The sequence below is a fragment of the Xenopus tropicalis genome, chromosome 3 (assembly GCF_000004195.4).
Source record: "Xenopus tropicalis strain Nigerian chromosome 3, UCB_Xtro_10.0, whole genome shotgun sequence".
NCBI lineage: Eukaryota > Metazoa > Chordata > Amphibia > Anura > Pipidae > Xenopus > Xenopus tropicalis.
Window position 1 is genome coordinate 58,574,052 of NC_030679.2, and position 144,179 is coordinate 58,718,230.

General features: G+C 37.6%; 4 protein-coding genes across 5 annotated transcripts; all 4 read right to left on the reverse strand.

Annotated features, from left to right (window-relative positions):
• Positions 1-6,265: 6,265 nt before the first annotated feature.
• ifng (interferon, gamma) lies at positions 6,266-12,349 on the reverse strand. The gene is made up of 4 exons (XM_002938509.2): positions 12,230-12,349; positions 10,980-11,051; positions 7,970-8,161; positions 6,266-6,450 (listed from the first exon to the last, which is right to left on the reverse strand). The coding sequence occupies exons 1-4, from the start codon at positions 12,347-12,349 to the stop codon at positions 6,295-6,297; spliced, it is 540 nt and encodes a 179-aa protein (XP_002938555.1). The 3' UTR covers positions 6,266-6,294.
• A 44,492-nt stretch (positions 12,350-56,841) lies between these two features.
• On the reverse strand, positions 56,842-59,435 carry il22 (interleukin 22). Its single transcript, NM_001137611.1, has 5 exons — positions 59,271-59,435; positions 59,103-59,159; positions 58,870-59,013; positions 57,359-57,430; positions 56,842-56,931 (listed from the first exon to the last, which is right to left on the reverse strand). The coding sequence occupies exons 1-5, from the start codon at positions 59,433-59,435 to the stop codon at positions 56,842-56,844; spliced, it is 528 nt and encodes a 175-aa protein (NP_001131083.1).
• Positions 59,436-71,016: 11,581 nt separating this feature from the next.
• Positions 71,017-75,323, reverse strand: LOC100216308 (interleukin 22). The gene is made up of 5 exons (NM_001142253.1): positions 75,120-75,323; positions 74,202-74,267; positions 72,572-72,712; positions 71,704-71,766; positions 71,017-71,121 (listed from the first exon to the last, which is right to left on the reverse strand). The coding sequence occupies exons 1-5, from the start codon at positions 75,321-75,323 to the stop codon at positions 71,017-71,019; spliced, it is 579 nt and encodes a 192-aa protein (NP_001135725.1).
• Positions 75,324-79,993: 4,670 nt separating this feature from the next.
• mdm1 (Mdm1 nuclear protein) lies at positions 79,994-109,211 on the reverse strand. 2 transcript variants are annotated; one of them, XM_012958653.3, is made up of 15 exons: positions 108,991-109,211; positions 108,090-108,192; positions 105,034-105,392; positions 104,203-104,337; positions 101,946-102,125; positions 100,066-100,208; positions 97,434-97,533; positions 94,649-94,687; positions 94,143-94,318; positions 93,053-93,316; positions 89,934-90,082; positions 86,373-86,506; positions 84,957-85,203; positions 84,185-84,244; positions 79,994-83,215 (listed from the first exon to the last, which is right to left on the reverse strand). In XM_012958653.3, exons 1-15 carry the CDS (start codon positions 109,006-109,008, stop codon positions 83,106-83,108), a joined length of 2,217 nt encoding a protein of 738 aa, XP_012814107.2. In that variant the 5' UTR covers positions 109,009-109,211; the 3' UTR covers positions 79,994-83,105.
• Between the last annotated feature and the right edge of the window lie 34,968 nt (positions 109,212-144,179).

The window sequence follows — 144,179 nt, forward strand, 5'->3', positions numbered from 1 at the left end:
AAATGCAAGACCTATGGGTCAGGCTGACATACATCTTCTATAAAAAACACACCAGTGTTGGGTATTTGGCTGGAGAACACCATACAACAGTCTTTATTAATCTCTGTGTATTGACTTTGGATTAATTTATACATAGTGTATAAAAGAGGTGCATTGTCTTAGTGCAGAAGTGTGGTGTGTCGGCTCACTGGAAGGATTGATACTCCCAGTAATTTAGCACTGTTGCCGATTTGTCCATTTTAAGCTTTGTTGTCCTTAATTATTCAACATGAAACATGTTTACAAACATGATGAGATGTTTAAGATGAGAATTTACAGGCAGTAATATACAGCACTGGATTTTTTTTTCTAGGTCTTTAATCCATGGATGCTGTATATATTCTATCACATTGCCCCCACTGTTTTATATATAGCATGTATAATCATTCTAAATGTCTTTATTTGAAGAAATTACTGTATTGATGTTATAACTTTTCGAAATTTCACCTACTTTATTCTATTAATAATGTTGTGGTCTCTCCCACCTGCTGAAACTTCAGGGTTATCTAAAAACATACAAATGTAAACTAGTGGGGGATGTAATAAAAGCCGAATAAAAACTTGCAATATACATATTAATGTACAATGTAATCTTGGCTTAGACAATATGCAGTTGTTCATTGCATGCACACTAGCACTTCTAATAGCTGGTTGAAGGTGCCTTTTTCCTGCCGCAAAATAAAGACATTTCCATTATCCTTTTACGGGGAAAAAAATCTGGTGAGGAATATAAATCAATATTAATAGGTGCAAAGGTAAAATTCCCCGTAGTTTCCATGATAAGCAGCTTTTGCATAGATTGGATTTTTTGTTCATTGGTTACCTTTGATACTTGTTATTTTAGTAAGAAAGTTCCTGGCCTCTTCTAGAGCCACTCTGTTTCACATGTCCATCTTGTATGTTGATTTAAGCACAGACTTCCATCACCAAAATCACCATGATACCATTGTGCTTGCATACAACATGCAGGAAGAAATGGGATATTCAGAGGCCTGGACTGGCAATTTGTACATTCTGGCAAATGCCAGAGGGGCTGCTGTAAGATGCCATAGACCACGGGTGGGCAAAGTTTTTGGCTCGGGGGCCACATTTACTCACAGGCGGGCCAGGCCGGGCCAACGTCCTCCCACCAGCTCCCCCCCCCACCAGCATCCTCCATTAGTCCGACCTGCAGCTCCCTCCATTGTTCCGCTGCGTCTGTTCCCCGGCTCCCCGCTGCATCCTTTTTTATGGTTGCACCCCCTGCGCACGAGCACGCACGAAGCGCAACCAATCAGGGCCCAGAAATTATTTAAAGGGACCCGGAGTCAGCGGGCCGGATTAAAAAGGCCAACGGGCCGTAGTTTGCCCACCCCTGACATAGACAGTCTCTATTTATTGGGCTGGTGGGGGGCTGTTTGGGCCTCTGTGTACTTGAAATGCCGGGGCCTATTTTCAATCCCAGCTCAGACCTGGATATTCACTATATAAATGGAACACAGGGCAGGAGCAGGAGACCTGTAAAATGAAAAAATCAAGCAAATTACTGCAGTGGTGAGATGAGGTAGGAATTTCTTTTAAAAATTTGGTGTTAAAAATGTAGTGCATGTTATTATAAATGAATGAATTATATTACTAATGGAATATTCCCACTCGGGAAGTTTGAGCAAAAAAGACAATGAGTAATTACGTTGGTACAAGATTGCGGTGTATTCAGAGACAAATAAAAGCAATTGGATATTTGTTTTACTATTGTCATGGTTGCTCAGTGTTTCTGTTCACAGCAGATGCTTCTGTCTGCATAGCAGCCTGTCATTCCAAAATCTATTGCATTCCATTAGGACAGTTAGTGCCCTGTCTAGAAATAACACACACATCAAGATACATTCTGTTTGGGACCTCAGTGCTGGGTAATATTACAGATTGCATGATTCTGTGTGTTCTGCTTAAAACCACATTTTAAATCTTTCAGTTCCAATAAGTTTGTTATAATTACCTTTCACGTTCTACAACCTACTGTATTTTTATAGCTTAGTAACCATTGGCTCATGTGTCATGGTACAAAGTTGGTTAACCTGCATTTGCCCCTAAATATCTATGACCCCAGTTACCACTAGTTTCCCAATCCCACCTCTTTATCGGCCCAAGGCCTTCAACTAACTCAAAGGAGCATTCATACCTTCAGACTGCAATTTCCTTTATTTACTGTGGTTAAAGTGCTACATTTCTGTGCCCCTGGAACCCTTTTAGATTTAGTGTCCCCAAACTGTACATGCTTTCGGCAGACTTTAAAATCCAAAATATCTACCCTGATCTACCTTGATATGTTAGAAATGATTGCTTATTCAACAAGTTCTTGACCACTTGAAAGCAGATATGTGAATAAGTTACAAGGAACCATTCTGATTTTTTAGGCATAATTTCTGTAACACATACATGATAGTAATTTTTAAGTAATAGGACTAGCATTGTACAAGAAGAAATATAAATGGCAGCCCAAACTGATTGTGAGCATAGATGCAGATAACGTAATGTTTTAACAGCACCATATGTTTACTGTTCTTATTTTGCAGTTGTAAACAGGTCTGATTCTTTATTAACTTTTTCCCTTTTCTAATCCAAATGGACTAGAACATAGTAGTAGTTATGGTAAGTGATAAGAGAAACTATTTTGTTTTAAATCCTAGAGACCACAAATATCAATAAGAGTTAGTGACAGTCAGAATATTTGCAGAATCTGTACCTAAGGTTTTTTAATAAGACATAATATATACACATATATAAATATGTAACCAAAGGTAGAAAATAGCAGCAGAAGTAAAAGATGGAAAATGTCAGGGGTAAGAAGACATGTGCAAATGAGTTACCTGCCCTGCACAGGTTTCTGGCCTTGGAGGAGCCCTGAGGCTTCTCTTATGCCACCCCCCTTGTGCCCCAGCGCTTACCTTTCTGTGCTGGGGGGGGGGTCCAGGGGGGGCTGCATTGCTAGTACAGAGAGCGCAATTACTTTAAAAAATGGAAATTCAGCTATTACTGTTACCAGGAGTGGCTTTTTGCCACCCCTGCTAACTTTGGGGGCGTTGCAGCTTAAGGCGGGTTTCTCAACTCACATCTTGGCAGCAGGGCCCCAACCCATAGGTCACAATCTAAATTGCTATACAAGGGCAGATTTACAGCCCCTTCAGAATTTAAAAGGGGGCTTAGTATCAGATGGTTTGCAGTTATCTATATTCTTCTGTTCTCCAGAGAAAGATAATTCCTTCGATAATGCAGCTGGAGTGTAGCACAAGTCAGTCTACATATAATATCCGCCCTGTACTTTATCTGTATATTTTACAACAAATTATTTGTCTGTTGCTGCCTGTAGCAGCTTTAGGGCTCTGGCACACGGGGGAGATTAGTCGCCCGCGATTAACTCCCTGTTCGCGGGCGACTAATCTCCCCGAATTGCCTACCCCTGCCATCCCACCGGCGAACATGTAAGTCGCCGGCGGGATGGCAGACGCGGCGGGGCAATTTCAGGGAATCGCCGAAAAAGACTCGCGAGTCTTTTTCGGCGATTTGCGCGAAATCGCGGCGCCGCGTCTGCCATCCCGCCGGCGACTTACATGTTCGCCGGTGGGATGGCAGGGGTAGGCAACTCGGGGAGATTAGTCGCCCGCGAACAGGGAGTTTTATCGCGGGCGACTAATCTCCCCCGTGTGCCAGAGCCCTTATTCTTCCTTGTTACTTTCATTTGAAGATAACGTAACCCATCTGAGATAAGATCATCACCACAAGTGTGACTGCAATGGAAAATGAGGTTTTGGAGGCTTACCTGGAGATAAATCAGATTCCTGAAGATAAACCAGATTCACATTACTTTAAAGTGTCAGGATAGCCAAGATAAGTTATCTTGCACAGAGAAGAGGGGTAAAGGTGGCAATTCACAGGCAGATTTCATCTGCCGATTCAGGTCCTTCAGACTGATTTGGCAGCTTATCTACATGTGCATGGGCACCCCCAATGGGCCTCCCTGACCAATATCTAGCCTAAAATTGGCCATATCTCGATTGGGCAGGGTTTATTTTCTTTCCAATCGGGGACCACATTGACTGTTTGATGTGTTCCTCGTTCCAACGGCACCAAATGCCAAATGATCCAATTAGCCTGATATCAACTACCTTTAGGTGGACACATCAGGAGAAGATCTGATCGTTTGGCGACTTTGCAAAGTGAGCAAATCTCACCATGTATGGCCCCCTTAACTAGCAACCTGTCTGCCCAGTCAATCCTGAAAAAAGTCCTCCTTGCGTTTTACTTTCTGCAAGCTAAAAAAAGTGTGATTTACAGAATCTAATTAATGACTAAGCTTGCCATTGAGAGTGTTTCCAATCATCTCCCTGCTGACACTGACATTTTGGTGGCAGCTACATGCCATGGGAAAATGTCCCATTTGGTCTCAGCCTAACAAAATACTGTATAAGAAAAATAAAATTTACAGTGAGTAAAAAGATGCCACATACAATAAGGTTCATTTATTTTTCCCATATGTAAAAATACTGTGCTATGCAGAAAATGACCTCATAAATTCACAAATAAACAAAGATCCTAATCTCGTGCATCAAACACAAAGCCTGTTTGAGGGAAAACACAATGCAAATTATTTAGTAATGTGAATGTTTTGTTGCTCGGCAGAACATACAGTAATCTCATGTTGATTTTAGGCATATTTACTTTATAGTCAGGCTAATTTGCTAATGCTACAAGTGCGTGTACTCTGGCATTAGGTTTGCAAATTAGCAAATCTGCCAGAATTTGCAGAGTGCAATGCACATGATTACAAAACACAGCTCTCTGGTGCCTTGCATTCTAAATGTGCAAGGTAGGAGATGTTCAGTGGAATATACAAGTGCCACTTACCTCTCTTCCCACCTGCATGCAGTGCTGCAGAACACAGGCACTATTGCACTCTCAGCACTAGCGATGTGCCCCCCCTCCCCGCAACCAACGCAAAAAACTGGCAGAGGGAGGGCATCATGGCTGCCCTTAGTCTAAACCCTTTTCTCCTGCCTGCCCTGTTACCCTGCTCTGCCTTGGCATTGATTGAGATGTAAGTTATATAAGTTTATATGTATTTTAAGCAAGATTCTACTTATGTTATGTCAGTTTTTGTGTAAGTCATGCAAATTATGTAAGTTTTAACTTAAGTTTATGCATAAATTACATAAATTACATACAGTCAGTTTTGGGGTCATAAAATTGATATAGGCAAAACAAATAGGTTAAGAAACATTTCTTTTAACTACCCACATAAAATGTTTGATGTGTCATAACAATCACTGCAATAATAAATATTGATGTAGCAATTAGGGTTAAGGCTATGGAGCAGAAAATATGAGACAAACCCTCAGCATGTGTCACAGGGTAAATGACTGCTCATTCTCTCCAATGCAGGGTACCTTGCCTCCGGACACAATGCTCCCTACCAAAGTGAGTGCTAATGATTACAATTGTGTCCATGGGTAGTCTTTCACCTCTTTACCCTACTAGTTTACAATTCTGACCTTTTTAAGGGGTGTAAGCCATCCAATATTGCCTTTACACATAAAGGTAAAAGGCACATTGGTCTTTTTGATTACATGGCCGATATGGTCTGTAGAACCAGCCCTCCCTTTTAGAATGTAAGCTCTTGCGAGCAGGGCCCTTCCCCTAGTGTCTCCGATCCCCATCCAATGTAACTGCTAACCATTTTTGTGAATTGTTTATATGTTTCTGTCTTCTGTACCCCTCTATTCTGTAAAGCTCTGAGTAAATTGATGGCGCTATATAAATAATAATAATAATAATAATAATAGAACACAGATAAGGAAATAATGTTCCTTTCTTGTAAATTCCAACCTGCAACTAAAGGGATGGGTGCTTTGCTTTACATATTTTTTTCCCGGGACAACTTGTGATAACAAAATACCATAGATGACATTTTCCTAGGATCTGAGAACACAGATTTTTTTTTTACTATCCCTTATGTTTCCAATATATTTATAGAACCAGTCCTTGACTGAAAAAAAATTATAGAAACTGTAACTTAGTAAAAAAATATTTATTGTACTGTATATATTAGCAGCAAATATAAATACGCAATCATTATATATCTCTTTTTATAAAAAAAATCTTTGTGAATACAAATTAAATATTATAAATAAATATGTAATATAAATATGTAATATATCATATATGTAACATAAACAATAACAGTGATAGTAGTATTTTTTTTAGTATATGATTGATTGTATCCTAAAATAGTCTGTTTCTGCGTTTTCTATTTCTTTGCTGAAAATCTAGTTTTCGTTTTTTAACGACATGGTTTTTCGGTTGTTCCATTACCGACAGTTCTCTCAAGATCATAAAAAGTTCTTTAATAGCAGCATGTTGGGTTTTAACATCCCCCACCTAAAGAGCAAGAAAAAAAACAGTGAATGAAATTATATAACAGGCCAGTTCTTATTTAAAACAGGTCAATGTATTTCCTCTCCATAGTATGTATACATAGGCATGTAAGAGTTTTAAAACAGATACTGTATATAAATTGAAAATTGACATTTTTTAAAAAAGACCTATTTAATTAGCAGATTTTCTCCACTTAAAGGAGAAGGAAAGGCTAAGTCACTTGGGTGTGCCAAAATGTTAGGCACCCCCAAGTGACTTAGATCGCTTACCTTGTACCCCGGGCTGGTGCCCCTGTTAGGAGAAAACTGCACCAGCCTGGGCACCTGTAGCGAGCAATTCCTTCTTCCGCGTTGGCGCACTGCGCATGCGCATTACAGTGAAAATCCGGACTTTAACCAGAAATTCAGCTTTTCACTCTAATGCGCATGCGCCGGCCCAGGGAATTCGCTTCAGAAGAAACGCAGAAGAAGGAAGCGCTCACTACAGGTACCCACGGGCTGGTGCAGTTTTCTTCTAACAGGGGCACCAGCCCAGGGTACAAGGTAAGCGATTTAAGTCACTTGGGGGTGCCTAACATTTTGGCACCCCTAAGTGACTTAGCCTTTCCTTCTCCTTTAAATGGTAAAACGAAAGTGCATTTGTGCCAGTATCTGCTCCATGTTTCTGCACACAGGCCCTTGCCATGCCTATTAGTGTAGAGACATGCAGGGTAGATGAAAGTGCATCAGCTTTTATCTGCTTATGGAAAGCATATAAAACCACCTCTTCTCCTTACAGGAGGGGGTGGTTAAACAAAGATGTGAGAAAAGCTTAAAAGAAGAACAAAAAGAATGTGGGTAAAACCAGAAACAAATGGGGGAAAGAGGGAATAAAAAAGAAGCAATAGAAAAACTTAAGTAAATAGAGTAGAGCAGAAGACATGGGGAGTAGGAAACGCAGATATTAAGAAAAGGGGCAGTAAAAGTTGTAACAATTGAGCATAAAGAAAAACAGTGGGAATAAAAAAGGTGACAGTAAAAAATCAAAACACAAAGGAGTAAAGGGGGTGAAGGTGGTACCAAAAAATGAAACCAAGCAGCAGTCTATAGCAAAGAATGAGAAAGGAAAAGAGAAGTAGAAAGAAAAATGCAGGGATAAGAAAGTAAAAGGAGGTGTAGGGGAAACGGAAGGAAATAAGGGCAGAGGATTTGATAAGAACATAAGAAAGGGAGAGTTGGATGGTAAACAGTTGGGTGGAGAGGGGAAAATGTGGAAGTAGGAAAGAATAAGTTTAAAAATAAAGGGAAGAGGGAAATATTTTGAGATGAGAACAATAAGAAGCCGCTAAAAGAACACTGAGAGCAAAAGCAGTAAAACAAAAGAGTATAAATGAAAAAAATAAAGGATGGAAGGACAATGGAACAGAATGACAGTGAGTGACAGTAGATATGCCCCCAATGGGGGGCCACTGGTGTTTTTTTAGCTACCCTGCAATATCCCTATTCAATTATTGAAAATGTACAAAAAGAAATCTTTAATGTACCTGTATTTTCTTCAGCTCATGTAGGCCTCTGAGTTTCTGGTCACTTTGCTTTAGCAAATCTTCAAATGACGTATGAAGCATCATTTTGAGATTTTTAATGCTCGCTTGTAGTTCAGGGATTTTAGGAATGGCGTCAAGCATCTTCAAATACACTGGAACAATCTGGCTAAGCAAAATTTTTTTCTCTCCTTCCTGTGAATTAAATAATTATTTAAATACTTGAGTTTACAGGACTTAACAACCATGGACTTCATTTGAAGACTCCATTGAAGACTTCAGTGCCCACAATGCCTTGCATACTACTATTATTCTCCTTTTTAGTAGGTCAGGTAATCACTGACAAGGTATTGTGGGAATTGGAACCTTGGCTGGAGAAGAGCTGACTACTGATACAATGTTGCACTGGTATGAGTAATTGAAAAATTCTTTCATTATGTTAAAAACAGTGCTTTTGGGTTTTATAGTAGATATCATTTAGAACCTCAGATAAAATTATACTGATAAACCCCAATAATGGGGACATATATATGGTAAATGGCATGCAAAAGAAGTGCAAAAAAATTGTGAACTTTTTAAAATTTGCATAAAGCAAAAGTAAAAGGTAAAAAGCACATTACATATCTCTATTATTTTATTCTTATATGAATAGAAACATTTGTAGCACAGGTATGGGATCCCTTATCTGGAAACCCGTTATCCAGAAAGCTCCGAATTACAGAATGCTCAGCTCACAATTTTAAAACTGATTTTTCTCTGTAGTAATAAAACAGTACCTTGTAACTGATCCCAACTAAGATATAATTAATCCTTATTGGATGCAAAACAATCCCATAGGGTTTAGTTACTGTTTTATTGATTCTTTAGTAGACTTATGATATGGAGATCCAAATAACGGAAAGAGCCCTTATCCAGAATACCCTTGGTCCCGAGCATTCTGGATAATGGGTCCTATATCTGTACAAAAGAATGGCACTTTTCTATGCTTGCAGTGATAACCAACACTGACTTTCTCCACTAACCCCAAATGTACTAAAATTGTGCCCAGTAGCAGTAACTCTTGAAAATCAAGAAGATGTTGATCAGTAAATGATACCTGCTGACTGGTTGCTATGGGTTACTACACCTGGGCAGACTTATTGCCTTTTATTAAATAACCATTAGTCCATTGTCTTTTTACACGTTTGTAATTGTTTAAGTACGCAAAGTATAGGAATTCATTAAGACTTGGCTATACCTTTTCAAAGTAAAAGACAGGGTGGTTTTAAACCCAAATCTGTGTGTTTTATTTACAGCAGAGTTTTTCATATAAAGTAAATTTCAACAGCATATACTATAACTAACAACAGTTTGCTGGTGGCTGGCATTGAGATTCCTGTTGTATAATACTGTCATGAGCCAGCTGCTTAATTCATTTCTCCATTACAGTTTATACGCAGGTCTTAAACAGGTGTCCTTTAATTTAATAACACTCTCTTTAAAATTGAGTGTGCAATGTACACACACTATATATGTAGGCAAATTCTTTGTTTATATCACACTGAAGGTGCACTCCAACACTTGTTTATGTGCCATATTTAGTACCACTCTGCTATATGGTTAGGGTACCACTAGCTGTTCCACTACACTACTACACATATTTTTTCAACTTGGTAAAGCAAATCTTGGTTTATAGACAAGTGTGGATATACCTTGTCAGCCCAAGAAAATTTAGTAATGTAATACTCAGGGCCCCTCCTGCCATGAGTCAAGGTAAGAACCATGGCCTTGGGTAGCGGTAAACAGCCAGTTTTTAAACCAGAAATATGGCTCTACTAGTGCCGAGAGTACAATAGCACTCTCTGCAGTAGCAATGCAGCCCCCTCTTCACCCACTAAAACACAGAAGAGGTTAGTGGAGAGTGGGTGAAGGGGGAAGCATCTGGGCTGCTGATTACATACAAATATTGTCCAGTACAGAACGTAAAATGGGCCCTGCTCAATTCAACTTACAACTATAGTGCTGAACCGCACCATAAATCTCACTGAAAAAATATGCATGGTCTTAATCTTAAAGTAATAAAAGGTTAACTTCTTTTCCATGCTACTTCCATATGAAGTAGAATAGAAAAAATATTAACATAAAGCTACTGGTATTTTACGGTTAACCATAGTCTTTACTGCAAAACATCTTTAACATTGTTTTAAAGTGAGAAGCACAATGTAGACACAATATATATTTGTGGTTTTATCCCAGGCTAAAGTAAAAATGGATTTACTGTGATAACTTTAACATTTCAAAATCTCTGGCATCTCTACAGACATAAGAGATTGACTATACATGCAAAAGGTTTTTCTTTACATGAGCTACTGGACAGCGCTGCGTACATAAGTAGCACTTCATAAAGTCCTAAATTAAAAATAAATTAAGACCCTTTAAATCAGCAAAGAATCGATTGAGCAGGTTTCATTTTCCCATCGTATCGGGGACCGCATCCGCTTGACAACTCCTATTGTGCAGTCAGACCTGGGCCTGCACCCCTTCAGGGCAAGTGGATGCTTGCACTGGTGTGTTAACACTCGCACAGGTGAGAATTCATCACAAAAAATGTGTCCAGAAAGGGGGTGGGGGACCTGGCTGCATGACCTGAAAACAATATGGCCCACATGGGTCTGACACGTGCATAAGCCAATGTATGCAATCAAAGGGCAACAGACTGTGCAGGTCCCTCCTATTAATCCTAATATTAATTTTTAGCCAACTGCAAAATACCAGATTTGTGCCATTACTTGCCAATTTAGTTCCCCATGTATGCAGCCAAACTGACCTCAAACCCAACTGTAGTCTTTTGGATTAAATAGATAGCTCTCCTCATGTGTAGCCACCAACACACAAATGGGGGAATGCTAATGCAAGTTTTTATTCTTATTTGTGAGCAGTTTTTACCATTTACAACTTTTATTACATTAGAAGCCCCCCCCCCCACTGTGTTTCATTTAGATATCAATTTGTTTGCATGAAAATGAACACATACCTCCTTCCAAGAGTCAAATAACTTCAGAAATATAAGTCCGGTACTGTCATCATCATCTTGGTTAATTTTGTTCTATAAAAATATACAATAAGATATTAGATAATAGATATGAAGCAATAAAGCAGTTTTTTAGTGTGTTCTTGGTTGATCTATCAAATATTATATAACATTATAAAATCGACAAAGGCACACACAGCTGCCTATGCAGATCATCGGCAGGGCATCTTAAAGGGCCACATATGGTGTCATCTAGTAAACCTCTAACAAGACAGTCGTGAACTAAATTATTTAAACTCAAAACCAATCCCTTGCATAATTACTTATAGTATACTAGGTCTGAAGTGGGAATTCAAAATAGTCCCTGGTATTTGAGGTACACAGAGAAAGCCCCAGAAAAAAGGCCCCCCACCAGCCAAAAAAAAGTGACTGCCTATGGCATCTTACAGCAGCCCCTCTAGCATTTGCAAGAATGCACACATTGCCATTCAGGGCCTATAGTATACTATGAATACCATAGCTGAAAATGTCCAGCATTCACCTGTACAAAACTTAACTATTCATAGTCCAGCATTTTCAACAGTGGTTTAACATGTCAAAGTTCAGATTCATGTATATGTAACTTGAAATAAATAATTTATTTAGCATTCATAATGTAATTAATTAATGCAAGTGGAAGCTGAATATAATGCCTTGCCTTTGTACAGTCTGATGGGAATCTTCCCCTATAGGCCATGATATGGCTTGTTAGTGAATCCCACAAACATTACACATTACTTTGGCACACATTACTTGCCATAATCAAATCTTTACAAAACAATGTGAAGTTACATAGTAGTTAGCACAATGCTGGTTTTGAATTACTGCAAGGGAAATTGCAATAAATAATTAATACAAATAATTAATACATTATATAAAACCATTTTTCTAGTTCACTCCTCACTGCCCTTCACATTGTCTGTTTAACTTCCTGTTACCTTACATTTACATTATATTTAGTATATGAAAGAAACACAACAGAAGTGTGATTTTGTTTCTTTTAGGACCATTATGTTTGCTACAGCAACTGTACTTAAGTAATACAAAGGTGTACTTAATTTCTGGCCTGTTTAAATTTGTACAATGTATTAGGCAGCATTAGACACAAACAGTGACAGGATAAGTGTGTGCATGAGTGTGTGCATAAGTGTGTGTGTGTGTGTGTGTGTGTGTGTGAAAATAATGTTTTTAAGTATACAGAAAAAAAAACTTACAAAGTGTTTCCTCAGTTCTTCAGTGGCAGTGCTAGCTTCCCGTATATTTACAGAAGATCCATGGATATGTCCAACCCAATAAATGATTACAAAGAGACTAAGCAGCCTATATTGTCTCATTGTCTCTTAATGGGATTCTCTTTCAGCTGTAGTGATAAAATTAGTGTTCAGGCTACTGAACTGATCTTGTTCTCTTTAAGAACTGAATGGCTTTCATGTCCTATGCACGTGATATTTATACTCAGATGCAAATGTCAAAATTACTCATTATTCATATGTCTCAGAGGAGGAGATGGTGTTAGATCGGAGGTGTGATGCTGCTTTGGTTTGTGGGGTTTTCTGCTTTGTAGCTAATGTTTCCTCTAAATGACATAGAACCTACACACCATACGCATGTCCAGTTATGCATCAAGCTTAGTAAAACAATCGATCCCTAGAAAGCCCAAACATCTTTTGCACACTTCTTCACTTTACTCCATAAACTCTAAATGGGTATTCTTCTTACATTTTTAATTTGTGGCAGATGTCAGTTGTCATTTAGAAGTTACATCTGTTTATCTAAGCACTTTATACTATTTATTTACATACATTACTACTTTACTATATATATATATTGGCATAATATATATAGATTAATATCCTGTACAGGTATCGGACCCCTTATCTGGAAACCCATTATCCAGAAAGTTCTGAATTACAGAAAAGCCATCTCCCATAGACTCCATTTTAATCAAATAATTCACATTTTTAAAAACTGATTTCCTTTTTCTCTGTAATAATAAAACAGTACCTTGTACTTGATCCCAACTAAGATATAATTAATCCTTAGTGGAGCCAAAACAATGCCATTGGGTTTAATTACTGTTTAAATAATTTTTTTTAGCAGACTTGAGGTAGGAGATTCAAATTACGGAAAGACCCCTTATGCGAAAAACCCCAGGTCCCAAGCATTCTGAATATAGGGTTCCATACATGTGTGTGTATATAAAGTATATATATAATATGCGTGTGCAGAGTGAAAAGTCTTTGTTTTAATTTGCGGAACTGCTAAATATTTGCAAAACTCATTGAAGTTTTTTTATGCAAAATATATTGATGTCAGTGAGTGTTTAGCTCTGTTTTTTTTAAGAAAAATGTATTGAAGTCAGTGGCCGATTTTTGCTGTGTGTTGTTTTTGTTAAGAGTAACAAAATGATATGAATCCAAGATTTACCCTTTTTGACACCTTTAGTAATATAGTTACATAGGTTTGAACAAAGACCAGAGTCCTTTAAGTTTAATCCTTCGAAGTAAACCCAGCACACACAAACCTATACTGACCTATCAATACACTCACATACATAAACTATACATACCAACATCAATACTAACTGTAGATATTAGTATCACAATAGCCTTGGATACTATGTTTGTTCAAGAACTCATCCAGGCCCCTCTTAAAGGCATTAACAGAATCTGCCATTACCACATCTCTAGGAAGCGCATTCCCCAACCTCACTGCCCTCACCATCAAAAACCACTTATGCTGCTAAGTATCAAATATGTTAGAAGTTTGTCAAGTACCAATATCTGAGAGACTGTTATATGGACCATAGAAGTGTTTTACAAATAATGTTTTTATTGTTTATTTATTTATAGTCATTGTATAAAAAAAATTAGATGCGGCACCTGTGAAAATACCTGGAGCTGTTTAACCTTTTGAGCATTAGAATGCATATTTTATCTGTGCATAGAACAAATAATATGTCTCACGTGGACATGGAAATCCTCTAGTTGCTGCAGGTTGAGATATTAAATTTCTGACATTTTTGTCTTCTCCACCAGGACTCCACCAAACAAACCCTGTATAACCTCAGTATGTAAGAAAGAAGGTCTACTTATATAACGGAACTGAGATTTTTTAATATTTCATTTTGACATTTCACATGGCGCTAGCCATATTCTTCATTTCCCAGGGTGCCAGAGTGACTTGTGTGCTAATAAACATCAGTCACACTTTACTGCTGAGCTGCAAATTGGAGTAATATAACCCCTCTCAGCAGAACAATGGGAAGAGAGCAAGATAGTGGCTCCCAATATACAGTATATATCAGAATAGCACTCAATAGTAAGAAATCCAAGTCCGGCTTGGGACTCCTCCAGTTACATGGGAGTAGGAGAAACAATAGGTTACCTGAAAGCAGTTCTAATGTGTAGCGCTGGTTCCTTCTGAAAGCTCAGACTCACAATGCACTGAGATGGCGCCTACACACCAATATTAGAGCTAAAAAAAATACCTGTTGGTTCATGAATAACATTTTAAACAGTAGAGTGAATTATTTGCTATGTAAGCAGTGTAATTTAGAAATAAAAAATATACCATAAAAACATACTTCAACATTTGAAAAATGTAAAGAGGGACAAAAAGAAATGCAGCACACGCCACAGCAAAATTTGTTTTTGTGACCACACCCCCTAAATACCACTCCCATTTTACAAAAATTGGCAGGTTATTTAAAGTTTGAACAAATTTCTGGGGGTTTTGGGGGCTTGTTTTATGTGTTATTACAGTTTTACTAATGAAGGTGAAATTGCCCTTTAGGCTGCAAGCCTCGGTGACCTGTTTAGCTTATTAGTTACAATTGTATCTAAGTGCAGGTGTTGCCTGTAAATTTTTCTGGGCTCTCTGCCAAAAGCCCACTTATTTAATTAATATTGAGAAATGTTTTAGCGATCAGTGCAGAAGATCAAAGAGAAATGAGGGACTTTTCAATAAGAATACAAGACTGTGGGTGAGCTGTTAAAACCTGCGAAAACCGGGGAAGTTGGGAGGTATGCAAAAAATCATGACAGAATCCCTTTAAACCCTGTGTAAAAAGCAGGGGCAGTTACTTATAGGATACCTGAGATGTATTACAAAACTTTCTTTAGTGGGTCCTTTACCTAAAGGGATCATCCAAGCCATCATAGATGCAACAACCTTTTAAATTTCATACCAGGAAGGACTAACAAATGGCCTGTTGGAAACCAACAACATGCTTACAGATTTTTGTACTATAAATCACCAAATCTGTTGTCATAATTATTTTGCATTTGGAAATGGTAAATTCTTACAGAAACAGCTGTGGGGCAGCAATGGATATTGCTTGTTGTTTGGCCCGAAGGTTGGCCCATCGGTGATATTTACAAGAATAAGTATCTAAATTCCATAAAAAGTATTTTCCTGAATGAGAGATACCATCCAACAGTGATTAAAATCAGATTTTTAGAGCCACCAAGAAACCAAAGCCCCTTCAATACAGAAAAATGCATGGGATCATGAGGGTGCCACAGTAACAGAAACATTAACAATAGAAAAGGACTTGAAATCAATACTACAGTGTGTATATATAGTCACTTTAAAAAAACATTGTTAACAACTGGTATATTTCCCTGTAAATTATGGAGATGTGGGACATCCCTTTTGTTCAGGTTGCCATAATGGGTAAAACCATACCCTGGGTAGAATGATCTACTCTTACAATCCTAGGCAGCAATGGCAGACTGTGATCAGTTAACAGTTTTAAAGTGTCTGGAACAAATGATAATTGTAGGTGGGTCGCTGTGAGCAGAAGCTCAGCAAGAAATATGTAGGTTGGACATATTAGAAACAAGAAAATATTTTTATGTTATTAAGGAAGGGAATAACTTTTAATGTGTAATTTGCAAAAAGTGTTTGGGAGCATGCCAAGGTTAATTAAAGTAACAGTAACATATAAGTGCAACTGAACTGACCAAATTCCCTTCAAACATAGTAACATAGTAAGTTAGGTTGAAAAAAGACGCACGTCCATCACGTTCAACCATAATGCCTATATATAACCTGTCTACTTCTAGTTGATCCAGAGGAAGGCAAAAAACCCCATCTGAAGCCTCTCTAATTTGCTGCAGAGGGGAAAAAATTCCTTCCTGACTCCAAGATGGCAATCGGACCAGTCCCTGGATCAACTTGTACTAAGAGCCATCTCCCATAACCCTGTATTCCCTCACTTGTACTGAGAGCTATCTCCCCTACCCCTGTATTCCCTCACTTGTACTGAGAGCTATCTCCCATAACCCTGTATTCCCTCACTTGTACTAAGAGCTATCTCCCATAACCCTGTATTCCCTCACTTGTACTTAGAGCTATCTCCCATACCCCTGTATTCCCTCACTTGCTAAGAATCCATCCAGCCCCTTCTTAAAGCTTTATAATGTATCAGCCAGCACAACTGATTTGGGGAGGGAATTCCACAACTTCACAGCTCTCACAGTAAAAAAACCTTTCAGAATATTTAAACAGAACCTCCCTTCTTCTAAACCGAGTGGGTGCCCTTGTGTCCGTTGGAAGGACCAACTGGTAAATAAAGCATTAGAGAGATTATTATATGATCCCCTTATATATTTATACATAGTTATCATGTCACCTCTTAAGCGCCTCTTCTCCAGTGTAAACAGACCCAACTTGGCCAGTCTTTCTTCATAACTGAGACTTTCCATACCCTTTACCAGCTTAGTTGCCCTTCTCTGGACTCTCTCTATTTCAAAAATTTTCCAATTGAGCACTGGAGACCAAAACTGAACAGCATATTCTAGATGGGGCCTTACCAGCACTCTGTAAAGGGGAAGAATAACCCCCTCCTCCCGTGAATCTATACCCCTTTTAATACAGCTCAAAACCTTCTTTGCTGCTGCCTGGCATTGCTTGCTACAGCCAAGTTTATTATCTACAAGGACTCCAAGGTCCTTCTCCATTATGGATTTGCCTAGTGCAGTCCCATTAAGGGTATAAGTAGCTTGCATATTTTTACATCCCAGGTGCATGACCTTACATTTTTCCACATTAAATCTCATCTGCCACTTAGCCGCCCAGATTGCCAGTTGGTCAAGATCCTGCTGCAAGGATGCCACATCCTGAATAGAAATGACTGGTCTGCAGAGTTTTGTGTCATCTGCAAACACTGATACATTACTTATAATACCCTCCCCTAAGTCATTTATGAACAAGTTAAACAAAAGTGGACCCAGTACAGAACCCTGAGGGACCTCACTGAGAACCTTATTCCAAGTAGAGAATGTACCAAATAGATTATATCTACTGCATCCCCACTGTCCAGCTTCTTACTCACCTCATCATGAAAAGCAATTCAATTGGTCTGACATGACCTGTCCTTCATAAAGCCATGCTGAATGCCATTCTCCAGTACATAATGTACAAATTGTATGTGATCCCTTAACAAGCTTTCAAATAACTTGCCCACCACGGATGTCAAACTTACAGGCCTATAATTGCCAGGCTGAGATCTTACTCCCTTTTTAAATATAGGAATGACATTCGCCTTCTTCCAATCCGTAGGTACCATACCTGATGAAAGCGAGTCTGAGAATATCAGAAACAAGGGCCACTGTAATTCTGACCCTAGCTCTCTCAGTACCCGAGGGTGTATTCCATCTGGCCCAGGTGCCTTGTTTACATTTATCGTGTGTAACCCTTTAAGCACCATATCCTGTGCCAACCACTGTGTAGTTGGAGCTGAGGCAACAGTGCAGCTATTGGGTGGGACTTGGCCCACTGGCTCCTCTACTGTATACACAGAAGAAAAGAACTGGTTAAGCACATCTGCCTTTTCTGTATCCGCTGTAACCATATTGTTACTATAACTAAATGGGGCCACACCCTCAACCTGCATCTTTTTACTATTAATATACTTAAAAAACTTTTTGGGTTTAGTCTTGGCCTCTGCCGCGATGCACTCCTCATTTTCTATCTTTGCCTTCCGGATTGCTGTTTTACAACACTTGTTATAGTGTTTATATTCATTAAACGCATCTACTGTCCCCTCTGACTTATATTTCTTAAAAGCTTTCCTTTTTTTCCCTATTAACTTCTTTACCTCAGAGTTAAGCCACATAGGGTGATTCTTAACACTTCAACCTGTCACATAAAGTTGTCATGCAGCAAGTTTATAAACTTGTTCCCATTTACTGTCCTGGCAGTACTATTGCCCCAGTCAATATCAGGGTAATTAAAATCTCCCATTATTATCACTTGCCCCAAACTAGCAGCATATAAAGATTCCCAGTGCTACAGTGCTATGTTTTGGGAAAACTGTCTTGGCAGTTTTATAATCATAAACTTTTTATGATCATAAACTTGTAACTTGTATTGTATTGTATTGTATATGTATTGAATTATTAATTGAAATGTATTGAATAACTAATAAAGCAGGGGACAAGGGAACATGTATTAATCAATCTTATATTTGTTGCATGTTTTAATTCAGGGGTCACCAAACTTTCTTACTCTGTAAAAAGACTTGGAGAGCAACTCAAGCATTATAAAAGTTCATGGAGGAGCCAAATAAGGGCTAAGATTGGCTATTATGTAGCCTCTATGCACACTATCAGCTTACAGGGGCTTTATTTGGTAGTAACTCTTTTTTTTATTCAACCAAAACTTGCCACTTAGTCAGGAATTCAAAAATAACTACCTGGTTTGGGGGCACTGAGAGCAACATCCAAGGGGTTGGGGAGCAACATGTTGCCCCGAGTCACTGGTTGGGGATCACTGTTTTAATGCATAAAGGTTTGGGTCCATGTCCTTCTTCTTTTAAACTAGAACCTACTTTGGTTCTGCTGTTAAATGTCTGCAAGTAAAGTTGTATCTTTCCAGAAAGTTGGTCTTCTGCATATAGGACTATTTTAAAGAATGAATGTGTGGCTTGAGATGGGTGGCTAATCTGTTACTTTTCTTACTCAACAGGAGGTAAAACTTGAAATAGATTTCCAGAAAGAGCATGAATTTCCTTTACAAGAAAAAAAAGTTTTACTGTTGATACATTCTTTCTAAAATGTGCATTAGAAGATACATTTAATGGTTACTTTCATTACATGTCAACCAAGCCTAGAACAAGTTGCTTCACTGTGAATTTTTTCAGAAAAAAAGTATATTTGTAAGAAATAAGAATTACCTAAATTGCAGACAAAGGCCAAGATTTATAATAAAAGTATATATTTGTATATATACAAATGACTATTATCTTTACTGAACCCACGACAAAATTCAGGATAGAAGATAGATACCTAATAAAAATAAATCCAATTATCTATTATATAATAATTACACAGATCACTTAAGGGACTTAAATGATGTGCAAAAATGTAATGGTGTATGTCGACATTTCAGTCCTACACAAAGGAGCTTTTAATATATAAATAAATAAAAATACCTGTATACATTTAAGTCACTATTAGTTCACATACACTTGGGGGCAGATTTATCAAAATTTGGGCTTGCAGTAAAACAATGTGAATGCATATACAGTGGAGGAAATAATTATTTGACCCCTCACTGATTTTGTAAGTTTGTCCAATGACAAAGAAATGAAAAGTCTCAGAACAGTATCATTTCAATGGTAGGTTTATTTTAACAGTGGCAGATAGCACATCAAAAGGAAAATCGAAAAAATAACTTTAAATAAAAGATAGCAACTGATTTGCATTTCATTGAGTGAAATAAGTTTTTGAACCCCTACCAACCATTAAGAGTTCTGGCTCCCACAGAGTGGTTAGACACTTCTGCTCAATTAGTCAACCTCATTAAGGACACCTGTCTTAACTAGTCACCTGTATAAAAGACACCTGTCCACAGAATCAATCAATCAATCAAGCAGACTCCAAACTCTCCAACATGGGAAAGACCAAAGAGCTGTCCAAGGATGTCAGAGACAAAATTGTAGACCTGCACAAGGCTGGAATGGGCTACAAAACCATTAGCAAGAAGCTGGGAGAGAAGGTGACAACTGTTGGTGCGATTGTTCGAAAATGGAAGGAGCACAAAATGACCATCAATCGACCTCGCTCTGGGGCTCCACGCAAGATCTCACCTCGTGGGGTGTCAATGATTCTGAGAAAGGTGAAAAAGCATCCTAGAACTACACAGGAGGAGTTAGTTAATGACCTCAAATTAGCAGGGACCACAGTCACCAAGAAAACCATTGGAAACACATTACACCGCAATGGATTAAAATCCTGCAGGGCTCGCAAGGTCCCCCTGCTCAAGAAGGCACATGTGCAGGCCCGTCTGAAGTTTGCCAATGAACACCTGAATGATTCTGTGAGTGACTGGGAGAAGGTGCTGTGGTCTGATGAGACCAAAATAGAGCTCTTTGGCATTAACTCAACTCGCTGTGTTTGGAGGAAGAAAAATGCTGCCTATGACCCCCAAAACACCGTCCCCACCGTCAAGCATGGGGGTGGAAACATTTTGCTTTGGGGGTGTTTTTCTGCTAAGGGCACAGGACAACTTATTCGCATTAACGGGAAAATGGACGGAGCCATGTATCGTGAAATCCTGAACGACAACCTCCTTCCCTCTGCCAGGAAACTGAAAATGGGTCGTGGATGGGTGTTCCAGCACGACAATGACCCAAAACATACAGCAAAGGCAACAAAGGAGTGGCTCAAGAAGAAGCACATTAAGGTCATGGAGTGGCCTAGTCAGTCTCCGGACCTTAATCCAATAGAAAACCTATGGAGGGAGCTCAAGCTCAGAGTTGCACAGAGACAGCCTCGAAACCTTAGGGATTTAGAGATGATCTGCAAAGAGGAGTGGACCAACATTCCTCCTAAAATGTGCGCAAACTTGGTCATCAATTACAAGAAACGTTTGACCTCTGTGCTTGCAAACAAGGGTTTTTCCACTAAGTATTAAGTCTTTTTTTGTTAGAGGGTTCAAAAACTTATTTCACTCAATGAAATGCAAATCAGTTGCTATCTTTTATTTAAAGTTATTTTTTCGATTTTCCTTTTGATGTGCTATCTGCCACTGTTAAAATAAACCTACCATTGAAATGATACTGTTCTGAGACTTTTCATTTCTTTGTCATTGGACAAACTTACAAAATCAGTGAGAGGTCAAATAATTATTTCCTCCACTGTATACACAAGATTATTTTTTGAAACCACAAATAGTAGCAATTTGTCAAAGTAAAGAAAAAGAGAAACCTCAACAAGTAAAAGCTGGTGAGTTTCTATAGAAATCAATGGGATCTGTCTCCCACAAATTTATTTTTTCAGTTTATTAAACTTTAGTATGAAATAAAGCTACTCTGCTGTAAACATAGTACATATAGTGCAAAATATAGTTGTATAGTAAAAGTCTTTCAAGTTCATCCCTTCCAAATGAACCCCTCTGCACATATATACATACATACACAGACCTACCTATACACACATGTACAAACACATATACCAATACATATACTGTACTAAACTGTAGATTTTAAGACCCCAATAGCCTTGGATATTCTCTTGTCCAAGAAGTGATCCAAGTCCCTCTTAAAGGCATTAATAGAATCTGCCATTACAACATTACGCGGCAGGGAATACCAATGCTCTCACAGCTAACTTTGCTGCTTCAAATAAAAATTCAGTTCCTCAATTCTAAACGGGTGACCTCTGGTGTTTTGATCTTTTCTATGGGGAAAAAAGATCCCCCTCTATCTGCCTATAATCCCCTCTAATGTATTTGTACAGAGTAATCATGTCCCCTCGCAATCCTAACCCTGACAGTCTAACCTCATAGTTTAAATCTTCCATCCCCTTTACCAGTTTAGTTGCACGTCTCTGCACTCTCTCCAGCTCATTAATATCCTTCTTAAGGACTGGAGCCCAAAACTGCACTACATACTCAAGGTGAGGCCTTACCAGGGACCTATAAAGAGGCAAAATTATGTTCTCATCCCTTGAGTCAATGCCCTTTTTTATACAAGACAGCACTTTATTTGCTTTAGTAGCCACAGAATGACACTGCTTAGAATTAGACAACTTGTTCCTACAAAAAATCCCCAGACCCTTCTCCATTGAGGATACCCCCAACACACTACCATTTAGTGTATAACTTGTGTTTATATTATTTCTACCAAAGTGCATAACTTTGCACTTGTCAACATTGAACCTCATTTTCCATTTTGATGCCCAGTTTTCCAATTTTGTCAAATCGCTCTGCAAAGCGGCAGCGTTCTGCATTGAACTTATAGGGAAAATAACCTAGGGTTTTTAAACAGCTGCAGCAGGTCATTAAATTCTACCTGCTGATTGGTCTCTATCAGTCAGCAGTGAAAATTCAAAACTTTGCTAGTCCAAAACACTGCTGTAATCATGCCAGCTGTGAAATAAAGGTGATTTTGTGATGTAGTGGGATTGCTATAATATTTTTTATTAGGCTAATAATAAGTATTCCCATATCCCCAGAGAACGTCTAAGTGAGCCTTAAAAGTGTAGTTTGTATTATTATTTTAAGATTTTGGTTGCTACTTTTTCATTTTTTATAGGACTTATGCATTATTCTGCAATAGCATTCTCCAGTCTTTTGTACACAAAAAATGATTATCCTTGGAAAGGCAGTTGGTCCCATGTAGCAGACACACAATGCCTGTCCTTAAACATGGACCATACACTTGTATTTCTTTGAATATCCCTCCCTTGATGCTTTGCTCACTGGAATAGACTAGAACCCTGGAGTTCACAAGCACCTCTGCAGTGCAGACATTCTCCAGTGGCATTGGTCACCTCCTGGATGTCTTGCAGCTTGACAGGTAACACAGGCCTCACTTCCTGACCAAGTTCAACAGGGGGAACTTTCTCCCTGCTCTTATGGACCTCTTGAGGCACTCCCTCTACATTGGGCAGCAGACACAGGCTTTCCCTTGGAACGCCTCCTTTTCAAGATGTCATCTTGGGCTCCCAGAATTCTCCAGGCACTTGTCCTGCCTTCATCCAGACTGGATGATGTCCCAGGCACAGGAGTTGGTTGACTCAAAATGAAAGCAGACAGCTGGGAACTAGGGGAAGGATCTTCTCATTTTCCAATAGTTTCTTGAAAAACTTAGATGAAAATGATGGTAACTGTATGTATATATCTTTATTTTTTTGCAATTGTGTAGTATTTTTTGTATATACATACTGTCTTATGTTTTATATAGGAAATGTCATCATTTAGTGGATACTAATTCTAATTGTTTTTTTTAAATGTTGCACAGGTTTTTCTTAGCGTAAGACAAAGGAAACAGAATTCATTATTGCCTGTAGGATAAAGGATCTTATCAGAACATTGGCCACAACAATAAATGTATAACCATAGCTGTATTTTCTTTTCTTTTTTTGCATCCTAGTTTAGCGTCTCTGAATTTCAAAGCAAAATGTAATCATTAATCAAACCCTGCTATGTGTCGCTATGTATTTTAGTGCAATTTTATTCACCTTCTTTATCCAATGCAGGATCTGACTGGCCTGCCAAAGCAACAGAGAATCTACTAGTGGACCCTGTCATAAGAAAAAAAAACAAAAGTCCAACATAGTTTCATTTAAGTTTAATATAATTCAGTACTTGTTATGGCTAATGTGAGAATTGACCAAAAATGTAAGTTTAGCTGCTTGGCCCTAAGGAGTTCAGTCCAACACTGCCTGATGTCACATGCATGGAAGAATAAAAAGAGAATTTCGCTGTGAATCAGCAAAAGAACAAAAAGAAAATTAGTCAGAGCTTTGTGTGGATTATATGACATTTTGTGATGTAATTCACACCTAAAAGTGCAGTTGTTAAATTCAAGGAAGTAACTATTGTATGTTCATGCACATACTAAAAAAAATAACACCCCAGCTGAGAAACCACATAAGAAAAGTTATATCACTAGGAGTTCCACACGAGCTTCTATATGAAATGGAATTCAGCAGAATTTTTGAAAAAAAAATCTTCAGAAAGTCAAACTTTTCATGCTATATGACTTATCACTAATGCCATTTACTCTCACCTTTCACTCTATGAATAATCTGCAAGAATTGACTGATCTGTTAAACAACTTAACCCTCAGTGAAAACGTCCATCCCATAGAAGCAACTAAAAAGATAGCATACTAAAATAAATGTACGTTGCAAATAATTCCACAGAAAAGGAGCTATTTCAAGTAAATATCATGTAAAGATATATTTTGTTTTTTATTAAATGTCTGTTGAAGATGAAAAATTCCTCTAGAAAGATGAATTTGGAAATTTTAAATGCTAACTCTGTGTCATATTCTGACTGGTTTGATAAATTCTGGGTCTTGGTTACTAAGAGCGTTTCCGCCTCGCCCAGCCCTGCGTTTTTCCATCAGGCTGAGAGAAGCAGATCTGCTTTCCTGCGCTGCCCATTTGCCTACACTGAAAACTACAGAATCTGCTTCAGTGCAGCCACACGCAGTGGAGTGTAGGCCCACCTATAAAATGCCGCTTTCACTTTTACAGGTGGACCTTTGCTCCACTCCACTGTGTGTGGCCGCAAAGGCAGCGTAGAAAAGCAAATCTGCTTCTTTCAGCCTAATGGAAAAATTCAGGGCTGAGAAAAGCGGATATGCGCTTTGTGTGACCTTGCCGTGTGAGAGGTTCTGTTATCTGTATGTAAGAGATCCATATGTTTCTATAATTTATCTTATAACAGAACAGGCAAATAATGCAGTGCATATATATGCGGTTTGTTCTGGAATAAATTTGGGTTTTAAAATAGGGTGGGGAATAACCAGTTGAGTTTTATTTGCAAAATACTATTAATACTTATTTATAATAAGTATATTATCATAATATTATTATAGTTTTAATGTCAATTTTTTTTCTTTGTAATATTTTTTTGTCCCTCACTTATTACAGTTTATACCAATTTTGCATTCTTAATAATGTAAAGCAATAAAGAAGCAAATTAAAGGAACAGTTCAGTGTAAAAATGAAACTGGGTAAAATAGATAGACTGCACAAAATAAAAAATGTTTTTAATATAGTTAGTTAGGCAAAAATGTAATCTATAAAGGCTGGAGTGAGCGGATATCTAACATAATAGCCAGACCTCTACTTCCTCCTTTTATAAATGTTCAGTTTAATTTCCATTTGAATCTGACCTGCGTGCTCACAAACTAACAGAACAGTTATGTCCCCCATAAAGCCACTGACTGACTAAGAGGTTAGAGAGCTGAAAGCAGGAAGTAGAGTTCTGCCCATTATGTTAGACATATGTTAACTCCAGCCAACATAGATTACATTTTTTCCAAACTAAATATATTAGAAATATTTTTTTTTATTTTGTGCAGTCTATCTACAGTTTAATTTTTACACTGAACTGTTCCTTTAAATACTTTGACAACCCTAGAATCCATGCCATAAGGGACCCCCCATCTTGTGCATCATGTTGAGCTGCTTGGTGTCATTTTCTCCAGTGATCTGACTCAAGAGCATGCATGGTTAAAGTAAATCTTGCCCTAAATTCGATTGGGCATGCTCCTTGTAGGCAATCGATGAAGAAATGACAGCCCACCATGCTACCCTGCTTTATTTTTCACAGGTAAGGCAAAAAGGGCATTTCTATCATATGCTAATAAGTTATTAGGTGTGAAGTCTTTCTATTTGTCCATTTTAGAAATATTTTAGGGGACCTTCATGTTTATGAGACCTGATTGGTTTATAAGGGTTACTAGACCTGTAGTAAACTCAATAAAAACAATATTATTATTATTATAATACTAATTACAATACTATTATTATATTACTTTTCCACACTTGTGTTTTATTAGATTTTATTAGATTTTTCTGAGCCCCTATCATGTCTGCAGGATATACAGGTTAGGACCCTGCAGCAGGTCAGGCAAGTGGGTGACCTGCAATGTGTAATAGCTGGTGGGTAGTGACTTGTGTGTGTGGGTAGATATTTCCTTTGTTTAAGAGCATATTCTCCATTCCCTTCCTTCTGATATAGGAAGGTGTGTTTCAGATTGGTCTGAAAGGTAACATGCCTTTTCACTATTTTCACTATTTTGGGATTCGGCCGAACCCCTAATCCAGTGATCCCCAACCAGTGGTTCGTGAGCAATATGTTGCTCTCAGTGGAAGTTGCTCTCAGTGGCCTCAAAGTAGGTACTTATTTTTGAATTTTTGGTTAGGAGGCAAGTTTTGGTTGCATACAAACCCAGTGTAAAGCCAAACCGAGTCTTCTATAGGCTGCCAGTCCACATAGGGGCTACCAAATTGCCAGTTATAGCTCTTATTTGCACCCCAAGGAACTTTTTCAATGCTTGTGTTGCTCCCCAAAACTTTTTCCATTTGAATGCGGTTCACAGGTATAAAAAGTTGGGGATCCCTGCCCTAATCCTTTGCGATTATGCTGAAAACCGAACAGAATCCAAATCCTAATTTTCATACACAAATCTGGATAAGGAAGGGTTAAAGAGAAACTTTTTCAATTTCTGTGTTTATGTGACAAAAAGGTCAAATGATTTTAAGGATTTGGATTCAGTTCAGCCAGAGGCATGAATTCAGATAAATCCAAATCCTGCTGAAAAAAGGCTGAATCTTGGCCAAATCCTGAACCGAATCCAGGATTCGGTGCATACCTAATTGCAATATATTCTGTCTTATTATCAATATAATATCGTCTCATTTACAAACAAAAATAAAATGTGCAAAGTGCAAAAAAACAGATGGGAATTGTAATGCTTTCAAGGGGTTGTTCACCTTTGTACAGAATTCACAAATGCTCAGTTCACATTAATAAAACAATCTTTACCATATACAGAGTTAAGAGTAAATGTGCAGCTGAAGAGATCTTTACCTTGTAATTTATACAACTGGTTAGACTGCACAAGCAACCAATGAATTGGTGAAAGCATATAGGAATAGAGATGTAGCGAACTGTTTGCCGGCGAACTAATTCGCACGAAAATCGGGTGTTCACAAGTTCGCAAGTTCGCGAACTTTTAGCGATGTTCGCAATTTTGGGTTCGCCTTAGCTGGCGCCAAATTTTGACCTCTCACCCCAGAGCCAGCAGATACATGGCTGCCAATCAGGCAGCTCTCCCTCCTGGACCACCCCCGGACCACTCCCTTCCATATATAAACCGAAGCCCAGCAGCCATTTTACATTCTGCCTGTGTGTGTTTGTTGAGTTAGCATAGGGAGAGAGCAGTGCAGGGATTTGAGGGGCAGTTTAGGTAGCTTAGCTGACTACTTTCTACTGCTCTGTATGTAGCTGCTGTGGGCAGCTGTCCTGCTGATGTCATCTGCTATAACCCAATAGTCCTTGTAAAAGCAGTTTATTACGCAAGTTTAGAAATGTAGTGTGATTTCTGCCCTTTACAGCACAAAACACAACGCTGTGTCAACAACGTATTTTCAGAGACATTTTTGCCCTTGATCCCCCTCCTGCATGTCACTGTCCAGGTCGTGGCACCCTTTAAACAACTTTAAAATCCGTTTTCTGGCCAGAAATGGCTTTTCTAGGTTTTAAAGTTCGCCTTCTCATTGAAGTCTATGGGGTTCGCAAAGTTCGCAAAAGTTCGCACTTTTTGGCAGAAGTTCGCGAACGGGTTCGCAAACTTTTTTTGTGAGGTTCGCTACATCTCTATATAGGAAGCATTGACCCCAATTGTGTCAATAAAGGGATTCTGTCATGGAAAAAAATGTTTTTTTACAAAACACATCAGTTAATAGTGCTCCTCTAGCAGAATCCTGGAGCAAACAGATTTTTTTACATTTAGACTTAGGGCACAACATATTCTTAGTTTCCCAGGTGCTATCACCCCTCCTCCCTTCCCCTTGGCAGCCTATCGTTCTTTCAGAAGAACAAAAGGACAGTTTCAAGACAACAGCTCACTGACACCTGCATTGCTAAAAATGCTCCGATGCCGAACCGAGTGGTCGATATGGGAATAGCACTCAATAGTAATACACCCAATTCGTTCTTGACTCCTCCAGTTACTGGACAGTGGAGAAGCTGGACAGTGGAGTTGCAGTAGATGTGATTTTTTGATACAGTGCCCCACTTGTTCATTAATGACTTAAGGGTGGGTATTGTAAGAATGGTATTGGTGTTTGCAGATGACACTCAACTCTACAGCCCAATTGATTCCATCCAGAATGTGGCATCCTTGCAGCAGGATCTTGGCAAACTGGCAATCTGGGTGGCTAAGTGACAGATTAAATTTAATGTCAATAAATGCACCTGGGATTTAAAAGTATGCAAGCCACTTATACCCTTAATGGAACTGCATTAGCCAAATCCATAATGGAGAAGGACTTTGGAGTCATTGTAGATAATAAACTTGGCTGTAGCAAGCAATGCCAGGCAGCAGCTGCAAGGGCAAACAAGGTTTTGAGCTGTATTAAGAGGGACATAGATTATTTTTTCACTTCACAGAGTGCTGGAAAGGCCCCATCTAGAATATGGAAAATCTTAGTTATAAAGAAAGACTGGCCAAGTTGGGGTTGTTTACACTGGAGAAGACACACTTAAGGGGTGATATGATAACTATGCATAAATATATAAAGTGATCATATAATAACCTCTCATAGTACAAGTTGATCCAGTGACTGGTCCGATTGCCATCTTGGAGTCAGGAAGGAATTTATTCCCCCTCTGTGGCAATTAGAGAGGCTTCAGATGGTGTTTTTGCCTTCCTCTGGATGAAATAGCAGTTAGGCAGGTTAATATATAGGCATACAAGGTTAAACATGATGGAAATGTCTTTTTTCAACCTAACTTAATTTGTTACTACAACCCCACTGTCCAGCTTCATTCTAAACTCATAACAAAAAGCAATTATATTTGTCTGACCTGTCCTTCAAAACTCCATACCGATTACTGCTCATAATGCCATTCTCCACAATTTTGTATGTGGCTTATAATTGCCTGGCTGAGATCTTAATCTCTTTTCAAATATAGGAATTTGCTTTCCAATCCAATCCATAGGTACCATACCAGATAAAAGTGTGTCTGATAAAATCAGAAATAGAGGCCTAGCTAAAATGGAACTAAGCTCTGTAGATGCTGTCAAGTAAGACTTTGCCTAAGCTTTTCATGCAGTGCCACCTATATTTTTTTGTTCTTTAGTAAGATTTCTGAATCCGTGTGATTCTATTTTTACATATATAGAAAATTGGCAGAAGGATTATGTGCGGCAATTAATCTTTTTAATTGGACTAGGGTTTTTAAGTGGTATGCTGCAGGTTATTCTTTGTTATCAGGTCTCATTATGTAAGTCACTTTGTTTATACTGTAGATAATGTAAAATAATAAATAACAACTGGGCTATAGTGATCTTAGGAACTACAGTTAGTTTAGTACCTTTCAAATGGAATACGTATCTTATAGGAGTGCTATTTGTTCCATTAAAGTATGTAAATCTTTTTTGAGAACTGTTTTCTAAGGGCTCTGGCACACAAGGATACTAGTCGCCCTCAACAAATCTCCCTTGTCGCGGGCAACTATTCTCCCTGTGTGCCAGAGCCCTAAAGCCTTCTCAGTAGTAATTAGCAGTTACTACTTTGTAAGTATAACCAAAAGAGATAAAAGGATAAAGTCATGTTTCTCAATGTGTGAAACTTACTTTTCCGCCTAATTCTCCAACAATACTCAAAATGCCTCTACAACTGGCCTACAAAAACATTTTGTGGATATATTGTGAAATATATTTCTTTTCTCCAATATTTGTTTAACCATGGTTCATAATAAAAGACAGACATGTTTATATATGTATTGAAACAGAAATAACTCTATATTGATGCTACTTTCTATAGTTCTTTTTTGCAGCTAGAGCTGATTAACAACTATGAGAATGTCCAATTTTGTGTATGCTTAAGGGAAGCATGTTTTAAATAAAAAAGCCTAGAAAGAATAACAGTAAGAATAACAATTTTATTGACTGTCTCACTAAAGATAAAGTTTTTTTATTGTCTATTGTTAGGTTGAAAACATACAAATTTTTGTATCTGTGGAGTAGAGATCTGTGTGGAAGAAAGGAGAAATGTTTGTAGGAGGATGACGTGGGGTATTCTGTAGCCTGGTAAGATGATTCACTGGAACGGAATTGGAAAGGTAAGGGGGGAACGAGAAAAAAAATGTAAAAAATGTTTGCTAATTTCCAGTACAGTTCTTTGTTTCAATATCTATTGCTATGTTAGTGCTGACTGCAATATTTGATTGCACCCAATATGAAACACAGCTGAGTAACAGGAAGGTGTGGTAAAAGTGACAAGGTGTCTGCATTTTGCGGCTGGTGGGTATTTCTGCGCTACACAACAGGTTTTTGGTAATATTCACCAAACATAGCATATTGGCTAGATAGACCAGTTACACATAGATAAATATTATCCCAAGGTTTCACAACTACATGATGACAACTTAACATGCTCCAAATGTAAAGAGTACTATTCTGCCCATGAAATCATGTAACTTTTACTGAAAAAACACATGGATATTGATAAAATGTATCAGTGTGTAAGGAATCCTGTATTAATCTGTACTAATTTAAAGAATAATATAATACTGAAAGAGAAATGGCAAAAATCATCTTACCAACTGAAAAAAGGCAGACGCTTCATGTACTTGTCTTTTAGGCCTACTATTTGTCTTGTCTAAATACTTATATACTTATTGTTATTTGCACATTTAATTGGTTTCAACAAGATTGTAAAATGGCTTAAATTCAAAAAAAGATTTACATACCAGTAATGAACCATCTGTGGCTCCAATAGGCTTCCCAACAAATTTAGCTTCTTGCTTACAGTTTAATTCACGTATCATTTAATTGGTAAGCTTGCATATATTGTATACATCTTTCTTAACTTAAATCCTCTTGTATGTAATTAATTAGGTACCAGATTCTAATTGATTGAACAACTGATTAGCCATAATGTGTTTTAATATTTTAAAGTTTTTTTCATGAATTAAGATCCTGATTCTAATAGATTTAGTAGCCTAATGGTCACACCACTCCATACCCCTCCTTTGTCTATTTATTAAATTAGGAACATGATTCTAATTGATTAAGTGATTTATCAGCCACAACATTTTCTATTTACCCTAATAACCCACTCTCTGTTTGATTATCTATTGATAATAGTATTGACTGACGTTGTAAATATCTTCTCCTATTTAATGTGTAAAATAGAAAACATGCACTTTGGTTTTATTTTTACTTGTATTTATAATGTATGAATTATATGTTAGTTTTTTCCTATTCATTGATTGTGGAAATAAATTGATTTTACCATAAGTAGTTATTTGTGAGCACCAACTCTCAGGGGTTAATACATCTTTCTTAACTTGTCAGGTGAAAATGTTTACAGATCCATCCACAACATAGTTTTTTGAAACTGTTAATTATCACTAATCATTTACAAGGTAGCGTTCGGCAAGTCAAAAAACACTGAGAATACGCGCCATATGCTACGTGTGGCATTAGTCTAATGGCACTAATGACCACATAGGTGTTTAGAGTTAACAGATAAACCCACCAGCTCCAAATTAATCTATTTGATAGTTTTTAGTTTTAACTCCTGCATGCATGGTAGGTGTTGTTTTTTCATATAGACCTTCATTTTAACCCCTTTATTTACCAAGGGGCAGATTCATGAAAAACACAGAATCCAGAATGCAGGAAAAATTTAACTATTGTTTTACTTTTTTACTTTTCTCTGTATATTGCCCTGCACATTGGTTTCAGCAGGAATTCACATGACTAATTTAATAAATCCAGAAGGAAAACCTATAACAGCACAATACATATGGTTATTCTATTTCTTGTAAAAAGTCCATTTCTTTCAAAATGATTTAGTGTACACCAGATGTCATTTCCTTTTAATTCTATTGTTAGCTCTCTTTGGGCTATCTCTTTTGTGTAACCTCAGCACTGGACCACAAAGACAGGAAAGTTTGTAGAAGCTACTGGTTACTGCACTCTACAGTGATTAAAAAGTAGAATTAGACCTAGAACAGGTTACTTGCATAAAATCACACCTTTTCTTTTTGCTTGGTGTTATACAGTTACATAGCTAATTTGGGATAAAAAAAGACAAGAGACCTCCTTGTCTTCCGGTTAAAAAAAGACAAAATCTAAAGGGATGACCTTTAGGTGTAAAAAGATCCCCTGTTATCTGTCTATAATGTCCTGTAATCTACTTTGAAAGTGTAATCATGTCCCCTTATAAGCACCTTTTCTCCAACCTAAATAGTAGGGATGCACTGAATCCACTATTTTGGCAGTCGGCCCAACCCTGAATCCTTCGTAAAAGATTCGGGCAAATACTGAACTGAATCCGAATCGTAATTTGCTTATGCACATTAGGCTACAGAAAGGTTTAAAGGAACAGTAACACCAAAAAATGAAAGTGTATAAAAGTAACTAAAATATAATGTTCTGCTGCCCTGCACTGGTAAAAGTTGTGTGTTTACTTCAGAAAGGCTACTATAATTTATATAAATAAGCTGCTGTGTAGCCATGGAGGCAGCCATTCAAAGTAGAAAAGGCACAGGCACATAGCAGATAACAGATAAAACACTATTGTATTCTACAGAGCTTATCAGTTATCTGCTATGTAACCTGTGCCTTTTCTCCTTTTTTCCAGCTTGAATGGCTGCCCCCGTGGCTACACAGCAGCTTATTATATAAATTATAGTAGTTTTACTGTAGCAAACACACCAGTTTTACCAGTGCAGGGCAACAGTGCATTATATATTTATTACTTTAAAGCTCTTTCATTTTTTAGTGTTACTGTTCCTTTAAGAGAACCGTGCATGCAGTGCATGGTTAAAAATTTTCATCTTTTGTGTTTTTTTGTGTCTAACAAAAAGTCATTTGATTTAAAGGATTTGGTTTGGCCAGGCATTTGGATTTGGCAGAATCCTTCTGAAAAAGGCAGAATCTTGGCCAAATACAGAACCAAATCCTGGATTTGGTGCATCCCTACATAAGTCTTCCTGTTCCATTACTTTTACCAATTTTTGCTGGTGCTCCCGGGGTAGCTGCGAGACAGCGGACCTCTTCCAACTTCTGTCTTCATGCCACTTGTGCATGTGCAGTAGAGGGAAAAGTTGAACTTTAGCAAGAAAGTCATAATTTCCACCTTACTGTGCACTCACTGGCCCCAGGATTCAGGAGAATGAAGACAGATGGAAGAGGATCGCTGTCTCATGCCTACCCCGGGGATAAGGTTAGCGATTGCAATCACTAGGGGGGGGGGGGGTGCCTAACATTTTGGCACTCCCAGTGACTTTACCTATCCTTCTACTTTAAAATCATCCATTAAGGGAAGGGATTTAATAGAATCCCTAAAAACAAGCAACCTTCTGATATACATGCTTTATTTTATTCTTACAGTTGTAAGGATAAACAATACAGTATCTTCTAACAGGCAACCTCAGCCAGCCCAACCTTAGCTAAAAAAAGGCAGGTGCTGGTTGTCCTCATCTCTCAGTGCAGCCAGACCCAGTGGGAACAAGGAAAACACATCAAACACAGCAAACAAGCATACTTGCCTCTGATGGGCTCCTCCTGCACACAGAGGACTGTGCAGTAGGAGAGGGATTGGATTACAGCAAAAGCAAAGCAAGGAGCCTACTTGGGCTGCCTGTGGCAGAGGAAACCTGATTAATTATTTCAGCAACAGTAAGAAAAAAAATAAAGCATGGACATTTGCTTGTTTTTATTGATTCTACAGAATCCCTTAACTTAGTGGGATGGCTTTACATCACCTTTAATATCCCTCTTAAGAACTGGGTCCCAAAATTGCACTGTACATTCAAGGCAAGCCTTTACCATAGCTCTATCTATACAGGGGCGATTCTAGACATATCGCTGCCTGAGGCGGCTCCTGGATGCCGCCCCCCCCCCGCTCCCCAGCGCTTACCTTCTGAGCGCAGGAGCAGGTCCGGGGCCGGTGAGATCGCTAGTGCAGAGAGCGCAATTGCGCTCTCTGCACTAGAAGAGCTGAATTTCCGGTTTAAAAACCGGAAATTCGGCTCTTAAAGTTACCAGGAGCAGCTTTTTGCCGCCCCTGGTAACTGGGGCACTTCTGCCGCCTGAGGCGAGTTTCTCAACTCGCCTAATGGAAGAAGCGCCCCTGTATCTATAGATCTGTTTTCATCCCTTAAGTTAATGCCTTATTTATGCAAAACAGAACTTTATTTGCTTTAGGATCAGCTCACTGAAACTACTTACAGTTTAATTGCACAGTTTGTTAACCACAAAAGTCCCCATACCCTTCTCAAGTAAGGAGACCCCAACATACTACCATTTAATGTATAACTAGTATTAATATTATTGCTACAGAAGTGCATGACCTCACAATTTTCAGCATTTAATATCATTTTCAAATTTGCTGCCAATTTCTCCAATTGAGTCAAATCTCTCTGCAAAGTGGCAACACCCTTGATGGAACATATAGTTTTACAATATTTAATATCATCAGCAAAAAAACAGTACTTAGAGTGCCCACTTTGAGGTCATTAACAAACAAATTTAAAAGCAAAAGTCTAACGACAGACCGCTGTGGTACGCCACTAAAAACACTGGTCCAATAACAAAGTATTATTTACCACTAGTGATGAGCGAATCTGTTTGTTTCGCTTCGCGAAAAATTTGTGAATCTTTCAAAAGATCCGCAGAAAAATTTGCAAAATGGCGAAAATGTCGTGCGGCAAAAAAAAATTCACATGCGACTATTCTTTTGTCGCCCGCGGCTATTATTTTGTCGCGTGGCTATTATTTTGTTGCCCGCAGCTATTATTTTGTCGCCCACGGCTATTATTTTGTCACACGGCTTTTCTTTTGTCGCCCGTGGCTATTATTTAGTTGCGCGGCTATTCTTTTGATGCCCGCGACTATTGTTTTTTGATACCGGTGACAATTTTTGCCTGTACGGCAAATTTTTTCGCTGCTAATTTCTTCATCCGTTTCGCAAAACAATCCGCCAATGGCGAAACACGGAAAATCGCCGCGAATCCATGCCTGGCTAAACATTTCACCCATCACTATTTACCACCACTCTTTGTAAGCTACCCTTTAGTCAGTTCTCTAGCCATGTACAAATATAATATTCTAGGCTAATATTCCTTATTATAATCTATAACTTTCTATGTGGTACTTTTATTTTTAGCACAATCTATATAGATCACATCCACTGCCACTCTAGAGTCTAGGTCTCTGCTTACCTTTAGTGATGAGCGAATCTGTCCTGTTTTGCCAAAAAATTTGCACAACTGAAAAAAATATGTGAAACATGGCTACTGTGTGACATTTGTTGTGCACTTTTTTTGATGTGACCACAGCTTTTTCCTCATTCGCAAATTTTTGTAGCGCACATTTTTTATGGCAGTTTTGCAAAAAAAAATTGCCAGCAGTGAAATGTGGAAATTTGCTGAGAATCCATGCCTGGGGAAAAATTCACTCACAACTACTTACCTTCTTAAAAATGGCAATTCAATTTATCCGGCATGATCTATTACATAAAATATACTGGTGCAAACTCATAGTATTGTAATTAAAAAGAAAACGTGCAAGCACTGCAGAGAGATGAGCGAATCTGTCCCAGTCAGCTTTGCTGAAAAAATTGTGAAACGTCCTTTTTTTCACACGCATCTTTTTTTTACATGCCCGCACCCATTTTGATGTGGCTGCGATTTTTTTAACGCGTAATTTTTTTTGCTGCTCATTTTTGCGGAAGTTTCACAAAACAATTTGGCAATGGCGAAATGCAGAAATTCACTGCATATCCATGCCTGGCAAAAAAATTTGCTCATCACTCGTTAGAAGGGAAAAAAATCTTAATAAAACAGGTATTTTGTAATGTTTTTGATATACTATGTCTAAGAAACTACTATTGGAGCATAACATTAAATCCCCTACAGGGAGCCTTACATATTTAGGAATAACACTTTTATATGATATATCAGTGCTGTATTCTCTAAATATGAGCCCATAATTAAATCTATAAAAGGGTTATGCAAGAAGTTAATAAAAAGTCCACTTAATATGGTAGAGTGGCTTTCTTTCATATGGTAATATTCACCAAATTATCCTATCCCTTTTGGACCCTTTTTTGAAACATACTGATGTCATAAAACTAGACCAAACTATAAAAAAAACTAAATTTCTTTATCCAAGCTGAAAAGCCTTAAACTTACAAGTAGTCTTAATTTATATTAAATTTGGCTTCCATTGCCAGATATATAATTGAATGAATTTCTGATAAAGAAAAAAATCACCAATATTGACATAGAAACTTTGCTGGAGTCAATGAATGCATATTGTTTCTTCTCTCCACAAATAGTGGAAAGCTCAAAATCTAGTCAAGAGAAATCCCCTATATAAAGACAACATGGGGAATGTTACTGAAACACAAAGACCTTAAATATTTCCATTCCTCTCCCAGTTTACATAGAATGCTTCCCAAAATCTTCCTATATTACTGTCCCAAGAGAAGAGGAATTTCCCAGTTTAGTCATGTGGTAGACCTAGAAACAGCTAGTTTACTCTCTTGGGATATTGTTAAACAACCTTTTAATTTAAATGAAAGCGACTGATATTTTTTCTGGTGACATATGGGCTAAAAATGAAATAAACTTGTTTTTCTATGCACAATTTACTATTCTAGAAATAAGAAAAAATCATAATTAATAAGATTCCAAGCATTTACTTACAATTTCCTTATTGTATTGGATAAAAGAGGAAGTCCCATCTTTGGATAATATTATGATATATTTAAAAATAAGATTCAGATCTGGGAAATAAAAAATTATGTATAATTTCTTTAATAATTAGACTTTTATATAGAAATACTTGATGATAAGAAAAGACAGTTGATATATACATTTTGCCACTACTGCTACATCTAATAATTCAAATTTATGAGAATATGGTCATTCACATATATGATAGATTGATTATCTTGTGGAATATCAGTTCCTACTTTGAGCAGAGCAAGATCATTTTTGTTGCATCTAGTTATAATAAGATCTTTTGGATTTGTTTTGTTATTGATTTTACAATTCCATTTTACTCCCATTTTAATTCCATTTTACTTCTATTTATTTTTATGATCTATACTATACTTTACTGAAAATCTGAGGAAAGAAATATTAACGTATTCATTGACCTTTTCGCTGTGAAATAATGACTGATAATTCAGTACATATTTGACTTCAAATGAAGTCACCTCTAGTCTGCACAACATCAGGAATTAAGACTCATAACATACACCTCTGTTTCTTATACATTTCCGTAAAAAACTATAATGTGGCAATGTAATAAACAAGTTTTTCAAAGCTCAACATATGTGGTATTGCATTCTTCTTTGACTATAAGCAGTAACAATCCCCTCAACTAAAAGGGATTCATCCTATGTTTTATCCCCATTCCTTATGGCTTTTTACATGCTATTGTTCCTTCCAAAGGAACCACATCTATGGTTATTATAGCGAATAAAAGTAGACCTTTCCCAAATTTGAGATCCCTGTAAAGTATAATCTTGAAGCACTAGGTTTTTTACTTGTTTGAGTAATGGGTCCCCAATGCGGTCCACTATATATGATTAAGTATCTGCTCAAGGTTATAAATATATGTCACCTTCTGAAACTTCAAGACAAAGAACTTCAAGCAAAGTCCAAAAATACCTAGGTTTGTAAATAAATATCTTTAATCTTACCATAACTGGCCTTTAAGGTGGAATCTCATACACTACTTTTGGCCTTTAAGATTTACCTTTTGAAGTCTTGAATTTTGTGACATTTCCTTTAAGGTCATATAAAACTGTATGTTAAAACACTTAGGGGGATATTTATCAATGTTACAGTTGATTTTCACTATTCAAGGTTTAGTTCAAATTTGAATTATATTTCAAAAACTCAAATGTCTGGTATTTAATAAGTGCAAAAAACTGGAATGTAAAAATTCACCATCTAAAAGCTTGGGAGCAATGAGTTGTCCTAACAAAGTCAAGCTATATTTTCAAACTGTAATTTTTCGAGTTTTTCGATATGCAAATTTATTAGAAAAACAAATTCATAAACTCAAAAATTGATAAAGGGGGGGGGATATAAAATAAATACCCCGTTCCCATTCCATCTAGTATATTATGTATGTATTGAGGCATTTTACACTAGGGTGCTCTAATATTTTGGTTTATAGGAGTAGCCATAACACTCAAAAGGAAACCATGCAACAAGCCAGGGATGTATGGGACCCATAATGTTAATATGCCCCTATGGCTTTAAACCCTACCATTTCCTTATTCCTTGTTACTGGGCAAAGACCCATGTATCTATTTTGTATTTAGCATTTTCTACATTATTGGCTTATAGGTAGACCACTCCCTTTCACACTCTAACATAGTATTAGCAAAGGGGTGGATCTTCCTCTTTGGCTGCATCTGTTGAGTCAGGTGGAAGTTCCACTGAGCCTGGGATCAGTAGGGCCCCAGTAAGCCAAATACCCTGGAGAAACCATCTAACTCTAGTGACGTTTGGGAGCAGGGACCCTGTAAACGAGGATTAGTAAGCACAGGATACTATTTGTTATAGCATTTTATAAGAAAGTGAGATAGTCAGCTGCATATTGAAAGAGCAGCCTTCTGGCTCCAACCAGAAGAGATTAGATGGGAGTATCCTACTTTACAAGCTCTGCTGCCTTAGTGAAGGGAAAGCAGTAATGACAAGGGTATCAGGCATAGTCTTCTCCCTGATCCACTTCTGCTGTAGGGGATCCAGACCATTAAGGTAGATATCCTAAGGATAAAAGAATCACTGTCCAGACTACTCTCCACCCTGCCCACACTCTGTTGGGTTGGGATAAACTGGTGGACACTATATCTACACTTGCTCTGCATTGAACCTGCCAAATCCATAACCCTGTGGATTATTGTCTTGGACAATAAAACAAGTTAAGTTCTGTTTTGCTGCAAGAACCTTCTGGCATCCATTCTTTTATTTACTTTGCACAGCCTAAGTAAGTTGTAGTGTGCATCCCTCTTGATATTTCTACATAGTGAAAGCACATCCTGTCTGTTGGAGTCCAGTGTACCCTTGCTCTATATCCTATGTAGCTGGTCTTGTCTGTATTTACAGCCAAAAAGGGGTTACACATGTATATACAGTATATTTAAGAGATACTGTAATTGCTCTTGAAACAATTGCTAAGGATCCTTCTGTAAATGAAAATTATTAAAATGATCAAGTAAATCCATGATTCTTCCATGATGAGGAGTAGAACTCATATGAAGAATATCCACATTTGAAATAGAGCATGATGGACGATAATGGTGACACTTTCTTCCTACAAATACAAATCTGTTTGAGGGAGAGAATATAGTAGTGCATTTTAACAAAATGGCAACAAAGATTATCAGATGAGAAACTGTAAAAAAAATACCCTCAAATATGTTACAAAATATGTACAAGCTGGTACAACATTGCTACAGGAACATGTATGTAATATGGTAATAAATGTGAGAGAATGCCAGAACCATGATGGCAAAGAAACAGAAATGGAAAATGATGGATGCTGATTAGCAAGTAAACCAAAGGAAATTTTATTAAAATGTCTAACATGCAGTAGAGACTGGAAATATATGTCTGTATCAGTAAAGTTCAAGTTTTAATGATTTTTTATTCAAAAACCTCTTATTTCAATAAAAGGTATGAGGGGGTTGTTTATGACCCCTGACAGACAATCAGGCACTAAGTGAAGAGCGCAGCCTCAGGACATGCAGCTAGCCCTGTACTTACTGCCTGTCTATGTGTCATTTTAAAAATGTGAATGCTAAGGTCACATTTTGCTGGTCTCATAGAGAAGGTTCCTATGTAGCATCATGTTAATTAAATAGTCTTTCCGTAGGCTGGTAACTATGTGGTTTAGATTTCTTGAAAGCAGCTACCCACTACCATAACCAGAATGCAAGATGTAATTGCCATTCATTTGTGGTTAATAGTAATAAAGTATAGAATACATATGCACATTTTCTATCACGATGGATGGAAAAAATATTTAATTATCCAAAAGCTTCAGAAAATGAACCTTAAAGGAGACATATCCTATAAAAATTAAGAATGTACCAGTGAATTATACTCCTCTAGATATAGAAGGATTGTGCTTAAAAAGTTGTGTTTCTGACTGTTTTATTGAGAAATTCCCAAAAAAAAACACTAGTCCCGCCCATCTGTTCCACTTCCTGCTGGCTGAATTCTCTGGATGAGCTGGGGAGCCGGCGGCCCTCCGTACACTGCACTGTAGGATAGGAACCAATCGGCAGCTAGGCTGACCTGATAGGGAACTGAAGCCTGTCTTTGCTTGTGTGACTGCAGGGCTGTGATTGGCTCTCCCCCTCCTACTATGCTTCTGGCAGGGACCATTAGGACACGCCCACCCCTCATTTCAAACTCTGACAGAGAAGCCAGAGGATCTATAGGGAGCTCCAATAAAGGGGCCATTGTTACAGATAGGGTTAATGTTTAGCCCAAAGGGAAACCAGCACCATATATTATTCATAATTGCCTACAAAATTAGGGTTTTCCCCATTTATTTAATATGTCTCCTTTAAGGGAACAGAAAAAAGAACCACCATAGTTAAAAGTTTCATTTTTTTGTAGGTTGAGAAAATGGAGTATAATTTTGAACTGCAAGCTTCTAAATGTAATTTTTATTAGGAAATTAACACTATTATAAGAAGAATTATATGCTATATTTTTCTAATTTTAAGCATTAGGGTTTAGTGCATTGTGTACTCTTGAGAAAATAAGAACGTAGTGTTATGTGACTGGCTAGAGTAATTGAAAATGCCAAATATTGCAACATTTATGCCTCAGTGCACCATGTAAAATCTAGTGAAGATTTATTTACTAGTCACAGGAAACTGCAAAATACCATTTTTTTTGCACTTTGTCTCTCCTTTTGTATCTTTAGGCGTATGTCTAGGTATTCCAGAATAGAATGCAAAAACTTACACCTTTTCATTTAATACAGTGCTTACTGCATTCTGCAGCTCTGTATTCATTAGGTACATGATAGAGGTATGCACCCTAGCATTTAAGGCAGTATTTCCTAAAGGGGCAGTATCCACATTTACTGACCTTTGCTAAAAATGAGCAGAATAAATTGAACTTGAAAATGTATTCTGCCTATTTTTTGAAATTCAAAAATCATACTTTTGGAAAACTGTTTTGTTCAAAGGGAGCTCTTTATAAACAAAGCTTAAGCTGTGGCCTTTGCTAGGATTTGAGATAAGGAGCAGCTTGTTTTACAGAGGGCTTATCTGTGGGCTGATAATTATCAGCTTCTCTGCTAAAGCAGAGCCAGGGCATAGTTTATATATTTTCGACAGGAAGTTGGAAAGTGAAAGTGGTTTCGATTTTGTCTTAAGTGCAAGAAATGATAAAAAAAAACTATTATATATATAATTTATAAATATATTAACTATATTTTTAATTAAAAGAATAGGCAAGAAATGTGTTATGAGATACTTACAGCATTTCACACCCCCTATCCTTATTCATAGGCCTAGAACTGTTGTCATGCTGTGAAAGAAAGAAGAAAGACTTTCAGAGGAATAAAATATGTTAATGGAAAACTATTCTTAATGGGAAAATGTTTGTACACAATTTTATTTGAATTTAATATTGCTTATGCAAACCCAGAAACTGTTTAGCGATGAAGAAAGATTGCACATTTGCACAGTGCATATAGTGAAACTTCTTACTGAAAAAGTTATTTTTGCTTGAAAAGATAGTGCCACCTTAAAGCATGCAGTTAAGGTGTGCAATAACCGTCTAACAAAAAAATATTACATTGCAAAATGTGAATTTTGATTCTTATTTTTGCAAATATAAACATAGGTTAATTTGCTACTTCATCAAAATCATAAGTGCTTCTTGTGCCAACACTAAAGGGTAACAACATCCAAATATATTTTGAAACTTTTCTCTAGTGCAGAGTTTGCTGCAATTTTGAACAGAAAAGATTTTGCTCCAGGTCTAATAACATCAAGCAATGAGATGTTTGCTTTCAAAAGCAGATGAGTAATTGCTCCCTGTTGATTAATTGCTACAGGTAACTAGAAGTGTCTTTGTCCGTAATTTCTTTACCCCCATAGTATAAAATGGGGAAACAGTCAAATCAAATGAATATGGTCAGTGGAATAACTGTAATGTGAATGAGCAGAGGATCGGTAAGCAGTCATGGAATACCCCAGGCTACATTCAGCATTTTTTCCGGCACAAAAATGACATCTAAGGGATTTTTTAGGAGAAAAATCAGTCAGTACAAAAGAACAGACAAATGCTCATAGAGGAAAGTATGTGATAAATGGGTACATTTGATGAGTCATGAGTTTTTATGAAATTTTGTGTGCGAATTATAAGCCACACATCACAATTACCAAAATGAAACTTTCCATAAATAAATGTGCTGGTTCTGCCCTTTACAAACACCCAGACCCAGATGGGCTAAGGACTTCTGCTAAGCATATTTCTAGATTTGTTATAAGTTGCATTGTGTGAGTACTACAGATGGCAGGGATCCCCATGTATATTAATGCAGAATTTACCGTGATCTAAGCTTGAATATAACTGTGTAACTGTAATATAACTTCAGAGCTTATTTTTATATTTGAAAAATAAGTTAAATATCACAAATATATATATGCAAGAGCAGAGTACAGGAAACATAGGGTCCTGTGCTTACTGCCTGCTTTAGAGAGAAACTGCAATTGCTCCATGGTAGGCACAAGGTTACTTTTGGTCTTCTGCTCATTGTGCTTTGTTCTTGCATATAATTAGTAAGGTGCAGATACTTATCATTTTCTTGTGACTAGTTGCTGCAGCGTTTAAATTTAACTACAGTGTGTTGTGTCCCCCTTGCAAACCTTCTATAGGCTGGAGTATATATAATACAGAGCAGCAAGACTGACAGAACTAGCAACCATGCTCAAGTAAATGTAGCCCTTTTCTGCTTCTAAAGGAAATCCTGCATGATTTCCACTTTTGTGCCCTAAAAGTCAACCCAGAATATAATTTTTTGCCTAATAAAAGAAATCAAAATTCTAAGCAGCTTTGCAATATACATTCATTACAAATTTGTAATGGTTTTTGAGTTATTTGTATATAAAATTGCAGGCCTGGATTTGTGGCCGGGCCTAGGGCGGCACATATTTAGGGGCAGCATGCCAGCCAGCCACACCTATACTTTGCTCACATACGGAGCGTGTCCTGTCCCCAGTGCTCCATATGTGAGCTAAATGGATGCGCATGCATGATCCTAGGGGGGCTGGGAATGGGGATGGCCTCTGGACACTAGGGATGTAGCGAACCTCAAAAAAACAGTTCGCGAACGCGTTCACGAACTTACGCCAACAAGTGCGAATATTCGCAAACATTGCGAACCCCATGGACTTCAATGGGAAGGCGCACTTTAAAACCTAGAAAAGCCATTTCTGGCCAGAAAACTGATTTTAAAGTTGTTTAAAGGGTGCCACGACCTGGGCAGTGGCATGCAGGAGGGGGATCAAGGGCAAAAATTTCTCTGAAAAATACTTTGTTGACACAGCGTTGCGTAAAACCGCAAAGGCAGCTGGCAGACCTAGCGGAAATACGTGGCGTTTTTTGCTATTTCGCACTATTAGCACCATGGAAACGGGATTTGCTTACACCAGTACTAGGCTGAAAAACGCTGTGTGGTTGTGCGGCGTTTTTAGGCCGAGAAAAAACGCAGAGAAAAAACGCAGCGGGAAAAAAACGCGGCGAACCCAAATTGCGAACATACGCGGAAAGTTCGCGAACTTCCGAACTTGCGAACACCCGATGTTCGCGCGAATTAGTTCGCCGGCGAACAGTTCGCGACATCTCTACTGGACACCCTCATTACAAATCTGGCTTTGTTTGCCTGTCCTTTCTATTCTCTGCCCTGGTGGCTCTGACTCTTAAAACAATGTAACACAAGTCGACAGATTGACAGACCTGTCTTGCTGGAGGAGACTGGCTTTTGCAACATTGTTTAAACAACCAGGAGTTCAGCAAATGCTGTTTTCTATAGCAAATACATTTACACATAAATTTTAAAGCACTGAATATTTTTATATTTTTTTTATAACACACTTGTTTGGCTATATTCAGAGAAAACCCAGGCTAGTGTTAGGATTAGAGCATGTGTTACATGCGACTCTTAAACAGGATGGGCCTTCCCTAGGTGGATGAGACCATGCGGAGCAAGGGTGTAGTGAAACTACAACTCACTGTAGCTGTGTGTAGTGCAATTTGGCATAGATGGATGCCAGACGGTTCTTGCAGTTGAACTATAGTACAGTGTATTGTCAAAGACTATTGAATCAGCAAGATTATATCCACAATGCAGATATAGACGTTAAATGATAGTAGTACTCTAAAGACAACAAGAGAGGATGCACACCCGTTTATCCCACCTCTTTTGGGAGTCTGGGCAGGGTAAATGCACCTGGTCAGCTTGGCACTACTTTGGAAGCAGTCAGAATAGATACCTCAGTCCTCAGGTTGATAACCCCTAGCTTGAGAGTCCTCTGTGTGACTAGGGATCAGGGTTTATTCTAACCTGTCTCCTATGTCTACTCCGTGGCCTAGGCTGAGGCAACATTGCCAGATGGAAGGGTACTTCCTTTATACTTTCCTGGATGGGGCTTGAAACTGCCCTTGCTTCCTTCTCTCTCTACCTCACTCTCCTAGAGAGTGCTCTTACAAGAGTAACTATCTTACTGGTCCTCGTTCACGGGGTCCCTGTCACCGACTTCACCAGAGTGGATAGTAACACTCTGGGGCAATAAGGCTTTACTGGGGCCCTGTTGATCCCAGGCTCAGTGGGCCTTCACCTGAGACACAGAGGCAGCCAAAGAGGAAGCCACACCTCCTTGCTAGACACTATATTAGACTGCAAGGGGTGTGATCAACCAAAATAACCAGTAGGTAGAAGTACATAATTTTAAACTGATACATGGGTCTTTGCCCAGTAACAGCAGAAAGTGGTGGGCAGATTAACCCTATGGGTCCCTACAAATAATATTGGAAAGTTGCTTAGAATTATGTTTTCTTTTATTAGGCAAAAACATATTTCCTATGTATTCACTATGTGGGAGATCAGGTACACTATAATTAGGCGTAGCCCCACCAAGGGCCAGGACAGTCTGGGCTGTAATACCTTTCCCTGGGAACTTCTCTAATCCACAATGACACACAGAGATATAGATGCTAGGTTTATTTGCAGGACACTGTACCTTTAAATAACTTTCATACGTATAACTTGTTAGCCAGGAGCTACTTCATATAATACTGCAAATTGTTTGATCTCTGAGCTGCTGGGGGGATCCCTATGTGTGTAGCTTTGGCTTTCTGTGTCCTGAAAAGAGAACACATTGTTCTTCAGAGACCTGACAAGGACTCCCTTTTCTTCTGCACCCAAGTGTGCTTTTCTGCCACTAGGGTTCCCCGTGGACTTTCCACACACAGTGATATTGATCTTAGACTCATTTCTCTCACTCTGCTGCTTCTCTCCCAGCACTTCCACTGCAGGCCTTCCTGTCAGCCGCAGGGCAGGACTCCTCCCTCTCCCTGCACAGAATCAACGCAGAGGGATAGAGGTATTTATAGCCTCCATATTTAAGTTAAGCCATCTATGACTGTCAGACTTGTAAGTACCACTGGGCTGTGGTAGTGTAAGGTACATGAAACACATTTTGCCACCTTTACATGAAATTCTTCTTTGGCACTAGCTTACTATCTTTTTAGAGAGCGCTGAAATATATAATGAAAGCACGGAGGGACTGTGGAGCCACCTGGGGCTCAAATTCCCTCCGTGCACATAAGGGGTTAAGTCACTTTCTTCCAGGGAAAGAACCCCTCCCCTCTGCCGCCTGTCAGCTCCCGTGCAGCATCTTTCCCTACCTCCTGCAGTCACATGGAGCGGCATCTCCCTCCCCCCCTCCCTGTTTAAGGGATTTATCTTGTCACATTTATCTTGTGACCCTTAATTTCCGCTGCATGATATATGTTTCTTTTCAGGTACTATTTATTCTTAAAAAAAAAATAAAATACATATATATATATATATATATTTATATTAAGTTTGTCACAGCTAATGGTGGGTGATAGTCCTTGGCCATTTAATCTCTGGTGTTGTTTGATGGTTTCCACATGCCCACTGTGTTCGCAGTGCCCGGCATTTGTTTTAAAACAGCTATAAAGTTCTTTAAGATGTTTGGTAAAGTTTGAAATACATGGCAAGGACTATTGTGATGCTGGATTTGTTAATAAAGCTGTGGCCGAACTCCACCCACATAACGGTTGTCAGTGTGTTTTATTTGTGTCGCTGGATTTGTCAGGGTAAGGCTGGAATGGAGGGAATAAGTCTCCACAGTCAGCCAACTATCTGAGTGTCCCTAAAATGATATTCTAATGTTGGGAAATGTATGGAAATTTGAAATTTAGCTTGGGATGGTTTTAATTATCTATTTTCATATTGTAAAATGTATAACCACTAGATGGTAGCAAAGGATTTTATTTTTCTTGCAAATTGAGTGAATGCTAATTTACCAAGATCACCATAAAGAACAAATTCTTTTGTGAACAATAAGAACATTCTTTGGCAATAAACTTTCATCCCTTTTGTTCCTTTGTAGTATATATTTGCAGACACTCACCAGATCACCCCAGCTTTCCAATGGATAAAAGTCGGGGCTTGGTGTGGAGGATCTCGCTCTCCCAGTATTCCAAACAGACCGGCAGAGCAGAGCAATTTCATGTCATGAAAGCAATGTTTTAGGGGCGCATGCTTTCACATAATAAATTGCACAGCTGTGCAGGTCCATGCTTACGTTGCTTTTTTGGTATACAGCTAACAATATTTTTAAGAAATGCTTTTTGTGTGTGTCAGTGTTTATTAGTAGTATACTATTTTAGAACTTTCGGGAAGTGAAATAGCTAATATAAACAAGGTGCTATGTATGTCTAGGTCCATCTCTGCAACTGTTTAGTACAATGGCTAATTTCGTAGCTGCACTATTGAAGCAGTTCGTTGCAGTCCTAAATTTTAGCCAATGCTCGTAACCCCTGTAGTGCTCTGTTAAATAAAAAAAAAAATATATATAGAAAAAAAGAGAGCCAAAATACAGTTTGCTATCTCGCAGTATGTTTAATTGCATGGGCTAATAAATTTTGTATCACTTCCTGTGATGGCAAAGTAACCCTTTTGGTTCATTAGGCCATGATCCTCCTTTTAATGTGATAAGAACATATCAGAAGGGCTTTAGTATGAAATAAGGAGTTTAGTGGACAGCAAGCCTGTGAAATGCCTCAAAGGCAAGACTATGGGGCACATTTACTTACCCACGAACGTTCTGATGGCGTCCGAATGCGTTTTTTTCGTAATGATCGGTATTTTGCGATTTTTCGGAAAATTGTCGCGACTTTTTCGTAGCCATTACGAATATTTCGCAAATGTTGCGACTTTTTCGTAGCCGTTACGAAATTTCGCAGCTTTCGCGCCGAGTACGAAAGATTCGGATTCATTCAAGCTTCAGTATGGTGACTTTTCTTGGGCCAGGTTGGAGCTGTAGGGTGCCATTGAGTCCTATGGGAGGCTTCCAAAATCATGCTAAGTCTGAAAGTTTCGCCCGCCGCTTACGAGCGCTCAATACGAAAAAGTCGCGACAAGATACGAGTGAATCGTAATGGCTACGAAAAATTTGCGACTTTTCGCGCAAGTTGTATTGGTTACGAAAAAGTCGCGACAATTTCCGAAAAGTCGTAAAGGCGACGAAAGTAAAAAAACAAAAGTACTGGTAACAGGGTGTCCTCTAAGGTCCAAATGGAAATGACAGTGATGTGTAAATCCTATCACCCTCTGGTCTGCCAATACATATTGCATTAGAAATTATTGGCAGATCAATGTTCTGTCTGGACACCTTGACTATGACCAGATGTAAATGCAGCCTAGCCTCCTTAAAGGAGAATGCAAGTCAAAATGTAAAAAGCATACTGCCCAGTAGTCCTCCTATTGTTTAGTAAAAACACCACACTTTTGGCTCACCTAATCAAATATTTACTCAGTCACACTTACTTCACATTTTCTAGAACAGGCAGCCATCTCTAAAAAGGTATTCTGCCTTCCTTTCCCTCCTTGCTTCATACTGCACATGTGTTTCATTCCCTCCCCCCCCCTCCCCTCTGGCAGATCCGCTTCTGATTGGCTGGTGGGCATGTGTAGCTCAGAACAGCAGACAGGATTAAGTTACACACATGCTCAGAGAATAGGAAGCCTGCCGCTGGCACCTACAGGAAGGGGAGAGAGATTTCAGTGATGTCACTGTAGTCTTCACACTGCTGTAGGCTGCCAGCACCATATCTCAGAGAAGCAAGCAGGGATCTGGGAATTTAGATATGCAGTAAGTACTTAAAAAGAATGCCTTTAGACTTACTTTTAATTTATATTAACCTTTCATTGTCCTTTAATGGAACAGTTAAGTGTAAAAATAAAACTGGGAAAAATAGACAAGTCTGCACAAAATAAAAAATATTTTCAATATAGTTAGTTTGGCAAAAAAGTAATCTATAAAGGCTGGAGTGGGCAGATATCTAACATAATGGCCAGAACACTACTTCCTCCTTTACAGCTCTCTAAGCTGTTAGCAGCCAGTAACCAATCAGTGACTTGAGGGGGGACCATATGGGACATAACAATTCACTTAGTTTGCATTTGAATCTGACCTGCGTGTTTCACAAACTAACTGAACACATGTAAATCGCCGGTGGGATGGCATGCAAGTTGCTGCGATGTCCCAGAGTCAACCGAAGTTGTCTTGAGAAGAAACTTCAGGTGACTTCGGGACATCACAGCGACGTGTATGCCATGCCACCTTCGATTTACATTCTAGCTGATAGGATGGCATTGCGGGGAGATTAGTCGCCCGCAAAAAACGAAGATTTGTCGGAGGGGCAACTAATCTCCCCGTCTGCCACTGCCCTAAAAAAAGCAGGAAGTAGAGTTCTGGCCATTATGTTAGACATCTGCCCACTCTAGCCTTTATAGATTACATTTTTGCCTAACTAACTCTATTGAAATTTTTTTTTATTTTGTGCAGTCTGCCTAACTTACTATATTGATATATATATATCCTATATATATACTATACTGCTCCTAGGCAAAATGGGTGCCTTTTATTACATATATTAATTATATAAAAAGCATTTGGAGTCTGATATGCTGGAATCAAGAGATTCCATCACCCCCACTCTCACCATATACATTATCTGATGCTGACACAGGCCTGGGGAAAGAAACATGATGTTATTGCACGAGGGCTGATTCACTAAAGTGTGTTTTAACGTGCGCAATTCATAGCGTGCGTTAAAAATTTTATCGCGTCTAAATTTTCGTGACTTAATGCACGATTCACTATAAGCACACTTGCGCTAATTTACACGCGATACTGCATGCAATATTTTAGTCGCGAAAAAGTCTACGCGCGTTAAATAACACATGCGCAGCATGGTATTTTTCACGTGCACGATAATTATCGCAAGTGCGATAGCTTTCGTGTGCACGATAATTGTCGCGACATGACGCACGCAGCAATTCCCATGCGACATAAAACTGGCGATATCTCCTGGGAGAGCACAGGAGTGCTAGAGAGGTGCTGTATAAATGTTTATTTGCAAAAAAAAAAAAACCCAATAAAAATATAAGTAACAAAAAAAAAAAGAAGTGCTAGAGATAATAAAATGGGGGGGGGGGGGGGGATTAAAGAATATTTAGCCAAATACTTAGGGGTCCGTTTGCTAAAGTGGCTTAAATTAAGTGGGAGATTTTAGACACAGAATAAATGGCAAATATGTTATGGACACTTTATTAAATGGGAACAAATATAATATTGCAATTATTCTGGCAACAAAACATTTGATTGGCAGTTATCACACTTGCCAGAAAATACACAAGTTTTACTATTCAGCAAAATGGGCTAAAGACAAAATTGTTGGCAGAATATTTGCAAAAATTTAAACCATATAGCATATTGATGCTGTTACTGCTAAATGTAAGAGTGTAGGGGAAACTACATGAAAGTATAGAATACCATATCAAGGAAGGCTAAATAATTAGACATTACCCAGTTCAAAAGTACAAAAATAAAACAACTTTTATTACAACAATAAAATGTTAAAAACTCTAAAACTATAAAAATAAAAAAACTTAGGGCTTGCTGCCCATAAACAGATCAACTTTCTGCTCCACTCTGGCCAACTGGGCCTTCATGGAGGCAATGTCCTCTTGTATGGACCGAAGAGTGAGGTCAGTCCTGGATGGTGATGTTTAGGTCCCCGCTTCCCAGTCTTCGGCCATGGGGCAAAATCGGCCTCTGCTGGCTCGGGGGCCTCAGGTGCCTCTGCTGGCTCAGGGACCTCGGGTGCCTGGGGGACCTCGTGAGCCTCGGGGGCCTGTGGGGCCTTGGGGGCCTGGAGAGCCTCTGCAGCCTGGGGGGCCTGGGGTTGGGCCTCGGGATGAGGCGCTACATCCAGCTGAAGTTCTGTGAGATAGTATTGCAAGATGTTATTTTGTGTAATATATTATACATATATTCATACACCATCATAAATAACGGCCCCTCACAAGAACATTTTTTTTCATGGGTCCCTCTAGACTAGCACCCTCTCTCCTTTGTGTGCAAATTAGGCCCCCCGCAACCAGACCCTCCAGGGCCCTGGCCTAGGCACTAGCAATACTTATTTCCCCTTACATCTCCTCCGGGACTGGGTCTGCTGCCAGTTTGCCAATGTGCAATGAGCGTGGGGTAGAACTCATATTGTTTTTGTTGACCCTCTTCTCCACTTACAGAGCTAGTTTACTGTTTTTCTTTGAAATAAATATTGAAAAACATATACCCCACTGATGCCTCAATTAATGTCATTTTATTGGTATTTATTCTGATTATTAAAACTTAGCAGTAGCTGCTGCATTTCCCACCCTATAGGCTTATACTCGAGTCAATAAGTTTTTCCAGTTTTCTTAGGTAAAATTAGGTACTTCGGCTTATATATATACGGTATACAATACGAAGTTCTGGGAAGCTGCACACCATAAGGAACAATAATACCTGGGGGTCTGTGCAAATCAAAATCTAGACAGGCATGGGGTGACGGCACACACAGGATTTTCACAAGGAGTCACAAAGGAGTCTGTGAAATAATATTCAGAGGTTTATTGTGACCAACGTTTCAGTTCCTCACAGGAACTTTCGTCATCCCTGACATTTCTTACATTTGTACTTTTAGTTCAAATTACTTGCTAAATCTTTTACTGAACGTATACTGTAAAAGCATAATAAAGTACAATAATTACCTTCCGCTATTTCAGCGATCAGATCTGAATTCCTGCATTTCAGGTCCGACCATAACCGCTGGAGCATGCGGAGATCCACATCAAGGGCAAACCTGGCGCGCAACCCGTCCTTGAGGTCGCGCAGGATTGCCCTCTTCCTCTCATGGACCCCTAAGGGCCCCAGCGGCAGACTATCATATCCTGAGCGCAGGAAAAAGGTCACAATCTAGCGCCTCTCCCCCGGTAGCAGATCAGAAACCCCAGGCATGATGTCTCAGTCTCATACAGCAGGCTCAATGACACAAAATGGCCGCAAGTCGCACATGTCACGAGATTACAAAGTCACTACAAAATGGCCGCAAGTCGTGAGATTACAAAGTCGCTATAGTAGCGAATATTGTGGCGACTAAATATTCACCGCTATAGTAGCGAATATGAACGCCATGTTAGCCATACATGCCAATACTTTAGTAAAATTTTGTAAAAAAACACATACTTGAATAAATAACACTGCTAAAAACTCATTAACTGTACTTTTCTATAATTATCGCCTGCCTGAAGTAGGTGTTCATTTTCGCATAGACTAATGCGATATTTAGCGCGCCTAAGTGTTTGTGAATCATGCGTTCATATTCATTTCTGCGCGCAAATTAACGCATGTGGTAGCGCGAAATTTAACGCATGCGATATGCGACAACGCACGCGGTAATACTGTTGTGAATTGCGCGCTAATTGTCGCGTCTTATTTAACGCAAAAAAACGTGCAATAAAATTTATCGCACTTTAGTGAATCAACCCTATGTTCTTACTGAGTCACTATGTGGCTCCTTCAAACCAGAGTTGGACTGAACCAGGGATGAAACATGATGTTATGACAAATGTTGTTTCAGGGTCATTACTTGGCCCCCTTTTTCCCAAAGACTGTGTAGTTGCATAGGACATAGTTTATGCAGTACATAAACATACCTCCCAACATTAGCAAATTTTTACCACGCCTATTTTTTGTGACCACACCCCCTAAATACCACTCCCATTTTACTGAATTTGGCAGGTTATTTAAAATTTGAACACATTTCTGGTTTTGGAGTTGTTTTATGTTTACAGTTTTGCTAAAACAGGTGAAATTAAAGCTGCAAGTCTCAGTTCCCCCAAGAGACCTGTTTAGATTATTAGTTACAATTGTATCTAAGTGCAGGTGTAGCTTGTCAACTTTCTGAGCTCTCTGCCAAAAGCTACTTTTTCAATAAAGGAAAAGTAACACTAAAAATGTTTACGTAAAAAATCTATTCTACCCTGCCCCAATAGTTGCCCTATCCTGCACACCATTTATTATTTTGAATGCTTTATTAGAAAATACCTGTTAAAACTTGGCTTCTGGTCATTTGAAATAGGGCAATACGGCGATGCAGGGCAGAATCTACTATGCGACAATCAATTGATCAATCCTAGCCTTCCTTCTGTATAGGAAGGAGTCAGGCTAGGATTGATCAATCGATCGTCGCATAGTGTTTTAGTAGGTATTTTCTAATAAAGCATTCAAAATAATAAATGGTGTGCAGGATAGGGCAATTATTGGGGAAGGGTAGAATAGCTTTTTTACTTAAAAATTTTTAGTGTTACTTTTCCTTTAAGTTTGTATCTTTTTTAGCATTCAGTGCAGGAGATCATTCAGTGCAGGGACTTCCAAGACTGCGGGCTGAGCTATTAAAAGAGGTATTGTGCCGCGAAAATCGGGACAGTTGGGAGGTATGCATAAAGCTGCAGTAAAAAGCATCTGTAGACATCATCAGGTATATGTTTCCAAACCACTTTTTCAACAAGTGTAAATACATAAGGGAGACTCAAAGATAGATAGATTAAAAGTCAGACCCTCCTATTTTCATATAGTTACTATTCATATATTTACTACTATTTGCTATTTTGGAAATGTATTATAAGTCTCTGGTACCCACTGCCAAATGCCTGTACATCAGTACCTGAAATCTTACAGTGACAGTCTGTTTTACCCCAAAATGTTTAATTTGGCAAGCGTGTTTATTTCTCTATTTCAACCAATCAACGAGTGAGTATGTTCTCTTAACTATCCCCATTCTAGTTTATTATTGATTTAGGGTGTGTTTATATAAACAATCTCCATGAACAGACTGGACATAAAAAATAGCCTTTATGATGAATCTATATTGCTGTCCTGCTTGCATGTCATGAATTCTGTGCAAATGGGTAATTTTCAGTAAATTGCACAAAAACACTGGGACGGAAAGAAGACTATAAGTGGGATAAACCCTGTGTTTTTATTAAGTGCAAGCCATGCTTCACTTAATAAACATGCAGGGTTTACCCCACTTATAATCTCCTTGCTGTGCCAGTGTTTTGGTACAATATACTCCAAGCCGGAGGGTGCAGATCCCTCAGTGGACACTGTGCACCAGGCAGAATACACTTTGGAGGGGCCAGGGAGTACTGGTGAGCCTTAAGGTGGCCACATACGTAACCAATGGTTGGAGGAAAGATCGTTCCCACCCTCCACTGACGTTCAGGGCTGAATAGTCAGATATGGAGGTAGAAACAATAGAAATTCTACCTCCTTCCGCCAATTCAGCCTTGTCGAGCCGCAATACAGGCACCAAATATTGTACAAAATCATTGGTGCGTGCATGGCCAACTTTACATTAACCCAATATTCAATTTCAAGCCTGTAATATCTACGTTGTACCACAAAGATATATTTGCATAGTGGTTGAGGGTCATTAATAATAGAAATGCCAAAAGTACTAAAAAGAGTATTGATTTGGACATTTCTTTAAGTTATGTTTTGGATTTTTTAGCCTAAACTCCTAATATAAGGAATACAATGGGTGTATTGCTCTAATAGGGTAGTACTGCCACAACATGGTTGGGGCTGAGGAAGGCTGATGGAGCCAATTAATGGGATCTTTCCTCTGGGTCAACCAGGGCCTTAAAGCAGCCCAACAGTAGCATATTCTGGTCCAGTGCTGCCCTAGACACCGAACCAGTGAGCCCCCATAAGTGCATATGCAATAACGTCACTGTACTTGTGCGCTGCTGAGGAACCCCTACTTCTGCTGCCAGATTTGATAGGAAAGTATTCTGCAAAAGTTTTTTTTTTATATATATAGGCATACTGTTGTAAAGTGTTTTCATGTGGTTCTAAACAGGAATTCAATGAGGAATTTAATTTATTAGTATTACTGTTGATAAAAGCTAATGGTAAGCCCTGGCCTGGATAACCTTGTATAAATGGCACTTTTGCCATTGAAGTGATTCTCACATATTAAAGGCACTGCCAAAACGAAACCGTTTTTAATATTGCTATTGAACTGAAATGTTCTGTCTTGAGAACTGTTGGTATTCAGTGGTTTGTCCTTAAAATATAAGTATGGGATCTGTTATCCAGAAACCCGTTATCCAGAAAGTTCCAAATTACATGAAGGCCATCTCCCATAGGCTCCATAATAAAACAGTACCTTGTATATATATATACAGATATGGGATCCCTTATCCGGAAACCCATTATCCAGAAAGCTCCGAATTACGGAAAGCCTGTCTACCATAGACTCCATTTTAATCAAATAATTCAGAATTGTAAAACAAATTTCCTTTATCTCTGTAATAATAAAGCAGTACCTTGTAATTGATGCCAACTAAGATATAAATAATCCTTATTGGAGGTAAAACAATCCTATTGGGTTTAATTCATGTTTTATTAATTTTTTAGTAGACTTAAGGGATGGAGAGCCAAATTACAGAAAGACCCCTTATCCGGAATACCCTTGGTCCCAAGCATTCTGGATAATGGGTCCTATACCTGTATATATATAGGACATTTATATATATACTATATAGGCTTTTGTTCCATCTAGGCATAATGGGTCTGAATGTAACCCATTTTCTATTATAGGTAGCCAAGAGGGTAAATTGTCAGCAGTGCTGTTATATAGATAACTATTTTGTTATCTATCTACATATTTTCTTCTTATCATTTTCTTATCTGTCAAATATTATCTTTCTTTTATTTCACCATCATCTATCTATATATCATCTATCAATCTATCTTTCTATTACAACCAAAAGTGATGGCACTCTCTGGACTTTGCCCAGACATGATTAATGCATAAAATTTAGGTTCATTTGTTCCATCCATTTTATCTGTCCTATTTGTTTATTTAATCTATATGGGGTAGATGATTGCAATGCATTTTGGTACACACACAGGACTAACAACACATTTATATCAATGTGGAAATAGTATCTTCAAGGGTAACAGATACTTCAGTGTATACATATGTTTTTCTAACCCCCACCATATGTAATAATCCATATTGACATATATGAACATAGCAAATTTATTACTCAAAAATAGTTTTATTACATAATCATTTCTCCATAAAATAAAATAGAAACATGCAGAATAACAATATACCAATATAAATATTGTAGATATTTCCATAGTGCACTAATAAATAAAAACTTTGCAGAATTTTTGAAAAAACATAAGTTAGATAACCCAAAATTGTACATTACAATATTATAAATTAAATTAAACACTTTTTTGAAATATAGATCTTTAATAATAAATATTGTAGGACATCCAGTCCCAATGCTAAATATAAGGTTCTAAATATTATTATAGAGTAACTTGAGAGACATTTACCAGACATTTTACAGGATTTTACATGCTTATTTTTAGAATGATAAAAATAACATGATTTTTAGTTGTTTCATTTAATATAAACTTAGTGCTGTGTCAGGCTATAATATCCTGCTGTATCCTGACATAAATGTTCACTGACATGGCAAACATGAATCATTCTGAATCTTTAGAGCTATGAAGTGAACTAGGAACATGGACAAGAGTAAACAAGCCATCATTAGAAATATATATGTCCTGTTCTCTATGTTCTAACATGTATTTGTGGAACCATTAAAAGATAAAATCCTGCCTGTATAGCTACTGTGGGATAATTTCTTACAATTTCACCCAGATAAGTGTTTTCAATTATCTTACTCATGCTAGTTTTTTCAGCCTACATAAATTGCTTACTTTAAATAGCTTTAATATTAAAGCTTGTATATATTTCTTATAAAGACTTCAGTAAGCAATGATATCATTAGGTAGGCTTTCTAGCAAAACTTAGAGTACAGTGTGTTAGCACAACACCAGCAATGCACGGTCTAACACTAAAAAAATTGATACTCAACTCCCAGCTGGCATGGGTACATTTTTTATATAAATATATAAAATTTAAAAATATATATTCAAAAATATATTCAAAATAAATAAACATACTAAGTGTTAATACTACTCACAGCACTAACAATAAATAACACAGTCAAATCAAGATTGTAATGTTTTGTCTTTTCTTTCTTGCGTTTGGATTATTTCAGAGGGGAAAATAGCAGAAAAATCTGTCAGTCCTTCTTTCATAACATCTCTTCAACATACTCATAAATCCACTCAAGAAGTGTATCCATTTCGCTTATGGCTTTCCATAATACCTTGTTCCCGTTAATCTGTGAGAAAAAACAAAAAGGCCAGTCAACTAATTAATTTTTTACACGATTCAGCAATGGAAAGCCCCCACCTTCACTCTCTGCTAATATTTAATATAGGGCCAATCTCATACTCATGCTCAGATCTTAGAGTTAAAATCATTTTGTTATTGGTGCCATGAAAGTAGTAAGCAGCATTTTTACAGAGCATTGACCTCTATTACTGAGTACTGCAGCAGAACATTGCTAGTTAATGATTAGTGTAAAAATAATGCAGACAAAATATGTTTTGAGATTATAGGCTGTAGCTCATTTCAAAGGGCTGTAATTTAAAGAACAACCCTCCCCTCCCACCTCTTACTTTCTGTACCCCCCCTTTTCCTCAAAAATCACAAAATAAATAAAGAATTGAAAAAAAATATGTTTTTAGATATTACACTTTGCATACCTGGCGAATTTTGATTTTCAGTTCTGTGAGACTTTTAATTCCAGTTTCTTTATGGTCACAGTGACTTTTTTTCTGTGGACGAAAACCAATATGTTAGAAAAATGTTGCTGTGTATACTGCCTAACAGCACTGTAAAAAATATTGTTTAGAATCTACAGGAGCAACACATAGTTCATTTATATTTTGTGTTACATATTCATTACTATACACAAATACATATTTAACAGCTGGGTTCTCCTTTGTGTTCTTTTTTATGCTTTGTACTCAATATGCTAATGCAAGTATAGGATCTATTATCCAGAAACCCAATATCCAGACAGTTCCATATTATGGGAAGCCATCTCCCATAGACTCCATTATATGCAAATAATTCTAATTTTTAAAAATAATTTCCTTTTTCTCATTATAAAACAGTACCTTGTACTTGATCCCAACTAAAATATAATGAATCCTTATTGGAGGCAAAACAATCATTTTGGGTTTAATTAAGGTTTAAATAATTTTTTAGTATGGTATGGAGATCCAAATTATAGAAAGACTCCCTATCTGGAAAACAGGTCCTGTACCTGTACAAGCTATGTGACAGCAGAGAGCAATGCAGTGGATACACACAGCCAGACTGCAGAGAATAGCACAGACAGATGGTATGCAGGCCAAATGTCTATATGCCTGTACTATTTACAGCCCAGATAAAATGGGTGTTTCAAGTGATTCTCCCTGAGACTCTGACCCTGTCAGTCCTATGTAATTAGCAGCCTCCCTAGATTCACTTGCTTATTTGTTGTAATAAATGTAGCTTTAGTCATTTACCTAACTGACCCCCCCCCCCAATACATAGTAATTGACAGTATAATTATGGGATCTTTCATACAGAAATCTGATATACAGAAAGCTCAGAATCACAGGAAGGAAAATAAATCTATTTTTTTAATTATTTCCTTTTTTCTGTATAATACTAAAACTGTACCTAATTCTAACTATACTAAAATACTAAATCTATTTTGGTAGCAAAACTATCCTACTGAGTTAAATAAATGTTTAAATATTTTTGTAGACTTAAGAGATCCAAATGACTAAAAAATCACTGATCCAGTAAACCCCAGGTCCCAAGCATTCTGGACAAAAGATCCAATACCTGCTAGAATAAGCTAGCAACCCACAATGCCATATAAAACAATTTCCATCATCATAAACATGAATTTAAATAAATTAAATAGGAACTAGTATCTACTTATACTTATATAATACACTATAACCAAACTATTTGCAGTAAAACACAGCCTTATTTTATTTGTGTATGCAGATTACACAGGGCTAAGTTGAATTAGTTATAATGTACAGCTCTAGCACAGACTGCAATGCTGGCATCAAGTGAAAGTAACAGTTAGAAAGCTGTCAAACCAGTGAGCTGTCTGCATATTATATAATACATCCGAGAATCTCTGCTCACTCTCTCTTTTTCTCTCTGACTCTCAAGGAATCACAGAGCATTCTAAGTTGATTCTACTCACACAGTGCAGAAGCATGTCCTGGATAACCATCAGATCTTGGATAATTTTAAGTTTCTTAGCCTTTTCCTGGACTGGAGGTTTTTCTAGGAAAGTCTTAATGTAGAAAGACAGAAAGTTGTTCCTCAGATTGCAGTTTTTCTGAGCCTACAAAGGAAGACCAAAGCAATTCAATTTGCTGTTTCAGATCAGACAAGCTCAGTAACTCGAATAACACGCCTATACCTTTTTCTTACCATAAAATCTTGTTTCAATTCTTCTGTCAAAAACTGAATGTCTGTAATGTTGTCTTTCTGTAAAACAAAGCAAAAAATACATTAAAAAAATGTTTTCCTGGTGGTTTCAAAGCTATAAGAAACATTCTCTATGAGGAACAGTTCATATCAAGCAAACAGTTTACTTACAGGAAAGAGTTCTTTGAACCTGGCTGTTTTGTTGTAGAGGTTTTCAGTGTCTTTTTCCAGTTTCAGTCTCTGGCAAGTTTTTTGGGGAATTAGCCTTGTATCACATGTAAAAATATGTAAACTCACTAAATAAAGCACCGACAAGAGGCTAGTACAGAATTTCATCTTTCTCAAATGGATCTGCTTGTCCCTGATACGAGTCAATGCAGCCAATAGAGGTCTCTTCAGAAACTCTTAAGATGAGATTGCAGCTTGGCACTTGTTTGATGGAAGGTCAAGTTTGCTGTTGGTTTATATAGATCTTCTTCTGAGTTTAAACAAAATTCCCCCCATCATCATTGGTGACGTTATGTAAAGACCTACACAGGTTTACTGGCAGAAAAAAAGCTAATCTTCTAAGAACTACGACCCAACTTACCACAGCAAGTATTCATATGTGGCTAACAGGCTACAGGAGTTCTCTTGTGGCTGTGGTTCATTTAGCGTGGTAAGCAAACCCTCAAATAAATTTTCAAGTGTTTTCCTTAAAAATATATGATTTTTTTCCTTTTAATCTTGCTGAAAACCTTATTTATGCTTTATAAAGAATGACAATACACATTGCTATCAAATGCAATTGAGAAAGCATTTTCCTGAGATTAAACTTATATTAATAATGTACTGCTACAGTTACACTCTGTACCAGTTAAAAGACAATTAGGGTATATATACTAACATCAGGAAACATTTTTATTTATTTTGCATAAATGCTATTGTAAGTTTTTATTTTTGCATTTTAACATTATACATACATTACATACATTTATTATATAAGGGATAGTAAAGATAAAGTGAAAAGAGAACAACTATTAAAGCCTGAGGGTCACTGGTGTATCTGCACTATACTGTAAGACCCAGACCTGGACTGGCAATCTGTGAGTTCTAGCAAATGCCAGAGGGGCAGCTGTAAGATGCCATAAATGGTCACTATTTATTGCTAGTGGTGCGTTGTGGAAAGTTTAACCAAAGCTTTAAAGAACTCCAAAATGTTCATACTCTTTGTGCAAAATACAATTTTTTCGGGTTTTTTTTAACGAAAAGTTTTGGAATTTTAACAAACTTTTCACATACAATCCGAAATGTTCTATAAATTAAAAAAAAGTTAATTATCTCAAATTTCTCAAAATTGTTAAGTAAATGGGGCCCTATTTGGAGTCCCAGTGCAGACCTAGTAAGAGCTGCAGGTACAGTTTGAGGTACTGCCTCAAACTTTTTTGTCCTTAGCACATTGGTACAGTGTAAGACAAGTTAGGAGTAGGTTCTGGTATAGTCTGGAATGTCAGTTTGGACAAATCATAAAAACTACTACTTCCTTTCCAGACTCTAGAGATCCTTAATGGTACTGGGGAATAATTTAGAATAGTCCCTAAAATAGAATTAATATAGCAACCACATTGATGTACATGCACAGTACATGCAGTATGTGCTAAAATGATAATGTCGAATTATCAGTCAATTTTAGGCCATATTTAGAACCCTTACTTATGTATTTAGGATACAGTTAAAGATGCATGTTCAATTACATTTTGTTCTACAGCCCAGTATGGAGCAGATAAATCACCTGTCAGAGATACATCCTACTAACATGTCCTTCTTTTTTGCACCTTGCAATGGCTGGTGTTAAGCATTTATGCTCTGCTTTCCTGTGGCAGAGGAGACACCTATAGCAGCAATTATACAGGCACTGGGATTATTTATGAAGTCTGACACACTGTCATGCAAATCAGTGATGTTTGCCAAATATCTGCCTCAACCAGCAAGAAAAACTGAATGATTTGCTAAAAATTAGTAGTAAAGTAGTAAACTTAAATGGGTTTTTCATGTTTGTTTTGGGCCAGGCTCCTAAGATTAAGCCTAACTTAATGTGGTTGACTAGGGGTTAATCAGCTGATGGGAGGGATGATAGCTAAGAGGATAGTGTAGGGAAGCAATCTGTCATTTTAGTGAGTGACAGCAATTTGAGAGATCCCCCGCCCTCTCTAGTTATCAGGGATGTTGGTTTGGATAATTTAAGTGCTAGGTTTCATATTGGCTGTACCTTGGAGGATGGACATAAAAGGCTGGAGTTACATGGGTTTTATGAGATCAGGCAAATGGTAGGCTACAAAAAACTCATTTAATTATGTTATAATAAAGGTTTTTTTTATACTTTTAAACCATGGAGTTTAGAATTAATTCATATATCTTTATAAGGGCTAGATAATTTACCTCACAAGTCACAACTTTCTTGGCAGGTTCCTTGTCAGGCTGCTGGCGGGGTGGTGTGGTACTAGACAGTATTTATGGGTATAGTGACCCCCATGATGGGTTAACTCAGCCCCTGGGGGTGATTGGCTGTTAAAGAGCAGTGGTGTAAAATTCATAAGCTGCTCGCTGAGTTATGTGCAAGTGGCTAGTGGGTATCAAATGGCACTTGGAAGGGCAGACTGACAGAGGACTTCAAAATTGTGTTAAAATGTTATGATGTAAATGTTAAATAATGGTATTTAAATATTATGGATAATTATATCTAACTGTTAACTAGTATTATATGACTGTTGTAAGCAATAAAGCTGTGGCCATATCATCCAAATGATGTATGTCAACATTAAAGGGTTATAAGGGGGCCGCAATGGGCTGTGCCATAGTCAAGTTTTTTATTAGTCCTTGGTAATTTACAAAGATTGTGATCTTTGCGTTTCATTTTATTACACTGCAGCACACCACCACCTACACTGAGACACTTGATTATAAGGCTACTTTGTTCAGTATCAGAGTAATGTCGTGTACATTCCTAGAGGATGTGAGAAGGATATAGCTGTAGCCTCAGTGACATCACTTATAGAATGAATGAAATGAATATGACTCATGGTTTCTGTATTTTCCCTTATGTCATTCTGGGCCATCCAAACCAGCTATCCAAAGAACTAAATTGTTTAAGATTCAAAACAATAAGGAACTCACCAAATGTTGCATTGTTTATGTCACAGATTTCTTTAGATTTTTGATGGAGATAAAATATATAAAATATGTGTTAAAAGCCAGCTTAGAATTCCATGACGTATATTAAAGCACTTAGCCTTCGGCCTCATGCCTCTCCGTGATCATGGAACTCCTCAGTGACTTCTAATATCCAATAGGGGTACATCATTCCCTGTATAAACCTCAATATTTTGCTTTGATATTGACTATTGCAATCTGAGTACAAGTATAAACAAAACACATAATATATGTCTGTATAAGTAAATATTACTTGCATTCACCAAGCTATAGACAGTGACCAACAGGGGTCTCTTAAGATACCTACATACAACACAGGTTACAGGCTGGCCCCTTACACTCTGGAGTTGTCCTCTCTTTCTAGTGAAAGAATCGTTCTGCAGTAACAAGGCTGTTAGGGTTTACAAATATGGAACATACTCATGTGGGAGTACATTGCATTTCTTTTCAGCAGCAGAGTATTGCCCTCGCTTTTCTTTCCATTATCCAAAAATGAAAAAAAGGCCTTAGAAATGGGTGCATCAGAATGTATGTCCATGGCTGGAACAGCCACATTACAAAGGAACCTAAGGTGGTAATTATATCCTTTATTGTTGAATCCAGGCCCCACTTTTAAGTATTTATTTATTACTTAGTATTTACAATTTATGAATCTGCCAGAGTAACTTGTGGAATTTTGGTTGCAAGACCGTTTGGTGTTATGATTTATGAAGTTCAGAAAAATGAAGCTAAACTACTATTATTTTGAAGGTTATTAATATTTTGGTGTACGGTGTTATAAGTAGTGATGAGCGAATCTGTTCTGTTTCGGTTCGCTGAAAAATTCGCAAATCTTTCAAAAGATCCGCGAAACGGCGAAAATGTCATGCGGCAAAAAAAAATTCTCGCCCGTGGCTATTCTTTTGTTGCCCGCAGCTATTCTTTTGTCACGCGGCTATTATTTTGTTGCCCGCGGCTATTACTTTGTCGCACGGCTATTATTTTGTCGCCCGCAGCTATTCTTTTGACGCCCGTGACTATTCTTTTTTGACGCCGGCGACAATTTTTGGACGAGCGGCTAATTTTTTCTCAGCGAATTTTTTCATCCGTTTCTCGAAACAATCCGCCAATGGTGAAATGCGGAAATTCGCCGTGAATCCATGCCTGGCGAAACATTTCACCCATCACTAGTTATATCTGAACCATACTGTAGGTATTTAGTGTGCCTCTGTGCCTCTGAAGATGCCCCAGTAGCTCCCCATCTTCTTTTCTTCTGATTCACTGCACATGCTCTGTGCTGCTGTCAGTTGCTGAGCTTAGGGACCCACTCACAATATACTGAATATAGAGAATATAAATACAAGACTGATTAGTCTTATGGAAGTCAACCCCTAAGCTTAGCATCTCACAAGCTGCCCAGACCACACTGAGCATGTGAGTGTCACTGATACTTCTAGCAAAATCCAAGATGGGGAGCTCCTATGAAGGCCTGGATCACAGAGATGCTGGTACAGAGATGCTGGTTACAGAGATGCTGAATCTTTAGGTTGGTACAGTATGTTCATTATACGCAGTATATATATATATTTTTTTTTAGAATTTAGATCTCTTTGAAAGGAGAAGGAAAGCCATAAAAATAACAGTCCCGATGCTGCTCTCCCTTACTGCCATATATTTTTGCTAAATTTGCTAATATAAACAAATTAATCACGCATCTTACCAGTTATTGACTGCCATTTTAGTGGACAATGTCCCTTCAACTGGATGCTTTAGCAACGTGTTTTTGCACTAATTTTTTTTCAGCCAATTGACCTGCACATCACTACTTTATTAGGAAATAGTTACAAAAAGTCAGGCAGTTGCAGGAATAGCTCTCCTGCACTTGGGGTGTAGGGCAGTATAAGAAAATATTTTACTGTAGTTAAGACGTGTTTTATTGATGATGTTTGATGTTTTCTGGTGTAAACAGTATTTCTACTCCAAGCAATAAGTAGTTAGTGCTGGACTTATATCTAAAACTGCTTTAAGCTGCATGAGGTCCTCAAAGTACTCATACTCGAAATCGCAATATCTGCAAATCAAAAGTGAGCACAGTGGGAGAAAATTCCAATAGTGTGTTATCCAGTTAACTATTCAAATAATTAATGTACCTCCATCATGCTTAGGGGAAGTGAGATGCAGAATATTAATTGGATCAACCTGATGTGTCCCCCATGCCCAAATATTGTCATGGAGTAGTATCACGCAATCCAATCAAGATTCCTTGGAGTAGCAATAATTCATAGAAAAACAAAATTGCACAATGGTGCATTAAATTATTTAATGATAGACATAACTACAGAAGCCAAGTGGCTACTTAAAATCAGCATTAAACATAGATATTTAATATTAATGAAATGATGCTGAAAATAAGTTTTTTTACTGCAAATTGTAACAACTGTATTGTGTAAGTAGCCAGAGTAACTTAGATCAATCCATACTTAAAAACAAATTTTGTTTGTGTAATTTTTGAACAATTGTATTGGATTTATCAGTTTTATTCCACCCCATGTAACATTAGTTGTTACATTTATATGTTACATTTTCTAACTAATATATATATAATATATCTGTAGGGTGATGGCACACAGGTAACTTTGTCGCACAGCAAATCACCTCTCTTACGATCAACACGGTCAGTATTTGAATTTGTTTTGCCATCTGCTCCATATACTCATTTCTGATGAGGTCTGTGTTATTTAGTTTATTAAATCTTTAAAAAGCAGTCAAGCCTCAGAATGTTTGGTAGTAGTTACACAGCACAACAGCTCCTCACAACTAGTTCATCCTGCCATTCTGACAATCTTACTTACGTTTTTGTTCAGCAATAAATTTACCGGCACCCATATTACTGGAAAGAATTTTGAAGTTTGTATTAGCTCTACAGCCCTTTCCTCCAATACTACAACAACACACAAGGATCCAGCTGTACTATAGCCTTAATAATCACAATAACTCCTATATTAGACACCCCCTTATACATTATACGGTTAATAGAACTAAACCACAGTAAGTCAGCTATTCAGAGTTTTTGAAATTCTTTAAAATTGTTTTTAGCAAGCTTCAAAATAATGTACTTTTTTTTACACACAAAAGTATTATACTAACAGAACTTGTGCATCATACAAAGACTTCTATGTGACTTCTTCTTTTATGCAAGTCCCCAGTGGAAAATAAATACATGGGGCCAGAGGTTGCAATATTGAAGGGAGGTCAGCAGGGGCGCGCTGGTGGGGATTGGCTCTGGGTTGCCAGGGCCCACCGGGTTTTTTCTTGATACCCCACCAGCCCAGTACCACTCTGGGTTTACATGAATTATTGTAATGCACTTTTCTCACATCATATATTCATACTACAGACTTATCATTTAACATCACTTCTCCTCAATGGAAACCCTCCATACTGTTGCCCACTTGTGGATCAATACCTCCAAATGGAAATTGTACCATAGCTCTTTCCACATTTTGCAGTGATTAAACATTACAACCTGGGGAAAGTACCTGAATCAACCTCAAACAGCTCACTGCGACCAGTCCTGACTGGTTGTCCTCAAACAGCTCACTGCAACCTGTCCTGACTAGTTGCAGTGAGCTGTTTGAGGTTGATTCAGGTACTTTCCCCAGGTTGTAATGTTTAATCACTGCAAAATGTGGAAAGAGCTATGGTACAATTTCCATTTTTTGTTTGTGTAATTTTTGAACAATTGTATTATATTAATCATCTTTATTCCACCCCCATGTAACATTATTTGTTACATTTATCTGTTACATTTTCTATGTAATTGGCTTGTATATCTGATTATCTATGCAAAGTAGCAACATGCCACAAATCACCACAAAATAAATATATCTGTAGGGTGATGGCACACAGGTAGTTTTATCGCACACAGCAAATCACCTCTCTTACGATCAGCAAGGCTCCTAAAAATACCTCTTCACTGGGACCAGCAAGAATGGTCATAGGTAAAATATATGAATAGAAAATTGTGTGCAGTTAAATGTTTTACCTGCATCAATTCCCATCCAAATGAAGGTATGTCCAGGTGTTTTTTTTTTTCTTCCACTGGTTATATAGCATTGTGTGCCATTATGATTGTCTTTCTCTTGAAAAAAAAATCTGCAAAGGTGTAAGGAGAATATTGCCCCCCCCCCCCACCTTCCCCAATACACATACACAGTTTAGTACTTCCAACTTCCTTTTTGGGAAAATCGAAATTGACAACAGCTTTATTATGATTAATCAATTTTTGGGGAATTAAGGGTTCATACTATGCCAAGTGAGTCACCCCCTAATGTAGATTTGCCCTGAAGGAAGGAGGACATGCCTAGAGACACATGAGAATTTAGGATACACCATATTGTCAAATGTGAGGGGATTCACTCTGTGAAGAAGGCCTCAGTGGTAGAAGAACCCAGTGAATCAGGATTAGTAAAATGTGAGATTAGGTCTTGGTAGTGCACAAGGTCGGACTGGGGGGTGCAGGGCCCACCAAGGCTACTGCTTCAGGGGCTCCAGCACCCCCCAATGGGCCCCCGCAGCAGCCTTTACACCCCTCCCTAAGGGGCTCCCATCACCCGTCCTCTCCCGATCGTGCATAAGTGAAACTTACCTTTACCGCATTGGGGGAGGGAGACCGGCGGTTTGGAAGAGGGCCCTGCAGGGATAGGGTCTGATTCTCACTACTCTGCCGCCTGCCCTGACCCTGTGCCAGTATTTGAATTTGTTTTGCCATCTGTTCCATATACTCATTTCTGATGAGGTCTGTGTTATTAAATTTATTAAATCTTTAAAAAGCAGTCAAGCCTCAGAATGTCTGGTAGTTACACAGCACAACAGCTCCTTACAACCATTTTAACCTGCCATTCTGACATGCTGGCGGGGATTGGGTCTGGGTTGCCAGGGCCCACCCGGGTTTTTTCTTGATACCCCACCAGCCCAGTACAACTCTGGGTTTACATGAATTATTGTAATGCACTTTTCTCACATCATATATTCATACTACAGACTTATCATTTAACATTACTTCTCCTCAATGCAAACCCTCCATACTGTTGCCCACTTGTGGATGAACACCTCCAAATGCAAAATGGAAATTGTACCTTAGCTCTTTCCACATTTTGCAGTGATTAAACATTACAACCTGGGGAAAGTACCTGAATCAACCTCAAACAGCTCACTGCAACTAGTCCTGACTGGTTGTCCTCAAACAGCTCACTGCAACCTGTCCTGACTAGTTGCAGTGAGCTGTTTGAGGCTGATTCAGGTACTTTCCCCAGGTTGTAATGTTTAATCACTGCAAAATGTGGAAAGAGCTAAGGTACAATTTCCATTTTGCATTTGGCGGTGTTCACAAATAAGTGCAATTATATAGCTTACAGCAGCCCCCTTAAAGGACAGACAGAGATTTTTGATATAAGTGTATCTGCATGCATAGGTTAACAAGTGTAAGAAGGAAGTGTTGTAGCAGAAAAAGCAGACAGTGGTGAGAGAATACTCAAACGGAAAGGCCTGGTCTGTTATGTCAGCCCCTGTGTGTGTATAGTAGCTTATTTATGTAAATATTCACAATGTCAATTCACAAGTACAGGGCAGTGGTATATTGTTTATAAAATTAATATAAAGCCCTTCCAGTTTTTGGTGTTACTAATCTTTTAACACTGGTCTTTAAAACCACCTGTTTGATAAAATATTGTTTCTGCTGTGAAATGAAACAAGTGTGTAGTCAAATATAAAATTCTAGTGTAAAAAGGGGTCTTAGTTTGAGTAAAGGTGGGTAAAATGTAGTGACACTGTAATGGATGCACCGCAACTAGATTGGTGTAAAGTAGAAGGGTGAGTGTAAAAGAGTGCTACTTTTACTAGTATATGAACACACATTACTATACCAAAAGGAGGCTCCCAAACTATCTTAGGTTAAAACATACCTATGATACCTATGACTATGTGTGTATACACACGAAACGCGTCAGGATGTATTTATGAATAAAGCTGTTTAACATTCACCGCTGCCCTGGTGTCCAATTGAGTGCGTGCCACACAGTGCTTTGACTTTTACTAGTATACCTAAAAACAGGCCACTATAATACATAATACCAGTTTAATGGTAAAATAGCTGGTTCTTCGTACAATGTCTTTTTGCTGCCACAACGTCATACTGCCCCAAGTCAGCAGCCACACCATCTACTGACCCGTGCATAGGATTGACACCTTTTTATGAAAAGCCCACCATCTTTCCTACATCTTTATTCTTTGGCATCATTTTCACTTGCCAGGCTGGTTATATACAAGCCTGGTGTAAACCCTACCCAAGCAGGCCAAGAAGGAGCCAGTGGGAAATGAAAGGAACTATTATTTCCTAGATCATTGGCTCTTGCTCATTCTGTGGAAACTGTAACTTTTGATTCTCCTGTTAGCAAGACAACAAGTTTGTTCTTACTGCTGCATCAACAGTCAGAGACTGTAGATTAAAAAAAAAGTTGCAGAGGAGAGGCCAGGAGAGGCACATATCTAACAGTTCTTGCTTTTTTTCTGGACATAGCCCTGCCTTCTCTGCTATAACAGGGGAGCTTCCTTGCATAAATCAGGGTTACGCTAGGGGGCTGATTTACTAACCCACGAATCCGACCCGAATTGGAAAAGTTCCGACTTGAAAACGAACATTTTGCGACTTTTTCGTATGTTTTGCGATTTTTTCGGCGTCTTTACAAATTTTTCGTTACCAATACGATTTTTGCGTAAAAACGCGAGTTTTTCGTAGCCTTTACGAAAGTTCCGTAAAATCTTGCGATTTTTCCGTAGCATTAAAACTTACGCGAAAAGTTGTGCCTTTTTCGTAGCGTTAAAACTTAAAAGGTGCGAAGTTTCGCGTAAGTTTTAACGCTACGAAAAAAGCGCAACTTTTTGCGCAAGTTTTAACGCTACGAAAAATCGCAAGATTTTACGCAACTTTCGCAATGGCTACGAAAAACTCAAGTTTTTACGCAAAAATCGTATTGGTAACGAAAAATTCGTAAAGACGCCGAAAAATCCGAAAAAATCGCAAAATACCGATCTTTACGAAAAAAACGCAATCGGACTCATTTCGACCCGTTCGTGGGTTAGTAAATGTGCCCCTAGGTGTATGTTCCTGCACTACAAGGCTACAGAGCATATGTACAATGATCCATGCAGTGGGCAAAGTGAAAAACAAAGGCAGCAATCAGGCTTTTTTATGCACTGTCCACGGAGGCTATGTTCTATGTTCTGTTGTTTTAGGCAGGGGGAAGCAGAAAGGGGCCCTCCCCTCCTGCCTCTACACCCCCCTTACCTTGGGTGTCATTCTGAGGTGCAAGGTAGGAACAGCAGGATACGCAGCCCACATCAGGGCCCTGTCCTTACCTACGTAAGGGGAGGGCTGAGCTGTGTATTCTGTGCTTTACGCTTATGAACAATCCAGTACTCAGTTATTTCTCTTGATCTCCAAAGAAGGACCCCAGTGTCAGAAAGAGCTGATCATTTAGGTCAGTTACAGGAGTGTGGGTGGTGGGTGTTTATAACGTGTCTCATGTGTCATCACCAGAAAAGGAAGAGAATTTGAACTTTTAGTCATACTACAGTCTACAGACATATACAACTTGTGTATATTTGTGTGCTCTACCGTACCCCTTTCCTTTCTATATATATTCAATGCTACTTTATATATAATTTTTTTTCAAGTAAGCCAAATAACACAGTAGGCTATAAATATTCATACAAATGCTTTTAATAGGTACCAAAGAAATCTTTAGGTCCATTAAAACACAAGATAAATAAAATATGTTGAATAAATAAAATGAATCTTTCAGTAAAACAATTCAGTACCTTTTGTAGAAACTAAGTTTAACAGTAACACCAACAAATCAAAGTGTTTTTTGAGGTAATTGAAATATAATGTACTGCTTCCCTGAACTGGTAAACCTGTTCCGTTTGCTTCAGAAAAGGTACTATTGTGTATAGAAACAAACTGCTGTGAAATAGGGCTATGTGGCACAGGTTAAAGGGCACCTATGACAAAAAAATGTTCCCCCACTTAAAGTGTAAGACTAATAGAGCCCACAGTCTGGTAGTGGAAAACAATAGTATTTTTTAACTACATATGTCTCTTGTCATTGCTAAGCCATCTACACTGGGAAGGAGCTGCTGGTACAAGTGTCTATGTTAGGGGCACATGCATGCACATAATGAGTGAGTGCCACAACATGTTTATTATGCACATGTGTGTCACATAAGCTTGGGAGACACATCCACCACTCCATTATGCACATGCATGTGCTTACAAGTTGGGTAATTAATTTTTCAGTAATATGTGCCTTTTAAATAGCAGATAATTTATAAGCTCTGTAGAACATCACTATATTCTACAGAGCTTATCTGCCATGTAACCTGATCCTTTTCTTCTTTGAATGGCTGCCCCCATGGTTATACAGCAGCTTATTTATATAAACTATAGTAGTGTTTCTGTAGCCAACACTTTAAAACACTCCTTTTTTTGTGCTACTGTTCCTTTAACAAAAAAAACCTTCTTTTATATTGTAACTGTTCATAAAAATGTATGCAGTGCTGTATGTCAAAAACAAAATATATGAATAGTGACTTAAACAGAGATTAGATGGTGGGTGTTGCAGGTAACCATTCGATAGCAATTACAAACAGCTTCAGTTACTGTCAAAATTGCACTTTTCCATCATATGGTTTATTTATTCGCATGGGGTTTCATTCTTTGTAAGGTGCATTTTCTTAGATGGGCAAATAACAAGTCCAGCTCACCAATTGCTTTATTTTTTCCATCGGGCCCCATCTGTTGTGCAATGATAAAAACAAATTATGAAGACAAAATAAAACTGAAAAGTGCAGGTCATATATTTGGTTTTGCTGTACTGCATGGAGATATAAGGCCTTATTTACTAACATAGGTACTGAAAGATGAATGAAATATATTATTGGTTGATATGGGCAACTGCACTGGTGCAGTTTAGCACCTATCTTAGTATAGCAACCCCATAGAGTATTTCTGAAGTTGATTTAGCAACATATAAGGGATCATTTAATTTTATATTTATTACCAACATAAATTAATAATGTCTATTTAAGTACTGTGCACTTTCAGGTTGCTTTCATACAATAATGTAACCATAAGAGAATTTATGTATGAGTATGATATATAGAGCAATCAGAGCAGGTTTTTACTGATGCATAAGGCACAGTGGGGGAGAAGACTCTGACACTACAGGGGAGACATTAAAGCCCTAAAAGACATGCAATTTAATGATATATTTCTGGTAATGGACATCTTTCTGTGGAAGAATTTTCTGGGAACCATTAATTTCTAGTTACACTTTTAATGGAATTATATATACTAAATGCTAATAAATATACTTACCATTTTTATTTTGTTTATCATTTGTTCAACATTTCTTTGAATCTGATCTCCTTCTTCAGATTTCTGATTAGTGAAACAAGATAAAGTTAAAGCTCACTTTTTATGGTTTCATTTACATGATAAAAATAATATCTGGAAAGTGCAACATATGGAAGCATAACCCACTGGACAGATATTATGTCACTACCATCCTGGCTGGAAAATTATCACAAAACAAACACTATTGCTAACTGTAAATGTGTTAATGGAATTTAGCCAAAATGTTATTGTTGATTGAGTCCAACAAAATGGGTGGGCATTAGTTCGATACAGTGGTCATAAATATTAATGAGACACTAAAATAGGTGCAAGTTATGAAAATGCAGCTTATTAACATTAGAATAACTAATATATCCCCAAGATTACTTAAAGAAGGCTGGTGTGGTTTTCTCCTAACAGGAGAACCAACCCGGGGTATAAGATTACAATCACTGGGGGGGTACCTAACATTTTGGCCTCCCCCTTAGTAAGTTTACCTTTCCTTCTCTTTTAAAACCACATAACTTTTTTACAACTGAATACTGAAGGGTTTTCATGCAAGTAAGTCTGAATGAATTGTGTTCAGATATGGAAACTGGTACTTTCTAAAGTTAAAAAAGCCAAAAGGGAGAAGAAAAAGTGCTGGACACGACTTTTAGAACTTCTGCTACAAATTTTTTTTTTTTACATAAACAGAATTTTTTGCTGTTACTCTTCCTTTTAATGTCAGACCTTAAAGTAATAGTGATCATACTATTCCAATGACTCTCATGCATTAAATTACTTATGGTGTCAAGTTTTACTTTATATATTGTTTATTTACAGATTTTGCAAAGATAATGGTACTTACACAACCAGCTAAATCCTTCTCTATATTTACGAAAAAGGCGATTGCATTATCAATGTGGGGGTATTTCTTAGAACTCTCATGAAGAACATTCTCTACAAAGGAATTGACCACGTTTTTCATCAAATAGCAGTGATCCTTCTCCTGGAATAAAGATAAATTAAAGGTCTACATTACACTTAATATGATTATTATTTCTTTGCATGAAAACAGGAATACAAAAGGTTCATATAAATTAAACATTCTGTAGCCCTTCAAGAGGAATGGGAGGAAGCCCTTGAGTACCCCAAATATGCTTCCCTATATGCAAGGGAACGAACAATCCAAACATATATTCATCACAGAGCCTTCTTAACCCCCCTAACTCTCCGACACTTCCGACAAAACATAGACACTAGATGCCCTAGATGCCACTCAGTCCCAACTTTTACCACTTAATATGGACATGCCTGGTTCTTATTGATGATGGGATGGGATCCCCAGTTCCACTGAAAGTATGGGGCCTATGGCTCAAAAATCCCTATACAGTACACTGACAATGTAACACACACAAAACCCCACTCCAAACGAACCCAATCTCTCTGAACGACCACAGTGTCTTGCATTATTAACCCATGTTAACCCTTACGTTCATCTATAAACTATGTAAAAACAAAAGATATATCACTGCAGGTCTCGCCAAATTTAAAACTATTACTGCAAATGTACTACAACTCAGTTATTAACCCTGTTACTTAAGCAGGTTTTTATTTCAATATATTTTTATATCCAGAATATTTTTCTGGTTACCTATCTAGCAGCAAATAAACAGAAAGGCAAGCCTCCTAATTGTGACTGTTGATACAAATTAGATTTTGCAATTGATTGCCGGATAGGACAGGTTAGCATGGGATTTGGTCACTGGAAGATTCAATATAAAACAATTACCATAGGTGTAATTTTCTATGTGCAAGTCAGGGTGCAGACAGGTGCTATGCACAATCTTTTTACACTTCGCACCCTAGCCTGCACTGTAGATGAATTGCCATTGTAGATTGTAAGCTCTTTTGGGCACCTCTTCTATCGGTTATTGATTGCTTTATATGTTACTCTGTATGTCCAATGTATGAAATCCACTTATTGTACAGCGCTGCGGAATATGTTGGCGCTTTATAAATAAATGTTAATAATAATAGCAATCTTAGCTCCAAAATGGAGTGTAGAGACCTGTGTTTCCCTGATGAATACAGTGCTTCCTGGTTTGCTGTATTTATGAGGGCTGGGCATGGGGAGGTACATAGGGGTCCCTTTGAATGAGTGCACTTCTGCAATTCTAATTAAATTTCCCCTTACATTAGTGGAGAAACAACATTGCGCCGGGCCCCCCTGCAAAGAAAAAGCTTCAGCCACAGCGCAGACAGCACCCCCTACCCAGGCCTTCCCTCCACCTGCCCACTCATGTCCCCTGCTCCCCGCCTGCTTGAGCTGAGATAAATATGATAGCGGGTTGGGAGGGGGAATTTTTATCAACTATAGAGAAAGCAGACCCCACAGGGCACCCCTCAAAGTGGAGTCTGCTTCCTCTATAGTTATGCCATTGCTCTCATGTGTTTGCAATGAACATAACAAATACATATTTTAATATTTTAATTACCTTAACGCCAAAGAAGAGATAGCTTCCAAATATTTTATTGGCTGTATCCTTGTCCATTATACGTGCCTTTATTGATAAAGAGATAATTTTAAAGATTTTTAATTTAAAAAAAAAAAATCATGACTAAACTCAAGCGACTTGCTTTATACTACTGTCTATTTATATCTGTGATCACTCGAATAATAACAAAAACCTCAAATGGTCTGATTGTGATTCAGTTTAAAGGAAAACTTTTCCCCCAAACAATGTAGGCAAATTGCATAATTTATTGCGTAAAACAGCTTATATGTAAAACCCTGCTTCATCTAAATAAACCATTTTCATATAAATATACTTTTTAGTGGTATGTGCCTTTGGGTAATTCTAAAATAAAATTGCAAGCCAAGGCCTCATACGTTAGCTCACATCAGCCAATTTATGGACAAACTTCTGTCTTTTACTCCCATGCTACTTCCTGTTCCAGTAAAAGTTGCATTATTTCCTGTCAGGTGATCTCTGGAGTACACAGCCAATAACTAAATGTTGGCTCAAGATGTAAAGGGGCAAAATTTATATATCTACATACCAGATTGGTAAGATTCTGTACTTGGCCATTTAATATGATATAAACTATTTGATGGCTATAAAATATGACGGATTTTAGTTGGCAGAGTTATTGATTTATGAATCTCAGAAATTCCATTTTAAAAAACAAAAACTGATTTGAAAAAAAAAAAATGCTCTCAAATGTAAATATATTTGTTCCAAAGGCTCTGTTATGCAAACTAAGAATGCTACTGCGGAACATACTACATTATGCAGAATAAATAATATTATATTGCTGCAGATTCCTAATCATAACTATAGAAGTGCACTGCTCAGTCATGTAATATAATTCACAATGAACGTCTCTCTGTCTAGTTAGTTTATATACAGTACCTGCTCAGCAAGGGCAAAAATGTTCTTTTTCATGAATGTCTGAAGAAAGAATGTTTTCCGGATTGTACAAAGATGCTGCTTGGAAACCGGATGGTTTTCTTGTGGATCCATTGGGGCACAAAGCAGGATATCAGACAAATAGCAGCAGCAAAATAAAATCCAAAATGCAGCAAACTTGCGCATTTGTAGAAATAAAGCAGCCATTTCACAGGTAATGAGCCTCAGTGTTGCGCTCTTAAATCTAAGTCTAGAAAACAAGAAATGTTATTCTATTTAACCTGTTTAAGTAATGAAAATGACACAAGCCTACAAATACAAATACACCAGAACTTGCCTTTCTTGAAGTATATAAACCGATGGCAAGTGGACTCCTTTTATACATAGTACATGGACGTTGGCTTGAGCAGATTTCTGTATTGATAGCAACATGACACCACGTAGCTCTGAATTTCCAGAAATTGTTTCTATTAACAAAAATCCCCCAATTGTGGGTCTAATACACTAGTTTCTCTCTGTATATAGTGGTTTTCAGTTGCTTGAAAGATGCGCATGTGGTTTTGTATATTAAATGTGTGTTTGGATGGAAAAATTACATTTTTGCGTTTCTGCAGTAATCAGAGAAAAATAATTGTCATCAATGTTAAAATGGTTCTTAAACATACTTAAACTTGGTGTGTGGTGCCTAGGTGATGGGTGCATTCTAGCACACTTCTGTGTGGAATACAGGTGCATATGCACATTGCATATCAAGCCTTGCTTATGTGGCAGTGTATTGCACGTTACCAGGGGCAGAAAAACTGGTCTCTGGACCATGAAATTCATGCCCTACAGTTGTATATCACCAGCAGGAGAACTACAATACAGCAACCCCTGCAGCCACGGGAGGGGGGCCGGACTGCAGGGTCTGCTGTTTTATAGTTCCCTTCACCACTCCCCTAAAGTTTGCCACCTGCACAATAAAGCGAGCAGGGTCCTGGAGACAAACAGCTGAGGGTGCCTGACAGTCCCCCTAAAGATTTTTTTGTGATGGCGACTGGTCACATGTCCACATAACACTTTTTTTCAATAAAGATATTCATAGTGCTAAAATTAATTAATTTGAGCACACAATAGCAAGTTTACTGCTATGATTTATGAGGAATAGTGTTTATTAAGTCAACATACAAATTTCATTATAATTTAATTATCATTTAAGATGTCCAATCTGCAGACCCAGAGGTAACATAGTAACATACATAGCAAGTTAGGTTGAAAAAAGACATACGTCTATCACCATAATTCAACCATAATGCCTGTATACAACCCGATTAACTGCTAGTTGATCCAGAGGAAGGCAAAAAACCCCATCTGAAGCCTCTCCAATTTGCTGCAGAGGGGAAAAAATTCCTTCCTGACTCCAAGATGGCAATCAGACCAGTCCCTGGATCAACTTGTACTAAGAGCTATCTCCCATAACCCTGTATTCCCTCACTTGCTAAGAATCCATCCAGCCCCTTTTTAAAACTATATAATGTATCAGCCAGTACGACTTGTTTAGGGAGGGAATTCCACAACTTCACAGCTCTCACAGTAAAAAATCCTTTCTGAATATTTAAACGGAACCTCCCTTCTTCTAAACGGAGTGGGTGCCCTCGTGTCCGTTGGAAGGACCTACTGGTAAATAAAGCATTAGAGAGATTATTATATGATCCCCTTATATATTTATACATAGTTATCATGTCACCTCTTAAGCGCCTCTTCTCCAGTGTAAGCAGACCCAACTTGGCCAGTTTTTCTTCATAACTGAGATTTTCCATACCCTTTACCAGCTTAGTTGCCCTTCTCTACACCCTCTCTAACTCAATCATGTCCCGTTTGAGCACTGGAGACCAAAACTGGACGGCATATTCTAGATGGGGCCTTACCAGCACTCACTGTAAAGGGGAAGAATAACCCCCTCGTCCTGTGAATCTATGCCCATTTATTTTTGTTTGCCCTTGCAGCTGCTGCCTGGCATTGCTTGCTACAGCCAAGTTTATTATCTACAAGGACTCCAAGGTCCTTCTCCATTATGGATTTGCCTAGTGCAGTCCCATTAAGGGTATAAGTGGCTGCATATTTTTACATCCCAGGTGCATGACCTTACATTTATCCACATTAAATCTCATCTGCCACTTAGCCGCCCAGATTGCCAGTTGGTCAAGATCCTGTTGCAAGGATGCCACATCCTGGAAGTCATTTATGAACAAGTTAGATAAATGTGGATCCAGTACAGAACCCTGAGGGACCCTTATTCCAAGTAGAGAATGTACCATTAACAACCACCCTCTGTACCCGATCCAGTAGCCAGTTTTCTATCCATGTGCAAACGGCTTCACTAATACCAATAGACCTTAGTTTAGAAAGCAGTCGTTTGTGAGGAACAGTATCAGATGCTTTGGCATGTGTTTTCATAAATGATGTTTTACCATAAGTAGGAAGGTGCTTGACTCCATGACAGATTTTGTGGGATGGTGTTGGGTCGACACATCGCATTCCTACAAATGGTAGTCACACAGGGCAAAGTAAAATGAGACTGATCTGTGTAAACTACATGGAACATTTACCATCGGACATGACATGCCTGCTGGATGGAAACGCTACTGTGATGTAGAATTTTTTGTTAAGATATTTAAAATATGAACATTTTTCACAAGGGTCTCCGAATGTGAGAAGTACATGGGAATCACTCTTAAGCCCTTATTTATTTAGTCTTAGAAATGATTAAAAAAAAAAGTGTTTTTTTTTTTTTTAAGCTAAATAAATGCAGTGCCATGCCCATCATCCAGGAACCAGAATTTTTTTGTAGGGAAGCATCTTAGAGAAGGATTGTCAGTAATGACCAGATAGCTGACACAGAGAGATCACAATTGGAAAAAGCTACGACATGAGGGAAGGAGCAGGAATAAGGTGTAGGAGATCAGGAAAATGAGTAAAGAAAAGGCAAACAAGGAACAGAGGGGAGACTGAGAGAGCAGGGAGATGGGGAAGGAGTGCAGAGAGGGCAGAAAGACTGATGTGACATAGCATATGTATTGTAAACTCCTCGTATTGTGGTAAAGAAATGCTTTCTTCAACTTTGTTCAGTAAAGGCTTAACTTTGGTGTGGTTTCACATTAGACATAATGGGAAATTTAGATGAATGAGTTTCAAGAAAACTTTCCCAGCAAACATTCTGCTAAAATAGTAGTTTGTCTCCTGCCATATGGTCACTTGCAGCATTTATGATAAGATTATATCTGGTGTCATGATGGGGGCAGAAACTATTTTCTTCCCACACAATAATTACAACTTATCAATATATCTGTAATGTTGATATAAGCTGTCAAAGTATGTGTAAACCAAAGTCTGTCACCCAAGGCCTCTACTAATTTCCACTATGTAGTACTGACATTTTAGGCAACACTTTGCTGCTCTAATAGCTCTTGCACTCTTAATACCTTTATTGCAGTCATAGAACACACAATGGGCAAATCTGTCCCTGGGCAGTAACCAATGGCAACCAAATAGTGCCTTTCATTGCTTAACAGTAACACCAAAAAATGAAAGTGTAAAAAAGTAACTAAAATATAATGTGCTGCTGCCCTGCACTGGTAAAAGTTGTGTGTTTACTTCAGAAAGTCTACTATAATTTATATAAATAAGCTGCTGTGTAGCCATGGGGGCAGCCATTCAAAGGAGAAAAGGCACAGGCACATAGCAGATAACAGATAAAACACTATTGTATTCTACAGAGCTTATCTGTTATCTGCTATGTAACCTGTGCCTTTTCTCCTTTTTTCCAGCTTGAATGGCTGCCCCCGTGGCTACACAGCAGCTTATTATATAAATTATAGTAGTGTTACTGTAGCAAACACACCAGTTTTACCAGTGCAGGGCAACAGTACATTATATTTTTATTACTTTAAAGCTCTTTCATTTTTTGGCGTTACTGTTCCTTTAACCTGCAGCTGGCTGAAAAAAAACCGATTACTGATTGGTTGCTATAGGTTACTGCCAATGTGTAAATTTGCCCAGTGTTTATAAATAAACTCCAGAGTATTGCTCAATCTGCAGTATGATAGGCAAGTGATGGGCAGAGCAACTTAGATATTTGCTTTGTCTGTCTGCCTCTCCTCCTGTTGCCCGCCCTTCCACCCAATACCTCCTCATTATTTAGACAAGCACAAATGACACAATACAGTCAGGCAGTTTATTATTCTCAACAGGGCAGAAATAACACTTGCTGCATAAAATACTTTGTGTCTCCCCAGTCATTGCAGAGTCTGCTTTCTCTCTTACACCATTGTTCTGTGGCCTGTTCCTTGTGTTGGTGCAACTGGTGCAGGTCATAGAGTGTACTTTTGCACATGCAAATTGCATTTGTATCCCAGGATATAACAATAAATTAAAGCACATTGCGGATCTTTATAAAAACAAGGTATATTAAACAGCTCATACTTTAAGGAGAAGGAAGGGCTAATGACAGGGGGGTAGCCAATTTGTTAGGCACCCCCTCCCCAAATGATTATAATTGCTAACCTCAGACATTAGCTATGAGTGGCACTACACTCAGCCCTATTACTCTTTTGGCAGCTGTGTTGCTAGTGTTGAGGTGCAACAGTTTGCCCCCTTTCAAGTTTGTTTGTAGATGACCAGTATATCAAATATCCCAAAGTATGCCTTACACTGAGGGGACACTCCCTTGTATAGGATTTAATTTGTCCCCAAAGCAGTTGCCTCTAAAATCTGGAAAGTGCTAGTGGTAAGTGCATCCAGACATTATGAGCTTTTGGGATGTCTATAATGACTCCATCAATAGCAGTGAAGATGTTCAAAAGCATCAGTTCCCTTCTAGAAACACGCACACACAAAAGTGGAAAACAAAGCATTTATTTTAAGTACAAAACTCACAAAAATAATACATCTGAAAAGTCACATGAAAGAATAATATATAAAAAGTTGAAATAGCTTTGTTGGCATTACAGCGATTCATTTCCCTGATATCCTTGCAGACACCTAATTCACATTAAAGGAATATTGCAAGATATTAATATTTGCTGGCATAAAAGTTCCAGCATTTTAGCTGAAAGCAATGCACTTTGGAAATTCAGCAGCCAGAATGTGATTCTACAGAGCAAACTATCAGAAAGGTTTACGCAACTGATGCAATAAATCACTTTAAAATGTCATCATGGGAATTTTACCAAGTACTGTCAGCAAAACCTGCCACACGACTGCTTTTCTCTTCAAACTGACCGCATTCATATAAAGAGGATAGTTTAAGGTAGTTTCATTTTCTCTTGTGGGCTGGTATGGTTAGAGCAGACAAGGTTAGCAATCCTGTTTTCTAGGCACAGGTACATATTTACAAGTAAATCTTCCTTCTTAGCATGTTGTTCAGTACTAAGTTTCCTTTCAGTAAGCCTAGATTTTTTTTTTTTTTTAACCAACTTCATCTTTTTATAAGTAGAAGTATGAACTGTAGAATAATTAAATGATATTATATTTTATTTTACATGAACACAATTGCAACCTAATAATAAGCTCTCTTGTTCTTTTTGTATTCAATTTGAGTGTTGACCAAATGGCCTTTTGCTAAAAGGTGATAATGCTTTAAATTCTAGAAACAGTTAGGGGGGTTCATTGTTAGAAGAATTATTTTAATTACCACACAACATGGTTAAACAGCTTGAATAGTGTACACTGGAAAGGGTCAACCTATTTCCTTCCCTATATATTTTATGTAGTAAAACATGTACCCCCTATTGGAAAATACAAGGATATTATAAGTGACCAAGGTGTTCTGTAAGCACTTATATAATACTATAAGCTCCGAGGTGACTTCTAATATCCTCAGATTTTAAAACAGCAGTACATTATTTATTACAATACACAAGTTTCAGTTAGCCATGTGACAGAAATGACATCACTAAGCACTGATTAAAAGCAATGACATCACCATGTACCATTTATAAGGATATCATTTACAGGATATTCATGGCTCTTATGTATTATAGTAATATATTATGGTGCTTATTTATCATAACATAATTACTCTTTATGGCAATACAGTGCTGTATTTGCTTCACTTACTGTTTATGCTATGTTCAGCCATATAGGGAACAAAAATGTTCCTTATTTATTTTGTTAAGTTTGCCCATTTCAAGCAGCTGTGCTTGCCGAAACACCATTAAGTGCACTAATTATTCTTCTATCTCACAAATCAGCTACAAAGTCCCTAGCTACTGCCTTTTTAATAGATCTACAAAGTTATTTTACTTTTGTAATAAATTAGGAACAGTTGACACTGATGTCAAAATGGCTAGCTTATTTACTGTGCTAAGTTTCTGCTCTCAGTTTCATCTAGGAAATGATGCAGCCATTTAAAGAGGAAGAAAAGCCAGTCAGGACTGCAAAGACATTTTCACAGCAGTCAATAGTTAAGAGTGTCATTGGTAAATGTATTTTTCCTTATTAAATTGTTACATGAAATAATCATTTAGGGATGCACCAAATACACTATTTTGGGATCTTGCCGAACCGCGAATCCTTTGTGAAAGATTCAGCCAAATACTGAACCAAATCCGAATTTGCATATGGAAATAAGGCCACAGATAAAGAGAACCGGGTTTATGTGACAAAAACACTTTTGTGTTTATATTACAAATAGTCACGTGATTTTAAGTATTCAGTTCGGCCAGACATGTGGATTTGACTGGATCCGAATCCTAATGAAAAGGGCAGAATCTTGGCCAAATCCTGAATCGAATTCTGGATTTGTTGCGTTCCTAAAACCATCCAACCAAAGTAGCCTTCCACATAAACCTTTGCAGCCACCATCGTACTGTCTGAGATTCCTTACAATAGTGATCTTCACTGTCAAGTGCTGACTGCACATGTAAAATATCTAAGATCTTCCCAACCATATGATCATGTGGCATGCTGGACTTGAAATGCTATAAGCGTGTTAGAGTGTTCTGTATGAGGTAGGGTACATTTCATGCACATAGGGAGTATGTGACTATATGATTGGGACAGGTAACAAATGAGCAGTGGTTAGGAGATTACTGCTGTTTGCCTTTAAAGGGTTACACTTACTTATCTTATTTTTTGACAACAACACTTTTTGCTATAAAATATATACAATCAGAGATACAGTTAATATTGTGCCCTTATATTCATTCTAGGAAACTATTTAGTCTTTTTAATAGGGTGTAATCCCTCCCAGTGTATTTCAGCCCCTGAACCTCCTATTCACTTCAATAAAAGCACCATTACTGACCATTTTCAGCATGAAATGCTCACTTGAGCCTTAAACCTTTACTATAGCACCTCCCTGTTGGAAAGTGCCAATACTGGGTCTAGTGGGCATATCCTGCTCAATTAAGTTTGAGATGGTAGAGACAGACATGCTGGAAAAACAGTCTGGCATGAAACTTGATCTTTCTAGCAGTGTTCCTTTTATCTGCACGACAAACACTTTTTGATTCATATTGCACAGGTATGGGATCCCTTATCTGGAAGTTACGGGAAGGCCATCCCTTATAGAGTCCATATTTAGCAGATAGTTATAGTTCTAATTTATAAAAATTATTTTCTATTTTTTTTGCAATAATGCAATATAGTGCATTGTATTTGATCCTAACTTAACTACATGTATCCATATTGGTGGCAAAACAATCCTATTGGGGTTATTTAATGTTTGAATGATTAGACTAAAGGTATGGCAACCCAAATTATAGAAAGATACCTTATCAGAAAACACCAGCTCTTGAGCATTCTGAATAACATCCTATACCTGTGCTTATCTAACCAACATTAATACAATCAAATGAAAAAGTTCACAACATTAAAAGAGAAAGGAACAAAACAGAAATTAGAAAAAACAAAAATGGAGGAAATTCTATTTATATTAATTTTGTAACACAGCAGTATCTGAAAAAATACAGAGTGTACATACATTATTACAACTCAATAAAAAATATTTCATTTCTTGCCCCAGAAATCTTCTTTTCTTCTTTGTGCACGCTCCAGGACCTGGGAAGCCAAAGAACCTGTAGCTGCAGACCTTTCAGAGATTTGGGAAAGTCTGTCATCTGGAAACACAAATCAGCAAATAGTCTATATACAGTAGATGCACTGCATGTATGCAGTTTACACATACATTAGTGAAAAAACACAATATATATGATACGGCAGCTAATAATTATGAAAAGTTACCAGTTGGTACAATGATATACTGTTTTATGTTTTTAATGTAGGTTTTGGGGCATATAAAAATTAGGTAGGGATTTAAATAAGGAATGCTTTTACTGATATCATTCAAATCAGTCCCTGCCCCAGGGTAGCTTACAATCCGCACATTAATACAGGTCCTTGTAGATAGCGCAAAAGCAAGACCTAAGTGCTGCCATGCAGAACTGCTACCCATATTATTGTAGTGTGAATTTAATTAACATTACACAATGCTTTTATGTGCAAATAAGACAATTCTTCATATTAAGTGTTCCCTTTAATTGTTAAAGGGCCACTAATGTGAAAAAAGGTTGATTTTTACAAGTTTGTATTTGTTGTATCTAGAATAGTAGTTTCCCTCTTGCTCCACGGTGTTACTGGCTCATTTTGGATTCTGAATCTTGCCCATGTTTCCAGTGTTTTGGCTAACCACAAAATGCAATATCATTTTCTACAGCCTGCCTCAAGATAGACCAGTAATGGAATAACACCTGGCACAGCATAAGCTGAAATAATAACTGACATTGCTCATAGCCTGTACTGAGAGAAACCTTATGAGTAAAAGACCAGCACAGGTGCCCCACTGTATAGCAGAACATATATTTCACAGTACAAAGTACAATTTAAATAGGACATTTTAGTATTTGGCGTCTCTTTAAACATGTTTATATTTAACTAACATTTTGTAGTATTTGCAAAAAATAGTATAATTGTATAGAATATTATACTTAGATAGTAAAGTATGGCATTTATAGCAACATGTTAATAAATGTGCTCACAACAATCAAACCAAGATCATCATCCAATTTAATACAACAATAAACACATACCGTCAATACTACAGTCATCAGAGTATGCTGTTCTATGGAGGCCAGGAGAGCCAAAGTTCCCTAAAAACAAAAGCAAATAAAATGCAGAAATGTTCAACAGGATGATTACATCTACTTGTAAAATAAGCATAAAAACAAAATATTATTTATTAACACAATTATACCACTTAGTCTACAATTTACTTTAACAGCCATAACATAATTTTGGTCCATCTTTGGCTGCATAGCCTCAGTGGCTCCCCAGTATACCACAGACACAAAAGAAACCATAATAAAGTGCAAATACCAACAAGTTTGTACCAATAAAGGTTTTATACTTTCTTTATATTTTCTTTCACTACCAACATTGAAGTTCAGAAAACAAGTAAACAGAATTCTATTCCAGAAGTCAGAAAATGATGCTATAATTGACATAATGTTGGTCTCCACTAATTTATATTGTCTGTGATAATTATAGATTTACTGATCGTTCACAACTAAGTGCCATATAAATATTTTTGTAAAAACAAAGTATTCTGCTATTTTTGTTCATTATAATAAAAGATTTGCTATTTCAGGATGACCGGTCTGCAACATATTAAAAAGAGTTTTTCCATTCTGTAAATGAAGTACATTAGAAATTAGAAATGATTTCATCAACTGCAAAGAACAAAGAACATTTGGGGGAATATTATAAATCCTGTAGGTGGGTATCACTCCCACAATGGCAAACAAAACATAATTATTATGGCAACAAAATGCAGTAAGAATAAAATATTATTCATTAGTTTACCATTGTGCTGAAACTCTGGATCCCTAAGTGCTCCTTGTATTCGACATGACGTGTTCCAAAGTGGTGACATGGACACATATGCTCTTGGCTCAGGGGATTTGCTTGCTGGAACAGTTACTCTTGGAGGAGAAGAAGTATTTGAAATGTATGCAATTGGCCATGGATCCTCCCTTAGAGGTAGCGGATCTACTGTTCTAATACCAGCAACAGGTGGTGATGTGTTAGGTGTGCCAGTTAGTTCTTTATCCTTGAAGAAAAAAAGGATAATTAAAACAGAAACTAGACAATAACCCTTTAAGCACCAGCATATAAAAGTACCATTGTGCAGAGCAGTAGATTCTACGTTTCATGTTCTGTACATTTACTGAAATGATAAACAAGTGACTTGATCACTTTAAAGGTTAAATGCAAACACTGGTTAACAATTCATACTTTAACAAATACAAAATAGAATAATGATACTAATATTTATAAAATGGAGTTTATCGTGTCTTTGCATGCCTGTTCCGAGTTTTGGGGATAAGCACCTCCCTAGGAAAGCAAAATAATTGAGGGGGAGTCACCTAAAGATGACTAAAAATTAGGGGTAAATACTAATTTTCTTGTTGATAATAGTTTAAATGGATTTCACAAAATGGTCTGACTAAGTCAAGATCCCTAAGAACACCAGCTGGGCCAATACTTCCCTTGAAATGATCCATTTTCTTTAAGACTTACTGAACCCAACATTCACCTATGCATTTAGGGGTATATTTATTATGCTGTGTAAAAAGTGGAGTGAAGTATTACCGCTGATGTTGCCCAGGGCAACCAATCAGCAATTAGATTTCAACAGTTAGAAACCCAAAGCAAAGCATCTGATTGGCTGCTATTAGCAACATCACAGGAAATGTTTTACGCAGCATGATAAATATACCCCTTAGTGTGTTAAACCCATTAGTTCCTATTTTTTTGGCAAAGTGGAATCAATTTAACTAATCTTTGCTTCCAAGAAAAAAGAAACAAAACAGTAATGAATGTTTATTTAGCAGCATTGTTTTAAAGAGACCCAGTTTATTCATTTTGAAATGTTTGTGGGTTGCAGAGATGCCAGTTTCCTGCCTAAATAAGCCATTCCAAAATGAATTTGTCTTTGTTCAGTGTTCTCAGTTATTCTGAGATGTTATTTGCAATTTCTATAAAGCGTGGCTGAAGATTTTTTGTGCCTCCTTCTTTTCAATAATAATGATTATTGCTTATTGTTACCTACTTTGCAATTTTTATTACAAAACTGCAATACCCTAGGCCTGGTCATGTTTGTTACATAAAACAATACAATTATAAGATGAAATTATATTTAACTTTGTATCTCCTGTTACTGGCCATATTTTATTTGGCAGCATAGTTCATTTAGAGTTAACCACATTTTCTATTTACCTTGATGAGCTTGGTTTTGATGTCCTTCTTGCAGACAGCTTTCTTTGGAGGTGTGCTACTAACAAAGTAACCTTTTTTCTTATCTTCAGGTGTGTGTAAATGTTCTTTCATTGGAGAAACTAAAAGAGCCCCTCCTTTAAAATAAAATTATGCTAAATTAGACAATAGCATAAGATTTGAAACCATTCTTAATAGCCCACTCATGTAAATAGTAGGGGGCCAAATACTTTTGCAAGCCACTGTATAGTGGCTTGCAAAAGTATTTGGCCCCCTTGAACTTTTCCACATTTTGTCACATTACAGCCACAAACATGAATCAATTTTATTGAAATGATTCCAAACATTTTTTACAAATAAATAACTAAAGTGGTGTGTGCGTAATTATTCAGCCCCCTTTGGTCTGAGTGCAGTCAGTTGCCCATAGACATTGCCTGATGAGTGCTAATGACTAAATAGAGTGCACCTGTGTGTAATCTAATGTCAGTACAAATACAGCTGCTCTGTGACGGCCTCAGAGGTTGTCTAAGAGAATATTGGGAGCAACAACACCATGAAGTCCAAAGAACACCCCAGACAGGTCAGGGATAAAGTTATTGAGAAATTTAAAGCAGGGTTAGGCTACCAAAAGATTTCCAAAGCCTTGAACATCCCACGGAGCACTGTTCAAGCGATCATTCAGAAATGGAAGGAGTATGGCACAACTGCAAACCTACCAAGACAAGGCCGTCCACCTAAACTCACAGGCCGAACAAGGAGAGCGCTGATCAGAAATGCAGCCAAGAGGCCCATGGTGACTCTGGGGGAGCTGCAGAGATCTACAGCTCAGGTGGGGGAATCTGTCCATAGGACAACTATTAGTCGTGCACTGCACAAACTTGGCCTTTATGGAAGAGTGGCAAGAAGAAAGCCATTGTTAAAGGAACAGTAACACCAAAAAATGAAAGTGTATAAAAGTAACTAAAATATAATGTGCTGCTGCCCTGCACTGGTAAAAGTTCTGTGTTTACTTCAGAAAGTCTACTATAATTTATATAAATAAGCTGCTATGTAGCCATGGAGGCAGCCATTCAAAGGAGAAAAGGCACAGGCACATAGCAGATAACAGATAAAACACTATTGTATTCTACAGAACTTATCCGTTATCTGCAATGTAACCTGTGCCTTTTCTCCTTTTTTCCAGCTTGAATGGCTGCCCCCGTGGCTACACAGCAGCTTATTATATAAATTATAGTAGTGTTACTGTAGCAAACACACCAGTTTTACCAGTGCAGGGCAACAGTACATTATATTTTTATTACTTTAAAGCTCTTTCATTTTTTGGTGTTACTGTTCCTTTAACAGAAAACCATAATAAGTCCCGTTTGCAGTTTGCCACAAGCCATGTGGGGGACACAGCAAACATGTGGAAGAAGGTGCTCTGGTCAGATGAGACCAAAATGGAACTTTTTGGCCAAAATGCAAAACGCTGTGTGGCGGAAAACTAACACTGCACATCACTCTGAACACACCATCCCCACTGTCAAATATGGTGGTGGCAGCATCATGCTCTGGGGGTGCTTCTCTTCAGCAGGGACAGGGAAGCTGGTCAGAGTTGATGGGAAGATGGATGGAGCCAAATACAGGGCAATCTTGGAAGAAAACCTCTTGGAGTCTGCAAAAGACTTGAGACTGGGGCGGAGGTTCACCTTCCAGCAGGACAACGACCCTAAACATAAAGCCAGGGCAACAATGGAATGGTTTAAAACAAAACATAACCATGTGTTAGAATGGCCCAGTCAAAGTCCAGATCTAAATCCAATCGAGAATCTGTGGCAAGATCTGAAAACTGCTGTTCACAAACGCTGTCCATCTAATCTGACTGAGCTGGAGCTGTTTTGCAAAGAAGAATGGGCAAGGATTTCAGTCTCTAGATGTGCAAAGCTGGTAGAGACATACCCTAAAAGACTGGCAGCTGTAATTGCAGCAAAAGGTGGTTCTACAAAGTACTGACTCAGGGGGCTGAATAATTACGCACACCCCACTTTGCAGTTATTTATTTGTAAAAAATGTTTGGAATCATGTATGATTTTCGTTCCACTTCTCACGTGTACACCACTTTGTATTGGTCTTTCACGTGGAATTCCAATAAAATTGATTCATGTTTGTGGCTGTAATGTGACAAAATGTGGAAAAGTTCAAGGGGGCCGAATACTTTTGCAAGCCACTGTATATATTAGCAGCAATTGGTAAATACACAACCAACATAACTGTGTTAACCCACTCTATCTAGACCTGTCTCACACTCTTCCACTACAACTACTCCTTCCCCACTGTACCAATTTTGAAAAAAAAATCTATTGACCTGCCTTCCCTAGTTCACTGACTCAAGTCCAGTCTCTCCTCTATTAGGTATCTTCTGATTATGATACTTGTGTCACAATAACAAAACACTTTCTTCCACAATTGACACACACATCCTTACAATCACTGCACACTTGTAGTCAAACCTCCATTGCTGGCGGAATTCATGATCAAGATTTTTGCACTCGTGTACACGATCTGTAGAGTGTATGTGGAGAAAAGCCCACGCGGCAAGCATATTCCTCAACAGTCAAATGCCAAACAAGATGACTCCAGTACTCTCATATACAATAACATATCCAATCCGCGTCTCCTATTCCCATTTACAACTTGTTCTCTTGACCCTATGCCTTTTTCTTTAGTCTCTACTTAGAACCTGACAGTTCCAGGGCCACACATTTCAGTTGAACTTAAAATACCATTTATTAAAAGTACATTAAAGGTACTAAAAAAGAGCGAGACGTAGGGTGCACACCATAAACAGTTGTTTACGTCTCCAAACGTTCTGTCGAGGTGCACAATTTCACATATATATCACTTGTGTCCAACTTTTTGACTACTTTTTGGGCCATAACAAATTTGTGCAAATCTTAAATACCCCATGAAAATGGCGCGCACACACACACACTGGTATGGGATCCATATTCTGGAAACCCATTTTCCAGAAAGCTCTGAATTACAGGAAGGTTTTTCCGATTGATGCCATTATAAGCAAATAAATCTACTTTTTAAAAATAAATTCCATTTTCTCTGTAATAATGTCTTTTTTCTCTTTATTAAAGAGATACCAACACCAGAAATGAAACCTTTTTTACATCTTTCATAATAATGTCTTTGCATGTAATTTATAATTTTGCCATAAAAGTATTGGCCTGATGCTTTTACATTACCCATCTGATGCCCCATTTTTCTTTATGAGGGGGCTGCCATATTTGTGCAGCAGGAGTCCGTTAGCATTAGAAGCTATAACTGACAGGTTGGGAAGGGACAGTCAGGTTTAGAAACTTCAAGTAACAATTGCTTACAAAAGCAGCACTATGAGCAAAAAATGATCAACATGACCTATAGGTAACTTTTTAAGTAGATTCATAGTTTAAAACGTAGATTTTTGTGTGCCAGTATCACTTTAATAAAACAGTACCTTGTACCATGTCAAGGTAATATAGGTCTCTACTTGTAACCTTCTTCTCTTGTACATTATGCCATTCTGTTTTACAATACCTGTGGATGGTGTGGTGCGATCATGATGAGTCCTCTGTGATAATCCAAATTCTTTCAGTTTTGGAGTGGGTAAACGGCCACCTTCCTCTGAAGGCAATGAGATGCATTCTAGCCCATCCACTGAAGGATTTGTTGTTGTACTATGCAGTCTGTAATGACAAAAAAAAAAAAGGTGAAAAAACATGAAATGAAGAACAAATGAAAAAGTAACATACAACCAATTACCAACATTATTACAAATCATTACATAAATAAATGCAAAGAACAGACATTTCTAAGAATCTTTACTAGAGTCAACTACAGGTATCAGACCCCTTATCCAGAAACCCATTATCCAGAAAGTTCCAAATTACAAAAAGGCCATCTCCCATAGACTCCATTTTAATTAAATAATTCACATTTTTAAAAAATGATTTCCTTATTCTCTGTAATAATAAAACAGTATCTTGTACTTGATCCCAACTAAGATATAATTAATCCTTATCGGAGCCAAAACAAACCTATTGGGTTTATTTAATGTTTAAATGATTTCTTTAATAGAGTTAAGGTAGGAGATCCGAATTACGTAAGGACCCCTTATCTGGAGAACCCCAGAACCCCAGGTCCAGAGCATTCTGGATAATGGGTCCCATACTTGTACATAGAGGCTCTGTAACTGGTCCTCCTGTAGTCCTCAGCACCATGCAATTCTCATATTAGCTATCATTGAAATGATGCAGTTAATGAACCCAGTATAATTGCAATAGGTCACTCCACTACAGAAGACTGCAATCATATAATTTGAGACATAGGAGTAAACTCACAACACCTTCCTAACTGTCTCTGTTAAGCAAGGACTGTCCTGGTTCTGGAAAAAAGGGGGCAACCAAGCAGCAAAGAGTGCAGGGATTGGTGGACAGGCATGGTTGAGCCTGATGGGGTCATGACTTAAAATTTAATTCTGTCTTGGAAAGATATTACGCCTTTTATGATAGCTACAGTTCAATGACTGTATTGTATATATGGTAAGCAAAGAGCATAATATACTTTATAGTTATATATAACCATATATATGCTTCAAGCATTGTAAGTATTTGTTACTTAATTTAAGTTTGAATTCACCCTTCTGGGCATGTGCCAGAGTTTACCTAGTTTTAGCACTAAACAAAAACTGTATAAAATAGATTTTTGATAATAACCACAAGCCACAGAGAACTGCTAAAGACTGATGCACAGCATAGTCATAGGGACCTGTTACACAAATACTTCCAATGCCAAAGGCCTATCTTTGTAGACTCTTTATAATTATTGCATTACTATTACAACTCAGAACTTTTAATATAAAAGAAAGGTGGAACAAGGGAAAAATCCTTACTTCACTAAAGCACCCAATTTTGTGGCTAGGAAAGCAGTTCCACTGCGTATTGTGGTAAATAACGTTGAGCTCACCTCTTCCTGCTGAGTCATACACCTTGCACTACTGAATTACATACAAGTAATAGCTGAGTAGCTAAGCTAATACTGAGACTGGTGGAAAAACAAAAGGTTTTTAAAAAGGTAGCAGATGGAAATATAGTAAATATCATGAAATGTACCTATGGGTTACACATAATGCATGTAAGGTTGTTCAGGTGTATATTATTGCATCTGCTGCTGTCTATTTAATATTTAAAATGTATTGCAATAGTATTTAGGTGTCCAACAAGCAGTTCAGTATGTCAAATTATGCTTTTAGAGACCCAGTGCATTCAGAAGCTAATCTTTGAAAATGTCAACGACCATGAGTCAACTGACAATACCTGCACCACAAAATTTACTAACACAAATCACACGCAGTTGGATTAAGTCAAGAAAGCTAGCAGGCACCTTCACCTGAATTTTTTATGTTTTGTTCGACTCAGTTTGGCGACACAGGGCTTGCTGGAGCATGCATAGTTGAAGGTAATTCTAGAGCTCTGCTAAGGTAAATCTGTGTCACTGAACTGATTTGAAGAGAACACAATGATTCAGAAGATGGTGTTTGCTAGTTCCACTGCACTGTCCTGATTGTATAGGCCAGCTTTACTATCAGAGACACTGTTCACTGAAATAGACAGCCTGTGGGGAGGGAACAGAAAGGGAGCACATTAGATAACAGTGGAAAGCTTCTTTAAGCCAATCTTCTATATATGTAAAAACAAACCTAAGCTAAGACAAACAAACCTTAACGTAAGAATCAGACATTTATGTGGCACTGTATCATAACTTTTCCTTATTTAACTCATTATAAAACACTACTATACTTGTCTGATATTATCTGTCCTTCACCATACCATTTTTCAGAACATTATCTTGAATGTGTCCCTTCAGCAAACATTCAAATAGCTTGTCCACAACAGACATCAGACTTACAGCCCTGTTATCGCCAGTTTGTAAGACTGTTATCCCTTTTTTAATATTGGAATCAGCTTTCCTCAGGTCCATACGTACCATACTAGATGAAAGGGAGTCAGAACATCAGAAAATGTAGCCTGGCTAAAAGTACCCTAGGGTGTATTCCATGAGGAATATCGTTTCACAGTAATTTTGCTTAAGCATTTAAGTACCATATAATTTAATTAGCAACCATTATTGTTTTGTATTTTTCACAATCTGACTGCTGAAGTAATAATTTTTGGGTGCTAAAGTTTGCTTTCTAAACATGTAAAGTCTTTGTTGATCCAATGTATGTTTCTTTTTTTGGAACAAACATATAGGGTCAGATTTAATAACGCTTACCCATCTGCGTTCAGGAAACTAATTGATGAAAAAACATCAGCAATCGAATGTTCTGGCTTGCTGCTGAATAACATTTTTTTAACAAACGCAAGTGATTTTTTTCCATGAACAGGTTTTTGACAAAAATAAACACAGGGAGCTTTTAATTTATGCCAAATGCCAGCTTGTGGGGAAAAAAAACCAAACAAACATTTTTAGTAATGTCATTCAGCAGCAAGCTGAAAAACCATGTGATTTTTTTTTTTTTTTATCGACTTGGCTAAACATTGATCATAAATGAGATAATATTACTGTCACTATTAACCAGATGCCCTAGTACTTGTACATTTTGTCTGGTTTGTCAGAAAGATTCCAATAACAGAAATTATTATTTGAAATCCTACCTATCAGGCCTTTTCACTTCTTCACTAATAGCATGCATCTCCTCTGCATCCTCTACCACGTCAGCATCTGTTGTTTCCACATTTTTATCCTCCACTGTCAGTGCTGCTCTTTCTTGTGCCAGTTCTGAATTGTTATTTTCATCCCAAACAAGCCTTCTTCTAACTGGGACAGTGGGAACATCAGAAATCCCCAGAGTCCCAGTATCTTCATTCTCTTCTATGGAGGATTTGTGCACATTTTCCTTCTTCGAATGCGCCTGAAATCTAAAATCCAAAAGAAACTTGATTTAAAGCAACAATACAAATATTTATACAAGAGACTAAAGGTCATTTTACAGTAAAAATCAATGGCATTTCTATAATACAGCAACAATAAAGCATAAATAAAAATAAAATATTGTTTTCTGTTGTCCTATGAATGAAAATGGAACAATGTAAATACATTATGTTAAACGCAGTTATCGCTTTTAAAATTGTCTTTGTTGTTTTTAATTCTACTTTGACCTCAGGGTTTTTAAAGGGGAACTTCAACTTCACAAAACATATAATTTTCAATAGTACACTGCAAATAAGTACATTATATTTTCACAATGTTTCTAAAAATGTAGGTTTTTATGTTTGCCAACATTTGGCCCCTAACACTGTAAATTGTTAGAATTTTATAAATTAGTTAATAAACTTCTAATCGTCAGCAGCTCCTTACTGAGTAAAAGTATACTAAAACCTGTTACTGAGCAAATAGTACATTAGGTTCTGACAATCCTCTCATGCTACTAGGAAATGTATCAACTTCTCTCTAAAATTTTAACAGCTTAGAAAGCTGGCAACCTATTTTACTGAGGAAAAGACAATATAAACAATAAGAAGCAAATTAATAAAGTGTATGATTTTTTTACCTAGCAGTTTAGTTTTTAGGGGTGTGTGTCAAAAATAATATAGCCAGTAAAAGCTTGATATTTTAAATGTTTGATCTTTAGGTGGGAATTTTTTTTTATAATGTTATACCCCCAAAAGGTGACACAAGAAGCAGCATTCTAAAGAATGTCATTTGAAATACTGCCAGAGTTTGATCTCAAGATATCAGACATACCCAGCCAGATCTAGAGCTTTTATATTGTGGCTCACTTGCTCCTCGCTGCTAGAATTCGAAGACACATCCCAGAATTTATTGTTTACAGAAAGTATCTGATTCAAGTGATTCCGGGAGAAGTGAGTTCCCTGTTCACGACGTCTGTAATAGTCAGCCTTCTCTCGTAATTCATTTATCTGGTCAAAAGTGAGAAAATGTTTCAGATTTAAGAAGATTTAGATGTGGTTTGTTCATGAATCATATATTATATATGAATCATTTTATTATGATGATATTATTAAAATCCCATGACTATTAGAATGAGTTAAAAAGATAATTTACAAAAGAAATATGTACTAATGAATGAATACAGATCACATAAGCAGGGAATGAACAGCCTAATGTTAACAAAGCAAAAAAACATAAGCGCACAAATACAGAAAAGTGCACATACACTCATGACATATTGGACCAGGGGTACACAATGCCATCTTACAAATGCAAATTCGAAAGTTAATGTAACCAACCTCTGCAACCCACAGGGCGCCTAGAGGGAGATGAGAATCCTAAAAAGAGGAACACAGACCATTATGTAATTATGAAGAAAAGAAAGCAGCAAAGATAATGAATATTGTAGTTGTAAATAATTATGCGGAAACTGGGGATTGAAACATTTTCTCCTTGAAAAGAAAATCTGACTTAGGTTGCTCCCACAGCCTATTGATCAGGTACTCTCCCATAGGGTCTCCATAAGCCACCTGTTATTTTTTTTTTTTGGCCTGGGTGCCAAATGATTCGCCAGCTAAACCTTGCCGAGATCATGTCAATGGCAGAGGTTCTTTCCCTTTCCTTAAAGATCCTTCATTTGTCTGGAAACTTTAGAGGTTTTGGATTATTTACGCTGATAAAGTAGAGGTTTTGGTCTGGCAACTCCAAAAATTTGTTGTCGGAGCAACAATTAGAAAAAGTGGCAGTTTTTCTCGCACAGACTTCATATTTGATTTTTATTAGTAAATGTCAGACATTCGTGGAAATTAATTTAGTCAAATTTAAAAAAAAAAAAAAATTAAAAGAAATAGAATTTAAGTAAATGTGCCCTTAACAACTAAATATTAAATCTCCTTCTTTTGTAACTATAAACTACTTTATTTACTTGCATGTTTATCAGAAGAACAGTAAGCGCAGGGCTACCCAAACCTGTGATCTTATGACCACAAGTTTCTTCATTTCCACATCTCTATTCACCTATATACCTGCATGTGGCATTGTAAAATGTAGTTATTTAAAAATGTAGTTTTTATTTGTAAAAACTGCTGTTGCTACACCTCAGAAGTACTTTACCTTCTGCCTGTAAAATGTGAACATTTGGCATTCTGTACCCTTATATTTCCCATAAAAAGAAATACATATACATTAAGCTAAACATTATTTAATGATATAGTACATTTCTTTCATCAATAGAAAAAAAAATGTTGCAGTTGTTCAGTTGTTTTATGTACTCTGCCATCTAGCGTCTAGTGTTTGGAACAGCAGCAAAAGGAATTTATGGTTACTTGATATATTGCTATACACATAGTTTTTAACACTTGCCACTACTATTATTTATCATAAATCCACCCATAATGAGTATATTCAGGTATTCTCTTTGATAATGGTACCATATTGCATACAGTCCATTGCAGGCATACAGTCCATTGCAGGCCACTTTGTTTACTTTGGTTTTTCATATACAGGAACCCTATCTTTTTTAATGTGTACTCTCTGAATGTAAAATAGAAGCATGAGCAGACTACAGTGTTCAGTCTGATTGAAGCCAGACAATATGGGAAAACTGATACAAGTGCTTGGACTGGCAGAGTGACAATACTTAACACGGGTTTTCCTTATTAATAAATAAGTGACCATCCAATATGCAAGCTTCATCAATTTAGAAAAACAAACTTGAATACACATATTTGAAAATTTATAAATAAGCCCCTAAGTGAACCAAATGTGCAGTCTGGTACAGTCAGTCAGGCCAAATTTACAGCAACCTGCAGTTAAGATGCCATTAGTTTCTAAGTGGCATACTGCAGAGCTATACAGCTTAGACAAAAAAAAGGATGCCGTTAGGTTAAGGAGTTCATGTTTAACAGTATCTTGCTTTCTGTGTTAACGTTTACTTTTTGGTAAGTCTTGTAATGTTGACATTTTCGCAAGGTTCTTTTTTCATTCACTATTTAGTTATGCATTTTAAGATTTGGAAATGAATTAAAATCTAAAAGTCTTTCTGATACTGGAACTAAATTATTTATATGACATTTTTCTACATTGCATTTCCTTTGGAGAGTCAGAACTACTCCATTGGGACTGGTGTGCTATTATGTTTTATATGTTTTTACTAGGTAAGACTTATGAACTCAAGTGCTTAATTCCCTGTCATGCAGGCAACTCTGTTCAAATTGCATTTTGGTCAAAAGCAGACTGGTCTAGGTATGGGTTGTAAATTTCGAGTTAGGGCTTAGCTCTTTTTTCCATCCTTCTTCTCATTGTTGGCTCTGTCAAAAAATAAGGCTTGGATCAAACTTGCAAGGCAATGTATCAATGAAACACTAGTATCAGGCCCCCCTAGTGCAGCCCAGAACATTCATGTGATATACTGGTGGTATAACTGTAGCACTGATGGAAATCCACACTCATTAGACTTAACACTAACATGCTGAGAATTCCTATAAACTTAAACCATGCCTTTTTAATGAAATAAAACAGACGTAGTTTAGCAGGGTAATCAACATTAGACGCAAACAACGGCAATTTGGCCTAAATGTCAGATGTATAGATTATTGAAAAAAAACATATGCAAACTTAAAGAGACATATAGCATAAGTAAAAATTCCCCCTATTCTTCACACAAACAAATACAGGCTTCAGTTCCCTACCAGATCAGCCTAGCTGCTGATTGGTTCCTATTCTACAATGCAGTGTGCTGAGTGCCACTGGCTCTCCTGCACAGTCTGGGAATTGAGGTAGCAAGAAGGGGAACAGATGGGTGGGACTAGTAATGTTTTTGGAGAAATTTCAATAATCCAGTCTGAAACACATCTTTTTTAAGCACATTACTTCTCTCATTTAACCTACAGGCCTTTTGATTTACAATTGTGGTATTACGACACACACACACACACACATTCAGCAGAACAAGTTAGATGAATCCCTATTATTTGTACTACTTTACAATTGTGCAGGCACTGCTGTCAAATTTATCCAGACAGTAGAATTCAAATAAATGTTTAGGGAAACATGTCCATCTCCATAAATAGATGGTTTACTCACCTGCTCATGCATTTGTTTCTTTGCCCTCACCCAAGCTCCATCTTTGTATAAATATTCAGATGGTGATAAAAAGTTTGAAGTATACTCTGATTTAATTCTCCTTAAATTGAATAAAGAAACAACCATTTTGTGAGCACATTTTTACATGCAGAAATACCAATAGAAAACCTCTATGAAGTAAGGTCTTGCTAATCTTGTACTGTTAAATTGACGGTATGGTTCATTGGAAATGTTATACTATTTTTGCGCTAAAGTACAGTACTGATCATAGACAGTCAAGAAACAATCGAGCTCCTCTTCTTATCTACCTTTAAATTGAAATGAATACTTGATCGAGCATTTATACTAGAATTAATAATCCAAAAGCAATACGAATATTAAACACTGCAATCTAGTTGTTGTGCTTACAAGGTCTGTAATTTGTGTATTGAGGCCTGACTATGAAAAGCACAAGGCCTTTAGGAAAAACACTGCAAAATAGCAGGGTGCACAAACGGAAATCTATAAATACTGAGCTCTGGAGGGGATAATGGGGCATAGTAGGGTCGTGGGCGGGGTGGGTTCAGCCCGAACCTGCTTGCGGTCTGCAGAAGTTGTAAGGAAGCTGAAACCCCCTGCCCAACGCACATGTAAACCCATTAGTCCAGCGAGTTTTGGGCCAGTCCACACATCACTATGGCGAAACCCTGAGCTAGAGGTTACTAAAGGAATTGATGACTAAAGAGAATGCGCCAGACAAAGCAGACAATATACTTGTTCACAAACAGACAACGCTTATCTAGACTTTTGGCTTCTATGGTTCATCGTCATTGCCATTTAAATAGGTTATCACTAAACCTTTTCCACTAAAATGAATGCTGACATGCTTTGTAATGGTGTGCCCTGGTCTGATGTGAAAGCAAAGTTTTCCCCACATTTAGGTTGTATGCAAGAATTCAGAGTGATTGACAGGTAAATAGATATAGTGCCACTTTAAGTGGAAAATGTTTTTTAGTTTTTTTATTTTTCTTTTGTATAAGTCTAATAAATGTATAAAGCCACAGGAAATTGGATATTATGAGCTCCTTTATGTTCTGTGACACAGTTAGTCTATGTAGAACAATGCACTGTAACATTTATCTGGGCTGCTAAAAACCTCCTGTTCCCCTACTGCTGTAACATTAGTTAATGATGATCCAAAATGACAAATGACAAAATGGCTCCACTAAATGAGCACAGTCTCTACTCCTTTTGGCATTGGCTGCCAGATTTAATTAGTTCCCCCAGCCCTTCCAGCTGTTATCAAACTACAACTTCCACAAATTAACTACAGCCTATGGATGTTAGGGAGTGCAAGGGGCTATAGTTCAGTAATGAAAACCTTGAGTCAATGGATAGACCCAACTGCATATGTGCATTAAAGTAATTACAGTAAATTTCCCAGAATTTACACTGTTTGACACTGCCCCCTGGAAAAGCAGCAGTGTAAGCAAAAGGAGGGGTCAGCAACTGTTGCTTAGAAAGCAAAACAGTAATATATAAACATACCAAGCTCTCATAAAAACAACTTATAATGCACTCTTGTCCCTTATGTACGTACGAGCCCTCCCACTATATCCCTCTAAAAGCCTGTAAGAAGATGCTAGAACCTTAAAGGACATGTCAACCCCAAAAATAATTTTTTGCCTAATAAAAGAAAACATAACTAAATAACTTTCCAATATCAATTTATTAAAAGTTATTAGTGCTTTAAAAGTTATTTGTAAATGTAATTGCTATTGAAAGCAGCATTTGCTGAACTCCTGGTTGTTATTTTTTAAACAATGTTGCAAGTGCCAGGCTCCTCCTGCAAGGCAGGTCTGTATAATCTGCTGGTGTTTGATACATGGTTTCAAGTGCCAGAGCCACCAGGGCAGGGAATAGAAAGGACTGGCAGACACTGCTTTTAATAGCAGTTATATATACAAAAGACTAAAAAAAACATTACAGCTATGTAATGAATGTATATTGAAAGTTGCTTAGAATTAAGTTTTCTTTTATTAGGTAAAAAAAATATTTTTGGGGTTGACATGTCCTTTAAGTGGGAAGAAACACGTAGCTACTTAGTAGCAGCTTCTTGTCACGGCTACTAACTGTCAGTAAATACCCTGCCATAGACAATACTGATAATTGTAAAGACAATTATCAGTAAATGATCAGCATTGTCTATTTTAGCAGCCATGACAAGTAGCTGCTACTAAGTAGCTCCGTGTCTTCACCCTAACTTCAAAAAGTGCTGGAGGGATGCTTGATTCTATAATCTTAAATTCCTGCTATGTGGGAGAACTTTGTTAAACACAATGGATGAGCTTGGACACTCCAACTCCTTACTATAACGCCACTGCCCACTTCAGTAGAAGGGAAATATTAGCACAAAATATTGTTTAACTAGAAATTTACTAACAATTTTAATCTACAAAGAGATGTGGATTTTAACATCTACTAAGGTTATGTTTAATTACTGCACAGTTTTATTTTGGATATATATTTATGTGCTTTACCCACTGTGTGGGGGGGAGGTTATAGAGATCTTATTCTGAATCTTCCCTTTCATTGTTACTAAGAAACGAATGAAAGCATGAAGAATTTTATTCACTAACAAGGCATTGCATACCTGCAGCTTTTGGAAGAATGCTTAAGTTGCTGAATAACTTTTTCTTTATGTTTCCTAGCATGGATCCTTTGCTTTGCTTCTGTTTCGGATTTGTCATTCTTTGGAGGGCTGCATATTGCCTCATTTATTTGTATCCTTTTTTCCTGGGCAAAAGAGATTTCTGTTTAAAGCACTTATATAAAAAAAAATCTCTGCACGTTTACCACTAAACTTGTTTTTATAATAATAAACTAATCATATAAGATAAAAAAAAAATTACCTTAGTAAGGCCTATGTCAGTTCAGAATATTAACAGCCACTACTTCTAGCTGGCCAGTTGGGCATAATAGGCCAATTGCCCTATAGAAAACAATGAAATCTGTTTGTAACCACCTTTACTGAGCTGCTACGCTCCCTGTGTGACACAAGCTAAACACATAATATGTTTATCATGTAAGCTTAATAAATCATCATCATTTGTGATTTAGTTCCTCAGTGGAGGAGATACAACATTGCCTTTACCTATACCTATGATGCACATGTAACAAGATATAGTTGGCAAAGACACCAAGGGCATATTTATCATAGCCTTTCAGATATCACAAAGAAAACTCTGCGTGAGTTAAGGAACTCAAATGGGGTTCTGGGTGAAAAAACCTCATTACTTGAGGTATTTTTCCTTGAGCAAGCTTTCTCTTTTTTAAGAAAGGCAGCTTGGGGGAAAAATACCTCAACTAATGAGTTTTTCCCCTTAATTCCCGTAGGGCTTCCTTCCAGATTGCTCGAGCAATCATAAATTTGCCCCCCCCCCCATATACGCAACTTCATAAACAGCATTGAAACACATGTGCAGTATGAAGCAAGGAGGGAAAGGAAGGGAGAATACCTTTTTAAAGATGGCTGCCTGTTCAAGAAAACAGATAGAAAATGTGAAGAATTGTGACTGAGTAAATATTTGATTAGGTGAGCCAAAAGTGTGGCGTTTTTACTAAACAATAGGAGGACTATTGGGCAGTATGCTTTTTAAATTTTGACTTGCATTATCCTTTAAGAAACCTAAAATTGCATACTAAGTTACTGTGTTGTGCTTATTATATATGAATTCATTTTACTAGGATTATCACTGAACATTATGTAGTAAAGTGAAAAGTATCTCCAACAGAAGACACAGGTATAAGATCTATTATCTCGGATGCTAGGAACTGCAGTTTTCTGGATTTATATCTTGTGGCCTTATAAGCCTATGATTAAGTGCCTGTGTGCATGAAACACATAAAGCTATGGAGTGTCCTACAGCTGCTTAAAATAAAGATTTCCTTTTCTTTGGTGGGATCTACTTGAGTGCCTGCTGTAATCTCTTGTGGTCCTGTACTCTGTGTCTTAAAGCTACAAAATACAAAATCTAAACACAATAAAATTGTTTCCTCATCAATATGGGTGAATGGTCGGTTTAATAACAATCAATCACAAAGTAGTGTTTTAATATTATAGACAAAAAATAATAATGAAGGAATGTTTGTTTAAATAAGGCCCCATGGAAAACTGTATGCCAGAGCTTTTTCGATTACAGGTTTTCAAATAACAGATCCCCTACATGTAATAGATAGTAAGGTTTCCAGCAAGGATTAAGAGATTATAAAAGTGCAAAAAAAAGTGTACGGTTTTACATGTGGCCCATAAAGAAGTTCAATAAAAAGCCGCCAGAATTCCCTAGACAAACCCAAAGCAATCACAAAATATACGCATCAATTAACAGTTAAAACACATTTTCATAGACTTATAGGTAGCTGTTAAAGGGTTATAGGCAATGGTCTATATCATTTTCTCAACAATGCAAAGAGTGCTTATAGGATGGAGGTTTTTTTTTTGTTCTTTTTTTCAACTCTGAGAAACTGTTTTACCTTTCTCTTAATGGAGGGGTCCTCTGGTTCATATTTAGGTACATGTTTTTCTTCCCAATCCTTCCTCAACACTGGACCTTTAGCAGGTGGAGACCCTTTAAACCGGCTTTTGTATTCAGTCTCTGTCTTAAGTGCATCCACATTAAATGGTGGGATTGATTTGTTCTTGTTGTATATAACCTAAAAAATATAGATCAAGAAAATTTCAAACTTAACACCCAGTCATTAGCGAGCATTTGCTACGTGCAAGTTAAATCATAGTCAATTTTCTTACATGTGGCATGTTAAAGGTGTAAATATTGGAATAACATTTCTATTTCTACAACACATAAGGCTGCCTTATCTGCAATTCATTATTTTTATGAAGACAAGGCAAACAAAACAAGTTGATTATAAATGGCAATCAAAATAAATAGCATGTCATTGTAACCATCCACAGTAACTGAGCATCATAACAGCAACCGAAGCAAGGTAACACATTGGTAACACTAAGTATTTTTGCTCAAAAACCTGACATGGGGTGGTTCACCTTCAAGTTCATATGTTATAGAATAGACAATTGCTAGCAACTTTCCAATAAATTTTCATTTTTTGTTATAGTTTTTTTATTTTTTGTTTTCTTCTTCAGACACTTCCAGCTTTTTTTTTTTTTTTTTACTTATCTTTCTATTCAGCTCCTCTCCTATTCATATTCCCAGTCTCTCTTTCAAACCACTGCCTGGTTGCTAGGGTAATTTGGACCCTAGCAACCAGATAGCTGCTGAAATTCCCAACTGGAAAGCTACTAAACAAAAAGCTAAATAATTCAAAAACCACAAATAAAATATGAATACCAATTGCAAATTGTCTCAGAATAGCACTGTCTTCATCATACTAAGGGGCAGATTCATCAAAGCACGAGTTCGAATCATGAAATGGGTAAAATTCGGATTAGATACGATAATTTCTGATGAACGGAAATGTCACAAATATGCTTCCGAAAAAATTGTAATAGTCAAGATAAAATCGTATTGGCGATCCGAAAGTCACAAAATTTTCGTATCTGAACGATTGTAAACAGCAGGAAAACCTTTCTGACTTTGATCCTTTTGTGCATGATTTTGGAAGCCTCCCACAGGACTCAATGGCACTCTGCAGCTCCAACCTGGCCCAAGGAAAGTTACGATAACGAAGCTTTAATGAATCTGAAACTTTCGTACTCGGCGCAACAAATACGATTTTGTCACACAAATTGTCGCAAGGTACGAAAAAGTCACACAAATTAATGAAAAAGTCGCAAAAATACGCATAGTACGAAAACTTAGAAAAATACAATTTTTTGTATTTGGAAGCAATCATACTTTGATAAATATGCCTCTAAAAGTTAAATTAAAGGCGAACAACCAATGTGTCACTCAAGCCCCCCCTCTGCCTTGGGGCACCTGACTTGAAAAAAATTGCTGGGGTGCACAGGAAATTTTAGTAATATCACTACGGTCCACTACTTAAATGTACACTCTATGATATCCTCTTGAATTTTGGTATACCATATCAAATATATTTACATAAAGGCCTGTTTATCCTCAATGAATGTCAGTTATCTGCTTCTACTGATGGACATCTCTATTTGCATTTGCAGGGCAATACAGTCTTATCTGGGTTTTGATTCACATGACACTTCTGATCAAAAAGCATAAAACTGCACCACATTTCAAATAGAAGTCAAAATGTCTGAGGGTATTTAGCTTTTAAATAGCATTTCACAAAACGTATGTTATATTCAGTTATAAACCTTTAATAAACAAAGACTTTTCAACTATAAGGGCTCTGGCACACGGGAAGATTAGTCGCCCGCGGCAAAACTCCCTGTTCGCGGGCGACTAATCTCCCTGAGTTGCCTTCCCCTGCCATCCCACCGGCGAACATGTAAGTCGCCGGCGGGATGGCAGACGCGGCGGCGCGATTTCGCGCTAATCGCCGAAAAAGACTGGCGAGTCTTTTTCGGCGATTTCCCAAAATCGCCCCGCCGTGTCTGCCATCCCACCGGCGACTTACATTGTGGCCGATGGGATGGCAGCGGAAGGCAACTCGGGGAGATTAGTCGCCCGCGAACAGGGAGTTTTGCCGCGGGCGACTAATCTCCTAAACCCTACCTATTTGTAGTTGCAACTAAGCTGCCATTGTGAACATATTGCGAGACAAACAACTCTGAGCAGTAAGAGACCAGTTGTTCAGATAAGGCTGAAATAACTGGTATAGGATGTTTGTTTCATATTACCTGTTCTGCAGCAAGCATCGGAGAGTTTTCTGTAGGAGTCTTTCTTTCAAACTGCCTTCTGTACTCCGACATCTTAAGTGGATGCTGTAAAGGAGCTGTGCTCAACCCAGCTTTCTTCTTCAGAACTCTGTGAACCTTTCAATGTTAAAATTCATGTTATTACAATTTACTTTTTAAACAACTCTTTTTATTTGAAGAATATATTTAATATAAAAACACCAAATAATTCAATATTTTAATTAACATCAAAATCTGATATTAGACAATATAAGGCATTTACTAACATGCTGCAAAGACACTACAGAAGCTATACGGTTACTTGGTATGTATCCGGTTTTCTTCTTGAAGGTCAAGGCTTTTGGGTTTAAAGGGCATGTCAACCCCAAAAATAATGTTTTGCATAATGAAAGAAAACATAATTCTAAGCAACTTTCCAATATGAATTAAAATTTTGTAGCGCTTTAAACGTTATTTGTAAATGTAATTGCTATTGAAAGCAACATTTGCTGAACTCCTGGTTGTTACATTTTAAACAATGTTGCAAAGGTCTTGCTTCTCCAGCAATACAGGTCTGTCAGTCTGCTGCCTTGTGTTACAATGTTTCAACAGTCTGAGCCACCAGGGCAGTGAATAGAAAAGGACAGGCAAGCACTGCTTCTAATAGCAATTATAAATACAAATAACTCAAAAACCATTACAAACTTGTAATAAATGTATATTGCAAAGCTGCGTAGAATTTTGGTTTCTATTAGGCAAAAAATTATATTTTGAGTTGCCTTGTCCTTTAGGTATAGTATCACCTGCCTATATTTAATCTTACGTGCTTCTTACCCCATTGGCTTTTGCCTGGGAATTTACTTTTTTTGAGGGAGCTACTGTTTCTCTGTTATCTTCAGGAGCTTCTATTGCTGTTTTTTTTACTGTAGATCCAACATCTTTAACCATTTTACTAGACACGGCATAATCGTTTGCCTTTTCTGATAACCGTGGTGCATCTGGTGTATGTAATTTCTCTTCAGCCAAAGATTCTCTGTCCAGATCAAGTCTTAACTGTACAGGTTCCTCCATTATAGATTCAGATATATTATATCCGTTGTCTCTTGGCTCCTTCCATTGGAATGATTTAGAAATTTGTGCCTTGTAATATGGAACTCGACGTTTTGAAGGGAATCGGGGTTCTTTAGAAATACCTTTATATAAAAAAAAAGCAATAATAAGAATTGTATAGATTTACACACTAATAACTAATATAACAGTGAATTACTGACTCTATTAGATAAAAAGTTTTTACGCAAATGTATACACAGAGGATTTGTTTTCCCAATAAAAGGTGGAGGCTCCCAGAAGTACGACTAAGGAGTTATAATTCTGGCACTTCAAACAGCCTCCAACTCAATAGAGGTCCATTGGTACTTTTTAAAGGGCACCTATCACCCCTATATTCTTTCCCCCACCAGAGGTGAGGCCTAATAGAGCCCACACTCTAGTTGGGGGAAATAATAGTTTTTTCTTTTAAATAAAACTTCACCCACCAGCGCTGGGCTACCCGCACTAGAAGGGAGCTCATAATGCACATAACAAGCGGATCGCTCTGCTCGCTTACTATGCGCATGCGCCTGATGTAGGAGCAGAGGATTTAAATCACCCTCCTACGTCACACATATGCACATAAAGAACAAGTTGCAGAACTCGCTAGTTATGTGCATGCATGTGCCCTAACATGGCTGCCCACACTGGGGTTCCCTTCCAGTGGCAGGGCCAGTTCTTTTAAATAAAAAAAAAAAAAAAAAAAGATTGTTTCCACTTTGTGGGATGCGGCTCTTTTAGCCCGCACCTCTAGTGGGGGAAACAATGTAGGGGCAATAGGTGCTCTTTAAAGGAGAAGGAAAGGCTTAGTCACTGGGGGTGCCAAAATGTTAGGCACCCCCCAGTGACTTTAATCGCTTACCTTTTACCCTGGGCTGGTGCCCCTGTGAGAAGAAAACAACACCAGCCTGGGGTACCTGTGAGTGAGTGTCTCCTCTTCCTTCTTCTGTCTTTGCGCACATGCACAGTAGAGTGAAAAAACAAACTTTAACAAAAAAGGCCAGCTTCTACTGCACATGTGCCGGCCCCAGGATTCAGAAGGAAGAGGAAACAGTAGCTAGCAACTACCACGGGCTGGTGTGGTTTTCTTCTAATAGGAGCACCAACCTGGGGTAAAAGGTAAGTGATTAAAGTCACTGGAGGCTACCTAACATTTGGCACCCCCCCCCAGTGATTTTTACCTTTCCTTCTCCTTTAAGCTCAGTTAATAGAAATGGACTATTCCACACAAAGAAAACAAGTGCACATGGTTTAACCATGTATTTATTATATTGTTTTCACCTATTTTCACATACATGGTTATATATCCAGTTTTGCAAACTCTAATGCCAATAGTATTACATAACCATGCCAAAATTAATACCAATTTCTACTGCTGCCCAAAGATTGACATTTCTTAAAATACCATAAAATTATCTAGTGGGTGAGCTGTGATGGCCTGTGTCCATTAGAAAGTCTTTTTTAAAAGTTACTTTTTTAGTAAAATCAATGTTAATAATGAAATGAAAATAACTGTTGTAAATTCATATTCCATAATTAAATTGACATGTTTAAAGACTTATTGTTAGCAATGTAATACACTGATATCATTCATATATATAAAACTTGTTTGTTATTTTTATTAGTTTTTTGGTAACAAAAATATTTGCAATATTTGTAGATGGGAATAAAGTTGCACAGCTCTGGCCTGAGTGCAGCTACACTAATACAGAAGAGCAGAGATCAGCCCCAAAAAATGTATGCATTGTCTACTCTGCTCAGTGTAGCTGCACTCAGGCTGAAGCTGTGCTCTTTGTGTGCCCTTGCCCTAAGGCAGACTTGAGCTGTTCTGCTTGTATAAAAATGGCATCAGAACACGAATTAGGTGCATAGCACTTTAGTAAACATGGGCGCTAAGTTAATTGTGGCATTAAGAAATGTACAGTGTTGATTGACACTAAACAACAGACAGTTTAACAACTTCAGTAAATGTTTACTTTTTCATCTCTTGCTAGGATGTAGAGGTCCCTTTCATAAAAAAATATCTAGGTATTTAAGCTAGACTGTACTCTATTTCTGTATGATCAGCATGATTACAGATGCTCCTTTATATTGTCACTCTATGTACCTGGTCAGTTTCCTCTGCTTAAAGAAGAAGGAAAGGCAAAGTCACTTGGGGGTGCCAAAATGTTAGGCACCCCCAAGTGACTTGAATCGCATACCTTTTACCCAGGGCTGGTGCCCCTGTTCAGAGAGAACAGCAACAGCCCGGGGTACCTGCAGCGCTTCCTCCTTCCTGTATCACTCGCGCACATGCGCAGTAGAGTGAAAAGCCAAACTTTAACAGAGAAGTCGGCTTTTCACTTTAATGCGCATGTGCCTATTGTGTTAGTCGCAGCGAAACGAAGCCGGAAGGAGGAAGCGCATCGCTCCAGGTACCCCGGCTGGTGATGTTTTCTCCTAACAGGGGCACCAGGGGCACAGGGGTACGAGGTAAGCGATTAAAGTCACTTAGGGGTGCTTAACATTTTAGCACCCCCAAGTGACTTAGCCTTTCCTTCTCCTTTAACTCTAATCACAAATTTATAGTCCAATCTTTTTTTTTTTATTCAATACCTACTCTATGTTGCATATATTTTGTGAAGCGGCAAGACATTATCTTTAATATTAAAGATCGACTGTGAATGCTGCAAATATAACTTTTACAAAATATACTTCAATACTGACTCTCATCTCTCAGTACAATTTTCTTGAAAACTTATTACAGCTCTTAAAGTTAGCCAGTACAACAGAACTCAAGATAAATATAAAACTCAGCTGACCAAGTTCATCTGATCGAAGGCCTGCCCATCTTGAGCAAGTGGGTTCCTGCTCTAAGTCTTCGTGGTTTTTCCATGTGTAATTTCGGTCATACTCCGACAAACCCTGTATTGAAAAGCAAATATAAATTGTTTGAATGCTAAACTATTCATAGTTACCTGGTAGTTCAGGCTGCATAGATCAAGATAAGCCTTTTGGCCAACAAAAGTTTTCAAAACAGCCGTTTCAGAGTTTGTATTTCAACACTTCCAGAGTGCACACTGAAAATTCTATTTGCATATGATTAATTGTGGGCAAGTCTGATGCACTTATTCATGCAACAACCCAGTGGGAGTCCTGAAGCTACAGTCCATTTCATGGCTGTGGTATCTCCAGGCTTTCCAATCCTCAGGGTTAACAGGCACAGTTGTGTATAATTCATCAGAAGAGGAATAATGGGCTCACTGGCAACCATCTGGAAATACAGCAGTAACTGGAGACCTGCAGATTGCCTGTGCCTTATAGTAACAACTCATGATCTTCATGAGTAATAAATATTCATAACTAAGGCTGCAAAGTGAAAATATTTTACATGAAATGTAAAGCTTATGAAAAAAAATCTTCTTTTTCACTACGTATAAATGTAATTAGCCTTTTTTTTAATAGGCCACTCCAATCGTTTTATACATTTATTTCACCCCACAAGTAAAACTGGGCAGCGTGCACATTTACTTATACTATGCGACGCTCTTGTCTTTGGAAAAACAAGTACAATGGTGATTTTGCCTTATCCTAAGTATCAGGTACCACCATGATATACCACTGCACCCCCATTCCCATAGGATTACAGCTGCTGCCTTCAGCGTTCTCACTTCCTTATCCATAATTCCTTATTTATATATACATCACTGATTTGTATCGCACCTTGAACTGTACCGGCATGGTAGCGTCTTCCCCAGGTGTATCGCCGCTGATCCACTGTCAGTGTGTGTGTGTGAATTGAACACTACGGTCAAGCACAGCGGTGCCATGTAAACAGAGCCAGTTACCAGGGCAAAGCAACATTCGAGCGTCCCCGTGGATTACGCATGCGCGCAGTAACGGCCGTGACAGCTATTCCACCAATCAAATGGCGGATGGTAGCCTCATTCCTATTAATGCTGTAGCTAGGGGAGTGTGACGTAGCGATTGTGGTTCATTTGTTAGAACGGCGAGACTGTTTATGTGCTTCGGTGCTGGCTGCGATTTTTATGGAAGGACGCAATTGTTTTGTTTTATTAGGAATTTGTAATAAAAAGAAAGGCAATTATTTGTCACGTGTAATTTTGCATAAGGTAGTCTTTTCCCTGTTTGGACCGGGAGTCGATAGAAACCATTTAGGCTTTGAAATGCGCGTAAAGTGCAATTTTTGCCATTTTTTGCACTGCATAGCAGCATTTTCCACCCAATAATATCAGTGTAATTGCGGTAGTGAGAAAGGATACAACTGAAGGGATACAATTTGTGAAGCTCTGTTTGTGAATTGGATGCAATTACACTAAAACTTTGCTTTTGATGCTTTAAGTCAAAATGATGACTGCGTTCGATTCCTTAGACAAAATGTGATTCGCCCATTGATGCAGGCTGCATGGGAACCCTGGAGCTACCTCCATCTTTGAAGGTGGCAGTAGTTTCAGGTTTCCTCTGAGTCAGTAGGTACATCGCAGGTGATTCTTAAAGGAACAGTAACACCAAAAAATGTATAAAAATAATTACAATATTATGTACTGCTGCCCTGCACTGGTGTGTTTGCCTCAGAAAGACTACTATAGTTCATATAAACAAAGCTGCTGTGTAGCCGTGGGGGCAGCCATTCAAAGGAGAAAAGGCACAGGCACATAGCAGATAACAGATAAAACACCATTGTATTCTACAGAGCTTATCAGTTATCTGCTGTGTAACTTGTGCCTTTTCTCCTTTATTTCAGCTTGAATAGCTACACAGCATCTTATTTATATAAACTATAGTAGGGTTGCTGTAGCAAATACACAACTTTACTAGTGCAGGGTAACAGTACATTATATTTTAAATACTTTAATAAACTTTCATTTTGGCATTACTGTTCCTTTAAGAGTGGTGAGGATGAAAGTACCTTGAATCAAAATGGCTTGTTTTGTGCTAGTGACTACTGCACCTTCTGACTGTAATGTGCCCTTGTGAACTTGGCCATATCAAGCTAATCAAATTGGGCCCGGGCCAACAATCATATACTAATGTAGGAACATGCAGACCCATCAAAAGAAAAGAGGACAGAAGGGGTGGAACTAAGGGTATGCAGCAATGCTACTTCTAAGCTGTGTATGCGCACAGCTGTGTGTGACAATTTTGTACTGTGCAAACTAATTTTTTATAGCGCGCACGTGGTTTTAAAAAGTGTGCACAAAATAAACTTTGTGCACACACAGCCAGGAAGAAATAAGAGGGAACATTGCTAGGCAGTAAAGGCACATGGCTAGGGTGGGCGCACTGGTGTGGTGGGGGGAGCGATATTAGGCCCTCATACATAACTCAGCTGCTCCTTCTCTACCTCATCCCTGTGCATCCAGCACTGCACTAGAAAGCAATAAGGAGGGGGTCTGTAAAGGCCAGGGGGCTTTTCTTGGGCGTCAAAAGGTTTTGTTCCAGCTTTAGAGGATAGGGTTGTCACTTTTAAAACATACCAGGATGTGTGGGGGGTTGTCAGAGACACACAGGGATAAAGTGTTGACAAATGGGCTGGCAAAGTATGGATCCTGGACAAAGCAGAGAGGGGGTAAGATATGCCAAGAGAATGATCAGGGCTTAAGGGAGTGGGCCCGAGTAAGAATGAGAATGTATTACAAATTTACCAGTGACTACAGGGATTGCCACGCAGCCGCAGCCGGTATTTTACCAGCCTAGCCGCTAAACCACCTGCCAAGGCCAGGGCCAGTATTACAAATTTACATGCAATATTGTTGCCAGTAAATTTGTAAAACCCTCGAGATGAGCCCCTGACCTGCCCCCGATCCACCCAATTTTACCTTTTTCCCCGGTATCCTCCCAGCCCATCCATCCTTCACTGGCCCCTGCATCCCTCTTTAATAATTTTAAAAGGTGGCAACTGTAGCGAATGATGGCAGGTGATTTACTGCTAGGCTGGTGAAATACCATCACACATAATGCAGCTGCCCCTTCTTTACCTCATCCCTCTGCATCCAGCACTCAACTGGCAAGTAGTGGTCGGGGTGCTGTAAATGCTGGGGGTTTTTCTTGAGCACCAAAAAGGTTTTGTCCTGGCTCTGGAGGAAATGGTTGTCACTTTAAAAAAAATACTATACATGTGTGGGGGGTAGTCAGCGAGACACAGAGACAAAATTATCACATACTTGGGCAAAGCAGTGATGTAGTGGTCTGGGCAAGAGTGGATTCTGGACAGAGCAGAGAAGGGGTTAGATATGCCTAAAAAGTGATCAGTGCTTAAGAGCAGGCCTGGGTCAGAATGAGAGGGTATTTCAAATGTACCAGCAGGCAGGTAATTTATTGCTAGGCCAGTGAAATACCAGCCAGGTGGCCAATATGGTCCACGCCCAATGGGGTTTTTAGACCTGCCTGAAAGATATCTGACTTTCATCTAGATAGGGATGACACAATACTAGGACCAATAAGGTGCCGACTCTGGAGGGCCTAGTCCACAGCTAAAAAGAAAATTGTTGAACAATAGAGTGTTTATAAATCTCTGTTGTGATGTGCAAATTAACTGCATGCATCACAATCGCAGAAATAATCCACAACAAATAAAAAAATCTGAATTTTTTTCAAGGTGTGCAATGCCCAAATAACACTAAAACCTGATATTTCAAATTGAAATCAATGGGAAAAGTACAGATGGAAAATAATTTCTTACTTGTAAAGTGATTTAAAAAACTGGGATGCCTGGATTTTTTTGCTGTTTCAAAAAGCTTATTTACTATATATACACCCCTTAGTGGGTAGGATTCACCCTACAGGCCTTAGACTGAACATGTTTGTAGCATAACTACTGGGCCTCCGAACACCTTGTGGAGGATGAATTGTTTCACAAGACCTGAAACTGAGCATGTTTTATGACCCCCCAATGAACCAGTAGCATAACTAAAGACTTCTGGGCCCCCCAATATATTTAGGACTGTGAACTTTAGCATATGTCAGGACCACAATAAGTGCTGTTGCCCTACAGTTTAGATGGTAGGAAAATTTGCTGATCTGGGACTTTTCCTGCAGTGGGCAACTATACTAATATAAGTAACAAATCAGTAAAAATTCATTCAATGTTTAGGACCATGTTTTTATCCATAAAAGAAAAAATGTTTCTGTGGGGGGGGGGGGGGGGAGTGGAAGGAAGCTTAAAAAAAAAATTGTTTCCTTCTCAATATGCCACAACAGAACCAGTTTTTTCCACTTCTGCAAAAACACTGCAACGGTCCTACCAGCTTGCAGCAAAAAAAAAAATAAGCCTGGAGATCTACCCAGCAAAAATGACCTAGAGGGAACACTGTTCAACATGAATTACCTGAACCTAAATATTACTTGCCAATATTAGGAACACCAAACTAATTTACATTGTTTTCTGCTAATTCAGTGGGGTTAGTTTCAAGAAGTTTATAGTGGATTAAATTCACATGCATTACTGCCTAGTGGCTATCCCTTCTAACATTCTGCACTGACATTATAGATTATTATGGATTTACTTTAATTAGACACACATTTCTTGCAGACCTATCATTTCTATTTGTAACTCTTAAAAAGTTACAGATAAAAGGAACTAAAAATGAAATTAAATGACCTAAATGTCAATCCTAATTACCAGCATGCAACCCCTCCCTTCCCTCTTGGTCGCAACACATTTGGAAAATCTTACTGTTCTATTTTGGGTCCCCAATATTTCAATGTAATAAAACATTATAAGGATTGGCATACTGCAATGGTGGTGTTCTGTTCTAGGAAAACTGTTCTAGGAATAGTTCAGTGTAAAAATGAAACTGGTTGAAACAAATAGACTGCGCAAAATAAAAAATGTTTTTCACTATAGTTAGGCAAAAATGTAATCTATAAAGTCTGGAGTGAGCAGAAGTCTAACATAATAGCCAGAACACAACTTCCTCCTTTACAGCTCTCTAAGTTGTTAGCAGTTTAACCAATCAGTAACTTGAGGGGGGCCATATGGGACATAACTTCAGTTAGTTTGCATTTGAATCTAACCTGCGTGCTCACAAACTAACAGAACAGTTGTGTCCCATATGGCCCCCCTAAAGTCACTGACTAACTAAGAGGTTAGAGAGCTGAAAGCAGGAAGCAGAATTCTGCTTTTATAGTGCTTTTATGTCAGGGTGCGAGTACAGTTCTGAGCCCATAATTGCACCAGTCGCTATGCCTATTTTTAATAAACTAGCCCTTATGGAAGTAAAATTAAATGGAAACTAATGCCTAGTGGAAAAATAGTTCAGAGCTGAGGCAAAGATATTACTGTACCATCACAGAGGTGCAGTAGCCCAATGGCTGAAAATCCATTTCTCTGATGTAGTCACTCGCAAAAATGCTTTGACTAAAAGAGAGTACTCAGGGGCAAGAGTAAAATATGATGGATCTGCACAGATATGATTCCACCTAGAACAGGCCATGTGCATCAAGCCTCAGACTAGGGCGGGAGGGCTAATTAGCCTCCTTCTTACATGTACATGGGTCCATGTATGTACCAGGTTTGTACACTAGATGGTATACTATGTTCAGACTCTGAATTCAGAATACTGAATAAGGACGTACAGTAAATGAATGAAATAATGCTCTCAGTCTTTTTTAAAGTAAATTCAACCATAAGTCACTAAAATGTTTCATCCAAAATCTAATTTGTTCAGAAAGAGATTAAGGAATTTTTCCACTATTTGTAAGGAAAACTTTCTGATTTTTCAAGAACAAAATGACTGCTTATTACAAAATGAGTAGGGCTTACATTATGTTACAATGGTTTGACCTTTAATGATTTAAAAGCACAAATGTTACTGAAAATAAAATGTCTCAGAAACCTACTGAAAATGAGTATACAGGTTATCAACTGTGGCGTCATTTCTCACCAATGACCACTTTTCTAAAAAAAGCTTAACAATGTTAGAAACTTATGTATGCTTTAGATAAGACAATGATGTTTCAAATTTGGAAAAAGGAAAACCAATTGACTGAAGCACTACACATAAACATTGTGCTACTAAAGTCTGTAATAAATGTGTAAATCAATGTTAAGTTATTGTGTAAAAAGTAGTGCTGGTTTGATTTAAAAATGAGTGTAAATACTGATTTTTATACAGCTTTGATACCACTGTTTAAAGGAGAACTAAACCCTAAACATGAATATGGCTAGAAATGATTTGGTTTATATACTTAACTTCAGTGTGCTCTAGGCAGCTGTTGAGAAGCTAAATTTAGGGGTAGTTGCAAATTATCAAGCAGAAAATGAGTCTATTTGTCATAGAGGCTGATGCTACAGAGCTGATTATGTTCTGATGTTAATTGCACTGGTTTCTGAGCTGCCATGCATTATTTATTAATCAGCCTTAAACTGTGACATGTATATTCTATATATACACTATATTGTGAGATGGCCCCTAAGCTCAGGTAAGTGACAGCAGCACAGAGTAATTGCAGTGAATCAGCAGGAAAGAATATGGGGAACTGCTGGGGGCATTTATAAAGTTGCCTTGGGCTGGTACAGAAGGCCAAAACATAATGTACAACATTTTTAGCCTATATCTTTAGTTAAATTTTAGTTTCTCCTTTAACCACTGTAACCATCCTGGTTAGAAAGGGTTTACAGTAATGCTAAAAATAATAATGCAAAATAAAATAGAGAAAATAGGCATATAGTTTGAATGAAACTGAACTGGTCATGCATGGACTGGATGGAATTAAATGACATACCATCAGAAAATGATGGTTTGCTTTTGTTTGAAGGAGAATTAAGATATTTTAAGCAGATAATGCCCACTTGTCTATAAGTGCTTGGATAGCAAAATGTTAAAACATTACATTTTCATACATATACTTTAAATAAAAAGAAACAAAACAAAGAGTTAACACTATTTACAAAGTATTTTTATATCGTATTACAGGCTTTCCAAAGACAAAAATAAATAGAAATATAATTAATATATTACTTTAATTTAATGAACCAAATTAAATATTAAATATCACAATATCACAATTGAAGATCTCTTTGAGAATAACAGTTTCTTAAACTGTAAAATATAAATGTGAACCCTAACAATTATAAGAATAAACTGCTAATGCACAAGCAATCAAAGGAGAAGCAGGAGTGGATCATACTATTAATATTTAATTAGTAGAGAGTGACAGATCAAAGTGAAGGAGAAGCCTATACCGCTGCACATTAAGCATTCACAGTCAAGCAGGCATCTCTCTTTTACATTTAAAGGTTGGCAAGGATAAGCAAAAAAAATTAAGCTTGAATATCTAATGGAAAGAGAAATCTGAATTTAAAATAAGCTTGATCATTCTTTTCAGGCCCCACTCAATAGTATGTAATTGTTGACTAAACAAGGGATCTTTTGATACTAGATTAAAGTGCATGGTAACTGCTTCGGTTTATTGTAGAAAACAAGCTGAACTGGGGTGTTTTGCACCATGTTAATAATTATGAAATAGTATGTATATATATGTATATGTATATATACAGCTACACGATATTAAAAGGTAATGTTGATTTAATTTCTGTATCAGGATATGTTGAGCTCTTCTTTGAAATCTAAGTAATAATGTATCCATAGCATTAACCCAAGTATTAGCTGCTACAACATCATTATATAAAGAAATTATTCTAGTAAGCAAACTGAAATGTATCAATAGTAATAGTACAGTCTTTTACCATACACCATTGTGTGTTGGATGCCATTTTAAACCATAACATGTATGTATTACACAAATTCCAGTTGTAACATACATTGGTGCAGTAAGCATACATAAAAAAAATCATGTTGCATGTAGATGTAGTCAAATTAGTTGCATAGCAAGCATAGGCACCTTTAGAGAACGCTGAGCTAAAAAAACAAAATAAATCAATAAAAAAAGTATTAAACAAAAAGCTAATTGCAGAAGCTTAAGGCAATGTGTTAAAATTATCACAAGTAGTTCTTGTGGAATTGCACACACACGCACAAAGGTACTCCCTGACTGACACTGAGGCACTGAGCCAAATTTACCAAAAAGGAGCAACCACCATTAGTCTAGAACAAGGCAGTTCAACTGGAGGTCCGTGTGCCGGATGTGGCCCTCCAAAGGATTTTTATGACCCCACTGTATGATATCATTATTTTAATTTAATCCTGCCCTGGAACATGCTATATGATAAATAATTGTCCCATGTAATAAGCTGGGTAGCTCTGTCTAGAACCCATAAGGTTTTAAGGACAAATACACGTTATATAGAGCTTAGCTTTAATGCAGGTAAAACAGCTATGGAAAACATTATAGATTAACGTCAAATTTATAAAAATGGTAATCCCTACTCGCTTTAAGAAATATATTCGAGAGCCACATTTTATAACATGAATGTCTGAAATTTACATTAGGATTTATACTAAAATTATCTCTAGAAGACAGAAGACAGATTAAATTATACATTTTATACATAGCTGTCATATTCTGGTGGTAAAAATTGCAGAAAAGGCATAACTCAGCAAAGTAAATTAACACAATTTAAAAAAAGGACTATAATCTAGTTGGCTGAAAATAGGACTGTCTGAATCATTACAGGGAAAAGTGCACTGAAAATATTCCTCTGTGCTTGGCTTGCTTCTTTGTTTTGTTTCTGGAGAAAATGTAAAATAATTTGTAATGTAGTTAACATGTACTTTTTATATCACACCTTTTTGCCCCATCATCTCACTCTAACTGGTTACCACAGCTTTTATTCCATTCTCTAGGCACTCACCAGTACTCATTTTTCCCCCCAGCAATCTACTTTATTGCATTACTACACATTTTATCCTCAACAACCCCACTGCAACAAATACAGCACAATTATTTTCTCCTGAATCCCTGTTCAGTATAGACTATCTTTAAAAGTAGTCCACTGCAATAAACTAGAACTTTTTTTTCTTTCAGTTAGTGGTCTCTGTGATGGATCAGCACTTTTTCTTGCCTCACCCCATTCCTTGTCTGAATCATAAAGTAGCACCTTTATGTTTTTGGTTTAAACTTTTAAGCATTTTATGTTTCCTCGTCTGAATCAGCAAAGGTTCCGAAAGACGCCTCACTGCTCCAGCACGTTCCCTTACCGCTGGGTGCGGCAGCTATCGGGTTCAGTCCCCTCATTTGTGCATCAATCAACGTCACTGCGCAACAACATGCCCTGTGACGCGTGCAGTGATGTTAAGACATCAGTAGTGCACCTAAGGTCACCATTCTGTTGTTCCTTTTTATGTTAACATCACTTGTCTTTTTGTTTTGGTGCAAAATCGGCTTCCTGTCAGTCATTCATTGCCCAAGCTGGCTTCTGGTAATACAGACCCTGTTCAAGCTCCTATTGTGTGTATTCCAGCCTGTTTATTACATTATGATCCTTGCTGCCTGCCTTGACCTTTTGGCTCATTGACCACGTTTCTGTCTGATCCTTTCCTGTACCTTGTTTCCCTTAGTTTTTCCTCAGAAGTAAGAAGGTTTCCAGCTGGAAACGCAGCAGAATAGTTCCAGGGCCCAAAAAGGGTGTCAGTGAAGAATGAGACTAGTTGGGGCCATTCTGCTTTTCTTGCCATTCTTGCTAGATGTTTATAGCTATCCTGTAATACTTATTATAATGCTATTCTGCATGGATATGAACATTATTACAGAACAGTAGAATGATGGCCATACCATCTATGCTCACTTACACATTATTAGTTCAGTTAAATACTATTATATAGCAAAGTACTTGTGTTCTAGCATGTGTTCTAGCATTCTTTACACAGTAGTTTGTAAATGCATCAGTATCATTCTTGCTGTCGTGAAAATTTAAAGCCCTAACCCACCAATACACACATAAAAATTATGTATGCATTAGAACTGTGCATATTTGTAGTCTTGGTTTGTCTGAGAGTGGTCATATCAGTTACTTGACAGATGTACCCGTTTTTCTATTCTAACAGGAAACAGGAACAGACCATGTGATCTTATAAACAATGATAGGCTTACAGTGTCAAAAGTCCAGTAAAATGGTTTAAGGAAAAGTTTATTTTCACATTGATAGCAGAGCAATAACTACTGGCGTCTCCCTGCAGCATCTGCCGAGCTTAGTAATTTTATTTTTTTCTCTTTGTTTTCCTCAGTACCTTATTTCACTCTGGGCTCATTCAACCCTATACACTTTATTTGTACCTAATATTATATATCTTATCCATTTGATGCAGTAAATAACTAGTCAAAACACTAAAATGTAAAGAGGTTGTTTAAATTAAATTGCTTGTTTCCATGGGAATATGAACAGCAGCAAGCAGATCTAAATATGTGCAAAATTCAATGTTAATGTTCATTTTTTAAATGTATTTGCTATATGCAATTCTCACAAACCACTTTCTCTCAGAGGTTTTTCTTATTGTGGAAATAAATAAAACTTCCTAAGCTAAAAATGTATCTTTAAGAGTTTGAAAGAAGTTGATTCAGAATGGCAAGTTTGCTTTTATTTTAGCACATTTCCTCTTCTTATACATTTAAGCAGCATGCTTTTCTATTAATTTTCAACTATTTTTGCTGTATTTAAGAATTTGTGAAAAATAAGGATTTACAACACCCACAGGCAAAACCAGGCCTTTTTAAACGTTGTAACCAAGAGGGAAAAAATGAGTGCACACAGATGAACAATAACAAAACTCTTGGAAATAATGTACTGAACACTTCCTTTATCTAAGGTGGGCTTGGCTGTGTCAGGCAAAAACAATGGAAAAATTGAGACTCTATGAAGATTCAGTGCAATGAACATCAAAAGGATTAGATTCTGCTGAGAAGCATTCGAAAGTTTATCATTTCATCTAAAAACACGTTTGACTAATTGTTGTTTAAATTAATTTGCCTTAAGGAAAAAGGAAATGACAAGTATTTTGTCTAAAACATTCACCTCTGCAAAACCTGCTTTGTTAAAATCCCATTTTTCAAAGGACATTGCTAGTAGTGATGTGCGAGAAAAACTCAACCCGCACCCGACCGTAACCCACCCGGCTTCCCCCCTTTATTTATAGACCTGCACCCAACCTTCCCCACCAATGTAGTCACAAAAGGGGCAGGATGGAGCAAGTGCGCACCTGTAAATCTGGAAGCACAACCCTGCAGTGTAAAGTCGCCCGCAACCCGCAAATGATGTGTTGAGGTTGGCCCAAACCCACCCGACCGGTGGGTAAACCCATGGGTCCTGTGTGCATTGGGCAATCCTGCACATCACTAGTTGCTAGTATACTCCAAGCTTATGTACGTAATTATAAAGGAAGACACCATATTGTTTCATGTAAGCTCCATATGGTTGTTCTAATCACCATATGGTAGTCATATTTTTCATAGGCCTGGCCAAAGCATCGGTCTCACTGGCAGATCCTTCCTTATTTGAGCTTTTCATAGGGGATGGATCTCAAGACCAACAACCAATTTCTTTTTTTAGTTTAATAAACGTTTATTGATTTTTCAATAGCATTATACAGTACAGAAAGCATACTGTAATGATAAACAAGGTAAAGTGTTTACAAATGTTTCACGTCATAATAAAGAACATTTACAGTACATATTTGCATAACTTACATAACTTGAAGCCCTTGTTTAAAAAAAAAGGATGCACTTGCAAAAGCAGAGGACCAGGTTATATTGATCAATGCCTTTTTTGTATGTTTAAAACAACCCACTTTGCACAGCTCATCTACATGGTTATCCATGTGTGTCTGTTGTGGGATTATTCAATATTTTAATAGTATTCACATGTTTAAAAATAAAGGAGCAATATACGGTAGATCCTAGAATGAAATAATTGGCAGTGAATAGGAAAGTACAGTGAGAAAGAATAATGATTGCAATACAATTGGAAGTTTCCTGAAATTTGAGAATATGTTTTAACATGAGGTGGAACTTACTGAACTGATGGCAGCTGGTAGAAAGCTGCTCCTACAGCACTCCATGCAGTACACCCTCAAGATAGACAGAGAGGTAGCTGGTGAAGGGAAGAGACCCAGGATAAGTTGATAGCAGCCAGACTTTGCATGACTCACAATGGCTAATATGGAGGGTCACATAGGTCAAGGGTCAGGACAGGCCGAGGTCAGTGAAGTTAAGATGCATGCAAGGATCAAACCAATAATCAGAATAAAGTTTAATCAAGGTACCAAGGGTGTTACAATGGACAACATGCTATGTACCAAAATAAACACAATATTAAGTTGCGCAAAGTTGCCTGCAGGAGGAAACTTCCTGTGACTTTGGAAAGCGGAAGCGATTCATAGGCCTTTCCACCTGTGATTCCTATTGTTGCAGGTGGAAAGGCATTTCAGAGTGGTTAGTTGCCCACGGTAGCAGAGATCTATCGAGGGTGACTAACTCGCTCTGTGGGACATTAGCCTTAATAATAGCTGCCTAGATATAACGCTATATACATGCACACAAAGACAGTAGGATAGTATAGTTTGAATATTTTTATTAGAAACCTTGTATGCTGGATGCTTCTCTTACAATAGGATTCAAACTAATTGTGATAATATTGTTTGATCGTACTAACTGAATGTAGTTATTAAACTTCTATGTTCATAAGATACCAGAGTCGTTGATATGTTGTAACAGGGAAAGAATATATATGTTATTAAGGAAAGCTCGACAGGTTATAGACGCAAACCCAGTATTTAGGGGGCTTTTTACAAAGGGGTAATCCAAAGGCAAGGTCAAGAGTCAAGTAGGTCAGGAAATAGAATAAGCATAAGAGATCACAAGTGGATACAGAACCAGAGCAAAGACAATGTCAGTGGGTCAGTTTGTTTGCAGAATATGGTGAAGGGAATTGAACAATTAAAGCAGCTTAGATCTGTTTAGCTAATATGAAGAAGAAATTATCTCATAGCACATGCACTTTAGGTGATTTATTAGAAACCATGAATCACCTAGGCCTAGGGGCTAATTTACTAACTGTTAGATGTTGTTAATACTCTAATATTCTTTTTTCTAATTCAAAACTGTATCAGGGGACACCATGTCCTTTACAGTAAGGCTAGTTGTGCTGGGGAAGACTACAGCTTCTATACCATACTAGTGTACGCTGCAATGGTAATAAAGTTTTGCTTACATATAGACCTCATAGAATTAACTAGCCAAAATGAACACAGATGTGTTTCAGGAATCCATCCAGTAAAGGGAAAAGGGACTTTTTTACTTGATGTTATTGCACTTGACATATATTACTGCTTGGTTATTCCAGTTCTTTTGAAGTCGTGTAGTGATGCATTTAAACATCTAGAAGTTAACAATTTGTTCACAATGCAGTGCATTTCGTCATTGGTGAATTGTTTCGCTAAACAATTTGTTATCACGCATCAAAAAAAGTCGCAGTCGCATCAAAATGGGTGCGGTTGCATCAAAACATAAGAGTCATGTACCACCCGCGTTTTGGCAAATTTTTATGTAGTTTTGCTAATTTTTCAGTGAAGCGATATGGGACAGATTTCGCTCATCACTACAGGTGAGATCTTAATTTCCAGCCAATGTGCACAATGTACACTAAGCCACTTGAATTGTTAATTGAAGATATTGCAATATATAATTATTGTGACTGTTTTACTATTTTCTCAGAAAAAAATACTATACAAAAATCTATAAATGCCTTAATCTAAGATATTTATAGAAGAGATCACAATCAATGCTTTTGAGCCCTCTATTTACTTGTATATCTATGTCAGTTTTAAAAGGGTGCAAATATTTTCTCAGTCAAGCGTATAATCTGTCAAGTATAATAGCTGGAAATCTGACATACTAAACATGCAGCAGAGAGCAGGAAGAGCATATACTGTATGCCCAGCAGGTTCAGACTGGTCCAGGGCCGGCCCAGACCCGATCCCTGCGCTCCCCTGTCCCACAGATCCCCCTCTCCCGATGCACCTTAGGTAAGAATAAAGTATGCACACTCGAGAGAGGGGGTTGGGTGGGCGTCGGGGGTCCCCGTTGGGGTGTAGAAGCCACAGTGGGGGTCCCTTGGGGGATGAGGGGACCTTAAGAGCGGTAACCCCGGTGGGCCCTGCACCGCCCAGTCCGACCCTGATGCCTAGTGCTATCCAACAGAGATGCTAGATGCTACTATATGAGCAGTGAACACAATAGCATGGCACTGATTCTCACAAAATCACTGCCAATTGCAAATATCGCATTGAGCTTGCAAGAATGTTAAGATTCAGTCCAGACTGCCATGCTGCAATTTTCCACAAGTGTGTAGCTTAATTTCACTTATAGCCAGCTAGCTACCATGTTTTGGATAACTAAAATAATACATTGCAATGGTAGCAATGGTAGTGAAATTGCAATATCAGTGAATAGTTTAAATACCTTGGTATTATTAGATATATTTCTGATGGAAATATTTTGAGCTGCAGGAATGCCAGTGCCTTAATGTATTTTTTCTTTTGCTTACATTTCATCTAGTAAAGATGGCATTTACTCTCCTAATATACTGCTATTTACCTTTATGAAAAGGAAGTACTTTTTTGTTCTTTCTTGCAACTGTATATATAGAGTTTTCTGGAATCTGTCTTCTTTTACTTAATAAAAGTGATCTCCTTACTGTAATTTCTCAGTGTCTGCTCATGATTGCAAATCAAAAACTATTGCTGCTGGACGTTTTCTGTGTTCATAGGATAAATCCCTCTTAATAAAAAACAAGATAGAGTCTAAATTATGGCAGTTGTATCAAGGTTTGCAAGACACTTGGCACAGGCTGCTTTGTAAAAGCAGGTTGTATAGACTTTTTAATAAATATATGATATGAATCATTCTATCTGCTACTTCTGTAGATGCTTTGTTCAAAAGTTATTCTATTTCAGTTTTACTTGAACCACAAAACGAAATCTGACATGGCCCTACGGAACGAACCCATAGGGGAAAATGGCAAGTGGCAGAATCTGGTGAAAATGTGGTATATATGTAGATTGTAAGCTCTTTGGGGCAGGGATCTCCCTCTTTTTGTATTACATATATAGCAGCATTCATTTAACCTATTTTTCAAAAAATTGGATCAGCTATAACTTTTCAACAAAGCAGTACCTAGTAATGACAGTTTACAATAAATAAATGTACAGATATGATGAGCACAATATGATATTGAATATTTGGTGGTCCTGTGTATCAGTTGTAACAGGAAACAAAGGGAGAACCATAACAGACATGATAAAAGCCTCCAGTCCTTTGTTATATTCCAGTCCAGTGAACAAATTGATATTATGTTGCCTTAAGTGACCTTATTTACTACTGCAGTTTGCTGTATTAACCCATAGTCAGGTAAGGCTGAGTAATACAGAAAAGATAAACCACAAAACATAGCACCTTATTGCTCCAGTAGATGCAAAGGTATTTCCAAAATATTTTTATGATTCCAAAACTTTAAACTTTATTAAGGAAAAACTATAATGATAAAACATTTTGTAGAGAAATTACATAAGTGTGCCTTGGCAGAAACATATAGCAACCAATAAAAAAAATACTTTAACTATTCAAAGCCAACTTCTGTTGTGGGGCTACTCCTCGGGCCAAATGCTGCATTTTTGTTTGTCATTGTGCCAAAGGATGTTTTAAGCCAGACACACTGACCTAGAGCATAGCAAGATTTTCATATTCATTAGCTTTCAACAATTACATTTGCACAGAGAGTGCGTGAGACATCTGATTATAGAATTGTTAGGCATAACTAATTAGTAGATTACTTGTACAGTCCACATTTTATCTCATGTGAATGATCATTTTCCCTAAAGCATTATGCAGTAATTTACAAAGATCATCATCATTAATGGCATTCCCCTCTGGTGTTTACAATCTAAGGTCTCTATCACATTCAGACAATGCTAACACAATTTACTTTCACCAGGAACCAATTACCTGCCTGTAACGAGGTAGATCCCTGGTGAGATTAAACTCATGACCTTCAAAACAGCCGTTCCAATGCCTAAGCCACTACCCCACCCATTATTTCTTTTAAACCAGCTACATAAGGACCACATTAGGATACAGTGTTGCTTTAAGCCTACCCTACTAACTATCCTATTGCATGACACAGTAGGTGGTATCTTTAACAGCTTTATTTCTGTGGCTCTTTTAGCTATAAGGAAATAAAACCAATCACCCTTAGAAGTAATTACATTTTAAAACCAAAAACAAAAGGGTTATTGTGGCAAATGACTAACAAATACATTTCTCAACAGCTTCTCCTTTGTTTATGTTTCTAACCTATTATTTACAGTATATTTCACATTACTTTACCACACCCAAATCTCAAGGGTTCCCAGTTCCTCAGTTAGAATAACAGTAGTTAAACAGAGGCTGCTTTTTCATGTTTAACGTATACTTGTTTCTTATTATTATTTGAAAGGCCTAGGCCAATACAATTCAGCTGCTGAAAAATAAATAAATACATATTATGAAGAGTTTGCTATTGGCACCAAGAGTGCATATAACAGTAGTTAAGGTAAGTCCAGTGAATAACATATGGTAGGCTGTGATGGAGGCTGTGAATTGAAGAAGGTTAGTGGCAGTGTAAAAAAAAATGTAATAAAGGAAGAAATCAGTGTGTGGTGGAGCTAAATCATTTTGGTAGCTTTTTTAATATTGAAGCATTGTAATTAGAGAATATATAGTACTTTGTGAGTTATGTATTATCATAGGTAAGTATTGCACCTTAGAGTAACCCATAACAACCAATCAGCAGTAAGCTTTAACATTTGCAGTAACACTAATAAAAGGAAATATATTTTGTTGCCGAAATAAGAAAATTTCCATTATTATATAACTCCATAGAGGTTTAAATTAAGAACAAATACAATCTTTGCTCTAGTGTCTAGTAACTTGTAGTAACCAAATCATATGTTTACTTTTATACTAAACACCAATAAATGTTAGAAGCAATTGGTTTCTACAGAACAAGAAATGGATCAAATGATGCACCGGCTATTACATTACCAAGTTAAACTATAAAACATCAGAAAGCAACATTCCTTTACAGCATCTAAGGTCCTGCACAAGGAATTAGGGATAGCCATAGTGGCCCTTGTGTGATGGCAGAAATGACTAATATAAACAACCATTTCTTTATTAAGCAAGGTTCAATATAAATTCCAATGGCAACTAAGGCAGAGGTCAACCAACAATATCTTGGACAAGAAGGAGAATTTTTAAAAGACCCTACTTACCGTAGGAATTTTTAAAAATTCTCCTTCTTGTCCAAGATATTGTTGGCCTTGTTATAGAGAAAATTCATGACTGATATAATATCACGCAGTCCTGGAGTCAGGGTAATGTGTATAGCTTCTCTAGACAGGGAAGCTGAAAACTGAAAATCTCAAGAGTATTTTTTTCTTTTTTAAGATTTGACACACTTCGGAACCACTTACATATAATTTAGAATTATCATAAACAGCAAAGCCTGAATGAGCATATTTGCAGAAGCAACAGGTTTTAAAGTGTGGTTAAAGGAAAAGTAACACACAAAATTAAAATACATTAAAGAAATTAAACTTGAATGAACTGTTGCCCTGCACTGGTAAAAGGTAAATACTGGTCCATGGATCTGTTTCTTTGGCAAATCACTAGAAAGGGTGATAAGGCAAAGACCTAACACCAATATGCATTACAGACCTTCCTGAGATTTGGATAAAAGTTGATTATTTTAGTATTTCTTTTTCCAGAGTGGGAGGCAAGAGCATGAGTCGATAATAAAGCAATGATTGGGACAGCTGGAACTCAAACTAAGTGCAAAGCTGACCTTGAAAATCAAAATTTGGGTATTCGAGTTATAACATTGAGAATGAATCAGAGGCTCAGTAGAGGTTTATTTGTATCACTTCTGTATCAGCCACAAGAAGTTGGTGGAACTGAATGATTGGATCTTGCTTGGCCTCCTGATGCTCTATACATTTGATCAGATCCTTAAGGCTGATGCCACACGTGGCGTAGGGCTGATTTTTTCGGCAAGCGGAAAAACGCTTGCCGAAAATTCAGCCCTACGCCTGCTACTTGTGCCTGCACCCGAATGAATGGAAAACGCTCGGGTGCAGGCACATGTAGCAGATATACGCATGAAAACGCGAGACTTTGCATTCTCTCGCGTTTTCATGCGTATATCGGCTACATGTGCCTGCACCCGAGCGTATTCCATTCATTCGGGTGCAGGCACAAGTAGCAGGCGTAGGGCTGAATTTTCGGCAAGCGTTTTTCCGCTTGCCGAAAAAATCAGCCCTACGCCACGTGTGGCATCAGCCTAAGAAGTTCAGTCCATTCTGCAGGACAGAAACTATTCTTGATTAAAATATTGAACCTAAGTATATTATGTTATTTAATTCAAGAGTTCATCCCTTAGGGCAAAGACACGGAGCTACTTAGTAGCAGCTACTTGTCACAACTTCTAAACCCCAGAAAATACCCTGCCATGGACAATACTGAGAATTGCCTCTGCTAAAACACACACAGAGACAGTTATCATTAAATAATCAGAATTATCTATTTTTGTTGCCATGACAAGTAGTTCCTACTAGTAGTTTTGTGTGTCTTCACCCTTAGGTGAAGGTGATTAGTCGCCTCAATTTTTTTAAAAAGTCGCAGCGACTAATCTGCGCAGCAAAAACTCATGAGCGCTTAGTCGCAGCGACTCCTATTATAGGCTAAGGAAGAAAAGTCGCTGCAATTAGTCACCGTGACAGACTTACTTAAAAGCCGCGGCGACTAAACGCCCCGTGTGTCACCTTTACTCTGAGAACAAATCTCCGTCCAAGCCAATAAGGCCTTGTAGAGATGGGAGTAACTACACCAGCTCTGGTCTTTACTAAAGCCTTTTTGGGGCCCTGGGCTTTTTGCTGTTATTCAGTGCAAAACCCTCATTCCATCGTAAGATCCCCATATGTATGCCCCATGCAAAAAGTGGTATTCTGAAAGCTATATTCTGTAACGTTTTGCTGAGAAACTGCAATGGCCATCAACTACTGTTTGGTATAGACTGTAAATAATTTAGCAAGTTAAGGAAGGCCACAATTTGTTATTTAAATGGTGGAACAATATTCTATAACGTCTGGATTTATAACTATATAAATATAAAAATGAGGTGTTGAAATTACTTTGCATATTGTTTCATTTTTTTTAATCCATATTTTTCTATTTTTTTGCCATTATAAAGCACTAATTTGAAAAATGGGCTATGTTCACTGAACTCACCTTCCCCTTCCTTAATAAAAAGATAAATTTGTCCAGATCACTGTATCTACCTTTAATCAAACAAACCTTCCCCTTATCTAAGCAGCAGCCTTTGAGCAGCTCATTCTTAGGGGCATCTCTGTAGACAGGTAATTAATATAATTAGCTCCTTTGTAGTTCTTTCAGATTAGGAAGTGACAGAAAGTGCTAAGGGCTCTGGCACACGGGGGAGACTCGCGAGGCTTTTTCGGCGATTTCCGCAAATCGCCCCGCCGCGTCTGCCATCCCGCCGGCGACTTACATGTTCGCCGGTGGGATGGCAGGGGTAGGCAACTCGGGGAGATTAGTCGCCCGCGAACAGGGAGTTAATCGCGGGCGACTAATCTCCCCCGTGTGCCAGAGCCCTAAAGTAAAACTGGTTTCATATTCTTGTGTAGTGCAAGAGATAGCATAAATAAAGATATAGATACCACAGATAATTAAAATAATAGGCAAAGAGTATGTTTAGCACACGCCCTGTTCATTCAGCTAATGTTGAAAAGGGGTGTATACTGTTCCTTTAAATGTTATGTCCCAAAATTGATAGAGCAACACAGTTTAACCACTGGTGTTTTCTAGGGTCAGTGATAATATGGTAGTTTAAATGACAAACTGAAGGTGCAGACCAAAGAAATAATTTCAACACCAATAAAAATTGTCTAGCTGCAGAATGTATCTGACTTTACATTCTAAATTAAAGAAGGTAAAAGACCAAGTTTTAGCAAATTTAAACACCCTCTGACAATGAAACAGTTAATTTATAAGCTAGGAATCCAGAAACGGAAAATAAGGTGTATTTAAGAAAATTCTAAGCACAATAGATCAAACAACTGCTTAATCATATCTCACATGCAGATTATGTGTCTGACGCAGTTTGATTTTAATATGTATAGGGCCTAGCCAGCTGTTGGAGACTTGCACTAAAGGGAGCTGTATCATTATATGCAGTTAACATATGCAGCTGTCTTTTTCAATTCTCTTCCCTAGGGAGCTGGGGCATATTTAATCAGAAAGTCACTTCCTGCAAAAGGCAATTTTACCTATGATCTGGCCAAAATATTGTATTAGCTTTATGCCACCTGATTCCAGCTCTTCTAAATGTCAAATCTGCCCTTTAGAAATGCATCCTATCATGTAGTACTTGGTGCAGTGTTAATTGGTTAGGCTTAGACCATAAATCATTGTGGAACATTACATCATTTATGTGACATTACCAAAAGGAAAAAGTCAGCAACAGTTAAAATGTGTTTATGGAAGAATGCAACATTCAAAAGAACCATATTAACCAAGGTGGTGAATATATAAATACAAGACTGAAGACATGCTGTTAATGCTGCACAATTATGGGATCTATTTTCAGTCACCTGTTTTCAAGAAAGCTCCAAAATATGCCAATGTTGATCCCCATAGAATCTTATAAACAAATTCTTTGTTTTTGATTTGCTAATTTTCTGTAATAATAAGTCAGTAGGGATAATTTACTTTGATCCTAGATAAAATTGCAGAATCACTGGGGGGGGGGATAGCAAAAATCAAGCCATCTCCCACAAATATGATTACACTGGAAATTGTACTACATGATTAAGTCTGTAAAGCCATTGGACATGTTGACGACAATCGAAGCCACATTTGTTTCCATATAGTCTTAATTTTACTATTTCTGTTAATGGTACGACACAAGTGGCAGTCTGGGACAAATTAATAACAATAATTTGTAAGAATGAGGCTGGGCTGGCAAAGAATATGGCCATCCACCCACCCACCCATGGCCCACCACTGAAGCAGTTAATCAGCCTGAACCCGCCCAACCTGTGGGTTTTAAGCAAGCATCACTATAGAACAGGACTGTCACCAGAATAAACCCTTGACACCTATATGCTTTCAACACCATAAACAGAACTTACATTTAGCATACATTTTTGTTTTATGTCCATCCAAACCTGGTGTACCATACCAGCAAAACTATTTGTATTTTAAGATATGCTGGGCGTTTGCACCCAAAAACTGCCACTTGTTTTTGTAACAGAGGGATACAGAAGTATACTGCTTTATTTCAGAAAACTATAATAGCAGCAACTCCCAAGCTAATTCATCTTTTAGAGATTCTCCAGAGCTCCAGAGAAGGTTGAGTCTGAATTCATTTAATGTCATATTTAAGAGCCTGCCTAATATCAATACTTTATGTAATGTAAACATGGAATTTAAAAAGGCTAACAAAAAATGATGTGTATATCATACCAAGCAAGTCCTGAGTTAGGGAGAACAGGATCAGGGCAGTTCTTAACAGCCTTCATTCCTGATGTTTCCTTAACACATTTAAACTTTCACTTTCATTAAGTTTTCTAATAAACAATGAAGATTAGAAATTAAATTTAATGAGTGAGGCTAGGCTTCAGGGAATACTGTCTGTACTAATAGCAGAGACCCAATTTACCTACATGCTGGTCCCAGACACACCAGCTGGTTCTAGTGCGCAGAAAAGTGACTAAAGTCACCCCATTCCACCCCTTCCTTTGGAGATACAGCAGGCCATCACATGCCCAACAAAGTTGTACAACCTGCCATCCCAACTTTACCCAAATAAAACAAGTGGTGGCAACAAATACGAACACGTCTTCCCCTTCATTTTCATGTCCTTTGTTCTTAGGTGCAATGCAAAGTTTGACATTTATTTTTCTAGAAGGTCATACTGAACCAGACTGTCAAAACAAGTCCTAACTTGAAGTAATTTTAATTTCTGTCAATGGTTTCATGTATGGTTTGCTTACATTTAGTAATATTGGGGGTGCCCACCTCTGGCATATAGTATGTAACAGAGCATTTTACAGTATATACAAAGTATGTTATTTTGTCTTAAACCATCTTTGAGCCAACCACTGTTCTGTTCTAGATGATTATCTCTCATCCTGTGTTCACTTAAATAAAAGCACAGTAGAGCTTATTACAAGCACAAGCACAAGTGCAAAGCATAAATATTGCTTAAAGGGGTGGTTCACCTTGAAATGAACTTTTATGATGTAGACATTCATTTTGTAAGAATATTTGCATTTGTTTTTTTTTCTATGGTTTTTGAATTATTTATCTTTTTGTTCAGTAGCTCTTCAATTACCCTAGCAACCAGGCAGTGGTTTGATTGAGAGACTGGTAGATAAATAGGCAAAATTATAGCCTCACAGAGCAATAGATTTTTGGCTGCTGGAGTCAGTGACTCCCATCTGACAGCTAGAAAGAGGCAAAATAAAAAATGGAATCATTCAAAATCTAAAAGAAAAAAAAATAAAGAGCAATTGAAAAGTTGTTAGCAATTGGACATTGTATGCTATTATCCTTTTTACACCATTCACGTCAGGGCACTGAATGTGAGGCAATAATAACCTGCATAATATATCTTCTATATATAATAGAAGTGCAGCATCAATGAACATTCTCATCTGATCCATTCCATTACTGCTGCCCTATGTTTCTGCTTTTTAACAGTACATTATTCCCCTTACAATCACAAGTGCATGACCCACATTAGCAGCACAGTGTAGCCATACATGGATGCATGGGGCTTGTTTAGCTTCCATTCCTGACATACCAAAACCATTTTCTGCAGATTAATGTGTTCCCTTACAGACAGCATTTTTTTAATGTTGTAGTTGAAAATCATGACAAGTTGTCGGAAATACAGTGCCAAACAAGCACCCGCTGTTAGTTCAGCTTCTGCTTTGTCATTTCCTTTCTAGGCTTTAGGACCTGACTCAGCGTGTACTTGTAATGGAAAGATAATATATTGCTTCCTGACAGAGCCCTGGTCTTCTGAATTAGAAAGCACAAACAGGGGTTACCTAACCTGCTGCCACGGAATCAGAAATCTCATCAGTAAGAAGGAAAAGCCTTTTTTAAATCATTCGTATGGAATTTATATATTATTATTGTAGAGGTGTTCGAATTTTAGTTGATTCCCTTCAAAATGCATCATACAACATTATTAACAAGAATTATTTTTCTGTTCCTGGCTCTAAATAGTTTTACAGTATATTTACTTTATATGTACTTTACAAATTGGCACAATCTGCCATATTTTTCACTTTTACCCTGCCTTCCACTCTATTAAAATTGCCACAGGTCTCTGCACTGTGTTTCAAACCTGCTGGAGCCCCCATGAACCATTGAGAAACTCATCTCAGGCGGAAGCACCCCCAGAGTTACCAGGGGTGGCAAAAAGCTGCTCCTGGTAACTTTACCAGCCAAATTTCCGGTCTTTAAAATGGAAATTCGGCTCTGCTAGTGTAAAGAGCGCAATGGCCCCGGAGCCCCACCGGTGTTGTAAAGGTAAGCGAGGGGGGGCAGCCTCAGGCAGCTCAGGGGACAAAAATACCCCTGCTTTGGCAGAGGGGCGGGAGGGGTTGAGCAAGTTAGGGAGAAGAGACAGATGCCCAGACTGCAATGGTGACCTGTACTTACCACCTACCCTTTTGCATGATTGGCCTGTGCTCGCCAACGCTGCAATCTTCACCTTGCCCCAGATTTTTGCAGAGCACAGCCAGGCCCCAAGCACAAATACTCTTTCTATAAGTCCTATGGTGCATGCCCATAGTAAATTACCCTAATTGGGTTAGGCCAATGTCAAAAACACAACCTGCTTTATTCCGTCATGTATATGGAAAGCATTGCTGGACATAGCATTTACTTGTAATCGTATACGTAGGAGATGATTTAGGCACAAAAATGCACACTTATGCCATTTTCAGAAAGCAAACAATCATTTTTATAACATACTGCAACTCCTCTAAGCAGACACAATTACACAAGAATTGTGGGGTAAAAAAGCATGGAGAATTGCATACAAAATTGCACTTTGCACAATGTACTTGCATAGGTAATTTAGCCCTGTTGCATCCAAAAAGCTACTAAGGAAATTCCCTGCCCTTTACAAAACACAGCATGTTTGTCCATATACAGTGTTGTAAATACACAAAAGTCCTCACTGGTCTTGCCAATAGGATTCTAGTGTTTTCATTATGCAAGTTTGCAAATTGCTTTTCAACATTAAATACCCATATGGTTGCCCTTTCTACTGGGCATCACCTACAACAGGGGCTACAAGAAGAAGGTGGGCACTGTTCCTGTATGAATTAATAGGAAAAGAAAAATTTGTGTCCACAATAAATCTTTAATGAGGAGTGCAAAAAGGGTGTGACTATACTGTATAATCCATAAGGGCTCTGGCACACGGGGAGATTAGTCGGCCGCGATAAATCTCCCTGTTCGCGGGCGACTAATCTCCCCGAAATGCCATTTCACCGACATTTTCGCCGGTGGGATGGCATACGCGGCGGCACGATTTCACTTAAATCGCGCCGTCGCGTATGCCATCCCACCGGCCTACACACTGCCTACACACCAATATTACAACTAAATAAAAATTTACATTTACATTTCTTGGTTAAAGAATAAAATATTAAATGGTGGAGTGAATTATTTGCTATGTAAACAGTTTAATTTAGAAATAAAAAGTATATCATAAAAATCATGTCAGAATCCCTTTAAGGTGAAACAACCATTTTAAATATTGGTCTAAAGTTTTATTTTTATACAGAAAATGGAATTTCCCTAAAATTAAAAAAAAAACCCTATTTAAAAACAAGCATGAAAAAGAGTTAAAGGAAAGAGTTACTCATGCAACCATTCTTTAAAGTATATGACACTGCACTCACCTAAAACTTCACACTTCGAAAACATAGCTTTCTTTTAAAAGTGGTGCAGTGGTTATTAAATTAGTTTTTTATGTAAAAAATATCTACCTTTAAAACATGATAAAAAAAGAAACTCAATTTGTTTCTGCCGAACCTAGAAATGTGTATCTCATATGCTGAGTAAGTGAAATAAAAGCTAAATATTTATCAAATATTTCATCTGCTGATTTTGCAGCAGAAGTAACATATCCCATGCTGGTTTCTGTTTCTGACAGAAAATTCACAAGAACAGAATTGTGGATATTTACAAGGGCTCATTTACATTGAGATCATTAGTGATCAGTCTACTGCCAGTTAAAAAATGAAACAAAGATCTGTATGGTTGCAGTTTAGTACCCAAGTACATGAGCACCATTTCCTCTATTAGATATATTCTGCTTAAGTAAATCATTTCAAGCCTAATAAACCTTAATGATTCTATACTGATTTAAATAAATTGCAGGGTAAATTTATCAACATATTCGTAATCCTAAACTATAAGATTTGACTGTTGCATTAGCCAATCCTGATAGGTCCAAAATTTGGTTAGGGCCCCCTTAGCTAATAAGGTATATAGAAACTAGAATGCCTATTAGAGCAAATACTGTAAGTTTTTAACCAAAATTCTCACCCTAACCCTGCTTTAAGCTGGGCTTTAGGGTGCATTTAAAAGGACAAATAGGCATTATTCCTAGATTTTACATCAACTGGAATTTAGTCCCATTTTTACCTGTTCCAAGCTCCCCCAAAAGGGAAGGCAGTCTCACAGTTTGGGAAGCCTTACCATATCTAACAAAAAGGCAAATGTGTGCTCTTACCACTAAAAAAATTGTAAACCATTACATGGGGTTGAGGAGGGTGAGACAAATACATATATACAAATACAGGAAATCCTCTGAATTGCCAATTATTAATGTATTAAGGGACTTAAAACATTTTGTGCATAAAGCTACTAAAAATGCGCTCCCCATTAGTTTTGAATATATTGCAGTATACAGACAAACAATCCCAGTTTTGTTTAAAGCAGGGATCTCCAACCTTTTATACCTGTGAGCCACATTCAAATGGAAAAAGTGTTGGAGAGCAACGCAGGCATGATAAAAGTTTCTGGGGGTGCCAATAAAAGCTGTAATTGCCTATTTAATAAACTCTGTGTGGACTTGCATCCTAAAGAAGGCTCTGGCATTACACTGCGTTTTTATGCAACCAAAACTTGCCTCCTATCCAGAACTTCAAAAATAAGCACATGCTTGGAGGCCACTGGGAGCAACATCCAAGGGGCTTGTATGTAACATGTTGCTCATGAACCACAGGTTGGGGATCACTGGTTTAAAGGGAGGGCATATATAGTAGCTTTATGCACAAAATGTCTTAACGTCCTTAATATATTGATAATGAGCGAGAGCAGAGAACCTCTTATCTTTGTCTGTATTTACCATATGTGGTGCAAATAAGGTGATTCAGTGCCATGTTGCAAAATCTTTCTAAATATATCACTGAAAATCTTATTCATGGCACTGATAAAACTATTTCCAAAGCACCAAAAGCTTTATGTAACATACTGTTAACTCTTCTTTTTTTTCTACTCATACTCTACTCTTTCTCTGTATGTTCAAGAATATATTGTATACATTGAATACACTGAAAGAATTCCACAATGCAAAAACTGCAAAACTGGATTCTAACAAGGCACAGGCATGTAATACAGCAGCAGAAACAATGTATTTTTAAATCCCAATAAATCATGGCCCAAAGGAAAGAAGTGTCCAAGCTGGATGTTTTTGTGTCAGTTTAATAGTACATTTTTAACAAGATATGATATTGATTCTGCTGTCTTCAGTTTTTATCAGTGTTTTGAAGGAGAAGCCCAACAATTGGACAAATTGTTCAATATAATGCATCAACCTGCTACAGAAAGCGTATACTGCAGTGTAAGTACAGGACCCTCACTGTGAGTATATACGACTAGATCCACATCTCTCACAGAAATTCAACGCAATGTCAAATGTCAAATTATTTATAATTCCATTTCTTATTACACAAGATATAATAGCGATGTGTTTTTTGTCAATTATTTTTTATCAAGTTTCAGATTTTTAGGAGTTTCAAAACTTCAGTTGTTAGAAAAGGTTCAGTAACAAATAACTCCCCAGGCAATAACATCATATATCTACTGCCTGGGATAAAGAGTGCAGAGAACCTAATGTGTGCCATAAGACTAAGGGCAGATGCCATGTCTATTGAAAATACAACCTTACTATTCGGTAAACAGGGTGCAACCCCCAGGGCTTTTTGTCCACTGACATGTTGGCACCAACCCACCAACTAAAATAAATAATACCTATAGTGCTTCACCATGCCCCTATTCCATCCCGCCCTTACCTATTATGTACAAAGATGCCCATTGCCTACCGACTCCTGCCACCTGAATTTTTTTTTCAAATGTTTCTCCATATGAGGTGTTCTGGTGTTTAACTTTTATTAGTTTGCTTACATTATGGGGACCTTTCAAACAGAATCATAGCATGTAAATAAAGTGTAAATGGTGAAGCTTGTTTATTCAGATCCCATGTATAGCATATGGAATGAGTAGTGCCTACAAATCTTTTATTTCTTTGAGAAAACACTTGTAATTTCTAACCCAGCAACAGGAGATTACAGAATACAGTCCCTAAGACAATCTGCCTCCACTGATGTACAAAAATATCTTATACTTGTACCTGAAAGTACTTCCTGACATAATTAAAGTGTTTATTGAAAGGAATAAATGTACAGGCCAGATCTGCCATAGTCCCTTTTATATAACAGATGTTTAACAAATGTGCAGGACAATCTACCCAGGGAATTCTGGAAACTGATACAATGTGCGATAAAATTGTTGAGCTTTCCACTTGTGCGCTCACCCACACACACTTCCATTACTGAGTGGGAGGCTGGGTAAGTAGCACATAGCAAAAGAATGTTGAATTAATACATTTTCTTGCCATCTAGATCTTAATGGGGGACATACTGAGCCCAAACACTCAACATGTGTAATCCACACAGACAAGTATCTTCCTTTAGGCATATCCTCTTTATTCTGTAGCTTCTATTCTGACTGCTTTCCTCAGACTGCTGCTCTTATTTCTCTGATGGTTCCTACTCCTTAGTGGCTGCTTTTTTGGGTTCTGTTATCTCTTCCTCTCTTCTGTTACTGGTAATATGACTTTTGTGTCAGTTTAAGGACACTCAATTGTGCATCATTCCTATTCCTCCTTATAATAGTTTATGTATTTCCAGGTTACTGAGTATGTCTCACCAATTTGGAAATAAAACATCTAAAAGGTTATATTATTAAAGAAAAGCCTAGATCTTTACAAAATACACGGGCAATACATCATCAAACTCCAGACCAGCCTTCTGAAACCAAAAAACAGTAAAGTTATGATGTAGCCCTGCATGCGTACTCTCATTTGTACTTTCTGTACATTAAACATGTAAAATTATGTCATAATTTTATTTTTAATAAAGTACACTCTACCTACCTTAATGAGTTTTACATTATTATTTTCCATACCTTTTTCTGCATTACCATGAAAGATAAAACAACATTAAACTACATTAAATCTGGTTCAGTTTCAAGTTTTTATTGCCTTTGTACATAAAAATAGTTTTTTTATTTAATACATTACTTGTATCTTTTCAGCCTCGTTTGTGAATATATCCCTTGATGAACCCTCTTTTGTATAATTTTGCTGTTATTTTTCCAGCTAAGATCATTGGTTATGCTCAGACTACGGAATTTGATCTGCTTTATCTAACTACCTTCAATTTGTATGTAGGTATTCTTGTTGTGGGTAGTTATGAGCGAATCTGCAGAAAAATTTGCAAAACAGTGAAAAATCCACGAAATGCGCTTGTCATGCAACTTTTTTGTTGCCTGCATCTGTTTTTGTCACCTGTCTTTTTTGGTCGCCCACTTTTTTTTTGTCACCTGCATCTTTCTTTGCCACAACCACACCCAATTTGACATGACCGCAACGTGTTTTAACGCTCGACAAATCTTTCCACAGTGAATTTTCACAGAAGTTTCGCCAAGCAATTCGCTAATGGTGAAATGTGGAAATTCTCTGCAAATCCATGCCTAGTGAAAAAATAAGCTCACCACTAGTTGTGGGTCTGAAGTCAACAATTATCTTTTTAGATGTCTGTGATTCCAACTAGATCATTGAATTCCTAATAATATATGTCAAAAGTTGTCTATAGAATGTTCAGACTTCATCTTGTATCAGACCAACTGCAAGTACCATAGCGATCACATCCTCTGTGGATCTGTTTGGTCTGTACAAATATTCTAGTGGGTCTAGAGTAACCTGGGTTTCAGAGAAGATGATTCTGGATACTAGTTCATTGAAACTTTTTATTACTACAAATGTGAGTGTGATTGCCCTGAAGTCATTGAAGCAGTCATTAAAAACGTGATTTTCTTGGAAACTAGGGTTATTGTGGATCTTTTGATGTGTGTGAACCATTGCTTTTGTCAAAGATTCTATAAATATGTAGACCTCAGCATGTTGCTCTGTGCACAGCTGTAAAACCCTTGATGAGGCATCATCTGGTCCCACTGGTTTCCTATGATTTTATTTTAGGAAGGGTTTGGGAACTTAATGTAGCCCTAATTAGATGTCAAATATTGAAGACAGTCAGGGTGTCAGGAGTGAGGAGAAAATTTTTTCCCCAAGTATGGATTTGCTAAAAAATTCAGCATTTTGGCACTGCCAAATGTCTTCATGAAACTGCTGCAAAAATTCTCCATGACAAAAATTTGCAGAGTGATGAAAAAGTTTCAGTTACATCAAAAAAGTTGTGCGGTAGCAACATTTTGTCAAATTTTCAGCAGTTTTCACCGAAACGGGACAGATTCACTTATCACTAGGTGTCAGCTGCTAATGATTTTAATCTAGCTCTTCTTAGAAGGGACATATATTGTGGGGGTTGGATACTCTAAATGAGAATTTTAATTTGACATGTTTGGTTTACTGTCATACTTATTGACTTTTATGTATTTCCTTTTCATAGATAATCCCTGCTGGTATAAAATAGCCCTGTTCACAGTAAGCATTGTTCATTATTAATATAGTGATTGTGCTTTGACGTGTTTTTTCCATGATCTAATTGCATAATAGCTCCATATGGATTTATTGCTATACAGGGGGTAAGCTTTGAAGTGTTTATGTTGTGATTCAGTTGCTTGGTGGCACAATAGGGACTAATTATTATGGACTATGATACCATGGACTTTATCATACAAGAACTGATGAAATTCCTCATTTTGGCATTGCAAACCCCAGTTTGGAAGTTAATTGGACTTTTTGTCTCCATCAGAGGCAGGACTTTCTATTCCTATGTGTGTTCACATTTGTTCTTTATACTAATCAAAGGTGGGGCGGTCCCGCCAAAACATTGATATGCTGGTGGTCACAATAAATGGGGTAAGCCCGTATGCATCTCCTTTAAAAAATGTTTTCCACAGCTACATTTTACCATTTCTGCACTGAGATCCTCTGTGGTGGCGGTGGCCATATAAGAATAATAAAAAACATACTTAAATATAATATACTTAACATACTAATAATGACAACCAGTTAAGCCATATTGTTTTGGTGTGTTTTTAGCAAAAGTTGCTGCTCTATATTTGAGTTGTAAATTGATGAATGAAAGGATGACAGTTCAGTCTCTCTCACATTTAACATTGTTTTCCTCTTACCTTCAACCTCTCTTCCTCTACAGTACAGAAAAAGAAAATAATAATATACCTAATAAATGATGAAAGATTAATGGCTATGGCTGTTGTAGGAAATAACAAAAACACTATAAAGGGGGAAGCAAAAATACCTATATTGTAGCCCTTGCACTACGTTTTAACATTACGCTAATACACATCCTCCTAACATGGACTAAAATATATAACTGTTCTTTAACATTTTCTTTGTATCTGATTTGCAGTGTTTTCTAATATCAGCCAAACCACCTTGAGATTAATGTGCAAACTCATTAGGGCATTATGCACACTAAATTAGCACACATTTTCTTTTAGTTATAATATTAATTTTTCATACAATTAAAAGCTGCTTTGCTCTCCATTTTCTCCATTTGATAGCTTTCATTTCTCAACAGCATAAGAATAAAGGGCTTTAAATGGTTTAGCGATGTTCCATGACCAGTGGGTTTTTGTTCTATGACCAGTGGGGTGATATCTGTGACAGAATGCTCTTTTAAAAAGACAGCTAAAATGCCACCCATTTGACAGGGCTTTTTGTGTTAAAGCAAAGAGACACAGCCACATTAGCTTCAGGGGAAAAACTCTTATATAACTACTATGTAAAATTAAAATTTTCTTGATTTTATTTAGCCTTGTTTTTAACCTTTAATTAACCTTTTTCAAGATTTCTCTAATTACAGAGGTAGACGTTACATAGTGTCAGGCACATTCAGTAAGAGAAGGTGAAAATACAGAAACAATACTCGGAGGAAGTCATCAGCAATAGCAGAAAACAGGGCAGAAAGCGATGATAGGTAATGTTCAGTCAAATCTAGAGAAGAGGCTATAGTCAGAGGCAAGTGACAAAGATGCTAAGCCAAACCAGGAACCAGAATTACATGGATGATGGTGTAATTAGTGTGTCCTTTTGTCACTTTTGCCACTTTGTTGTAGTTTCAATGGTAACAAGGGCAGAACTGAAACAATCAATACAACCTCAACTTGAATGGCCTTTAGTTAGGCCCTCCAAATATTTTGTGCCTACCCTTTCCCCACCTCCTAGTGCAGGTAGAACAGGCTCACTCATTACGTGTATGTGTGTGAGTTGGATTGATCGATGCATCTAACATCTTATTTGACACACAGGCTCATAATCAGGGAGGTGGGGCACTCACTTATTATGTGAATTCCTTGGTGCTAGGGGCATTTCCTTGCAAATATAGCAGTGTTTCCTTTGGCAAGAGTGTGGGTTCTGTTAGACTTCACCCCTGGAGGGAAAAATAATTTTCAATTCAATCATATCGGTCCTTTAATATTCGTAAATATCTTAGAACCAAGTAGTGCTGGTTAAAATTTTATTAAATCATCACAGGTGCTTCACACTGAATGGGAAGTCACATGCAGTCTATAAATACCTACCAAAAATGCACAATTTCAATGTCCAATGTAGCCAAGCTCTAAACTTCTACACTGTGCAATGATTTGAAGGCAAAAATCTCATATGGTTTTCTGTTTACATAGTAAAGCCAGAAAATATGCAGATCTGATATTAGAACCCAAGCAACTCTGCCATAACTGGAGAAAGTGATCAAATCTGTTTACTCTTTACACAAAGCTGTTAATGTGTTTTTACCAGCCTCCACACCATCCAGCAGTCTATTTCTGCACTTCCTCATTACTGTTTTATCTTTGGGCAGCTCTAGTTTTATTGATATCTGATCCTGCTGCTCCTGACAACACAGGAACAACATGAGGCCCATCAATAAATCAGGCAGTGTAAATCAGACTGACATTTAAAATATCCCTGAGCAACAGAAAATGTAAGAGCTGTAATGTAAACATAAATAGATACAAATATTCTTTGGCACACCCCATAAACACTTTATGAAACCAACCACAAATGCTATATCATCTTTGCCTTCATCAGAAGTGCTAACCACAAATTCTGCAACTGGCAATTCTTGCCACAAAATGTAGAGAGATATAAAAAAAAAGCAAATTGTACCTATGAATAGAAAGTAAGGTTGTCAAATGCATTCTATTTAGGGGTGACTTCTAGTGCTATATTCAAAATGGCAGCTGAATGTGTGGTTTCATAACCCAAAATAATGTTCTTCTTTTTCTTTCTGCTAATATTTATTCATTTGGTGCTTTGTGTTTCTGCCATGCTTCAAGGGTTACTTTAGGTGCCTATGACTACGTATCTTTTGTATACGAAACGTGTCAGGACCTTTTTGTTTTAAGATCTCTACAATAAAGACAAGTTTTAGTGGACCAAGGAGTGCGTGCCATTTCTCTTCAAACTGATGTTACTTTAGGTGGAAGACATAATTGTTCTTGCACCTAGACCTTTCACTTTTATTCATTTTACCTTTCACTTTTATTCATTTTACCAATAGAATTTTTTTATAACCCACCCACCAAAGGTATGCTAAAACTTTGGTTTGAAATATACATAACAAGCTTATTACAGTACATTAAGCTTATGCACACATCTCATCTTAAAACAAAAAATGTTTTCTATTTTGGATGGGTTGGTATGTCCCCCTCTGCTATCCTTAATATATTCCTCTCCCATAAATCAATACAGGAAATGGAGGCAGCACATATAATAAATTACAATTCTAAAATTGCCAAGCATTGCCCCAGAATACATTGCAATCCAGTGGAATACTGCATCGACTCCAGGAGTGTCAGATCAACAGCTTCCCTTACAAGTTAGAGCTTTGTGTCCAACTGATAAAATTATTGTTTCAGGGCCAGGACATAATATGGTTACACAATACTAAAAGTCCAGAAGAGCATAACTGTCAATCAGCAAACTCTTTGTTCAGTCCTGAAAACTGGAACTTTTGCCTCAAATGTGACCTCCCCTCCCCCCACGTACAATGTTCTTAGCTTTAAGGATATAGACAGTATAAACTTCATTGGTGTTTTAGTTAAAAGTGGTCTTCTGTGTGATTGTTTTGCTACTGTTTTTTCTGGGACACTGTGTTTGGAATGTATTAAACTATTTTGTATTTATACATTGTTTAAACTATAGTCTTTATTAAATCACTTTTTAGCATACCTTAGGGTTTTATCGCACTTTTTTTGCGTTAAAATAGACGCGAAAATTAGCGCGCCATTCACTACAGTATTACCGCGTTCGTTAAGTCGCATGCGTTAATTTTCACGCGACCGCATGCGTTAATTAGCGCGCTGAAAAGAATACTAATGCATGATTCACAAACACTTAGACGCGCTAAATAGCGCATTAGGCTATGCGAAAATTAACACCTACTTGAGGCAGGCGATAATTATAGAAAAGTACAGTTAATGAGCTTGTCTGTGTTGGCCCTAGAGAGAAATTTTTGCGGTGACTATCTATTTGCGGCGACTGTACACGGGCGTTAATTAGCGCATGTACCGTCAAATACCGAACGAAAATAGTCTTCGCGAGTTAAATAACGCATGCAATATCGCGCGTAAATTATCGCAAGTATGCTGATAGAGAATCGTGCGTTAAGTCGCGAAAATTTAGACGCGATAACATTTTTAACGCACGCTATAAATAGCGCATGTTTTAACGCACTTTAGTGAATCAGCCCTCTTATGTGTCTGCATTAATGATGTGGTATGCAGAGTGACCTTTTATTATTTGCATTCATTTTTGGCTCTATTTGGATAAGCGCCTTTACTCTTGCACCCTTTAGTAAATTTGGATAAAGAGGGTGCCCTCCATTAATTGTTTTTTTTTACAAAATTTCTAGTAAACTTTGTGGTGCAAGTGCAACATAAATAACATAAATAATGGAGATAGGATGCTTTATATATATATATATATATATATAATACACAAGAACTATAGTGATGTCATCAGTTATAATCAGTTCTGAGTGATGCTTGTGATTTATTATACTAATGGTTAACTAAATGCTACACCCTAAATAGACTGTGCATTGTTGTATTTTCATTTGTAACTTGATATACAAATAATGATCTTTGTATACATACACACAATATGCTGTGCTGCTGCTTTACAAAAGCTCTTTCTCTAGTCCATTTAGGGCAGTGGCACATGGGGAGATTAGTTGCCCACGATAAATCTTCACTATTGCGGGCGACGCCACTTCAATTTTCTGAATTCGCCCGAAGTTTCTTTGCAAGGCAACTTTGGGCGACTGAAACGATGCATATACCATCCCACCGGTGATTTACATTCTTGCCGGTGGGATGTCATGTCGGGGAGATTAGTCGCCCACAATAGTGAAGATTTATCGCGGGCGACTAATCTCTCCATGTGCCGCTGCCCTTAGATATCCAGCTGCACAAAATGTAATATAGTTTATTAAATGTGTAAATAGGAAGTGTATATAGGTGGAAGACCTGTCCTTTATTTCTAAGGTCAAGGGCAGACAAAGTTTTGGCTTCACTGCTCAGAGCCTGCATTTTTTCTGCAGGTGGAGAGAAGTGGATCTGCTCTGCTCTGCAGGAGAACTTCTGTCTGAATGCAGGTATTAGGAACGACGCAGAGGTCGGGCTGAAAATGCCTACTTTTGGACTGACCTCCGCTCTGTGTGCCTGCAGTCAAGAGGAAGCTGTTCTTTTCAGTGCAGATACACAGAGCTGCGGAAAGGGGTGGATCCGTTTCTCTCAGCCTACAGAAAAATTCTCCTGCAAAGACTAGGCTATACACACTGCAGCAAGGAGTAATTCTTATTCATTTGTGATTCAGGGAAATAATTACTACCTTTTTAAACAATAAATATCTTACTTATATGCACAAAGAAGTTTCATGACCATATACAGGCAGCAGACAGAGTGATTTTATACAGGTCTTGTAACATTCTCATATTTTACAACAAGGGGTACATTATTCTTTATAATGCACAAGTTTCAGAGAATTGCCAGAGGATTACCTCTATGAGACAGTGTTTTCCACATTCTTGTGGGCCCATAACCTAATTAAATACATGTTTGAGGGACAAATTATATTCAGAGTTATAAAAGGCCACATTATGCTTTTGTAGGCCGTATTTGGACCCCTGGCCTCTATGAAAGTACTTTCTAGTTCCTAGGATTGTCAGTGGCATCAAAGTGCCCCAGTAGATTTGAAGTACTGAATGAATAAAATCTGGCATCAGACAGTGATGCCTGAAGTGCAGACATAACTGGAAGTTCTGATGTTTCTGCCTAACCCTGTTTTTTAAGTG

What these genes read in the sequence shown, in the direction of transcription:
- LOC100216308 (NM_001142253.1), bottom strand. Translation starts at nt 75,323, where the DNA reads ATGGCTGCTTTATTTCTACAAATGCGCAAGTTTGCTGCATTTTGGATT. An exon ending in TTTTTGCCCTTGCTGAGCAG is followed by an intron (nt 74,268 to 75,119) that starts GTACTGTATATA and finishes TTATCAATAAAG; the next exon opens with GCACGTATAATGGACAAGGA. An exon ending in AGAAGGATTTAGCTGGTTGT is followed by an intron (nt 71,767 to 72,571) that starts GTAAGTACCATT and finishes TTCACTAATCAG; the next exon opens with AAATCTGAAGAAGGAGATCA.
- mdm1 (XM_012958653.3), bottom strand. An exon ending in AGAAACAAATGCATGAGCAG is followed by an intron (nt 94,688 to 97,433) that starts GTGAGTAAACCA and finishes TCCTCTTTTTAG; the next exon opens with GATTCTCATCTCCCTCTAGG. An exon ending in GAAGTGAAAAGGCCTGATAG is followed by an intron (nt 90,083 to 93,052) that starts GTAGGATTTCAA and finishes TTGTCATTACAG; the next exon opens with ACTGCATAGTACAACAACAA.
- il22 (NM_001137611.1), bottom strand. Translation starts at nt 59,435, where the DNA reads ATGAAATTCTGTACTAGCCTCTTGTCGGTGCTTTATTTAGTGAGTTTA. An exon ending in GGTTCAAAGAACTCTTTCCT is followed by an intron (nt 59,160 to 59,270) that starts GTAAGTAAACTG and finishes TTTGTTTTACAG; the next exon opens with AAAGACAACATTACAGACAT. An exon ending in AATTGAAACAAGATTTTATG is followed by an intron (nt 59,014 to 59,102) that starts GTAAGAAAAAGG and finishes CTTCCTTTGTAG; the next exon opens with GCTCAGAAAAACTGCAATCT.
- ifng (XM_002938509.2), bottom strand. Translation starts at nt 12,349, where the DNA reads ATGAGACAATATAGGCTGCTTAGTCTCTTTGTAATCATTTATTGGGTT. An exon ending in AAGAACTGAGGAAACACTTT is followed by an intron (nt 11,052 to 12,229) that starts GTAAGTTTTTTT and finishes ATATTTTTATAG; the next exon opens with AACAAAATTAACCAAGATGA. An exon ending in ATGAGCTGAAGAAAATACAG is followed by an intron (nt 6,451 to 7,969) that starts GTACATTAAAGA and finishes CTTGCTCTTTAG; the next exon opens with GTGGGGGATGTTAAAACCCA.